The sequence below is a fragment of the Numenius arquata genome, chromosome 11 (assembly GCF_964106895.1).
Source record: "Numenius arquata chromosome 11, bNumArq3.hap1.1, whole genome shotgun sequence".
NCBI classification, from domain to species: Eukaryota; Metazoa; Chordata; class Aves; order Charadriiformes; family Scolopacidae; genus Numenius; species Numenius arquata.
Genome location: NC_133586.1, coordinates 12,268,312 through 12,412,490, shown reverse-complemented (window position 1 = coordinate 12,412,490; position 144,179 = coordinate 12,268,312). Strand labels below are relative to the sequence as shown.

General features: G+C 39.5%; 4 protein-coding genes across 7 annotated transcripts; 3 read left to right on the top strand and 1 right to left on the bottom strand.

Annotated features, from left to right (window-relative positions):
* The first annotated feature begins 45,228 nt into the window (after positions 1–45,228).
* On the top strand, positions 45,229–54,317 carry SLC24A5 (solute carrier family 24 member 5). 2 transcript variants are annotated; one of them, XM_074155844.1, is made up of 9 exons: positions 45,229–45,292; positions 45,612–45,806; positions 47,219–47,302; positions 47,391–47,494; positions 47,813–47,913; positions 48,729–49,012; positions 49,745–49,951; positions 52,852–52,953; positions 53,491–54,317. In XM_074155844.1, exons 1-9 carry the CDS (start codon positions 45,229–45,231, stop codon positions 53,811–53,813), a joined length of 1,464 nt encoding a protein of 487 aa, XP_074011945.1. In that variant the 3' UTR covers positions 53,814–54,317. The 2 variants fall into 2 exon arrangements, with proteins under 2 accessions (XP_074011945.1, XP_074011944.1); XM_074155843.1 differs by having other exon boundaries at positions 45,229–45,346; positions 45,627–45,806.
* Positions 53,670–73,968, bottom strand: MYEF2 (myelin expression factor 2). Of its 2 annotated transcripts, XM_074155841.1 has the most exons (17): positions 73,696–73,968; positions 68,957–69,186; positions 67,686–67,738; positions 66,410–66,417; positions 66,216–66,309; positions 65,141–65,332; positions 64,315–64,468; positions 63,846–63,895; positions 63,696–63,759; positions 63,424–63,525; positions 63,174–63,224; positions 63,031–63,099; positions 62,595–62,693; positions 59,464–59,535; positions 58,050–58,258; positions 57,888–57,939; positions 53,670–54,699 (listed from the first exon to the last, which is right to left on the bottom strand). In XM_074155841.1, exons 1-17 carry the CDS (start codon positions 73,896–73,898, stop codon positions 54,536–54,538), a joined length of 1,866 nt encoding a protein of 621 aa, XP_074011942.1. In that variant the 5' UTR covers positions 73,899–73,968; the 3' UTR covers positions 53,670–54,535. The 2 variants fall into 2 exon arrangements, with proteins under 2 accessions (XP_074011942.1, XP_074011943.1); XM_074155842.1 differs by lacking the exon at positions 59,464–59,535.
* A 13,820-nt stretch (positions 73,969–87,788) lies between these two features.
* CTXN2 (cortexin 2) lies at positions 87,789–88,037 on the top strand. Its single transcript, XM_074156454.1, has one exon. The coding sequence runs from the start codon at positions 87,789–87,791 to the stop codon at positions 88,035–88,037; it is 249 nt and encodes an 82-aa protein (XP_074012555.1).
* Positions 88,038–95,003: 6,966 nt separating this feature from the next.
* On the top strand, positions 95,004–143,043 carry SLC12A1 (solute carrier family 12 member 1). Of its 2 annotated transcripts, none has more exons than XM_074156557.1 (26): positions 95,004–95,414; positions 100,867–101,001; positions 101,216–101,291; positions 107,159–107,254; positions 107,929–108,068; positions 108,519–108,629; positions 109,579–109,690; positions 110,177–110,304; positions 113,267–113,351; positions 115,032–115,183; positions 116,837–116,944; positions 117,716–117,839; positions 118,762–118,863; positions 120,708–120,863; positions 122,083–122,182; positions 122,268–122,379; positions 126,301–126,441; positions 128,310–128,416; positions 129,299–129,381; positions 132,044–132,187; positions 134,137–134,268; positions 134,491–134,602; positions 137,006–137,092; positions 139,332–139,467; positions 141,789–141,856; positions 142,908–143,043. In XM_074156557.1, exons 1-26 carry the CDS (start codon positions 95,004–95,006, stop codon positions 143,041–143,043), a joined length of 3,294 nt encoding a protein of 1,097 aa, XP_074012658.1. The 2 variants fall into 2 exon arrangements, with proteins under 2 accessions (XP_074012658.1, XP_074012657.1); XM_074156556.1 differs by lacking the exon at positions 107,159–107,254 and adding an exon at positions 106,430–106,525.
* The last annotated feature ends 1,136 nt before the right edge of the window (positions 143,044–144,179 follow it).

The following is a 144,179-nucleotide window of genomic DNA, read 5'->3' as shown; positions in this document are numbered from 1 at the left end:
TTCCACAAGATGTTTCTATTTCAAATATATTCACCACTTTTGTAGTAGCAACGCTGAGACAAAAACACAGCAAAGGCAGGGTAGCTTCAGCTTCATCAAAGGGTCTGGCCCATTCTCACATCTCAATAGTCATAGGAAGAATAGCTTTTTTCCCCTTTAGGTTGCATTTATGGAAGACGGGCCTTATCAAAATTGGGCACTCCCGCACTAAAACCTGTGTTTTGTGTATTCTCTGTGCAGAGATATTGCTCTGCATAATTAGCAAATGAAGCCTAACTGAATTCTAGACATCAAAAGAGAAGCAGAAAAGTCAAAGGTGGCAAGATGAGCAAGAGAGAACTTGATAGCTTCATTGGCAGGATTACATGATACAGTGGCCTATGGCAGCAAAGGACTAGATTCCATCAAGGAGTCTGGTCTACTTGTTCCTACTTTACATCTCTGCAATAAAACACTGATGCTGAGAGTATAACAAATTACAAAAGGTGACTGAAAAGGGCTGGACGGGGAAGAATACAAGACACATGTATTATTCTCCCCAAACCTTTATTCTTTTCATCACCAAACAGCTGCGTCTTTTGCTTCCTACTCAGCATCTGTGACACAAAGGAACTAGACATGAACAGCAATGTTCAAATAATCACAACCAATAACTATATTCATCCTGTGAGACTTAGCTGCATGCACACATACTTCTGTCCCAGGAGGGTAGCTTTAAAGAACCAAGATAGAGAGGTTGAAGATAAGCCTTTCAAATTCTCCAATTCTAGTAGACAAATGAAGGATTTTCCCTGTTAAAGATAACTAGGAATTAATCCATACTACTGTTTGTTCCTGCTTTCTACCCTGATCATGACAAACTGTAGCTAACCTTATGAAGTCCCACTGCTGGGCATCTTCACACAGTTACACATGGAACAGATGCATCATTGCAATATTACCGTAAGACCAAGGAGGAAACCAGGCTCTCCAGCTCCATTTTTGTTAGGGAGCCATTAAGGTACTAGAGGGGCTAGCTTTTGACAACTGTACTAATATGACAGGAGAGAGTTTCATCTTGTCAAGCCCCTTTACACTCACCTCACCACCAAACAAGAAAATGAGTACCTCTCAGGTTTTTTTGTGTTGTGGAAGAGATAACAACAATCAGCCTATGTACAAGAAAAAAAAAATGCCTTCCAAACACAGAGTGAAGCAAACTCTCGAATGCTGCATATGGTATTGTGTTAACTTTGATGTCAATTCTTTATGGCAGGATACATCCTCGTGTGTAATGTACTTTCTAGGCACAACACTAAAACTGGCCAGGGGTATTATTTCAATTTCTAGAGAGGGTAGTTGATATAGATGAGAGTCGGTGCTGTTAGCAGAGGAGGCAGCACCACTGACCCACACATTTTAACAAGGATGTGTGTACATGCAGGATAATTCTGGTAATTCACATCAAAGCTACATGCACAAGAGGTGTGGAGCTGGGCAGATGATGATAATTGAACATGAAGACTACGGCAGAACATTTTCATAGTGTGTTTGAAGATATTAGAAAAAGAGGCTTTAAATACATGGATGGTGAGGGAGCTCCTATTTTAATCACCCTCCCAAGAATTCTATAGCCTGTATCTGAAGCCAAATTTCAAATCTCTTACAGCCTAGATTGAGTTGCATTAGACAAAAATGCCTTCTATCCACAAATAGTGTTTTGTTGTGTACCGTTCAGCTTCCTAGCAGACATGGCACTTGAATTTTGTGGGCTGAACCTGTGTCACTGTCACAAATGTACTACCATTTCTGGATAGCAGGAACAATGTATTTTGAATTTTGATCTTCCACGCTGTTATGAAGGAAGACGAGTTAGACATCCAAAACTGTGGCATTTCTTAGTTTCATTTAACAGAAAATAAGCTATAGAGGAGTATTATGGATCCTTAGCACAAGAAAAGGCTACTGTTCACATTCCTTTTGAGAAAAGATTTAATACATATGATACAATCCCTGATACAGGTATAGAGAACATACATGGGCCTCATTTTCCAATGCAACAGGCAAACGCAGTCTGATACCATTGCTGAGATAAGCAGCCAGGCAGATTAAGCTACAGTATTATCCAAAGCAATATTGGTGCTGCCCTTCTTGAACAATGACTTTACCTACAACCAGTAGAGAAACACAGCAGGTTGAATACCTCTCTAGCTGCTTCATGCACTGGAAGGCTGCTCTAATTGTGTAGCTGTGAATGCTCCATGAAAAGGGAATCCCTGGGCAAAGAAAACCAATACAAGAGACATTGGACACCTGCTTCTATCTCTTCCTCAGCTGATTGGGCTTATTGTGAGTGGTTGTGTGAGCGCCTTTTCATCCCCTCTGACTCTGGCCATTGCCTACACTCAGTCCTCTTGCAGACTCCAATTTAAACACCCAGTGACGAGGCGCAACAGCAGTTGCACTATGTCCTCAATGGAAGATGATCCTTATAAAAGTGTGCCCCGATGGTACAAGTATTATGAACTCTCCCTCAAGACAAGCTAGAGACCTGACTTGATGTTTTAATGAAAAAGCAGCCTAAGTTTAATAGTAGTTAATGTAGTTAGATTTAAAAAAAAAAAAATCCTCATTCCTCTCTCAGTATTTTCTAGAACTAATTCTCTTATTATTCTGATTTCTCCCACTGTTTTGCTATTGCTCTGTTGGCTTTTTATCTTGCTGGAATAAATTTAAGACTTTTTATTTAATTGCTCTTATTAATATTCACATATTAATGCAAGACATCTATTATTCAAGTTGATAACAATGTTTCTCTTCTAACAGCCTTAATTCAGAGAATGAAGATCCTATGGAAATCGGAATGACATTGTTAAAAGTCAAAACATTACTTGATTTGTTTCTAGCTATTTTGGACCTTGTCAGGATCCAACAACATTACATGCATTTGAACAGGAGTAGAAACAATGCATCGTTTCTCAATACCCATTAACTGTGGTTAAGGTGCTTTTCCTTACCAGGTTGCCAGTACAGCATTTCAGAGAGCTCTTCTCCAAGTCTCTGCTTCTATCTTCAAAAAGACCTTAGACTTTGGAAGTCTGAGAACAGAGTAGATTAAAATACAAGGAGAAAAACTGTCCCAGAACCAAGGGGAGAAGCCATTTTTAAAGCGAATGGAGAAATAACAAGACAGTCTGACAGAGGTGTCAAACAAGCCCTGCCTCACGTTTACATCGTAGAAAAGGAGAATGTTTACCTTAAAAAGGGGGTGGGAAGATTTTGCTTTTAATTATCAGTTTCCCAGTTACATTGGAAACCCGGGGACTGGCCGCCACATCCCATAGAACAGGAAGATGCTGCCACCTACAGGTGCGAGTGCCAGGAAGGCACGAAGTCACAACTGCTGTGTCCCCACTACCGTCAGAAAATAACACCGCAGTTGGAAAGGCCAGAAACCCATAGGTACATGGTACTTGCCACAATGACACTTCATCATATTTCTTAACCTTCTTTCATTGTTCCTGTTGTTCAGAGAGTAATACAGGCACATAAGCCAGTGCCTTCTACACAGAAAAAAAATAAGAGGTCTTGCTTTGTTGCCTTTAGAGTGGAAGGATGCAACACAGGAAATAGAAGACCTCTTTGAATCCTCACAGCATGATGCTTCCACTCCCATGATGCAAAGATTACAGTAAGCTATCCTTGTAAATAAGTCCACAAATCCTGATCTAAGACCATCATGTCAACATTCAGAGAGGTCAAAATACCTCACACGGCTGTGCTTTTGGCTTCAAAGTTATAGAAGATTTGCATTTTTAGCTTTATGATGCTTATTCTTAGCTCCATGGCAGGTTTATAAGTATAGTTCTTTATAACAAGAGTTCAAGAAAGGGTAAACTGAGAAAATATTTTAGAAGATTCTTGGAACAATACAAAAAGCTTGGAAAGTAGTCCATTTCCACGGTTCACACAGAATCAAGGGTTTGACACGTAGCTACCATACTCAGGGAACTCATTTGGAAGGACTCAATTTTACACAGCTCTCAGTGGAATATGGAGTCTCACCTCTTGGGTCCAGACAGCGTGCAAGTTTATATTCCCATGGCCATGTAATACTAGTAGCATACAAAACCAAACAAAACAGGAAGTCTTAGGGAAAAAAACAAAAACCACAAAAAACCCCAGACCAAACAAACAAACCAAAAAAACCCAACCAATTCTGTTTATCAGAGCCTTTTTCTCTGAATAGTGTATTTGACTTTTCTTTTTTTTTTTTTAAATCAGAGTGCAAATATTGTATTATGTTTATTCAATAATATTCCTATCAGCATGCCAAACAGCACAACTTTTTGACTAGGGACACAGCAAACCTACAATGTCTGCCAAATTTTACTCCCTTAAGGCGTTAGGGGGTCTCCTGAAAGTAGCTGTGCTTTGAACTTCCCTGGCTCCTGTGGGTTCTGTCTGATTAACTGATATTTTATATAACACTAGCGACCATCACCGCAGTGAAAGAAAATAAAACAAGTAATCTACAAATGCAGAGGGCACCTTCTTCCCACACTGTCGGTTTCAAACTAACACAGCCAAATTACTCCGTTCTGTTTAAATAGTGATTGAGCTAGGGCAGCCACTGGAGCTTGGGCTGCTACAACAGCCACTCCAACACTACAACTTGTGCTCCAAGTCTTCATTTTAAGAAGCAGACCAACCCAGCCATAGTTCTAATTTTTATGTGAGCAGAGAGATTCCTACGGTTGAATGAGACCTACCTGCAAAGGCAACCTGGACTTTACAAGCACTTCAGAGACTAACAGCATTATTAGCACTCCTGTGGGGAGACAAACAGACACGTGGAACAGCTTGTCTGCCTGCATGCTGAGCTGGGCAAGCAGCAGCCAGCTCTACTCCAAATCCTGCAGATGCGTAGAGCATCCTGTAGATACTCGCCATGGGTGCATCCCTGGGATGGTCTGCACAAATGCCAAGACATCAGTTGTGCATCAGTTTGCAACATGCTCACCTTGTGTTTACTGGTTTCAGTTCACAACTGCAAAAGCTGAAGTAACATTCAATAAGATATATTTCTTGTCCCACACTTCAGTGCACTCATCTGTGCACTGCTTATAAAAATATCTGACACCAACAGACAACTGCCACCCACGTGCAGCACACTAGGGATCTCCATAGCTAAAAGCATGTCATTCACCAACTTGAATAAAGCACTAAGGCTTGTTTCTAGTGGCTATAATAATTCACGCCTTCTGTATCAGACACAGAAGACTACCTAAGATACATTCATGCCAGTGAATGTACGCATGCAAATTACACCTTTGCTGGGCAAGAGATTAAGCCTACAGCAGTTGTGGGTTTTTTATACTCATACACAACTTTTATCTCACTGCATTTATCAAGATCCAGACAAATTCATCACCACTGTTAATACACTAGCAAGGTGAATATATGCATTGTAGTAGGGGAAAAACAGACACTTTGCTGATTCTCATCAAACTAATTACTGATGGGTGAGCTCAGGATTGAGCAAAGCTGCCAGTTATACTGGCATGAAGTCAAAGAAAATTCTGGCTTAATACCTAGAAATATAACACACTAAAATTTAGGATAACAGATTCTTCCTTTAAAAAAAAATCAGTGATAATTTTCTTAAACTCACCTATACTGTGTTGGAACAAAACAGCAACTTGTACATCAGCAAAGCTGAAAACAGCTTACAGATTTGGGTAAGAAAATTCCTACTTGGGTGCCATTCTCCTCATCTTGGCCAGCTGAGCAGAGCTGGAAAGTAGCTCTGCAAACGAAATGCAAGAAAGTGAATTGATTCATCTCAGCAAATATAAAAATACAACACTATTACACTGGTCAGATTTTCCCCCATATGCAACAAAAAATACTCTCTATTTTCAATCTAGAGGATTTATTTCCAATTACGGAAAACAAAATGAAAAAATACAGGTCCTGATATTGCAAGCAGCTCTATGCAGACAGACCACTGTGTCTGCATGAATCTCCTGCTAGAATTACAGTCAAAAAGTCTGACAAAAAGAGTAAAGCCAGCTTCGACTTATTCTCAGTCTGAGCTGGGATGCCTGGGAGAAGACCATCTCAAAAGCCATCCCTGTAAATTTGCCTAGGTTTAGACCTGCAGCAAAACAAAACAACCACCTGCAAAAACACAGCCCCTCTCAACTCCCGCAAAAAAAGAAGAGATTTTCTTTTGCTCCCATTTCTGCAGACACCGCGTAATGCGACAGACATAAGAATTCATCACTGGTCCAATTCATTGCTGTACATCACTGAGTGTTTTCATCCTTTATAACCAATTGTAGAAAGAAAACATCCTTGTTTGCCTCTTATGGCACCTAGTGTAGCCAAAATTCAATTCCTCTTGATCCCAGCAGCCAGTCAGTGTGCGATCTAAAGCTCCAAAGAGCTTAACCACTCTTGCCTTTTAAGTTCAGTGAGAGACACTAAAATATCAAAACTTCTTTATTCTATCATTTGGTACTGTTTAATAACATGAGACCATCTAAGTGTTGTTATTGTACTAAAAGCATCAGCATTTTTCCATGTAGTGATGTCCCATCACTAAGAGCTTACCACTCATCCCCCAATGAGCAACAAACTGGATGCTTGATCATGAATGTCCAGATTCAAACTCCTCCTTACAGTTTGGCATCTTCTGAAGTACAAGGGAGACTGACACTTAAAATCAGAAAAGCTCCATTCACCCAAACTTTAGCAGTGCAGTTAGGAAGCCTCAGCAGATAGTGAAGTTATTTTGAGAAGCAAAACCCAATCCAACCCTAACCTGTATGGAAGTAAGAGGCCACTGGAGTTGGGCAAGATCCACATGCAGAGACAGCCCTGGACTTCACAAGCACTGCAACAGCCCGCAGCATACACCAACACACGGCATTAACCTTGCATCTATGGTGAGATGCACAGATGTACACATGTCAAAATTGCCAGGCAGGAGCTAGCTCAGCTGTAAAAATTATCAAGATGCATTCAGGGAGGCTGCACCCAAGCTAAACAGCAGCAGCTTAGAGCTGCTTGTGCTTTCCTCGGACAGTCTGCACAGAAGCCAAGGAATCTGCTGTTGCTGCTGAAAAGTCAGGTCTTGAGTAACTAGAAAGCACAGGAAGCAACGCTATCTTGATTTAGATTCCTTCAATATTTAATCAGTACTGGTTGGCCTTAAAAGTCTCATAGAAAAAGGGCCAGAATCTGAAAGCTTTGGATTTTAACATCTGGATGTAGCTGGTGGTAAGGGAAGTATTCCTACATTCTTTTTTCTTCATACTATCAGCCACTAAATTTGAGTATTCCTTGCCACCCACACGCAATGCATTTCTACTCATCCCTCCCCACTGTACAACTGGATCAAAGATGACTTCCCTGAATTATCCCACAATTGTAACGTGGAATCTCTCTGTTCTGTATGTGCATTTTGCAGTGTGACTCCAAGTTTCAATAGGTTTGTCCATAATGCCCATGTCAGCTGATAAGTGACTGAGTACTTAGGGGAGAGAGAGTGACGTGAAGAGGAAGACTTACTGCTTTAATAGTGGGGTTGTGTCTTGAGGCTTATATTGTCAGAAAGATCTTTCATTTTGGCAATAAGAACAAAGTTAAAACACTACCTTGCCACATTTTTCAGTGGCCAAAACTAACAGAGAAGATGAAGTCACAGCAATACAAAGCACCTCTGCAGTGGTAAAAGTGAAACTGTATTATTCACTTCATAGTTCTATCAGTAAAATGGGGTAAACCAGCCCCTAATCTGGCCTTAGGTAAAAGGCGGGAAAGTAATACTGAGAAGTCTCCAGTTGGATCTAATAGGTCCCCAGGGGAAGTCATCTGAGTCTTACCTTTAACTCAGTTGAACCATAAAATCGGATGAAAGCAGACCTGAACAGAAGACAGATTATGTATCTAAGCTGCTTGTTACAAAAGTCTGTTACAGAACTTCAGTATCAATTTATGTGTCAATATTTTGCAAAACAAAAGGAGCTAGAAGGAGGCAAAAAAATGCAATTCAAATGAGATGAGAGAAAAACAGCTGCTAGAAATGAGATATTCTTCACTCGTTTCCACAGCCCAATCTTCATTAAAGATTTTGAAAAGTTTAAGATTTTAAAAATCAAGTTCAGGTCTATCATTATCAGTAACTTTACACTGATTAAAATCATACTAATGCTAGAAAAGAAATATAATTTTACACAACTTTCATAATCTGCTTGCATGAATCTGCTGAAGTTCTGGATTGCAGACTCTTGCTTATATGTGTACTCCTCAGGTACAATTTTCCTGTTGGGGATCCAGTGGCAGTTCGCATGGTCTAATAATGTCCCAGGTGCTCTCCCATGCTGGTTAGATCTTAGGTAGATCTTGCACGTTAGGTCAAGAATATGCTATGTCTCCCTCTATCTAAGAGGTAGAGTTGGGGTTTTTTGATGAAAACTCAATAGTCGCTTCCCTGCCCACTGCCCTTACGCCATCCACTAAGTGATCTTATTCTCAAATGTACTTAAGTGAAGCCAAATTTGCATAAAGAGCTTAAATTAAATGAAGCCATCTAGCCCAGAATTTTCAATAACATTAGAGCTCCAAAATAAGCACTTAAGTGTAGACATGTATTTAAAAACACTCCCAATGACATAGCATTTCAAAAGAACAAAATCTGAAAGCAGTACTTGAAACACTTACAGGAGTATACCCTTCCCCCAATTCTCCCTTTGAGGCAATAACTGATGATGCTCTAATGAGGACTACTAATTTGTTGAAAAATTATCTGTATATTGTACAAGCCATATGAAGGTTTTGACTTTTTCTTCATACTGTTGAAAAGAAAACCTCTTCTGATGCACACAAATGAGAAGCAGAAGAATAAGCTAGTACAAACTCTGTCAATAAATACACACTTTGAGAAATGGCCTCCTAGTTTATAGCAGATTTATAGTTCTTATCTCAAGTTTCCAAAGTTCATCTGAATCTCCAATACAGGGAATTTCAATGTATCAGTAAATCTTTTAAGCCATGAAGAAAACTCACTCAAAGAAGAAATGTCCCTTATCAGCGGAAGAAGTGATAAATCTGAAATAATATATAATTCATGATGACACATATCAAGACATTACAGCAAACACTGACACAAGACCTATTTATGGCATTGCTTTGCTAAGTGTATTCCCTACAGAACCATCTCCTCTCTTATTCTGAACCGAACACCTGCTTTGATAATGCACATCTCTTCAGAGCTGGGAAAAAAAGCAAATCTAATTCAGCAACCATTTCTCATGATAGAAAACTAGTGGCCCTCAGCCAGCAACATATAAAAAGTAAATGAAAATTTAAGTGCAGATCAAAAAGAAATGTGACACAGAATGGCTACTTTAAAAAAATTTATGACCTCGGACATCAAGCTATCAATTGTCTAATACATGCTAATATGAACGTTAATCTGTCCTTGGTTGGGGAACAAAGTTTTAGTTTGGTTCCTTCACAACAGCTTCCTCAGTCTTCAGGGTGTGATACATACTTGGATTCATGGTCTCTGAAGAAATGAAGAATCTTCTCAAATCCTTCTGATATGGTCCAGGGAGCTAAAGGGTCACAGACATCCTATTCAGGAGGTATTTACACTGCCACTCTCAAATTCAGAACCTGAAAATACTCTGCAATTATTAACTAGGACTAGCAACATCTTTTGGAGCAAGGCCACTACCAGACAAATTTGAGAAGTCTATTAAAATTTAGTGACGACAGGTGACATGATTAGTGTAACATATCACGAGTCGGTATCACAATCCTTGAATAGTAAAAATAGCGTTTGAATAGTTAAAATATCACTCAGCAGAACTACCAGAGATAATGTACAGCTTTAAAAAAAAAGCATAGGTATATATTTGGAAAAAAAAAGAGAAACTATTTCCCTGCCAAGGCCATTACTGCAGTTCACCTTTGAATTAAAAATAAACTCATAAAAAACAAAAGTAGCTTTGCTTGCACAAATGTCTCCTGAAGAAGCCTGCAGGATAGATGCCATCTTCTCAAGACACATAACAGGGAAGCATATATTCCCCTAATCTTCCCTACACCATCAAACCTTGCCTCAGGCATTAGCCAAACAACATACCTACAAGGGCTGGCAAATCAGAGTTAAACTAAGAAGAAACCAAAAATTGGCACAGATGTTGCACAGGAGTTTCACACTATTTCACCAATAATGGCTTTCCCTCGCATCTTTTTAGGCAAGTCATACAGAATAATAATATTTCAAACGTTAGTACCTTTGGTCTAAATATTACTCCAGGTCTGGCTGTGGTGCATTTGAAGCAGCACTGTGTTCTGAACCCACTGAACAGCAGCAGATGTGCTCCTTACAAAGCCTGTTCAGACCAACCTGTGAGCTACCAGGACATCAGAAGAGCACACAGGGCATTTACAAACTGGACAGGATTACATTTTAGTGAAATGGTTTCCAATATATATTTTTAAAGAATGAAGAAAGTGCCAGGATGGGTGTAGGCTGATGGAACAAAGAAAGAGACATGCAGACTAGAGAGATTTACACAGAAGTCACAAAAGAGGAAAATAAAATGGATAGTGTACATACTTGGGTAAACACTACAGTAGTTACATTGAAGCGGTGCAGCAGGAAGCGCCATTATGTCTACAAACAGGAGTAGAACAATAATTTTATGCACACGTACATTTTATAGATACCTATATGCACACACATAATATACTTGTCCAGTTTAGTTAGGTTAAGGGCTGACTGAATCTGACAATGCTTCTCATCCCTTCCACCCCACCTCCCCCCAAAAAAGCAAGCATAAAATGATGATTCCCCAAAGATGTGCTGCAAACACAAGCAGCAGTCCAGCAATTCAGCATGCCTCGTCCTATGTCAGACTGCCACTGTGAAGGTGAATTTTCACCCATCTCCCTCCTGAAGCCACATGTAAAGCAGTTTAATTCAGAAATCTTCACTCACTGAGCGTTTCTGTTCCCCAGTGCCCTGGGCTGCCTTGATTCCCTTTTGCAGTGAGGAATCAAAAGCTCTGTGACATCCACTGTAACCCAGTCCAGTTTCCCCTTAAGCTTAGTAAAAGCCTGGTCATTTCTAGCAGGCTATTGTGAAACATCTTCTCTGACTACCATGGGCCACACTGATTTATTTTTTCTTCTATAATAAAAAAAAAATAAATGAAATTGACAATTCTTTGTCATCCTAATAGATCAGCCTGCAGTTTTGAGGACATGCAGAGAAAAATCTCAGCACGAAGTTTCAGTCATGATATGAAAAACTAAAACATAATATATACATGTCACTACAGTAAGACCCACCCTGCACCTTATTAGGGCAATATAACCAGACAACTCCATTCTCCTTTTTGATATTACAACATGAAGCTAGACATGAAGGGTCCTTACCAGACAAGATGGATTCACAGACATATACTCAGGTTCAAGCTTCTGCACCATCAAGAGATGAGATGGCTGAGGCCGAGGCACTACTCAGACCATTCTCTGAAGGTTTCTCACTCAACCTTCCACCTGGCACCACTAGACCTTGGCTCCCCAGTTTGTTACTTTCCCGCAGACAGTCTAGGGCTGGCAGTTTCAATCACCAACTGCTTTCCTGTATTTAAATTCTGTATTAATTGGCATATCTAAACTAGACATAGCTATTAGGTGACCCAAACATAGCCCTTAACCAACCAAGTGATCCTGTTTTCCATCTTTATAATGGCCTCACAGACAAATGGTAAAAACAGTCCATTAGTAAGTGTGCATCATTTAGATTCTGTGATAATGGAGGTTGTATAATAAAGCTAAGATAAGAAGAGGCTAAGACATATGGCAGCAATGAAACTGTCTGCCTCATTCAGAAGCAGAAAAATCTCTCAGCTAAGTATATCAGATAACTCTCCCTAAAACAAAAACATGTTCCACTGCAAAGTTAACAGTAGATTGCAACTCATTCCCTTCCATTCCCAGGTGTTCGCTCTTTTAAACTGGCACAAAATTACCTGTATCAGTATCACCCATTCTACTTCTGTCAATGAACCATGAATAAAAGGGAACTTTAAACTGTAAAACCAAAAATCAGACCAGTAAAACTTGTGCAAACCAGACCATAACCAACCTTAGAGGGGTAGAAGAGGAACCTACCCACATCTCCAGCTAATCTTAACGTGTCCCTGGAGAAATTCACCTTATCATCTTCTGCCTTAGTCAGCTGAACAATAAAATAAAATAAAGTTGCTCCTGAATAAAATGTATTCAATATTCAAGCTGCTTTATATCATATTAGGAATTTTAAATATGAAACTATGCATCAGCATATTGGAGAATAAAAGGAGCTAGAAAAAGAGGAAGAAATATTCATCTGGCATCTGTAGGAACAGAGGATCAAGTGACAGATGGAAAGGGGAATCAGCTCCAAACACTGGATAACCTTGTCTGTCACTAGCCTCAGAAGCACAACCTGCAATTAAAGGGTTCCGAACAGAAAAAAAAATATTGCAGTAACAAATACAGTTTCATTGGCAGCAATAACTTAAAGACAGACAACATCTGATTTTAGTGATCCTGTTCCTCGGATGCATTATTCTATTTTTTCATCCTCTTTTCTTACAGAATAAGCAGAGTCCAGAGAATCACTCCATAAATTACTCTTGTTCTTGAGAGAAAAAAAAAATAGCAACTATTCTCTTGACTTCCAGCAATAGAGGACTAACTTCTTACATCCATGGATGTGTCTAGTTTATTCGGTATGCATTCATGGATTGAAATTTTGGAGATCTTTATTTTATAAACCAGTTAAATATCATAAAGAATGATTACTTAATGTCTTACTTTTAAACAACACTTTCCTTTTAAGGCTATGACAACAAATGACCTTTCCCAGGTCTCCAAGGAAAACTATGACGTGCTGGAAAGGACATTTCTCTGAAAGATCTCATCACTATGTTTATGACTGAAAGATCATCCTTTCATGCAAAGTGTCACGTAAGAGCAGCTTAACAAGGGGACACATGAAGGGTTGTCCACTAGTGTTTTTGAAAAGCCACCACTACCGTTTTTAAAAGAGAGGTTTCGTAAGACAGTAAATTACTGAGTTTTAAACTGGATGTTTTAAGGACTTTGTCAAGAGATAGAATTGTCCATCTCTTCTCTCTCAAAAACACTCAATGCATAAAACCCTCAGAATAGTTTGGTTAAAATGAAAGAACATCACCACTGAAATTGCTATGACAGATTTGAAATATAATGCTCTAAACCAGCTTAATTTTCAGCAAACATTGTGCAGATGCTACATAGATGACACATTTCTTACACCATCATAAAAATGATAAAAGACCCACAATAGAGGTATTCAAACAAACAATAACAAGAGATCACCTTCACTAAAGACTAGGAAAGACTTTTTTTTTTTTTTTTTGGACGGTTATTTACATGCAAGAGAATGAACTAAGAACTAATCTGATATGAAATAGTTTTAACATAAGTACCACACTAAACAGTGCAAAGACATTCAAGCCATTTTCCTACAGCATCATTAACGTGGGATGCTTCTCTTTCTTATTGACTTGCTTGTCCCTCTGATACAATAGAACCGCACTAATTCACGCTAACGACTGGGAGGTTGATTGCAAATTACCAGACCTTGCAAATTAGCAAGTAAGCAAACAAACACTATTAAAAAGTCCAGTCAAGGGTATCACAGCACATCATTCACTTTGTCCATAGAATTTTCAGAAGTGTAATTTAGTCTCCTAACACCCCACAGCATGCCAGTCAGAGAGGCGGGCAGAACAAGCACAAAAGCCCCACCATCAATGTCTGTTTATTGGTTTTTGAACATTTTCCGCTCAGCCTGTTTGAAGAGCTAAAGCGGTGTTCTAGGGACATTCAGAATAAAATCATGATAGTACCACTATTGTTCGCTGGAATGTACACATACATGGTGCAGCCACGCTGAACATCCACAGATGAGTAAGGTGCCCTGTTCAACCAACAGCAATCAGTGTTTGCCACAAGCAATTCATTATTTGTAAAGGAGAAGTCACCACAGAGAGTTTAAACAAAACCATGTCAGTGTAACTTATCTGTTGATTAATTCTGATGGTAACTGAGTCTATAAAAAGATTTAAAGGCCATTTACAGATAATCTGCAGCAGGATGAACAGGGTAGATTCACAGTATCAATGGCTAGCTGCGTCTTTCCTGTTCTGACGGCAGTATAACCATAAAGGTAACTATGAACACTCTTCTGCATGCAGTTTTTAGAACAGCAGACAATTGGGGCAATACAAACAAGGGGGTTTGTGAGACATATCAAGTTTGCTGTTTTACATGGCTGGAGACATTTTCACAGTATGCATTTTGCATCAAGGATTTAATCTTACATTTAATTCAGGTAGTTTTGTTCTTATTTCTCCTCCCAGCTCTCTGCTGGATGTTTTTAGTAGTAGGAAGCTATGACATGTGGTACAACTTGTAGATTGGTGTGTTTGTCAGCAAGACAGCTTGTACTGCTCAGCTCTGACTGCATGCACATATATACTGGCAGTGGGCTAAAAATTTTAGCTGCATTAAGACACTGCCATACCACCTCAGGACAAATGGGAAAACTTTCTCCAGCTCTCCTGTAGATAGGATGAAGGAAGAAAGAGTGTGTTTTCTTCTCTTTTGGTAAACCTAATGGCTACAATCACCCTTTTAGACATCTATTCTACACCTGGATGCAGGGTGGTATAGATCAGCCCAGCAAGCAGCAAAAAGGTTCTTTGCTTTAGGACCTCTGAATTGCAAGTTGGCTCTTCAGAGGCACTGCCCTCAACCTGTGTTAGAGCCTAGGGCTCAGCCTCTCCTCTGTCCTCTCTTTTGCAGCTAATTTGTTCTGCAGCAAATTACTATTCTGCATGTCTTCTTTGTGAAAGGGCCACAATTTCCTTTCTGCTTTTCTCCACTTTCAGCATGGAGCACCTCACCTGAGGAGTCCTACTAGCCACATTTGTCCTTTATACCTTTCTGTTCAGGGGCCCAGACCAAGACCTCACCTGGTTTACAGTTTCTTAGCTCCTCCCGGGCAGGTTGAAGAGCTTTCTCGGCTGTGTTTCAGCTTCAGGAAAGGGAGTAAAAATAATTGAAGTCAAACTTCACTCCATTCTTTGCTGTCTCCCTCCTTGTTTTGGGGGTGGTTTTTTGCCTCTGTGTATTCTCAACGTGTATTTTTTACCTCTTTGACCACCTTCGGACCATTCCTCTCTTTTGACCTTCCCAGTGGAAAAGAAGAGTTATTCTGTCATCTTGGAGCTTTCACAACACCCATGCAACTCAGCCTTGCCTGCCTTCTGTAGTCCCTATCTGAACAAGCAGCTCCTTTCAGTCAACTTCCTACTGTTTGTCAACTTTGTAAGCTCAAGGGAGCTGCCAGGAGGACTTGCGAGCCTCAGATCACCTGGTCCTTCTTGACTCACGCTGCAGTCCTCTACTACTCCACTGCATAGATGCTAAATGTGTTTTAACATTTATTTTTAGAAAACAAATTCCTATGATAAGAGTTTCCTTTGTGTCTCCCTTTTCCTTCTCTTTAGATACTGCACTGCCTTTGGAGCATGTAGCATAAAGATTCAAATTAAAGCATTTTAACACTGATTTTCACCACATCCAGCAAAAACCAGCACCTGTAACCTGCCACCCCATGTCCACAAAGCAAATAAATCTGGAATTTGTAGGACCTGGACTGAGGTCCACAAAACAGCATTAGGGATTGCTTCAAGTGAAGGGGGGGGAGGGGGGTAGAGGTTAATCACTCCATTAACCCAATCCAGTGAACTGCTCTAAAATTCCATCTTTTCCAAACCGATAGTAGGGCTAGGATACAACTGGTTGATATGGCACTAGAACTCCCAAGCAAAATTGCAACCCAGAAAGGTTTTCTTTATTTTCTCCTCTGGGTCTTAGTCTAAAGTAACTTTTCTGCTGGATCAGTGGGCTGTTTGTAGTTAGAAAAGATCTTCCCTAATTTCATTATCCATTAAGTTTGACCACTTCTCCCCTACTCTGAAGTAACTTACAACTTACAACAAAAATTGGACAAATGCCAAAAAGTATAACATATTAGCGTTATTTTGGATGAAAAACTCTCCCAGTTCTGTCAAACCCAGAACTTCAGCATCCTTCCCAAGAGATTCTGGAGCAGATCCTCACCGTTCTTGTGCTTATAGACCTGTCCTGTCCTGCAATTAACTGCATTTTTACATGACCAGCAACACCACAAGGTACCAAAGCCATACCCAGCTTTCAGGGTGAAAACATTCTCTTGCTTATTTCTCTTGGTTATATTTTGATCACCTTAAAAAGAAAAGCCAAGAGGCCTCCTCTTTTCCTGCACGTCTTCTACTACATCCAGTCACATTGCAGGGGCCTATGTGCGGAGCAAGCAGGAGGAGATCCTTAACCCACATGACACTTCATTCTCTGCAACTTCAGGTAGATGTGAAACCTGGTTTTGGTCTTCCTTGAACTTTTAAGGCTGCAAGCTTCTAGGCTTTCTTATTGTTCAGATGCCCACCACATCTCAACAGCTGAACAGTGTTTTCTTCTTAAAATGCACCCAGGGACTCTACCTGGCAGCAAGGACTTTAGTAAAGAAATAGTATTGAGCTATACTTCCTACCTCCCCACAGCCCTCTGAATGACCATTGTGGTTTTGTGCAGCTGGGAAATCAGAACCTCTGGGAACTATGATAATAAAAATTATTACCATCATCTATTTACTGTTCACAATATTTACTTTTTTTTTTTTTTAAATCCAAATAGGGATTCCACTTTATAAAGGGGAATTTAAATTACAAGCTGCAGTTATGAACTTTGTGATCAGTAGGTAAAATGGCAGAGGCATGCATTTCCAGAGAAAGTGTTAAAATTAGCATGGTTTATCATTGCAATTTAATTGGGCCAGATCATTGGTTGGCATAACCTAATACAACTGTACTGACTTTAATTAGTCTGTGGAAATGGGCATAGCTTCAGTTATTCCAATGCCAGAAGGGGTCCATTATGCGTGTCTAAGTCAGTTCTTTTTTTATGACACATGCCTGAGGAGAATACCTATTAATTCTTTCATCAAGCCCAATAAAACGTTCTTCTTATACTATCCTAGAGCCTGGCTCGCATGCAAGAGGTACTAAAATCTGGTAAAACAAAAAACTGATGCACTTTCCCAGTTTTTACAGTGCGCTGCTCACAGTGTCGAACACTCATATCACGCAGGCAAAAGAGGCAGCGAGGGCTCCCAGCTTAATCCTCCCTTTTCTCTCGTAACGCTCCCTGTGACAGTCACATGCCTTCTGCCAGCCAGTCCTGAAGAGAGAAAACATTGGTCCCCTGCAAAAGGAGCCCCGACTGAACCAACCGTGACTTCATTTCACCCTGCAAGCTGCCCAGCAGCGGTGTAGCTGTTATGCAATTGCCTAGATTGCTTCTTAGGGGATGCCTGTAATAGATACTCTTGTTTAGCCATTTCTGCAAAAATCCCAGGCTTTGTTACACAGTTGGACTTGCTTTGAGAGCTGGCTATTGACATCCCGTTGGAAGAAGCTGTGCTGCAAAGGGAAGCTCAGGATGCACAGCACCTTCTAAGCCCCTCAGCACTACAGGCAAGGAGGGACAATTGGGGTGCAGAGGGCACAATTTTGTTCAGCTCATACAGTAAATTGAGTCAGGTTTAAGGAGTAGGGTAGTTATTTTTGGAGCAGATGCTAGGATGATAGTGTAGGTCCTGCCTGTATGTTAAAGTCTGACCTATGGGTCTATCTTTGCAGGAGTGTATTCATCCGACATGATAACAATACTGAAGTCAACCAGGGAAAGTTTTTAAAATATATATTGGATTCCTGATATCCTTGAGGAAATTATTTTGACCTTATATTGCTGAAAGCTCTCCCACAGTCATACTGCCAGAGCTCCTTTGTGGCATATAAGTTTATTAAAAAAAAACGCCTGTTGCAGATTTTCTGATCAGAACCTAGTAATGCAAGTCAGAGGCTTCTGTTCAGCTGATTCAGTGATAGCTCTCTTCAGTAGGGAGAAATTACTTTTGTGTAAGAAGCAATACCCAGCTTGTTTCAAACCTCAGCCTCTGGCAAATCTGTCATAGCAGGAGACATTCCCTGTTTCTTTGACAGATTGGCCTGCGGCTGAAAGTTAATCTAACATGTCAGAAAAAGTATACAGGAGGTAAAGAAAAAAGCCAAAGCTAACCCTCAGCATTTTACATCAGGGCATATTTGAAAGAAACACTCATTTATAGACAGGAAAAATATTACTGTAAGTCTTCAAATTAAAAGCAAAAGATGGCATAAAGATATGCTAGCATTAAAAAAATAAGTTTAAAGAATGAATGGACCAGAATCTGTAACCTACACCAGGATAAAAAAAATACTAACACCAGCTAAGATCCAAGACTGCTCATTTTTGCTATTACAGATCAATTTTCTTTCTCCTTATCACTCAGAGTGCCAAATTAATAACTAGTTTCAACTATCATGATGCATAAAAGCATGAATTTTGGCTACTACAACAATCCAGTTAAAAAAAAAATAAAAATCACACTTGCCAATGCTATCAATATGTAATTTTGTTGTCATGGTTCTATATATCACTCCATTCAGTAGCATAAATTTACTTCAGTTTCTCTATTCTTTCTTGCTGATAAGGCCCCTGAAATTATATAAAGCATCATTCTTAGAAATGCACAAACACGTAAACACACCGAATCTTTCGCTTTATACTGTACCCCAGATCTTAGACGAAGTCAATAGTCATTGCTGCTGGCTAGCACTAGTCTTAGAAAGCCAAAGTGAGCCAGAACTATATTCTCTGTGGGAAACGTAGTTTTATCAAAAGTCTAAACATTTTGCAGGAATAGTTCAATGACTGAACTCCCTTAACGAGTACTGAGGCAAGAATTTTTCATGTTACTTTGTCCCAGTGATTTGATATTTTCAGTTGTACCAGAACTGTAAGACTATATTTATGATTTTACATTAGTAAAATGAAAACATTGGATGTCTCAAAAATTACTTTCCATTCAATGAAAAACCTTAGAACTGGGGGGAGAAGGCTAGAGAGAGGAACGGTCTGATATAGAATGAAAACACATTTAGCAGTGTGAGATTTTCCCAGGGGGTTGTATTTCCAGGCAGCAACATCTAGACCATTAAAACAGGATGAAATACTGCACATTTATTGCTATTCTAAACATGTAAGGAAAATTTCATAAAAACTTCTCATGTTGCCAACTTTCTTAGGCAAAGCAACACTCCTGATTCATCTGTAAAGTGTTTATATTAAATGGCTAAAACTGTGAGAAAGGAGTGTGATAATCTTTAATCTCTGTATCATTTTATAAACTGAAAAGAATACAAAAAATGAAGCAACTCACCAACCAGTCTAAAAGTTGTGTGAATGCCCTTTCTCATTGCCACTCGAAGCATCACTTTCCACTTTTCAGGTCTTTAACTTCCTATTCCAATACCCTGACAGGTTTTCTTCTAATCCATTAATGCCAAAATAAGGGCAATTGTTAAAGCAAAGAGCGTTTTGTACCAGACATCATTTGACGTAGTTTGGTTATTTTTCATTCCCTGTGCCCTGCAGTGGAAGGTGCAATGGAAGGTCAGCCCATCTCTACAGCTCTGCTCCCTGCTGGACACTCCTGCACTTGCACAGTGGAGAAAGCTCACATGCAATTTGTTCTCAGCACAAGTCATTATGCTGAAACAACAGAAGCAGCAGACCTGTAACTAAAAGGAGGCAGCAGCCAAGCCAGGAGATGAAGCAGCCGAGAAGGTGAAAGGCAGCAGGAAGTACAGGGATATCCAGAAGGGAATGCACCACCTCAAGCCCCTTTACTGCTTTTCCCACCCATGCACCTCCTGGCTTGGTAGCACTCCAAGTCACTCCTGACCTCTTGTGATACAGTGGCTGCCTGTCCCGCCACCTCTCCCTGCCTCTTAGTCCTAGGTGAAAGAAAAACTGGAAAAATGTAGAAAATTACTCTAAAGCAAGAGTGATAGCAGAGTACTTTTGGCTTAGGGCAAGGCTGGAAGGCCACTCCAGACCCCGCCCCGAGATGGGAATCACGCCAAGCTGGACAAGGAGCAACACTCAGGACAAGCGTGTAACATCCCTCTTCAGCAGGACACCGTTCTCTTCCAGCCAGTCCCATCAACCACAGCACGCTCTGCCCTGCTAACTTCTCCTAGTGATTCTGCAACAGTGGACTGACTGGGCACCTCTCACTGTGTTCATAGATTTCAAATAAGGATGACAGTAGGGGCAAGGAGAAAGGAAGAAAGTTAAAAATGTTTGAGAAACAGAGTCTTACTGGTTTCTATAATGACTAAATAAATTCATTGAATTAAATGCTTTCCAAATACTGCTTAAGCACATCTTTTGTATCTCTGAGGATGATTTCATGAATGGCTGAAAGCACCTTAAAAACATATACATTATAGAAAGAACAATGCTTAGTGGTTTGTTTTGAAAAATCGACCAGGCTCATATTAGTCTAATAAATGGCAGCTTTCCAGCCTGATGGCTTCATAATGGGTATCTTGGCCTTTCAAGAGTCTTTTTTTTTTTAATCCCTCAGAGAGTATATACGTGCAATTGCATGGGAACTATCAGCCTCAGGAAGGAGGAGGTTCCACATCATGTTTTGCTGCTAGCAAGCTGCTGCTCCTAACAAATGCACCAATCTTCATCCTTCCCATTATGATTTTTCAGGGGAGTATTTGTGGCAGCAGGCATGAAGAATCACATCTGCTTTTGTGTGTATTTTGTTCCCCCAAAGTTTTGGGAAACGCTACAACATATGAAGAAAAAAACCTGTGAAATTTCTTCTTCAGATAAAAAGAGAGAAATACAAGTACTAACAGTTATGCATCAATGTAGCTCCCATAATAGTCATGGAACAAGTTCTACTTGCATACCATGTGAAATAACTTTCACAAGCTAAGTCCAGGCTTCAAGAGACAAAATTTCACAGACTTTAATTGTACAGGAAGTCAACTTCAGTTCCTCTTTTAGACAAGTTCTCCTGTGGTAGACTTGTAGCACTGCACTAACAGATAATCTGAATGAGCCTCCATCATAGAGATTAGGGATTCTTCAAACTTCATTTCATATGATTGATCAAAATAATCACTAAATACTTCATTCATACTACAAGCATGACAGTCAATAATTTTGGCAGTCATCAGCAAGCAACAGGATCACGTTTATCAGCTAACCGTCACTGCCAAACTTCAGCATCACACAGGTGAAAATACAGGTGTTCATATGGAGAGGAACAGACACTACACTAGGTTGAAGCCTTTGCTGATCTGCACATGCATTCCTCACTGCCGTATACTGAAATAAGCTAGGTGGAAGCCACCGCAGGGCCAAGCATGAAAGCTATGTGAAGAACAGAGGTTTGGTTTCATTAACGGTTCTGAGCTTTCAAACCTTCGGCTTTCTGCCAAAACTGAATGAAAATTTATGGAACAGTTACCCGTAAAGTTATTACAACTCAATCTAAATGTCCATTTTTCACTTCAGTTATATGCCATACATACACAAAAAAGCTATAAATGAATAGCTGCTTCCAATTTAGGAGAAAGGGGGGGGGAGAGAGAGAGAGAGAGAAACCCCGAAGAAAATAACTTTCAGTTCACAAAAGGTGAAATGGGAATGACGTCACCAGATTTTTTTCTAATTTTCTTCCAAAACAATTTCCCTAATCAACCTAATTTGGCAAGACATTTTGGTTCATATGAAGTACTTACCCCAGGAAAACATGTTTCTGTCACAATTTTGGACTAGCTTTGGCAGGCCTACTACTCCTCAGAAAGAAGGGCTGATACAAAACTGTAATGAACACCGTGGCGGTTGGTTACTGGAGACATGAAATCATATGAACTACATAAACTCAAATGAGCAAAAAGAAATTAAAGCAAAACCCGTCATCTAGAAGTTCAGTTTGGGACGTGATCATCTACTGCGCAGCCCTCCTGCTCCACAGGGAACTTCCAACCACCAAATCAGAGGAAAAGAGAAGTTGTTGGCCAGGGAGCTATGCAGTATTCAAAAGTGCTGTAACACATGGGTGTCTCTCAAAGGAATAACCACTGAGTGCAACCTCAAAACCTAGTATCTTTAAGCCCTAATCTCCTTAGGAATGGACTACAGCCTCTGGCACTTGAACAAGCTGAACAAGCTGTTACCATTTTACACATCAGATACACAACAAGCACAATCTAGTTACTGTGTCCCACTTCCCCATGTGAGGCAAAGGGTCTAAACCAAGCTTCACAAAGGTCCTTGTCCTTTTACTCAGAAATACCAGCTTTATAGAAACTGCTGCCAGCTACAAAAGCAAGTCAGACTGGCATCAACAGAAGAAAAAATGTTTCCCCTTAGGACACTGTTCCCAAACACTCCCAGAAAAATCTTTTTCTTCTAAAGGCTTCCTCTTGGGGTGAACTAAGACCAGAGCTTTGTCTCCTGTGGGCTGGCATTTACAGGAAGAGCAGAGGAGCTCATATGGGGAGGCCTTTGATTCCAGGAGAACAGCTGCAGTGCTGTCAGCACAGCACATGTGACTTTGCATGAGTCTGAGTAAGAAGGGAGCAACAGATGTGGAGAGGAGATCACTGCAATAGGGAAAGGATCCTGTTTCTAGTGTGAATGCACAGAAGGTGTCACAGTGCAGTTTCCCCTCTGTCTCAACAGTCCTTGATTTTGGTTTCTAACATCACAGGCTAAATCAATTTCCTCCTTCTGGACCAGAGCTGGAAGAAAACCTTAAGTAAAATGTCTTTGTCATAAAGGATATTATTCCCCTGCAGTGCCAGATGGGTCCACAGACATGCAATTTATCCAATATCAGGAGGTGAATATGGGGTTAGCAAAACCATTTTCTCACTACTCTCTTAAGCCTTTTTTGCTTTTGCTATCCCAGACTAAGGTTCATGATTTCAGGCTTTTCCCATATTGCAAGAATTAAAACCCCGAGCAAGTACACAGGACAGGAAGGGAGGAACAACATGTGCTGAGGAATATTAACCTGAATTAGCTTTCAAAATTGAATCATTAAACAGAGCCCCTCTGCAAACACTCTCAATCAGAAGTAAGGTATTACCATACTTGCGAAGGGAACTTGATCAAATTATAACCACTTAAATTCTGTATAAGTAATTAACTAGATTTGCATGAGCTGAACAACCCATAACTAGCAGCAGGCAAGCTGGTGAGAGGGCATCTAGAGGAAGTGGGGGAGGGTTCGCTACACACAAGGAGGGAGACTTCATTTAGGACAGGGTATGGATCCACATGCAAGCGGTCTGCACCACTCAGAACCTGCCCAGAGGTACCTGGCAGCTTTAGGATCACAGCCACATGCCTCTAGAGAGATGATGCAGCCTGCAAACTGTCCCCTAAGACACTGGTAGCCAGTACCTTGCACTGAAACAAGGAGTAAGCATCATTTAATCCAGGCATGGGGGGATTTTCCCTCTCTTGATACAGTAGACACAATTCCTTTGCTTGAGTTTGTATTGTTTTGTTCAACTCAAGGGTTTATTGTTTGCAGAATTTGCAGAAGACCCATACATGGGGAAGCATGAACTCTCAGCAGTATCAAAGAATCATAGAATGGTTTGGGTTGGAAAGGACCTTAAAGATCATTGAATTCCAACCCCCCTGCCATGGGCAGGGACACCTCCCACTAGACCAGATGGCTCAAAGCCCCATCCAGCCTGGCCTTGAACACCTCCAGGGATGGGGCATCCACAACAAAGAACCTGCACTCTCATCTGCACACAGGAAGAAACTGCACTGAATACTTGATGATATCAAGAACTGGAGAGAAAAAGAGGGAAGAGACTTTCCTTGGACTCCCACTACTGCAACAGGAATACATCATCTATACTGCTCACATGTCAGCCAGCCTTTCTGGCTCCTGAGGGCCGGTAGCTTAACACCTTTCCCAAGCAGGAAGGTAACAGTCTTTGTTGTCTAGAGAGTCTAGAAAATTAAGGGGATAAAGTAAAGCTATTCTTTGATTTGAAAACTGCCACACCTAGGGAAACACCAGCACAGATATCATGGGAAGACACTGCTGGGTCAGGCTTAGATTCTGCCCACACCTTGGAAGGTGTTTCTGCATGTCTAAGGAGCCGTGTTGCCGTTAGAGAAAACATACATCCTATGTGGGTAAATAGCACTCATCTGAATAAATTTCCTGCTACTCGTTGACAGACAAAATGCATTTATCCCAGTTACATTTTCACTGTTTTCCTGCAGTTTTGGAAGAGCAATAAAGATTTGGTGCACATCCTGTTTAAGCCCCATTGCTTGCAAGTAGTCAAAAGAACATCAGAAGTATCCTGACTAACCCAGTCCATTTTTGCCCAGCCATTACATGACACTAATTAAATTCAGGGCCACATGCTTTAGCCTTCCCTCCCCCATCACAAACAAATATACTGCTCACACACAGTAACATGGTAAGAGAGAAGGACAGCAGAAAGGAGATAGCTAGGAGCAGGCTACCCCAGCTAAAGAACCACTTTTTCTTGCCAGCGGACCTCTTCCAAATTATCCTGGGAAGCTGGCCAGATTAATTACCCTGGTAGACCACACACAGCCCGTGGTGTAAGCAGCCTTTGCCTTGAAGAACTGACTTGAATTATGAAACTCTCTCTCTCTTGAAAGCATTGTCAAAGGTGCCAGGCTTGAAAAATAATGCTGCACAATCCTACCTTCATTCAGCTGCTATGTTTTGAGTTGTACTAGTTTAGGATGCAGCCTAACCATGTTAGCAGACTGCTGTTGAAGGGGGAGTGCAAAGCTGTTGGAGGAGAATTACAAAACTCACCAGATCCTAGCCTGCTGGCTGGATGACTTCCAGAATTCGGAGTCTGTTTTAATCACAGACACATGTATGCATTTCCCACCATACTTCAAATCTCCCTGCCAGGTCCACTTTTTATGAAAGAGTAAGGTATTGAAAATAGCCAGAATCCTGCTTTCACAAGGTCCAGAAACGGGGGGATTCTTGTGAATCTCAAATCCTACCAGGTAAGAGAAGCCAAGGGACCACACAATGCACGCTAAATGGGTGCTGAGATTACTGTTAACAAGCTCCTGGGGAGCCAGGATCTTGTCAGTCACACACTTCAGTGTTTGTTTCTGGAAGCATCCTTTGAATATCATGCAGAAAGGATTGTAATTTGACCACAATGCAAAGATGTGCTTTCTTTGGGTACCCGAAGTGCTAAATGACCTTGCAAGTATCCGAAGCAGCCCAGCTGTACTACCAGTGCCTCCCAGATGCCTTACTATGGTAGTGATCCCGTTTCTCTACAGCCACACAGGCACCATATAATTTGGTATGAATTGGAGCTGCTTTAGGGTGGACATCACTGTTCCAACCCTTTGTCCTTACACTGTAGTTCACAGACCACCACATAGACCCCTGCATGAAATACACGGACATGGATTAGTTTGGTCTAAAAGTGAATTGTTCTAAGGTGCTGGACTGTGAAACAGAGTGGCTGTGTTCCCTTACACCACCTCTGCTGCAGGAAGGTAACCTCTGGCAGGGGGACAGTAGCAAATCACTGCAGGGCAATGACATCTAAATTGCTGTGGCTGTTTGTTTGAGCACACAGAACCCACAGCAGTCAGCCTTATGTCAGCAAACAGCAACAGGTTTGATGACTCAGTAGTGGGCACTTCAGGCCACAGAGGGAGACTGAATCCAGCCATCCCAAGAAGGAGAAGTATTAAACAAAATCAGGGAAATTTAGGGTCCAAGAAGGAGCTTGGATGAGAGGATGAGATTTTGTCCAAGGCAGTAAGCTGCAAGTCTTCCATTAGTTAAACGACTTAAACATCTTCCAAGGTTGCCTTCTTACTCATGGAAGAAGATTGCTGCTGGGGACATATGGCCCACTTCCCATCTATTTTCCACACCTTTCAGGAATGTTTTCCCCTTGTCTATCTGAATTCATTTTCACAAAGTACTTGAAAGTCTAGCATAAGCTTGATATACTTAGTTTAGTTCTTGCTAATTACATAGCACCTCAGCAACTGATTGTACACTAGTCAAATAAATCCAGAAAGAAGTTATCTCAGAAAGAAATTGTTCACAGCAAACTAATTAGTGAAACTTTAAATCAATGTTTGTAAGACTTTTCTCACTGTTGGTAAAATTGCAGGCAACTTAATTAAGACTATCTTGTTAAAAGCTGAGAAAAATCCTCTGCCAGAAAAGAGGCTTGAAGGTAGGTGGAAGAAAGAACATAATATACGAGAAAGGTAGTACTGGTCTTTTGGCTGCCTACCACAAGAGAGTAGCAAGTGGTTCAGTGAAACAAATGCAAACTTCCTAGGAAAAGGAAGTTTTGTTTTCTAATGACACAACTTTTTCCCCGTGCCAAAAACATCTTCCAAGAAAGTCTTGCTTAAGAAAACTGCAAATGCAGTGAAAGCCCCTACTGTCTTCCTGACAGGCAACAAAAGTCTTAAGTCATAAAGGAGAGTCACCAGAAAACAGTCATCACAGTGACTCTCAGCTGTCAGGACTTGAGTTAAAATAGCCCCCTTCTATCTCAAAACTTGAGTCAAGGTTGACAAAAGCTCAGCAATAGGCTCAACAATAGGCTGCCTTTTTGCCTCCTCATCCTCTCAAATGTGGGCTTCAGAGGATGGAAATGAATCATTTAACAGGCTTCAGTGCTGTTTTCTCCACATCACATTAAAACAGTGGTGTATCAAGACATTAAAAAGAAATGTTGTGCAACAGAAAAAGGATGCTTATGCTCTATTGCTAGAAGACTTTCTGTCCAATTCAGAATTAATTTCCAGATATTAAAATATTTGATACAGCATTAGAGATTATTTGAGAAAAAGACAAAAGATGTTTATGAAACATTGCAGATTCAGCTGGTGTTTTGAAACAAAATACAGTAAGTGCTTCTAAGTACATTACCATGTGTTTATAGCACTCATTATGCAGCTTTTCAGAGGGACAATTCGAAACATGTAAGAGAAAAACAGACCAACATTTACATTGCTAGTTACTAAACTCAATACAAAGCATGTAGGGGTTTTCCACTTAAAAGAAACAAAAAAATAATTGATTCATTTAATGAAAAACTCCACCACAAAACTGAAACCATCACACACAACACAAAAGCTTTAGAGCTACTTTTCCCTGGTTGGATACTCAAGTCCCCCTGACAACAGAGCGGTTCAGGGTTTTTCCTCAAACATATACAACTACTATGTCGATAACTAAGTGGACTGGTACCACTTTGGCCTTTTGTTCAACTTTACAAAAGAAGGAAACTTGTCCATATGTCTGCTGTAAATATTTACACAAGACACACATTCTGCAGGCAACAGAAATCAAATAAGATAATTCTGCAATATGCAATTCACCAAGGCTGCACACACTTTAAAGCAAGATTCTGAGAATATGTTTTTGATAGATTTAGAGATATGAACAGCCATTCAACTATTACAATTTATATTACAAGGGAAAAGATATGCAAATAAAACAAAAGACTTACCTACCAATACTACTGACTACTTCTGCCTTAAAAATGAATTACCTTTAGGACCCAGAAAGGGTGTTAGGCAAGTTATGGAATGTATCCGCTGTGCTGGCCAACTGGGAATTACCAACACTTAGTCATCCACATCAAAAGCAGAATGGGTTTTTTTTCCAAAGGTAAAGCCCACCATTTAAACAAACTACAGTCGCATTTTCGGTAACAGACCTGCTGCTGCTATCTGTGCCATGAGTTTTTAAATCAGTTCTTAGCCACTTACCTCTATAAGGAATCCGTAAGTTGATAGCAAGCAATGCTGTCCTGGAACATGTAATTAACAAAGCCCTGGTCCATCTAAGTTAAAAATACAGATTCTGCAGAATAGAGAGTGAGAGTGTGTGTGTGAGAGAGAGAGGGAGGGAGAGAATGAATTATAAATGCATCTAATCTGGCTATAATACAAGCTGCACATGTGGACTGAGAAGAGTCCATGGCCCACAGTGTGTAAGCTGTCACCAAATTGCATTTTGCTAATAATTCATATCTGTAGCCAGCAAATTAAGCCAGCCATAGCTACCCAGGTAGATATGCTGACTGTGTTTAGATATCAGTTAAACAGCTACAGCTTGTTCTCGCTTAATATAGTTTCTCTTAAAATTTTGACAGCTGGCTGAATGCTCTAGTGGTTTTTAGCCAAATTATTGCAAGGTTTCAATTTTCATCTTAAGCCCTGCAGATAGGTATGTAATCATGCCATGCTAATAAATAACCAGTGATTTCAAGGTCATCAGAGGAAAGGGATCAAAAATTGTACAAATCAAAAATATAAAGAGTCTTAAGCAGACACAAGTTCTTATTTATTTCACATTGATGCTCAGCTTTGTTGGTCAAATAAGTGCTGCTTTGCTTTCATTTCTGCCATTCATTTTGATATCCTGAGGTATTGTCATCAGCAGTTCCATCAGCTGTGATGGAACATTTGCATTCTGAGAGCTCTTAAATTCCCCAAATGTCCTCACTGTGTATCTGGGTATGCAATGGTAGAGATGTACCTGGAGCAAACAAAACCTCAGAAAAACATGATCTCTTTTACATACACAACCTTACTGTCTATTCAAACAAGCTGGTTACCTGAGAACAAAATACTTAAGAGTATCTGGCTGTGATTCTTTCTCTTTCAAACAGTATTATAGTAGTAAGTATCATTTACACACATAGGTAAATTACTAGATCCACAATGACCTAGAAACTTAAGTATTTTATTAACAGAATCGATTATGTCCCTCCAGAACTTGATACGACATCAGAGCATGGTTCTTTCTGCTGCAAACACACAGGACATATCACTTCAGTTAAAGGTGGATGTTTTCATAATGTCAGTCGGATATACACATGTAGTATAAGATTCCACGCAACGGAGGGTAGCAGTATTCCCACACTGGTCAGCTTGTAAATCATATTATCGTCCAAACTCAAAAAAAAAAAAAAAAGAGGCTTTGCCATCTCTATTATTCCAATGTGGTTAAAAAGTCTGGGCTTCTTACTACTTAGGCAAAAAAATGGAGTAACTACAAATGTTCATAAGCACAGCTGCTGATTAATAACTGCTCTGCTTGCACCTGAGATTTGTCTGCAGTTGGAAACGACTCCCAAGCATCTGCATCTCTATTGGCAGCTCTTAGATTAGGAACAAAAGGTCGCCAGGATTTGGTTTGTAAAATTTTCTCTCACAAAATGATTTAATTATATAGCATATCAAATGCAGTGCAGAAGAAGAAAATTAAAATAAAATACTTGAGTGCCCAAATCTGATCATCTTTTTTATTCACTATGTATATTCTATCTCTATAGAAATGTACATCTGAAAGTCTCTGTATCTATATAGGTGTATTTATCATCAACATTGGTATGGAACTAAGAACTTAATTTTTTCCTTAAAACTGTTAACAATAATTAAATATAATTTGCAAACTGCACTTGTATGCACTCCAGTAGGGAACGCAGAATGAGACAGCATGTGACAGCAGCAAGCTCTAGGGAGACAGGGTTACTCCACTAATAAATCCACCTGGACTTCAACAGATGCCATCTCCTGTCAAAGCTATTAGAAAACACTTGATCATTTGCTCCTGGTTTGTTTGCCATGTACAGCATAATCAAGAAAATTACTTCTCAAGTAACACTTATCTTTAGACATTGCAATTTTTTAACACTACAGAACATTGACACTGGCCTTGTTTTAAAGGCCATGGATATGGGAGGGAATTGCTCAACTCATCCAGCCAGGGACTAGTAGAGTCAACTAACTATGCTCCTGGGTCCCATCCAGCAATGGGGTATTTGTTCATCACATTGCTCTCTGCTTTGCATGGCCGCTGTCTCCTGATAGCTGTTAAGTATCCGCTGGCACACGCATAGAGACTCACACAGCACATATCTGTGTAGCAGTTGTATAACACAACACACAAGGAAACAGTGGGGTGAACTGCTGAAAGGCAAGGAGAACACAGATCTGCTCAGGAACAAATAAGATAATACACATGTGCCTGGAGCAAACACCAAAGGGCTACTACGCAGCGCCACTTCAGCGACCCACTTCCCCCCATTCACTTGTCAAGTGAAGGCTGCTAATAGCACAAACCCTAGAAATTATAACAGATGTAGAAAAGTCACAAGAAATAGTATGATTATTCCTCCCGCTTCAAGTCATCGCAAATCTTCAATACTGAAAACTCTTTCCATCTTATAAAAGTCAAAATATACTAATTACAGTTACAGAAACATTCACCATACTGTTGCAAGTCTCTTGTCCCACCACTGGATTTTAAAGACATGCTTGGCACGACTGCTCAACAAGATCTGGCTGAAGATCTTAACACACTCATTCTGCATAAGTACCGGCTGAACAGAAATTGCAGCCGCAGCACTCCGCCAAGCACAAGTTGTGCCCATCACACTGACTGCTTACTGCGTTGAAAAAGAGAGGACTGAAATAACCTTGGGCCTTTAAGAGAACAAATACTAATCACCAGCGGACACCAGCAAGTCCTGCTTTCTAGAAAAGTGCTTTCATTTTTGTACATGTCATCGCAGGAATCACCACATTTTTAATTGCGTCATATACTGCAATGATGGTGCCAAGGACCCTTATCTTGAACTTGTAATTCACTGGTCTTGCTATGCAATAACATCACGAGGAGACAGTGCAAACCATGGCTAAACATTACTCATAGTAGTAAACAAATCTATTGAGAAAAAAAGGAAACTGTAGAGTTTTATTGCTTCCATAATCATTTTCCAGTATCTTATTCTTTCCTGTTTGACTGCATACACAACTGCCTATAAACATTAACGGGTCACATGAAAAGATCACCAAAAAAAAACCCCAAACGCAGAAAGTACTAGACTCAGCTTGATATAACACAAGACACCAGAGGAAAGTGGCATCAAAAATGTGTAGAAATGTAGTCAGAAATGGAAGAGGGTGGTTGACCTGCATTGCACAGATGCACCAGTTGTGCAAGATAAAAACATTCACAGGACACTGAAAAAGCATGCAGCTCACAGATGATACACTAAGGGCATCCACATCACTGGGAAAATTATTCCCCAGTAGGTACCACTTCAGATTAATAACACAGCCAGTTATAAATGTGTCTCAGAATTAGATCTATCTTTTACTTCTTAATTCCGATACAAATAAAAATTACAGTGTTTTCTATCCCTATGACTGATACAGGTTTCACACGGGTCCAATGCTATACTAGACGTGACAAAGTGGGAAATATCTGTATCACTTTACAAATATTTTGCATAGCTTTGCTTGACTGTTTGAGACAGATAGCTTGCTGCAGGTAAGATCAAAGAGGGGTGCAGGAGGAATCTGACAAGAAAGAAAAACTATAACCCAGATAAGGAGAATTCCAACAAACATTCAAACTAAAACAGACAGACTATTAGCTGTGAAGACACAACCTGCCTGCAGCCAGCAGTTACATGGCTGCTTTTCCAAAGCTAAAGGAAGAGATACAAGATAAATAAACAAACAAACATAATAAAATATTGGTCTCTTAAAGGAAGGGATGAACAGGGCCAACACACTGACACTTTCAGAGCATGCAGCAGTCAGCAACCAATCTAACCTGCAACAGCTGGAGTCAGCTGGCATGCAAACACCACAGAGAAAGGTCAAAGATGCAGTAAATGCAGAGGTCCCCTGCCTTTGGTTACTTTTTATTATTGGGTGAAGAATTAATGTTTTAGGCTTTGCATGGATAAATCACTTTGCTTACCCTACTGGGAACAACTGCTCTAGCAACAGACAGCAACACACCTAGGCAGATGACAAAGGTAGTCTTTGATAAAATACAGGAGCATATTAGCACCAGAGACAACGACCAAGCTTGAGACCCAGGGCAGTCCAGCCATGCAAGAGCTTAGCCACAGCCAGCTAATGTGAAATACTGCCCTCGCGCACCAAGGCCTGTGCAAGCCAGTCCAATCCATGGCATGTCCTATGAGCTGGTCAGGAACCGAACCATAGTTTTAGACACCCAGATGAGTCCTTGTAGCTCTCTCCATAAGAGCTGTCACAGAAAGGGGAGGGCAACATTAATCTCTGTTCTTACCCATTTCCAAGGGGATACAAGAAGCATAGAGGTATTAATTACTCTCTTCCCTACCTGCTTACCTTCTGCAATGAAAACCACTTTATGCAACGACCACTTCATGTGTCCCTTGGCACAGAAGTAATGTGATGACTGTTATCTGACCAATAGGATCAGTCAAACACATCCTAGAAACCTCTAGAGTACTTCTCAATGCAGTGCAGATTGATGCTGCCCAGGACAGTCAGCTTTATTTATATGCAAGCTTGCATAATACAAATTTTATAAAATTGAGTGTTCTTTTTCCCAAAATATATATATTTATATATGAAGCTCTATTGGAATGTCCTTCCTTGTCATGTACTTCCCTTACCATGCTCTTTGCTGCTGGGCTCAGGGCCAGAACAGTTCTGCTTTCCAGATTTCAATCTTGTTTTTCTCTGGATGGATATCGGAGTGAGCAGATTGACAAAGGACAACACAGTGAAACTCTCTTTAGGATGAAGGTCAAAGTGTTGCATGGCAGCAAGTTTTCTGCTCCACCAGCAGTAGTGGAAACACTATGACATGTTCCACATAGATAATGATTGCGGTTTATATTCACATACTCACCTTTGCCAACGCTGTCCTGGTAATATGATGAACAACACATGCAGTTCCTCTCAATGAACTATGCTTTGAAAGTTGTCTTCTCTGAACAGCCGGAGGAATGCTGGTCTCAGTCCTCAGGCAGGCCATAAAACATAAGACTTACTGACAGCCTTAAAAAAGCTCTGTTGTGGTACTACACCACAGAGCCAGCTTCTTACAAGCCGCTGCCAGCCCCATGTTGCAGGAAGATTTTTATGCTGTCAACTTAATAATGCAATAAAAGGCAGAGGAGAGCTTTACTTGTAAGTACCAAAATATAAAATTCTACCACATATAGTGTGGGGAAGATAAAGTCTCTTCTCACAGACTAGAAGTGACAGCTTTGCATTAGAAAGCGGCAGTAGATATTCAAAAGCTCCAGGAAAACCTGTAGTAAAGGCACCAAAAATCAAAGTGCAGCTGCTCTTTTTACTGTTTAAATCATTATATATTAGCAACAAATCTTGTTGTTGGCCAACACTCAGAAATGGCATATGGCCAATAAAAGGTTCAGTGGAGTTTTCCATCTGTCACTGAAATCAGCTATGGCTCCAGCTCATACATAGTAAGCTTAGTGTCACAATTATTTGTGTACTAGACGTCAACCATTCAGTCTAACATAATCATTTGACTACACAATTTGCTAAATATACTGCCCAAGCAAGGCACTACATAACCACATAACTGAAATGCATGAGCTGTTACAGTATATAACACTAGCACTATCAAGAGGTAAGCATGTGAATAGAGTGTGCTGTCTTGCCACAATACGCTATGCAAATAGAAACACACTAATGTATCTTCTTGATACGTAACACAGACAGTAAGAGGCAACCAAGCTCTTACTAAAAGTCAAATGCATGCAAGACAGCAAGTCAGTGAGCGATCACCACATTTTTTTTTTGTACCCCTGCTTGTTCATTACAAATACTAAGCATATGGATTTACTTTACTGTCTTCACTGTCCTGCCAGCACAAGAAGGCTGACAGATTAAGCTTTAAACTATTTTGTTTCACTATAGGTTCAGGAAATACCTTAGTAAGAGCATAGTCTGAGGTTTTTTAAAATTCTTTCAATAGCGTTTTCCATTAGTTTTTAGCAACTATGGAAACAACAACGATATTTTTCTCCCTCCCCCCACAGTACTCTGGTTATATGAATCCTACACTGATAGGTCTTTAGGGCTGTATTTAGATCTGGATTTTCCAGACACCAGGATTTATATTTCAATCAGCCAAGAGTCACAGTCTGCTTGGCCCCAGATTTGGGTGCAGGCACAAGCATATTTCTATTTTCTAGCTCAGTCAGAAAAACCTGTAACATTCCCAAATGCAGAACTCTAACCAAGGGAGGGGGGGAAAGTGTTCTGTGCTAGAAGTCAAAAGCAAGAACATTTTTGTTTGTGCAAGTTTGTAACAGTACTATTCCTCTTCCCTAAGCCTCACTGCTCCACATTCAGTCCAAGCGAACTGCCAAAGCAGTTTAGAGCTACTGGATCTGACCTATGGCTGGCTTTTAAGCTTTAGAACCTGGGAAGCTGGGACCACAGTAAAGAGGGATGCAAGAATTCACTGAAACTTTTTACAATATTTAATAATCCCTTTGTGGTTTGGACAGAGCTGGCACAAATTCACAGCAATAAGGTGATTTGCACAGAAATGGGCTCATGGCTCCAACAGATGACAGCAGTTCACAAGAATAATTTTTTGTTGCAAACAAGGTCCTATCTGTTGTGCTATTTTGCTCATCAGAGCAGAGAGGAGAGAAAAAACATATTATCTTTAAAAAAACAACCACCACCACCTCACCTCATATAATGACAATAACTTAAGTGCTCAACTCGGATTCCTAAACATCGGTTATCTTGATTAGCAGTGGATCCTTAGAGTACCCAAGACATTAACGGGAGGCGAGCAGACATTAGTAGGACCTATTTCAGGGCAGCAGATGGAACGCAGGTAGGAAACCCGTGAGTATCCAAAGGTCAAACACCAACAGTTATGGAGCTGGACTGTAGTCTACAACACATTCAAATTCTTGGACAGCAGATATCTCATTAAGCAGATGCAGTATTCAATATCTCAAGTACAATTAAATTGAGCATTTTTAAAGCCTGTTTAAATTTGCATAATTTTCTTTATTGTTTCTGTAAAACTGAAATAAATATTTAAACCAGAAAGCATATGAAAAAAGAATTTCCAAGGAGGGCTTTTAAAAGCCTTGAATCTTATATTGCCAATTGTTTGTCCTGTCTGGAAGGTTAGAGACTGTGCAAGGTATCTTACAAAGAGCATCAACTCATTAGACAGGCAGGAGATTAAACGAGAAAAAAAGTTCAAGGAAGTCCTTTAGGAGGAGACAGCTTTAAACAGATCCCAGAAAGGAACCAAAGAATACATAGGTCATCCTGTAAGTACAGTGTCCCTCACCTTGAATTAGAGGGGTCTTCAAAACTAGGAACTGTTAAACTGAGTAGAAGAATCAGAGTGGGCAGGCTCAATGGTCACTTCAAGAGAAAAGGAGAGGGGGGAAGACCAGATACTTTATTTACATGAAAGATACATAAATACACCACCACCACCCTCAAGACTCAAAATAAACAGGGTAAGGAATTAAAAAAAAAAAAAAAAAAAAGTTACCAGTTTCCACTACCTAGAAAATGACCAGTTCTGGGACAGCCGAATATTGCCAAATACTCTCCTACCTTCATTCATTAGCAGAATTCAGGTCAGTATCCCTAAATTCCAACGGAGTACAGATGTACACATTCAACTGTTCTCCAGGAGAAACTGCTTCCTCCTTCATGTTGACCAGGGGATTGCATTTTATCTCTCAAAGTTTTCACTGGAAAACACAAGAACTCACCTAAAACCACTCCTTGATTCCACGTGATTTTGCCTTGGCTTCAGTGGGTGTAAACACCAGAAAAGCACAATGAGAGTCTCCACACAGTCTTAGCCCAGCTCAGTCCAAGCTCTTCAAACACTAACATATAAAAATGTATTTCCACCTAATGAAAATTATATAGTTGGGGAACATGTGGGGATAGCTCACAAAGCTGAAGCTGTCACACTGCTTCTCCTCAAACAGATGGGAAAATATGGTGGAAAAACCCTGACAATTTAACTACTGATTTCTCCGTGTGGCAGATGAAATTCAGCAGCAACAGACTTGGGAAAGGAAAATACTAGCTTTACATTTATAATGACCTCTGAACCAACTATTCTCATTCAAGATGAGAGTGCAGAAAGTCAGGGGTGGATATAACAGATTAGAGCCAAAGCATCTGAAAGCAGATCCACTGGATTCACTTGTTGTCATCAACAGAGTGTCTATTCCATTTCTAGTTGACCTGCTTCCTTATTTCCCCACCATTTTTTAATCCCTGCTGGTGGCTTCCAGCCTGTTATGCTGAATCAGCTATTCAGTCAGTCAAGCTTTAGCTGAGAAATCTTTGGCAGCGAATGAGAATGTCTAAAAATGATCTAGGAAAAGGTAAGCTGGGAATTGTTTTTAAAAAATGTTTATCAGTAAACCAGGCAGTACTGAAAGAGCTTTCTTGGAAAGCAGGAACAGCACAGCAGCTGAAGACCTTCCTGTTATTTCCGTCCCCTGCTTACAAAGTGATTGGTCCATGGAAGAAGTCATGTAAATTGCATATACTATGCACATCACCTCCATGGCTGCTGATAATGTTTATTAGTGACAAATGACCACAATAAAATGATACTTCTAGTGGCCAGGGAACAGATGCATAAGCTAGAAGCTTTTAAAATGGGTGAGAAAACCCTAAATCATAGAGGGTTCATGATATGTGAGAATATGAGAAACCAATTTCAGTGACATAAGGATATAACAATTGTTCTGTCCTGAGAGAAAAAAGTTTCAACTCTATCACATCAGTTCCTCTGTCAGCACAACATGCTTCTTGTGAAAGATACAGTGCTATCTATATATTCTGTGCTAGCAATTAAGACATCAATATGTTCATTTTTAAGGTCTGATAAAAACTTAAAAGTTGCCTTAGAATATTAAAAACATTATGTTCCAGCATACACAGCAATGACAGAATTAGTATTAAATGTGTGAGGTTTTAAATATTCTCCATTTCACAGGGGAGCTTTTTAAAGTTAGCACTATGAAGGAATAATCAGTAGGAACTCACCAGCAGTTTATGCAAGCTTGGGAGAAGCTGAGTCCTCTGACAAAACACAAACTGTTTTTCTGGTGATGAGACATCTCATGAGGAAGCAGTGGGGGACTGCACCATAGCTCTCTAAAGAGACACATTCTCAGAGTTTGCAGGAATGTTATGCTTCAGTTGTCTGCACTGCTCAGTTTGAGCAGTAATAGTTCTGTCATCTCCTCAACAGAACCACAGAATTGATTTTGTTCCTTCATCTTCATGTAAAGCTTACAGTGTTCCCAGACAAAAGGCAGGAGTCTGCACACACGTATAACTTGTATATTAGTCTGGATATAATTTACATGAACTCTACCCAAAGTATAAACTGAGAGAACCAATTTGTCAAGAAGTTCCAACTGAATTTCAGCCAATTTTCATAAACTCCAGGTTCACAGAGCTATCTCTATAGACAACCTTTTTGGCATGCAGCCGTCCAGCTATGTTTTATCAAGAAGTTTCTGCTCTTCGCTTTGTTGCTCCCCCCGCCCAATTGCAGAAGACACAACAGGCTTATGCCTCACTGTCTAACCAGGCTGCTGCAAAGGCCCCTGCTCCATCTCCTGAGAAAACTGTTCTCCGCTCCCTGCTTTTCACCTCCTCAGCAAAAGCACAGCCAAAAAGCAACCAATCTGTTTTTCCCTGCTGGCCTCATCCCCAAGGCTGCACAGGGGTGAGGGGAGGAAGAGAGAATTTCCAGGAGCATATCACAACATGCACAAAGTAACAAAAGGTTAGTATCATAGATACTGCACCAAAACCTGAAGGTACTTTGAAAAGCCAGGAGTCTCCTCTAGACTGACGCATAGTAACATAACCCAACATACACAAGCAGTAATTTGCAACACACTGTCTTTTAGCAATCAGCTTCTGAAACAGAGAAATATCCTCAAATCAACACCACCTATGACATTGTAAATAATGTTAGTACATGCTGATGTTATCTGGTGAATCAACTTGGTAGCCTATAAGATAGAATTAAATGTGTCTCTCCTCTAGTATGTCAATAATAATTATTTTTCTAATGCTTGTTCAGTCATAGGAATACATGAGAAGAAGCAATTGCAATGGAGAAAATACAATTTGATGTTGTTTATATACAGACACTTATGTACTGAGAGTTTGTTTTATCTCCTGAGATATCACTGAGGTTACAGAACTTGCAGGCAATAACCGTAAGAATAATATTATAATCATAAGAATAATAATTTCCATTTTATTTATGTAGAATGTAAATTCCTAAGTACTTGCAAACTCAAGATCAGCTGAAAGTTGTCAGAGCAGCTAGACTGTTCATTAACAACACAAGGAAAAACAATAGCAAAAGTTTAACAAACCCAGCAGACTCACTGAAACTGCAGGGGCTGTGACACACAGCCTTCAATACACATCTTGATCTCCAAAACGGTTCAAGAGAAGTACACCGAAAGGATGGCAGGCAGCAGATGAAGCCAAGCCTCAAGACAGCCAGAGTGAGAGCTAAAGTAAAAAGTCATAGAAAACACAGACTTGAAAGAGTGAGAAAAACAAGCATATACTCCAGTGTAAGTACAAGCACAAGTGTTTGTTGAAGTATCTGTGTCAACAGGAAGAGGAAAGAAAACAAGTGGAAGCAAAAGTCACTGAGAGAGACCAGAACTCCTTGGTGCACAAAACTGGCAGGAAAAGACAAGCTTAGAAATTTTAGGCAAGGAAGCAGTTTTCTGCTCTTTGGTTCTCCTTTGTAAAACAATACAAGCTTTTATGAAAGAAACATGTGACTCACTCATCACCAGTATCTACTCTCCCGTATGTTTTGTGGCATATTTACCAGCCCCACTGATGTAACAGTGTATTAGAAATAGAAGAGGTGGATTTGTATTTGGTCTATACACAGACTGCTGGAGGGATGGAACAGAACAACCTCAAGTAATCATGGTGCAATGTTACTGTTATCCATAGGACTTCCCTCACAAACCTCAACATTTTGCTCCATTCTTCGGCCATCCTGCATGCAAACACCTGACTTACACGTTTGAAGCATCCATTTGCAGAACATTGACAATTTTCTATCCTTTTTAGACTGTGTGCAGCCATCTCAGTTTCACAGACTTATGACGTTCTAAAGGCACTGGGTATATTGAGATACCAAATAAGAACCATACAAAGAAGCTTCTCTATAGCATTATTACTGGCTAGCATCAGGCCTGCTCTTCGGATATATATAGGTGTATTTTTATAGAGGCAGTATATACAGGTGTATCTAGCCTTTGTGGCAAGATTTTCTGATGTGATCAGACTAGACAGTCAACCACCGTCAGATATTCAGTTTCGTGATACCACAAGCACTGACTTTTACAATACATTCCAATGGTCTTAACGAGGACTTTTAACCAAAGGAAAGCAGTTAACATGGAGGAGCATTCAAATACTACTGGAGAAGTTTTTTACTGACTTATATGTTAGAAACATTTAATCGGGGACATGGTTAACTTTCACTTTGAAAGATTCCTTCAATGTCCTGAACAGATGATAAAACCACCCAGTGAGCAAACTAAGGCCATGAGAGCTACTGTAGAGTTTCACCAAAGGGACAGCAGATGAAGCGAGAGAGGTCTTTGCGCCTCCCATCTTTGGGCTCAATTTTGTACACTTGAATTACTGGGAAAATAGAAATCCCCAGGCACCAAAATTAACAGATTCAATCTTCTCCAACTAATAATAGTAGAGTCTCCTTTCAGCAGACATTCACTTGAGAACGCGAAAGTAAAAAACCCTGCCAAGGAGTTTCTAGCGTTTTTGACAGCCCTAAGTCAAGCTATACCTTTGTCAGGCTACGATCCACACTATCACAGGGAGTGACTTTACTCCACAGCTTACATGAAAAATACTCCACATCTGCAATCTCCACAGAAGAGAGCAGCCTCAAACAACTCCCTGCCCTCACCTATCTGCCCTTGACTGCGTAACCTGAATACTTCCATGATCTGCCTGCCAAAAATAACCTCCTTGCTTGCTCTCAGTGACTGAAATACAGCTGGAGATGGCCAGACAGCAAATTTTGAAAGCTGGAAGCTTCTTGCATTAAGCTCACAGATGCATTAACACTGAAGTCTAATTACAGACCACCTAAAAACACACGCTGTTCACAACTTCTCAGCTTGGAGTAAATAAAAACCATTCACCACACGTGCAAGGTCAGGACATGAAGGCCAAGAGTCCCAGAACACATTTGACTCACACAGGCTTGTGTTGGCTACCACATCCCATTCCTTCATGGCTTAGCAGCTTTCCTGGTTGTCACCAGGGACTATAACTGAGTTGTATCTTCCAGTGATCTTCAGAGATACTCACAGCAAGGGCATTTGGCTCTCATGTACTTCAGGGAGCTAACGGTCTGAAATCAAATCCATCCTTTTGACATTGTTCTAAAGCCATGAATTAACCTATCACCTCTTCCTCAAGTCATGAGATTAGTTTGAAAATAGTATTGTCATGTGTTTATTTGCCCGCAGCATTAGATGTTCAGATTCACATTTTCAAGCTTTCTCTACAACCATTTATTTGAAAGAAAGAGAAAGCAAGCTAGGATTCTTGTGTGGCTAATGTACATCAAGCTGATGCCTTAAGAAAAACAGCAGCCATCATGAGAGTTGGCAACTCTCAAATCACTGGTTATGGAGGAAAGAATATTAAACAGCTATCATCAATCTATCTAGATCCAGGAAGTGAGCCATGAAATGCTGACAAAGGGGAATATCTGGTCTGACAATGACGGTATATTTATCTTTTAAATGAAGAATAATTGAGTTACACTAAAGAGACTCATTTTAACTTTGCAACAGTAAAGTATCTATATCATCACCTTAGGGTGGTATCTGAGCACCTCAGGGTAAGAGAATTTATTCTACCAGCTCATTTAGAGACCACCACTTTGCACAGATAGTTACTCTGGCCTCCAAAGAAGTCACACAAACAGCACAAACAGAAGAAAGGGAATGTGGAAACTGACCTTCTGAACAGCGCAAGCACAGCATCCCACCACAGCAGTAGGCCAGGTACTCAGTTCCCTTTTCATCTTCAGCTTCTTTTCTGCCAAATAGGGATAACACCAGATTATCACAAGAACATTGGGGGTTGTTTTTTGGGGGGAGTGGGGGGTATGATAATGAAAACATCTGCAGTTATTTTGTTTCCCAGCATGTTAGGCCTTGTGACTGGGAGCATAAATGGTGTATACACACACAGACCATCACATGAGAAAAGCATGGCTGTGCACAGGGTCCACATACTGGGACAGGAGCCATAACACTAGGGCACACCTAATACCAAGCTGCACTCCTATCAGCCCTGGGGCTGTCTGAGCGCACTCGCCCAAACAAAGACTGGGCTAATTTTCAACAGACCACTAGCAAAAAAGCCCCAAACCAACCAAAAAACCCTCAAAAACGAAAACCACAAGGAAAGGATGACACAGACACCAAACTGTGATTGAAACAGTAGGTCGCAGCTTGAGTTTGAAGAAAAATTGCAAGTGCATTGATAATTAAGGAACCCAGAGAAACTAGCATTCCTGTACAGGTATATATAATTACCTATACCTAAGCTAGATGCAGAACCCTTACTAGGATCTCTACCTCCTTTTTCATCCTCCAGCCCACGCAGAAATTTTTTTTTGGTTGTTTTAAGCTAGTCATGGATTCATCATGCCAACCCCATATCTGTTCCATCCGAGGACTAGATCCTACCAACAAGGACTCAGCTCCCCATAAGTTCTGAAAAACTCACCTGCTTTTTTCCTTACTATGTGTCCTGTCTGCTGACATTGTGAAGAAAGTGCGAGAGAAAAACCTCAAATAATACTAAGCAAATTCACTGTTTATAGGATAACTCCTTCTTGGACTTGTACAGAAGTACTGAAGTCCTACCCCACTCACAAGAAAATGAGTACCTGCTGTGTGGAGACACAGCTGATCCCAATGCACTTTGTCCCACCTGCCCCCTAAACAGCACACAGCTGGAGTCAGACCTCTAGACAGCCCAACCTCCTTTTACTTTAAGGGACAGCAGAACAATTCCCTGTCCTCAACTGAACAGGGCATTCAGATGTATAATAGCCAGTTCACAATGGAATATGGTCACTGGGAAAGGAGCTACAGTGCTGTAGTTTGATGCTACCTCACCCTCTAAGAAGTTTGTGCTTGGGCAGCCATAGAAGCCTTCCAGCACATCCCCGTGGGTGGCAGAGCACGGTGTTAGCAACCTGACTAGCAAACAGCTGCCCTTCTCTCTCCTTCAGAAGCTCTGAAAATTTTATTTGTCTATTATTTTTACTACTAAGGAGAGTAGGGCTTTATCATAACAGCAGCAAAAAAAAAAAAAAAAAAAAAGTAGCAGCATGCGTTAAATCTGCACTATTAGTTGACCCACCTCAGCTTTTCAGAATGCTCTCTTACTCTGAAATAGGCCAGAGCAGGCAGGCAGCCACGCTGAGGCCCAAACACACTCTAGCTGTCTGGATTTTTGCGCTAGGTCAAGCATGCAGATACGTAGCGCGTGGTTCCTCATGCTGGGAGACTGGGGTTTTTTCTGTTTATTGCTCTTCCTGGGGGCGTGCTTGGCAAGGAGGGCATGAGCGCAGCAACCTCACTCACAACTTCACAGCAAACTAAGTGGGCTTCAGTCTTCAGTAAAATCAAAGCTTTGGCTTTGCTTCAGCTATGCATGGAGAGAGGGTGCCTATGGAAAGGAATTAAGAGCTTGAACACAGAGTAAACCAGAGCATAGTGAAACCTCCAAATCCTGAAATCACATGACTGAGCTTTCCTAACTACACAGCAAGCACATTGCCAGAGAATTCATTCCCCTCAGAACAGCTGGCTCATAAGTAATTTAAAGCAATAGAAAAAGAGCACACCATCAAAAAATACCTAAATTGAAACGAAGCAGCCGATATTAAAAAATCTGTGCTGAGGTTTTAAGAGTAGGCAAATGATAAGCTGTAAGGAGGAGAGGAAGTGGCAAGGAAGCTGCTTACCTTGATAATGAAACCCTTTCTGTTGACCTGTGTAAGGAGAGAGCCACCAGTAATATAGACAGGAAAATTCGTACTGGTTTAGTCTGGTAAAGTGGGATTCAGAAGAAAATCTTTAAATCTTTCAAGACCAGAATGATTTATTTTCTCCTATAAAGCAGGAGAAGCAGCAGCTGCCATAACTCTGCTGCAGTCTGCTTTTCAGAGAGCACGGAGAACTCATTTCTGAAAGTTAGTTGTCACTCCTAGAAGTCTTCACCATTAAAATCATTCTTGCTCTGGTAAAAAGCATTCTGGGCCACAGTGGGGTCAGAAATAGGCAACAGCAATTGCTGCAGAATTTGTTGTTTCTCCGAGAACCAGTGTTCATATTCTAATGGCAGCTGTACAATTCTGTTTGATTCAATCCAGAAGCAAAATACCTACTTTTCCACCTTCTCTCATCTCCTGTATCCTAGAGAGAGGTTGATCACGTATTAGCCAAACACCATGGATGCAGGGAACAAAAAGAGTTTAGAGGGATTAGATGCAATGAAGCAAATCAGTATTTTCCAGTTTGCACTTCTTTCTCACAAATATAAGCATCAGCCCTGCACCTAACAAAGGATTAGTAATAACACAGGCACCTCAAAATATTATTTGGCATAATGGTGTTTAAAATGCTTATGGAGACATTTGTAATTCGATGGAAACACAACTCTCTTTCTTTCTGAGAAACCAGTGACTGGGGAGGAGCAGGGAGAACGACTTTACCAAGCTGTCTTGCTAAAAGACTGTATTTTACTATTTAATCCTCAATTATACACATGACTTCATTGCGAAAAGGTCACCAGACAAAGAAGTTCAGTGATCTGGGTCTGAGGGGAGGGATTCTGTGGTAGTTCTCAGCTTCTCTCTCGCTGAATCATTCACCTGAAGAGCATGAACATTTCCTGCCCCAGTGAAGCATGAGCCCTGTGCTTGCACAGCCCCACGCAGGAATTTTGGTAGCTCAGTGGGAATAAACAGAAACTGTCACAGCAGAAAACAGATAAGGGGGAATAAACTTAAATTCACCTTAGACAATCACCAGATGGTTAGAGTTGGAAGGGACCTTGAAGATCGTCAAGTTCCAACCCCCCTGCCATGGGCAGCGACACCTCCCACCAGCCCAGGTTGCTCAAAGCCCCATCCAACCTGGTCTTGAACATTTCCAGGGATAGGGCATCCACAACTTCTCCGGACAACCTCTTCCAGTGCCTCACCACCCTCACAGTAAATAACTTCCTCTTTATATCTAATCTAAATCTACCATCTACCAGTTTAAAGCCATTACCCCCCATCCTGTCGCTGCACTCCCCGATAGAGTCCCTCCCAATCTTTCCTGTAGGCCCCCTTTAAGTACTGCAAGGAGCTATAAAGGTCTCCCCGGAGCCTTCTCTTCTCCAGGCTGAACAACCCCAACTCTCTCAGCCTGTCCTCATAGCAGAGGTGCTCCAGCCCTCTGATTATCTTCATAGCCTTCCTCTAGACCTGTTCCAACAGGTCCATGTCCTTCTTATGTTGGAGGCTCCAGAGCTGGACGCAGCACTGCAGGGAGGGGGTCTTACCAGAGCAGAGGGGCAGAATCCCTTCCCTCACCCTGCTGGCCATGCTGCTGGTGATCCAACCCAGGATGCAGTCGGCTTTCTGGGCTGCCAGCACACATTGCCGGCTTCTACCTTCTACCTTTCCAAACACTTGCACGGCACCTGGGTAACGCGATCAGCGGCCTGTGCTGGAAGGACACTCGTGATGGCCAAAACCTTGCATTCTCCCCACAAACCCAATGTGGGAGATGGCGGGAGCACCCCGCCTGCCTCCTCGGCCATGGCCCAGCCCTGGACCTCCTGCCCGCAGCCCTGAGGTGAAACCTCCTCTCACACCGGCTGGACCCTGGGATGAGGGATACTGAACTGAACCTTGCGGATCCCCTGAGGCAGAGCTGATCCTCGCAGATCCATTTGAGGGAGAGCTGAACCCCGCGGATCCCCTCTGAGGGAGAGAGACCCCCGAGGGGGAGCTGAATCTCGTGCATCCCCTGAGCGGGAGCGGCCGCGGGAGGGCGGGGGAGGCACGGGGCGGCCCCACGTGACCCTGCCGGCCCTATCGCCGCCCGCCCGCTGCCCGCCCGCAGAGCCGGCGAGATGCGGGCGGGAGCGGGGCGGCGGGCGGCGGCGCGGCGGTTGCTGGTGCTGGCGCTGCTGGCGGCCTGGCAGCCGCCGCCGCGGGGAGCGCGGGCCCAGCGCCTCGCCCCAGATGCAGGTAGGGAGCGGGGCCGTCCCGCCGGGGCCGGGAGGCCCCTCGCAGGCTATACAGCCCATCCCGCCGTCGGGTGAGGTGTCGCCCCCCGCCCTCCCCGGGTGTGCGGCGTTTTGAGGGCATCGCTGCAGCTGTCCGTGTCCCCAGATGAAAAACAGATCTATTTGAAAGAGAGAAATCCACTGCAGCCATCCTCTGTTTCTAGTGCTAACCCACAGAATCCAGTCAGCCTGGAAAACGGAAAGGTATTAGGATATCTAACAACTTTGTGCTCGATTTTCAGAAAACAGGACAGGTTGTGTCCTTTCTTCTTCATCGGAGTTTCCTGAAGGATTTTTTACACCGCAGGAGAGAAAGGATGGAGGAATCGTTATCTATTTCATAATTATACTTTACATGTTTCTGGCCGTGTCCATTGTGTGCGATGATTACTTCCTACCTTCTCTAGAGATCATCAGTGAATGTAAGTGAACATCCTCATCTTTTTCCTGTAAAAACTAAACAGCTTGGTATAGAACATTCTCTTTAAAAGAGCTTCAAAGTTAGAGTGCTCTGGAGACAAAACCAATGAAAGTTCAGAGTCTCCATGCATAGTTAGACTTATCCATACAATATTTACTTTGACACAATGTATAAATATTATATTGAAAAATCATACTCTGATTACACTCTGCACAGGTATGCATTTAAAATTTGCTTTCCATGTGTCTGGAGGAAAATCTTAAAAATTCCTCAGTATTAACTAAACTGACGATATAACTTTGGTGTGAGCAGTACTATGTCCAGGTTACTAGTAAAAGCAAAAACAAATAAAAAGGGAGGGGAGAGGGAGACACAACACCAAACCAAGAAACCAAAACTCTCCCTGTATTCAAACATGACAATCGAGTACCTTGGAGAAGTTTCTGTACTTCTCTGAAAGTAATGAACAAGTATCAAGATGAGCTACTGTTTAGATACTAAAAGTATGCGAGAGGAGGGAAAGGAATACTACAGTTCCAACAGTTCTGTGAAATCTAATCAGTCTGTAGTAATTCCCCTGGCTTTAGCAGACCACTGAATTAAAGAAATGGTCTTGGCTGAGAGTTCAGCTTTTCATTGCCAAGTATTAAAAAGATTCCCCTAAGGAAACTCATCCCTGAACACTGGAAAACATTCTCCAGACCAGAACACTTACAGAAAATGTAAGCTTAAACATTGCTGTAGAGCTGATATTTTTTTATTGATGGTAAGTAAGCATTTGTCAGACTTTTTCCACAGTTAGCCATAGTCCCTGTTCTTAGTGTGAAGAACTTGATTCACAGAGTGAGTTACATTTCAGGAACAGTCAACTTACCAGAACAAAAATCTCATTTCATTCAAGACAGACACAGGCTCTTACACTGTCCATATGAAGTGAAAATTTGATTTTAAGATCGCAGCACTAGTTCAAATTTAACTAGTATTTCTGGTATGTGAAGACACAGTAGCACGGATTTCCCTGGAAAATAGATAGACTTGACATGGATCATGTAGCAATATCACACTAGAGTCCAAGGAATTTCCCCACAATTATTACCCATATGAAAGAGTTGAAGTCCACATATGTATGCCTATTTTACATTTTAAAATCATGCCCAAATCTCTTATCAGTACTTCTTTTCTGCTATTTAAACTAATTTATTTATTAAAGTTAGAAATAAATTAGCCCAATAAATGAGGCTATGTTTTCAATATATTATTTTACCAATTTTAAATAAATGCATTGACTGTATGAAAATAAGCAAAGTTCACTCTATTAAACTGTATTAGCTTCTAGCATTATATAGTAATGCAAGTAATGGGTATGGACTACTGAAGTATTTATTTAAGCCATTATTTTTGCTATATCCTCAGGCCTTGGCCTCTCTCAGGATGTTGCTGGAGCAACTTTTATGGCTGCTGGAAGCTCTGCTCCAGAGCTTGTCACTGCTTTTCTAGGTAAGAGGCCTATGTTTTGACTCCTCAGGATCTAGAATTTTCCTTGCATGCCAAACTGAAACATACCAGAGAGTCATTTTCCTTACAGGAGTCTTCGTGACAAAGGGAGATATCGGCATCAGCACCATCCTTGGATCAGCAATCTATAATCTTCTTGGTATTTCTGCAGCTTGTGGGCTGTTATCCAGCGTGGTATGTATCAACTTTGATAGTTCTGCTCCTAAGAGCCAAATGGTTATCCTTTCTGATTTGCCAACAAAAGCCAAGAGAGACTTACTATGACAACTGTCAAGTTTATTATTTAGTAGCAAAACCAGATGTAATCAGTTTTAAGATAACTTGCTATGAAAGTTTTTAAAAACACTAACTTGTTAAATATCATACTTAAGTCATTCCTAAGAATCTTAAATTTTTACATAATATAGAAACAACATATTGATGCAGCATTTACAGCACTTAGTGAAAGTATTAGACAAGTTTAAGAAAAGTAAATGAATCTGTGATCTGCAGGTTTCGAGGCTATCCTGTTGGCCGCTGTTTAGAGACTGTCTGGCATATACAATTAGTGTAGCGGCGGTCCTTGCGATGATATCTGACAACAGAGTTTACTGGTAAGAGCGCAAGTAGTGTTGAATTCATGTTGACTGGAGATTAGTAAGACAGTGTTTTGAAAAACGAACAAACATAAAACCCAAACCCCCAAACTTCAAGTAGCTTGAACTGCCATTTGCTAACAGAATAAACATCCTGTTTGCTTGAAAAACATAGAAAGTCACAATCCTTGTAAAGATTATTACCTAAACATTCAAACCCTGCATACTTAAAAAGTTTGATCTGCATTGGTTTGTCTGTACAGACTTGACAATTTCTATCATAACTGTTCTGGCATAGCAATTAGTCTTCATAGTGTACTCCTTTTGAGCCTTTTCTTTGATAGCATCACTGTTAAGAAAGACATCTGTCTGCCAAAAGCAGATCATGAGCCTCTGATGTTTTAACTCTCTTCCGTCAACACTGAAACTCCTGTTGCTTCAACAAGTCAGTCAGGTCCAGCACGAAGTGTCTGAAGTTTCTAACTCAAAATAGCACACACTATCACTCTCTTTAACCATCACACGAAGACTTAATTTCACAAACATCAGTAAGATGTTCAATTAGTAAGATCCCCTGGAAAACATGCAGCTATACAATACAGAAACAAGATTCTGCAGGGAAGGGGAATTAATCAAACTGCTGAAAAGACACAGAGACACTCATGAACTTCCATGACACTGCCCATACAACTGCAAATAGATGCTTTTGTGTGTTTTCCTTTCGCTACTCATGCAAATTTTCTCTCTCTCCATTTTAACACCATGCCATTTTTAAAAGTTAGAGTTGGGAGTGTTTATATTACATGTTATGTAAAATCTATTTTTCATTCTAGGTATGAAAGTGCATCCTTATTATTGATATACGGGTGTTATATTCTAGTACTATGTTTTGACATTAAAATCAACCAATACCTCATGAAAAAGTTCAGTCCCTGCTGTACATGTTTTACAAGAGCTATGGAAGAAAATGCTGAGCAGCAGCCACTGGTTGGATGGCAGGAAGAGAGCGGACCTCTAATTCGCAAACAGTCAAGAACAGATAGCGGAATTTTTCAAGACAAGCTGGACTACTCTCAACTTTCAACAAGCTTGCATGGGCTTGATGAAATCTCTGAAGGTATACATATTATTACAGTTGTCACTAGCACTCTGCCTCCCTGCATCAGTTCTAATAAAGAGTAGATTCCGAGATATTATTAAGATTTTGTTCACAAAAGAACTCCAGTAAATCATTATTCTTCCCTGGAATATAACATTAAGCAAAATCAGAGTTAATTGCTAGAGGAGTGCTAGGATAGATGCTCATTTGTATCATATTAGAACAGCAGACTTCCATCAGTCTTCGCTGTGCACATTTGAAACTTCCCAGCAACGCTGCTTGTAAAATGTAGTATCAGCTGAAAGACCCACTGGCACTGTACTAATATACTGTTTTCTAATGACAGTGGCAGGTTCATAGCCCAAAACATGCATTATATCAGAAGTAAAGGAATAGCTATGATGTGACCCCAGATAATCGGTTTCCTCTTCACTTAGGCAAAAAACTAGCAGTTTTGCTAGTGCAAAAAACTAGCACTTGGTACTTACTCTTGTTAAACATTCTGTCTAAAACTTTATAGAAAACCTCATTTTTCATCCACCTTAGTTGTCTCCTAGTGACACGGGAATAAAAAACATTCGATTTCAGAGTTTTGTGCAGTGTGATGTAGGTACTGCGTAAGACTACAGCTAGAACTTGAGGAAGTGTTTTTACCTTTTTTCAGTATTCTCAGAAGTAGAGGCGACAATGACTGTATGCTATGGATTCAAACTTAATGCTACAATTTAAAAGTTACTTTTTCTTCGACAGATCATCCAAGTGTCTTCACCATGCCTGAAGCAGATATGAAGAGAATTTTGTGGGTGTTATCCCTTCCTATTATTACACTACTCTATTTGACTATACCAGATTGCAGAAGACAGTTTTGGAGGAACTGGTTCATGGTGACATTTTTCATTTCAGCAGCATGGATTTCTGCAATAACTTACGTTCTTGTATGGATGATAACAATCGCAGGTAGGTACCTAAAGTGCTGCTGCTATACAGAATCAACCAATCAAGAATCACTGAAAAAAACAGTTTTCTCCCTGTGAAGTTTTTCTTTCCACAATTAACAGTCAGTTTAGTAAGATACTTTGCTGTAAAAAAGCCCAACAAACAAAACCAACAAAAACTTGTGTTTGACTGCTTAGTTTGCCACCTTCTCCCACCTAATGAGAACCACTTTAGAGTTTAGCTGCTTCAGACTCCTTACCATCCCATGAATGAGAATTCATTTACATACCTACAAAAACCAGCCTATATTTTAAAAGTCTCATTAAACTGGTTCATGAAGTGAAACAATTAAAAACACAGCAACAAACTTGTCAAGCTGAAGTCTGACAAACATGGAATCCACCAAGACTGGAATTAAAGGTTCCGGGTTCTGTAAAAGATCCATTATTTTTGTATCTAAATTTTTAATAAAAGATTTGCCATTACATTAACTGCCAAAAAAATCCTCCCAAATTTTGGTACTACTTTATTTCAACTATACTGTCATGTGTTTATTAATAATTCTTGGGGTGTGTGTGTATACCTCTTACAAATCTACATCATAAAGTGAAGCAGTAAAAAAATTGCATTTAAGTGAGAGAAGGGGTATGAACTTGTGTGTAAAAACATTATCTTAAAAATATCTTAAGGTATTAAAAGTTTCCTCATTTCACTGTTTCCCCAGTCAGCTTGAGAAAAATCCAGTTTTTAATTTTAAGAACAAGCAGAAAACAAATCTATAAACAAGAAAGAAATGTTACAAAGCTTGCCATTTCCCATTAAAGCTCACTAATCCTACTCAAGTATTCTGTATTCTGCTAGTTCAGCATCCTAAACTTGTTTTCAACTTAAGTTCAATGAATAACTCCTTGTTCCGTGCAGAAAGAGACCTACACGTTTGGTAAACCTTTGAGAAAATATTAGTAGATTGCTGGCTATAACACCCACCAGGTTCACTCCTTGGTCAAATAATTTTCCACTTGTATCTAAAGAGCAAGGGTTTCCCGTCTGAATGCTAAAAGCCTTTGAAACAGGATTCAAATAAAAGTTACTGCTGTTCTACTAGACTGAGCACTAATTCATATGAAAACAGGTACACTGGAGATTCAAACAGTGTATTAGTGTTAGTCCACTTTGAAGAGTCATCACAAGCAATGCTGGGGTCTTCGGCCCGCTACGTCTAGGTCAAATATGTTCTATTTACACATTGAAATGCTAAAAATTACACACACATTATAACCAAGTCCAGGTTCTTTCATGAAGGGTGACTCAAAGATTCTATCGTTGCATAAACAGCCTATCAGAATGTCACAAAGGTATCAGAGCTGGGGACTCAATTTTGATAGTCAAGAACGAACGGAACTTAGGACACCTTTTTCTTGCTAGCAAAGAAAATTTGACTACTTATAGCAAGATATTGCTACTGATACACAAAATTAACTAAAGGCTAGAAAAATAAAACCATTCCATCTTTATGGTCAATTGCCAGAAAAAAAACCTTGCACATTAAATAGAAGACAAATTTATCTAATAAAAAGAAAAATTAGATTCACCTGAGTTTTAGATTCTATCTTACAACCTTCAGAGGGCTAGAAACTACCATTAGGTACATAAGGCTGTTTCATTCACATTTCACCTTGGTTTGCTTGGCATGAACCATTATTTTCCAGCCTGGATGATTTATAAACACTGATCTTGTTGGTCCCTCATCCTACAAATCTCTTACATTAGGAGTGATGGAAGAATAAATACCGGTACAAATTCTGCAACAGGATCGTGTTCATCCCTCTAAACCAACAAATAGTTTCAAACATAAATTTACTGGGCTGATCTAGACTGGTATGTACTGGGCAAGCATTGCTGACTTAGCTTACAGAGTACTGCCTCTTATTTTAAGAAAACTGTTCTTATTAGTGTCCAAATATTGCAAGAATTCAGATTTAAAAAAAAAAAAAATATTAAGATACGTTTTAGCAAACAAAAGAGTTTAAGAGAAACTAATTAATTCATAGTTTGAATAGAGGTATCAAATACTTCAGCATATTGATGCTTGTGAATGCTACAACTGCTAGAACAGTTTTGAAGATCTGAAGCGAGAAATTAATAATCTTACTGGACATGTGGGCCTAAAAAAAAAGCAGGGAAATATAAACTGCTGTTCTAATAACAATTTAAAACTTCTCTTCATTTAAACTAGTATTTACCTAAAGAAACTCACACCTCTAAAGGATTGCTTGCACTTACAAGTCATATAGAAATTTTGCGTTTTGATTCTTTGGAATCCAACAAAAGAACTTTCTAACTGAGTGAAATGTTAAAGCCATGTAGTTGAGACAATACTGTAGTAATGATCTTAATGACCCTCCTCCCCAAGACAATTCATGTGCTTTTATCCTCCTCCTTTAAAGAGTAGATGATTATAAGAGTTATTGCTTCATGAGACTTTTGAGCACTAACTATGGGATGCCCAAAAACATAGATGACTTGTATTTCCCAGAAATTGGGGGGGGAAGAAGAAAAGTAAGTTGTTAGATATTTAAATTTCTACTGTATCTGAAAGAAAAAATTCATAATAGGTATTGTCTTGACCACTGCAGACATTCCACTCAGGTCTTTGAGAAACTTGTTAAGATGGTTACTACACTACAACTCCTTTTTTATTTGAAGAACAATCACAGGATGGTATATCTTTGTTGTTGTTAACTCATTCATGGGTCAGTCACTTCATATTTAGTCAAGTTAGCTGACAGATTCCTTTTGAAATTACTGTATGATTTGATTACTAATCTTTTCTCCATCCAAATAAGTCCAAAGCAATTTCTTTGGATGAAACTTAAACCAAAGATATACTTGCCTTTTCTACCATTATTTATCAACTGCAGGTGAAACACTGGGAATTCCAGAGTCAGTAATGGGTCTCACATTACTAGCAGCAGGAACAAGTGTACCAGATACAGTTGCAAGTGTGCTGGTGGCTCGAAAAGGTAAAGATTTTAGTATTCAGGCTCGTTCCAATGGATGTGTTTAAAAGGTACCATGAAAAAAGAATTCTAGTCAACATGTCCAGAAATTCAAGGAGTAACTTCAAAATTTTTGCTCGATTCTAGAGCTTAAGTTTACTAATAATAAATAAATAGCTTACCTGAAGAAACTGTGGCTCAGACATTTAAAAACCTCTCAGAGTATCTCAGAGAAGTATTCGAGATTGGTTTGAATTGTCATTGATCAAGTGTTACAGTTTTAGTGTAGGTCTTGGTATTTTAAACATGACTGGATTTTATAATAGCCTGTCTAGCTTATTTTAAGCTGGTCATTATGCTGGGGATTTAGGGAGACTTTTTTTTTATGCTTGTGGTACCCAAACCTATGTTCTGTAGAATCATAACTATAGTTCTTTCAATGAAAAGTCTGAAATGGGTGCTCTGTGAGAAATTGAGGGCTGATAGTCTGTTCCTCCAAAACAGTTTGGCAATTTCATACAATACAATTAAGCAGACTTATTTGTATTTCTTCTTTTACAGGAAATGGAGATATGGCTATGTCTAACATTTTAGGATCCAACGTATTTGATATGCTCTGTTTGGGAATACCCTGGTTTATAAAAACTGCCTTCATAAATACATCAGGACCCATAGAAGTGAACAGCAGTGGTTTGACATACACAGCCATTTCTCTTATCTGTTCTGTTGTTTTTATTTTTCTAGCAGTTCACCTGAATGGTTGGAAAATAGATAAAAAATTGGGAGCAACTTGTCTTGTACTGTACTTAGTATTTACTGTATTATCAATTTTATATGAACTCGGCATCATAGGGAACAATCCTACAAGGGTCTGTGGTAACTAGTTTTAATCAGTGATTAGACTGATGAAAAAAAAAAATAAAAGCAGGAGAGAAAGATCAGTTTCTTCATTTAGTCAAAATAAAAAAAAAATTCAAAACTCCCATTGGGCTCTAAATCTTATTTACAGAACTAAGTCATGTCATTAAACTAATATTAAGTAGAACAAAAACATCACAGCCTAATTGGAGCCCTTTCTTTTAAGAGTCAAGAATTACAGTATGACTACGGCGCACATATAAAAACAAAATTCTGAAAAAAAGACATCTAGTTTTTACATTACAATGTTGATACACACTAGGGGGGGAAAAATAAAAATCAGAAAACACTAAACAAATCCCACTATGCAATCTGGAGATTAACAGAGAAAATGGCTTATTTTATTAAAAACAGTATAACCATTCATTTAAACTGAATGACTAGAGACACTTGGCCTAATTTTCCAAAGGCGCTGAGCATCCAAAGCTTCCACGGTCTACAGGGACCTGCAGGTGCTCAGTGCCTCTAAAAAAACAACAAAAATCAGGCAAATTGTCTTTAAAAACCAAACATAGTAAGATTCAGTTAACAAGTATCACAGTATATTAAACACTATACTGTTAAAGGCTGGTGGGATTTAAAAGTTCCTTTTTACAGCTTTTGTAAGCATACAATGTTACTAAAAATGACTTACTAGGATAGAGAAGCTAAACAGACATAGGAATGTTCCTGAACACACAGTTTTAAATTATGCATTGCGATCCAAGCGTACATCAATTTCTCTGCCACTGATTTTTATGCCGTTCATTATCCTACAGGCCTTTTCAGCAGATTCTGGTGAGTCAAATCTGACTGTTCCACAGCCCTTTGATTTTCCATTCTCCATTTTTATTTCTGCAAACATTACATGACCTGAATAAATAAGTTAAACAGGAGTTATTTCAAGTCTTCAGTGCGCTAACTTAAAGAACTCATCAGAAGTGATAAAAAAGCATTTTTAAATATAGTCTATGGGGACATATGAAATTAGCACTTTCAGACTGATGGTATATTCACTCATTCAGGGAAAGGGACACAGGTCAAAATAGCAGTAAAGAATCCAAATTAAGATCCAATGTTTCAAATCTTTCCTTCACATGAGGAAAGATGAAAGTATGCCTGTATTTGACCTCAAGTTTGAAACAAAGTGCCCTATAAGGCTAAGGGAAAGTTCTGTCTTTCATTTACCAACCCTGCCAGAAGTGTGACTACTGACAGGTGTTAACAGAGTTAAAGTTCAATCCAGTCTACTCTGTTCCTCACAGCAACATATCAAGCAATGACAACAATCAAGCAATTTTGTAAAGCAGCTGCAGAGCAAAATTAAAGCTTTAAAAGAGTAAAGTTACCAGGTTACGAGTGGTGGAAAAGTAACATGCACTATTCAATTCCTGCAGTGTTTTCTTGAGGTTGGACGCTCAACTCATGAGGCAACATTTTTATGTAGATGTTGTGGCACCTGAGAGAATGTGCAATGCCTGGTGCTAGTAAGTTTTTGGTTATGGAAGGTTGTAGCACACGACTCCTGTGCCCCCAAATGCCACTAAGAACTTTTGCTTAAAATACACAGCTTTTTATTTTTAAATATCATGTAACAGAAGACTGACCTTTCACTGAAAGAAATTGAACATATGGAGACATGGTTTTTATATTTCCTTACGATACTGGCATGAATACAGTCTGTTGCTTATATTTGTGCTTATAATTCTTAAAACCAATTCAACATAGTTGCTACATCTGTTAGTTATTGAGGAGATAATAATAAAAAAAAAAATCTGAAATATCTGGAAGTCGCCCAGGCAGTTAAGATTTTAAAAAAGAGATAACCTGTTTTCCTATATCCTCCAGCTACAAAAAAAATAATGATGTGAACACCTGAAAATTTTTCATAGTTGAACTGCGAGTTCTAATTTTTATCAAATCTGCAAACAGCTGTATGAAGACTGTCTTACATATCAGTAGTATGTTTTAAATTATTTGTCTTTTCTGCCTCTCAAAAATAAGAAAAGCCATTCTGTAATTCAGTTGAGGCTTTCCATTCTGAATGCGAGTTTTCAAAACAAAACAGTCATTTATTTCTATACCCAAGCTTCATTCTTCATTCACTTCTGTGAAAAGAAAACTTTTCTGAATTAGATAAGAAGAACTATTGGATATTTGTAGCTATCCTTCATCTTACATAAAAATGGCCTTTATTTCTTAACATAAAGGGGAAGCACTACAGCCTGCATATATGCTAATCAGGATCACCTATTTGCATAAAAAACAATCTGCCACTTTGGCAAAATTACTAACTCTGATTTGATGCAGCACCATTTCTGGAAGTAATGCATAACCTGGACAGGCCCAGGCCCCTGCATGCATTTGTCTCAAAACAAATGCTACATTCTATACTGTGTTGGCCAGAGGATACACAACACCGGCTTCAAAAAAGAAAAAGCTCCAAGAGTATGCAGGGATGCAACATGGAAGGCTGGGCCCGCTTGGAATTAAACATGGCAAGGGATGTCAAGGACAACAAGAAGGGCTTCTTCAAGTATATCAGTAGTAAAAGGAAGACTAAGAAAAATGTGGGCCTGCTGCTGAGTGACGTAGGTGCCCTGGTGACGGAGGACGCAGAGAAGGCAGAGTTACTGAATGCCTTCTTTGCTTCAGTCTTTACTGCTAAGGCTGGCCCTCAGGAACCCCAGACCCTAGAGGTAAGAGAGATAGCCTGGAGTAAGGAAGAGTCTCCCTTGATTGAGGAGGATTGGATTAAAGATCATTTAGGCATTAATTTAGTGGCACAGACTCTAGTTGGAGGTCTGTAACAAGTGGTGTTCCCCGGGGGTCAGTACTGGGTCCAGCCCTCTTCAATATATTAATCAATGACTTGGATGAAGGGACAGAGTGTATCCTCAGCGAGTTTGCTGATGACGTGAAACCAGGAGGGGTGGCTGACACACCAGAAGGCTGCGCCACCATACAGCGAGACCTGGACAGGCCGGAGAGTTGGGCAGAGATAATCCTAATGAAATTCAACAAGGGCAAGTGTAGGGTTCTGCACCTGGGGAGGAATAACCCCATGCACCAGTACAGGCTGGGGGCTGACCTGCTGGAAACCAGCTCTGTGGAAAAAGACCTGGGAGTCCTGGTGGACAACAGGATGACCATAAGCCAGCAATGTGCCCTTGTGGCCAAGAAGGCCAATGGCATCCTGGGGTGCATCAAAAAGAACATGGCCAGCAGGTTGAGGGAAGTTATCCTGCCCCTTTACTCTGCCCTGGTGAGGCCCCATCTGGAGTACTGTGTCCAGTTCTGGGGCCCCCGGTTCAAGGACAGGGAACTGCTGGAGAGGGTACAGCAAAGGTCTACAAAGATGATTAGGGGACTAGAACATCTCTCTTATGAGGAAAGGCTGAGGGACGTGGGTCTTTTTAGTCTGGAGAAGACTGAGGGGGGATCTTATCAGTGCTTATAAATACATAAAGGGTGGGTGTCAAGAGGAAGGCACCAGTCTTATTCAGTGGTGCCCAGTGACAGGACAAGAGGTAATGGGCACAAACTTGAACATAAGAAGTTCCACCTAAACATGAGGCAGCAGTTCTTTACTTTGAGGGTGCCAGAGCAGTGGAACAGGCTGCCCAGAGAGGTGGTGGAGTCTCTGTCTCTGGAGGCATTCAAAACCCGCCTGGACATGCTCCTGTGCAACCTGCTCTAGGTGGACCTGCTCAGGCAGAGGGGTTAGACTAGATGATCTCCAGAGGTCCCTTCCAACCCCTACCATTCTGTGATTCTGTGAGTAATTTTATTAATGGAATGGGTTAAACTCTATAGCAGATCAGCACTCAGAGCTAGCTGTACGCATAGCCCATACTATACCTTGGTCTCAGGTGTTATGTCATGCCTAAAAATTATTTATACATATAACTTGGGAAAGGTGGTGGAAGTAAAAAAGATTAGGCTAGCCAGACTCTTCTTCAGGATAAGGCAACAACCTTATCTTCCTGTCCTTATCTAACAAACACCATATAAAACATGAACTCAATGGAGCTAAGCAGGGGTAAGATTCATGTACATACCACATTGACTGAATTTCTCCTTTAGCTTCTGCCAGGTCAAGTCAAAAGGAAGCTAGAATAAAAAAGCATTATTAATAATAAAATCTTACAAAGAGAAAAAGAGCATGTAATCAAACATGCCCACAAAATAAGATGATGGGTTTTATGTATTCAAACGCTTACATTTCTCACAAATATCTGGTTGCCTTTAGAGCCTAATCTCTCTCTCATGCCACCTCCCATTGGGCCAGGCACAAATCCTCGATCGATATCAATGTTCCTGTCCAGGCCTCCACCCATAGCTGGCCCCATTCGATCAAAACCAGAACTCATCCGATCCATCCCCATTCCCATTCCTCCAGCCATACTGTTCATACCACCCATTCCACCACCTACACAGAGAAAGAAAAGGAGGATAAAATAAAAATCTTTTTAGTAATAAAGGCACAAGTATTTTTTAAAAAAATTACAAAAATCTTTTGTGTTAAGAGAAAAATAACTTTAATAATAAACTGCTGTAATACAAAACATAACTTCATATATGCACAAGTGATTTATCCAGTAGCTTGGCTAGTATCTTAAGTCAAAGTGTCAGTTCTAAAATAAAAGTAAAAACCAAACTACATCAAGCTATTAGTCACACTATCTAATGTAGTAGTGTTGAACACAAGAATTAAGATTTAAAGGCTGTCCAGTATAATTAATAAAAATCTGATAGCCTATACCAAAAAAAAAAAAAAATCAAGTAAATAACTGTGACAATGTTAAGATACAGATAATTTGACCATATATACTATTGTTTATTTTGCTTCCTGCATTCATATTCAGCTTTACTTAATACAGCCACTCTTAATGACACAATCTTCTAGAGAAAGCACATTTTGCAGAGAAAAGGTTGCAGTTCCTGCAAGTACTGTGAAGAGCATGGACTTTCCTATGATACATGCAATGAAATATATTAATGTATATTAAAAAGAACCAAGATCAATGGCATTCAAATATCCTATTATAATCTCTCTGGATTCATAATTAAAAATTAATGTAAAGCAAAACTATCAAGATCAGTCATGAGGAACCTTCTCTTTAAGCCTTATACCTCTCAAGATTGCCACAAGCAAGATTTTAGTTTCTCATCTGCTCTAGCCTGAGGAACTCAGTTGCTGCAATACAAATTCAGTATTGGAGCTTTACACAAAATTAAACTGAGTGATAATCTGAAATTCATGGCTGATTTTTTATTTCAATTATGAGAGATTACTGAAGTTCAGCTTCATGAAGTTCACACAAATAACTCCGCCTATTTGTCTTCTTTCTGGAACACAAGTTTACTTGAATCACTTCTCCCTCCAAACCAGAAGTTAAAACCATTTCAAAACTAAGATTAAAAGACTGTATTAGCAAGTGTTCTTCTGAACTTTTACCTCAACAAAACAGCTTTAAAAACTATTAGACTTGCAGTCACATGCAACAGAATTCTACTTCTTCCAACACTGGCAAGATGCTACACTACAACAGAACCCTCTGATACAATTATATGTACACACCGTGTCTTTACATTGCCTATGCATTTACATTCTATTGAAACAAGTTAACCTACTCATTCCAGATCTTACTGGGCCCATGCTAGGCGCTCCCATTCCTCCTGCAAAAACACCAATCATTGCACCACCTAAACAGAAAAGAATAATAAAGTGACATACACTGAAACCACCAGTTAGTGACAACAACAAAGCACACGCTGATGAAGTGCACTGATCTCAATGTTACCTGGCAATTCTTTTCTACGGAACACTTTAACCTGTGCCTTTATTATTCAAACTGAAGAGGAACCATCTAGTAAGTAACATTAGTTCCTCCTCCTCCATTATGGGATTTAAGCTACTCTGATTTCTTTCTAGCTTTACTCCCATCTGACAGTCTGCCACCAACACAAACACCTTAAAAGTAAATGAGCCATTTCCCACACTGGGAAGAACAGCCTCAAAACTGCAGTGTTCACCTTATTTGAACGTTAGAGTACAGAAATGCTCTGCTTTCTCCCATTTTTAAGAAACTGATGCAAAAGCTAGGAGCAGCTCTTCCAGTGTCTGTCTTTACTGCATATGAAGAGTAAACTGATGGAATTGGAGGGAAAAAGGGAGAAAGGAAGGGAATCGACACTGAATAAAAGCTATTTGGCAGAACCATGGAATCTCCAGAATGGTATCAGTGACTGATTCTAGAGCAGGGTAAAAATAATTCTTTTAATCAAAGTGCTAATATTCAGGAAAGTAATCCCAAGGGAGCTTCTAGAATTGTAGAAGCTCAATTACATTCCTGTCACTGCAGAACAGAGCGGAACTGTCAGCTGCATTTTTCTTTCTTGATTTTCATACCTAAATGAAACACCTCAGTTTTCACTTATGGTAAGATAGATCAATAACTGTCGTCTCTAGCCTAGACACCATTGTCTAAATATCTAAAAAAGGTCACTGATGAGTCTTCAATTAGATTTGTTTTCTCCACACAGTTCAAAATAGCAAAAATTGTTCCCTGTCAGTTTCTTTTTGGAAATTTTTGTCTCCTCTCAGACAACATGCTGTCATAGCCATACAAAGACCTCAAAACATATGGACTAGCCTGTTTCAAAAACTACCGATTTTCAACATCAGCAGGATTACTCCCAGTAGTTCAGCCAACAGTCTGCATGAGGGAAATCTTAATGCTTATTCATTAGGCCAGAGAGAGTTTTGCAATGAAACACCAAGTCAAATTTTGAGATTGCTCTCAACATGACTGGTTTTGCCCTTAAAAAGAATTGTCAAGGAAAAAAAAGCACCCACTTTTCCAGAGCTATAAAACCTTGGTTGGTTGTAAGTGTATCCCAGTTACACCCACTCTTTTAAAAGGGGAAAAAAAAAAAAAGTCTCCCCAACAGCCTAAGATATACTTAAAAAAACGCAAAACAACCAACATCAAAACCAACCAAACAAAAAACCACCAAAAAAACAAACTGAAAGCTCAAATAATACTAATAAGCAATATTTCAGCTGTTTCTGACCTTAAGAGACATCCTTTACCTGTACTTTTTCAGCTACCTGCTTTCCATCAACAAAAATTATATGGTCAGAGATGATTTATGACACAACCTTTGATTTTTTTGGATACTTCAAAATTTTGGCAATTTAAATGGTTACTCCAATGATTCTGCTACAAATCAAACATCCTCATTTTTACTAATTGATGGCAAAGCCCAATCAAAGACTGTCTTAAGTTGCCCTCCTTGAAGCTGGCAGGGTACTAAAGCCAAATGCACTCACAGTATTTCCTTTTAAGATACCATTAACCTAAATATCGTAACAGGAGTAGACTAGGGTCTTCCCTGTCTAAATACTACATCTATTAGTTATTATATTTGTAAATCCCTACTATTTCCTTCCATTACTTAAGGATAAGTTGGGAAACTCTTATCTTAGTTCTCAGAACAGTATTTAAATAGTTAAGGTTGCCAAGAGGTGGTAAATTGAAGCTTGCTGGATCTACTGAATGAGTGACTCCTACATCAGTTTCTCACAGTGGCCATGTTCACGCATTTCAAAACCAATGTGTTACCAGAAGACTCAGAAGTCTATTGCTTGCATGCACATTTTATGCAAGTGGCTGAAGTGGCTTCGGATTTTTGCTGGGGAAACAGATGTTTGTCTGATGTTGCAAGTAGACAAAGTGAAAGCATACACTTGATTTCTAAGACATTACTTCCAAGACATTAAGACTAACTCACCTGACAAGCTTATTACATTCTTATCCCTTCTACACAATTACCAGTGCTCACACAGAAGCACACAAGGGTTACCCTTTCTTATGACTTGCCCAAATTGAAAAAATGAAAGAAAAAAAAAAATCAGCTTTTAGACCAGATGAACCTTATACTCTCAGCAGCTTTTCTCTTTCACAGTGGTGAATTTAAGGGAGGGGAAAAGGAATTAAAATGGGGAGGAAGGGAAAGAAAACCTGTCTCCTATAATGCATTCATCCAGGTAACAGTATAGTAACAAAGTGCAAGACAGCTCTACTGTTAAGCACTTGCAGGCCTCCAAAGATAGAAAAGTATCTCATTTGAGGGAACTCAAAAGTAACAAAATGAACTCCATCAACAAGACATCATCTACAAACAAAATAAAGCCGGCTCACAAGAGGTTGGTTACAGAAGAGGCCAATAAATACCATTCTGAGCTGCCTGAACTCAGAAGGCAACAGGGCACCAAAATTCACTGCTCCTATCCAATGCTACCTGATTTGCAATAAAAACAATTTTCCAGCACGCGTTTGCAAAAGCAGGATCCTGGCACTTACAAAGGTGGTACATGGGCAGCTCATTCAGGATTATGAGAAGCATATACTTTAATATCCAAAAGACTTAATACCTCGCAAAGTTAACAGTATGAAGATAAATGCTTTCCCCAAATTGCTATTTTTTTTATATTTTACAGATGGAAAAAAAAAAAAAACCACACCTACACTTTAACCTCCATCCTAAGCAACAGCTATAATATACACTCAGATTACTTCCTTACAGTAATGACTGAGGGACTGGGGACAGAGCAAGATGACCACACAAAAACAGGTCTCTTCTTGATTTTTCTCTTAGTAAAACTCTTCCAGTACTATGTTGCAATTTGTCACAGTTTTACTGTGACAATTTTTTGTCAATTCACAACTAAATTCACAGAAATTTAACAGTTACCATACCCATCCTTCCAAAAGAATCTCCAAAACCACGGTTCAATGCCATTTCACTACGACCAAAATCTCTGTCCATGTTCCCTCCCATTCCACCACGGAACATTTCTGTAGAGAACAAAGCAAAAAAAAAAAAAAAAAAAAACCAAAACAAAAAACAAAAAAAAAAAAAAACACAAAAAACCCAGAAATATTCCATTATATACATCTAAGCTGACGTTCATGCAAAACTTGTTTCACAGCTGCTTGTTTAAACAGAAGTGGGTTTAATGCACAAGTCAGAGGCACCTATTAAATATTTAACTCCCACACCAGTTCCTATGCTTCTACTCATGCCACTGACTATTTCCTTTGAACTCATCTACATTACCCATCCCTAAAGGAAGAACTTTTAATAAATAAATATTAGCAAACTAATAAGTGTATGTGAACAGTGTTCACCTACCTCCCATGCGGTTGACTCCAAATCCTCCCATATTGGGCATTCCTTCCATTCCACGAAATCCAGCAAGTCCTGTAAAATAAGGAAGAGTGTTTTCTATACAATATTAAAAAAATACTCAATGCAAAGAACTTCACTTCACATACCGCCTCCCATTCTATTCATGCCGCCAAATCCTGGACCGTCTATGCCCATACCTTTAAACCAAAAAGACAAACAGCATTCAGAAGACAGGTAAGATCCTAATGGATTTAAAAAACGCAGAGAAAGTTAACATCTCAAAAGCACACCACGCAAGCCTTGGTTTGTCAAGAGTATGTCATTCTTCCAAACACAGAAACTATAATTTTCAACATAAAGCTCTGTAAAACTCAAAAACAGAGAACATAGATTTACCTCCTGGACCCATGCTCCCCATTCCACCACTCATGCTCAATTGTGTTGCACTGATGGGCTGTCCACCTGGTCCAAGTCCCATACCAATGCCACCAAGACCACCTTGTAAACAAAGATAAGTATCAACAGAAGATAGACTTTCTATTGTATCATAAAGTGATCGCAGTAAGCAAAAGCACTACTGAGCTATTTCAAGACTCTATATCAAACATATCCAAGACTCTATATCAACATACATTAAGTGCAAGGAGCAGAAAACAGTATGCACTCACGAGGTAATTGTGAAGTTTTGCTGTCTGCACCACGGAAATCTTCATGGGGAACTGATTTGTCATCCTGATAAAAAATAAGGATGTTATGATATGATCCTTTCAATGTTTTGGAAGAGACACGGAAGGAAAAAAGAAATGTAACCAGCTTACCATTTTTACATGCATGGGTCTATCGAACAGGAATTGTCCATTGAACATAGCTGGAGAAATGCAAGTCAAGGAATCTATCTACAGAAGACAATTCAACTATTTCAGAGGAACCACTGTAAAAATTTGTTTTATTTCTGCACCATTTTTAGGAGTCTTATCTTTCCTTACCTAATCTTTAGAATGCCAAATCAAAGGCCAGAAGAGACTATACAAGCTGTTAGGTATATAAAAGTTAGTTTCACGTGTCACATTCCTACATATTTTAAGCTTGTTCAACATTATCAGGAACAGATTTTTAGACTCCAGCAGTAAACTCAGTCACTATTAAAAACGTAGTTCTCACAGCATGACACTCCAGTCCCTATATACTAGCTACAAGGCAAATAAGCACCATTCGCAAAACTACGCTATCAGAAGCCATTAAAGACTAATACATATTTGATCAATTATTTTTCAAAAACAAGGATACATATTGCTTGAACAGCTTCAATCGCTTGCTCAAAGGTAACTGTTCCCATTCCTCTACTCTTGCCATCTTTATCTTCTTTGATGTCTGCACGCTTTACAGTTCCAGCGATGCTGAATACCTCCTTCAGTTTCTTCCAGCCAACTTTAAAGTCAAGCTTACATAGAGAAATACATTAGTGATTTCAGTGCACATTTCTGTTCTGCCATTACATTTGGAAGAGATTTTCTGCATTGTTGTAACTCTTCAGCTTCCCAAAATGCTTGATATACATAGAGCCAGGATTTTGTAATACACACATGCTGCAACCAAGTCCAAAAATGTCAACTAAAAGCAACAATTTATACTACGTATATGTATTTCACTTTAATTAACATACTAACACCAAGAAATGGATGGGTTCTTGTCAAGAGCAGCTGTACTCCCACAAAAACCCTTGCAAACGTATCAGACTTTTGTACAACTAAAGAACTTAAGAAGTAAACACCTCCAACAAATATAACAGTTTAAGTTAGTCTAAAGTAATTAGCAAGAGAAACTGAAGTGTATATTTAATTAAAAAGAAAAGCAATTATAAATAGTCCAAAAAGATGTATAAAATATTTTTTAAAAATCAACAGATGATTGTGCAATAATTAAAAGTGCATGTCAGCCTCATCTATCTTTCATGTCCAAAGTCAAAACACATAACCAGCATTTTTAGTTGACTATACTAGTTGTGAACTAACATTTAAAATTTCCTCTTTATATTAAAATTGAATTATGCAGGAATGTAAGATGTTTTATGTAGATCAAATATTACGGTTGTAAAACAGAGTTTTAAACTTACATTAGCAACAAAAATAGTGGACCCAAGCCTGCCTGCCTGCAAGTTACTGATAACCTCAGGAGGAATGTTTGGATTATTGAGAATAGAAGGTGGTAAATTCATGATTCCAGGTGCCACATCAGGTCCATGTCCTCCTGGAAACTGTCCTCCTCCACGCTGTAATGCCCTACGAGCATGTTCACCTTCAGGATCCTGAAACATGGGCAAAAAGAAAGCCAACTTAATCACCAATAACAGGACTGGCAACAAACAAAAAGGTACTATTTGAAATTCTACATAAACCCATTAATTTTATCAACTAATATCCTTGTCCATGTCAGAGGGATCAAGAACTGAATTAGCATGGAGACCCAATTCCCTCACCTCTAGAGGTGGGTCCTTTCAGATGAGGGTTGAGGCATATGGGCAAAGCACTTGTTGAGGAAGCGTGCACTGCCACTTCACATGCTGTACCTAGCCTATGGACAAGTAGAAGAGATTTCAATCTAAAGGACCATCAGTCTAACACGTTCTTCCACCAACTGAATTAATTTAATTAGTTTTTTTTATTTATTGTTTATTAATACCACTATTAAAGTTGTAACAGGACAAAAAGAACTGCATCAGACACCATCATATACTACAACACTACAATAGAAATGTTGACACTATTTCACTTTTCAGTCAGTGCAAGTTTTCTACTTCCACCTCCATTTTTGGACATATGTAGGAGTCTGATACTTAGCTCGTTCTGGACCATATTCTGAAGGAGGGAAGCAATGTAAACATAGAATCATGTAGGTTGGAAAAGATCTGATGACACTAAGGTAAGAATATGAAGTTAAAGTTGTTTTAAAGAAAAGCAGTATCAGATTATTTTGACTTTAGGACACACTTTTCGTCAGTTCATTTGGCATAGTATCAAGACCTTCCGCAAGCCAACAGGCACTTTAGCCCATTAAGAAAATGTCATGAAAAATTAAATGGGAAATTACACAGCTAAGATGCACAAAACACAGCATTGTCATCTTTATGTAATTAGAGTAGTTATAGTATCTTCACTATTTCAAATTAAAAACAGCAGCAATAACCATACCTCTTTAATATTCAGGGGTCTTCCACTAAGATCATATTTGTTCATAGTTTCTAATGCTTTCTTAACAAATTCTTCGTCTTTGAATTCAACCACGCTTAGGGGGAACAAAACAAATAAAGTTTAAAATGTTAAAATTAACAGAATGTTTGGATAGTAGTATGTTTCTACACACATAGAAAAAAAAACAAACTTACCCACAACCCTACATCCATGATGAATTGTCATCATATGCAAAGAGAGAAAAAAAAAAAGTCAATCAGCACATATGATAGAGCAGTTAAGATTCCAGTTAAAGATCCCAGCTCACTGTTAAATAACTACTCAAGTTATCTTCAGCTTCAAAATCCATAATACATGCTCTTTACTGGTAGCCAAGCTGAATTACTCCTACTTTCTCAACATACATACCTTTCAAATGCAAGAGAATACATTATCTTTTATGCTCTTTGAGCCAAACCAGAATTGGAAAAATGCCACACAGATCCATGTAAGGACAACTGGGGAGAAGAGGTGGGAGGGAAAGGGTGGAAAGAAAAAAAACCCCAAAACATAACCAAAAACCAATCAAGACACTCATTGTGTCATTAAAAGCTGTCCACTGACTACAAAATTCAAATCTACCTCCATCAAGTATACCAGTACAATGAACAAGGAGTCTGCATACCTCTTCAGTACTACTAGCATAATTGAGAAATTACTTTGTAAGAAAATAACCTTATTGACTGCACCAGAAACCATCTAAAAAAGCAAAGAGTTGAGGATTGCTTTAAGTAAAGCAAAGCTTACAGGATGTTTTAGTTTTAACAAGCATTAAAGAAAGTCATTTACAACAATTGATACAACCTCAGTTAAGACTCAAACCTGCATTTCTCATGTTCTCACTGCAGGTTCAGAGCTACTATTGGCCAAACTTTTGACTATTTTTAAGACGACAAAGGAGCTTTAACAATCTTCATTCTTAGTGCCTCATTGCTGGCACTCTGTTGGCTACCAACCACCTCCATCCATTTAGTTTTAAGAAAGCAAATACATTAATCCAGCATTTAGAGTACCAACCCTGCAAAGCTGTCAAATCAGGCACTTCAAACAGTACATTCTTAGCTAACATTTTGTACTCATTGGCCCCAAGAAGAGAATACTACACTAACAAAATTTAAATAAAATCAGTGGTTTATTGAATGTCCTTTATATGAAAGAGATTTGTACCAAAACAAAGATGTTGGCTAAAAAGAAGAATTAAGTAAATGCCATCCGTTAACATTTACAGAAGTATTTTGTCCTTTACAGCCAGCTAGTCTGAGTTGCATGAAAGTGTCAGACTACTTCTAATACAAAATCCTCAAGGCTACCTTAATGAAAGTCAGTGTAAAAATGAAACTTACTTTCCAATAACTGGTACAGGTATTATACAAAAATAAAACTGCTGAGGAACTTTTAAACCTCTAGCAGATTGTTGCCCACGGCACTTACCCTTGATTTTCCTTCAGCATCCTTAAACAGCTCCACGTATGTAACCTCACCAACTACATAAGACATACAAAGGGAAAATACCAAGAGACAATGCATTTAAACACCAGCATCTTTCTTTACTGTGCCCCTGTGCACAACTCTACAGAGAAGCACCTATTATTCACCAACAATCAAAACCAGACCAACGTACCTCCTGTCAATGGCTATATAATTTAGCTAGTTTTCAGAAATATGCAGCAGCCACATTCTCAAAAGCTAAAAACAAACAACTATATTTAACCTAATTCATACTACAGATCATATTTTGGCCAGTATGATATAGTTGGTGAACAAATTCAGATATACACAGTCCCTTAACCTAACAAATGAAACATCAGAGTTCACTGGAAAGTGTTACATTTATCATCCTACTCACAACACCTGTTTTAAGGTGACTTTCTACCTGAATGTCTTCAATCATAAGTTTGCCTTCAATAATAACCAAATTTACACATCGAATATTTCACAGCAAGCCTCTCACTTTCTAAAGTAGGAAGTTTCAGTAAATAAACCAATCAAATAGTCACGTCACCTTACAACAGATAAACCAGCGGTTACAGAAGGGGAATTTTGCCATTTTTCACAGCCCAAAAGCCAAGGGTGCTTTGCATTACTTTTGAATAATCAATTTTTTCAAGGAAAACACAGAACTAACTTTTTACAGAATTCAAATATTAGCATTATTTTACCCCAAACTTAAAATAAAACGCTTGGGGTAGTAAGATTACTCTATCAGAACTGCAACAAAGGTAACAAGCTTTTAATACAAACCTCCAGACAAACAGTCATGGCAGTAGTGACAATGCAGACAAAGTTAATTCCACAGCCAGATTCCACCAAAGAAATACAAAACAACTTTTGAAAAGACGTCCTTTATTATTCACGTTAACACACTAGATGTGTTGCTTAAATACAATAACCCTTAAAAAAATAAAATCTACAAAGACTACAACTAGACGAAACACAATCTCTTTAAGAAGTCATGAGGTCATGCATGTACTCTCTACTGTCACACTAGAATGGCAGAAGATTGTAAGCTCTTCATTTACCCATCCTATCCTGCAATGCAATTGTCTCAGACGAAAGAGGGGGAAGGGAGATAGATGTACCAAGTAAAGGCCAAAAAAAAAAAAAAAAGTAGTGAAATCAAATCTGTGTGGCTCAAAGGACATACACATTGCATTTCATTTCCACCCCTTTCTATGTGAAGTGTATTATAAGGAATAAGTTACCTTTTTCTCTCATAAGATCTTTAATAGCTTGCCATTTCATGTCATATGGGATGTTGCTAATAAAAACTCTATTACGATTAATAGTCTTCTTTTCTCCAGTGCCTGCATTCTTGTCCTTTGAATAGGGGTGGAATCTATTCTTGTTTCCAAGAGAAGGGATTGCCTTTGGTTTTGCAACATACTTCTCTTTCACAGGTGCTTTCTCTTCTTTTGCTGTCTCATCATTATCTCTACATTAAAACAAAAAACAAACACCCAAACAAAAAAATATTAGTCTTGTGTTGGATCATTAGACTATTATATACCTCCTATGTATATAGCTGTATACCTCCTATGCTATTAGAACTGCCAGGATGTTAAATGCCGCTTTTCAAATTAGGAAAAATAATTTCATGTTACCAGTTTAATTCCAAAATACGTTGGTTTATCTAGAACAAAAACTAATGTTATAATAGATTTATTCACTACTGTAGCAAAGAAAGCACATCTTGCTACTTCAGTTACATTCGATTTCCATTATGTCTGTCAAGATTCAGCAAGATGGTACTATGAAACTGCTACAAATATCAAAATACGACGACTCAGCTGAAAAATAAGCTACAGCATCCATGCTGTGGTACTTCAACAATTTTCAGAGTCTTGGCTAAGTTACACGATATTCAGCATAGAAGAGAGTGCTGAAATGGTGTAATTTATGGAACAGCTTGATATACTTCATTCAATGTAATAATAATATAAAGAAAGCAACTCTAACAGGTTGTAAATCAAATTACATTTTATTTACCACAAATAATTTTTATTCATAATTTGTGCTAGACTGCTTTTAGACAGAAATTTAAATTCCATTAAGAACAAAAAATGCTCTTTCATTGCTTAACACTACTAGAATTTGAAAACTTGGCAAATGCCTAGGAAATAGGGGTACCAAGACATCCTCTGCATCTAAGACTAGTTAAGTAACCCGGTATTATCCACTAGAAACAACAACAAAATTGACTTCTGGCCCTTAGTCTTTCAAAAATTTAGCAACAGCAGCTGCTCTCTTATTAAAATGTTTTCATTTTTAGATGAAAATGCAGGAAAAATTGCTTCCTCTCTTTTAAAGCAGCCAAATCTCAACTTTGATAAAACTATACACTTTGAACAGAATTAGGTGAAATATCCAAAAATCTTTAGCACTCTTGACAGCATTACTATCAGGAGGTGATTTAGCAGGCTAACAGAGGATCAAGGTGCCTAAACCATTACTTTAAAAAAGGTGAACTGGTGAACTGAAAGAATCCAGTGATAAAGCCACACAAATGTGACTCACTAAACAGATGCTACTTAGAGATATACATCAATGTCTAGCTCAAATCTCACTGCAGTTAATGAGAAACTTTAAAAGTACTTTTACACAAATGTTTATTTTAAAAAGCCAGCATTAGCCACTTTTTAGTTAAAACAATTACACAGAAATGTCCTTCAGGACTGTCAAAAGTGACTGACTGTGAACCACCCTTCTTAAATTACATCACTACCTTTATTTTTGTTTCCCACATTTCAGAAGGCTCAGTTTTTATATCATTTTGACACTTTAGAAAGTTTCTGGTGTAAAATTAGCCAAAACAAGCATTTCAGTTTTACAACCACAACATGTGGTAAGATCACTGATTTTGATGAATTGAAATGAGTATTTTCAGCTCTCTGCATAGTTATTAGCAAAACAGTGAGTAAGTGGCAGTCTTGCACTCAAGAGCACATGCCAGTAGCCTTTCATGAAGCTAAACCAAGCTTGGGCACTTTTCAGGGAGGAATACATTCAATACATCCATATTTCTCCCATGACTTTTTCCCCAAATTTTGAAGTACTCATATGATATGAGCTTCACAGTCCTTGTGTTTACAAATGGATTAAATGAAGATTAACAACTGACAAATGTGTAGATACTCTTGTGGACTAAGTATTTGTCAAATTTAAAACATTCAAAGTCAACACCATGTTATCTGGTTCAAGCATCCTCCAGCTTCCTTCTGCATAATCCCTCCTCCACACCATCCTGTCTGTTGTGGGAATATAATTCTTGTATGGCTGTGTAATGAAGTGAAATGGGGGAAACAAAGCAGGGAACTGGAGGGAGCTGCAGGGCGAGGGGAGGGAAAGAGTAGAGAATCCAGTCAGGTTTTCCAGTCAGATCAATTCCTTCCAATCCAGTCCCATTTGTGAATGCAAAACTCCTGCCCAATGAGATCACCAGTAAAATCTGAGTTCTTCCTTAAATTTCAGGATTACAGCAATGGATTCTCCTTAGCCTTTTAAGCTCTTTCCTGCTTAAAGGATTATGAAACAGCCCCTGGGTGCTCAGGAATAGCCAAGTCTCCAAATATGGAAGCCACAGGCTCTACAGGACCTGGCTGTCCAAACGAGCGAAGAGCACAGAGGATATGAGTCTGGCATAAATTCTTAAATCTGGGAAACAAGACAACACTTCACTTAGTCTGGGGATCACAGCCAGTCTCCTGAAAATAGAGGATTAATTAAAAAGCAATCCTTCTTGCAAGACTCATCTGCCAAAACCAACTGGCCAGTGAACAATCTGGAGGCAGAGATCCTTCTACAGATATAACTCTTACTTCTGCTCCTTGAATATTAAAAATAATTGCTATCAAATAATACATTCAAAGCAATGACATGTTAGTCACTTACAGACCAAGAAAAAACAGTCTAAGAAACTATGAATTGACACTTTCTTGGGGGGAAAAAACAATAGTAATTTCTACTCTTTACCTTTGTATGAACTAATAATTTTATGCATTTAATTACTGTTTGCCTGTGAAATCACCAGCATTTGATCGTCAATTTCTAGGGTTGAAAAGGAGATGTCAACATTAATTTTTAAAAAAAAGCACGTCCTCATTGATTAAAAAGAGCGATTTTTACCTTTTGAAAAATAATGCCTTTGAACTTCCATAAAGTTTTGGAAACAAAAGACAAGTTTTCCATATACAAATACAAAACTAGAAGCCTAAAAAATAATAAGCACAAGATAAATCAATACAAAAGCCTTAAAAGCTGCTTGGTGTTTTTTTTCTAACAAACTTTTACTTCTCTGATCACAAGGGTCCATACAAATAATAAGACCAGCAGAGAAAGAAATTCAAGAAGTCCACAACATGTGATTCCAAAGCACATAGATCAGCTAAGTTTTGTTGCAACAAACAGTTCCATTCCTTAAAACAACAAACTTAAGGAAGTGCGCAAGTTGAGACCAGGATTCTTCTCCAATTTAACCTGAGTGCTAACCAAACCTGGTTACTGAAATACTTTTTTTTAGTACATTTCACCTGCACACTGACAGTTTAATCCTTGTACAAGTGTTTTGGGGAAGACTGGAAACTGTATGTGAAACAGTAAGATCTGAAACTCTGTTACCAAGAACTTTGCATTATTTTCAAACATAAAGTTGTGATTTCTACCGTACAGAATGACTGAGATTTTTCATTTGCTTGTGATTAGTCTTGGAGGGAAAAGAAGAAAATTGCTGACAGAAGGAGGGATACAGAGAAATTAAGTCATTATTTTAACAGCAGCAACTCCGAAAGGCAATAAAATGTTATATGCCTCAAGGGTGCAAAAGGGTCACAATCTTCCTATGAAAGTTTAATCATAATTTGCGTATTTTGGAAGCTGAGGGCCACGCTCAGAAAAAAAAAAAAAAATCATTGTTTTATGGTAATGTTAACTTTATAACTTGTAAACGATTTGAATTTCACAGGAAGTCAAGCAAAGGCATGAAGTATGCCTTTATTCCTCCAGCTTTATACTGAACTTGATCCCATGTGCATTTTTTAAACACAATAGTATCAGACTGGGCTGCTTAGAACACGTCAAAACTTCACAGATCTCAACAGCTTTGATGTACTGCAACAGTAGGCCTACTATAAATGTATTTTCCCTCCAAGACGTGAACGAGATTAGAAGGGATATTGAAATTCCAATGATACGAGGCCAAAATCTAGCTCACGTAAAGAATGACAAGCCTTGAAGCCTGACATCAAGAACAACCAAACCCATGAAAGGTTATTCATGGTATTGTTCTAGAGAAATGGTACTTCTGGCTCCCTTACACTGTGTTCCTTTTAGACCTACTAGATAAGGCACAGCTTACATATTCCATATAGGATACTGTTACTATTTACAAGAAAAGCTTGTGCGTGCACATGGGGTTTTTTGTTTGTTTTTAAAAAGTAAATCACTGTAGGGCTGCCTTACCATTCGCAGGTAAACAAAGACCAGTTCAAAGGCTTCACGAAACACATCAGTACGATAACAAGCGGAAACGTAAACAAACCCAGAAAGGATGCAGAACACTCCTAGAGCGGGACCCCGTGAGGAGCGGCCTGACCCGCGCCCGTTAGGGCAGCCCGCCGGTTCGCAGCGGGGCGGCGGTGCCGGTGGCCTTTCACACCGCCCCCACCTGCGGCTGCCCTCAGCGACCGCCGCCCCACCAACAAACTTCACCTTCCCCCGCTCCCAGCCCACGGCCTCCTCCGTGCACCCCGCAGGAGCTCACCGTGCCGGCAAACGCCTCCCTCGCTACGCGGCCACCCCTCACCGCGCCCGGGGGGGCGGAGGCGGACGGCCGCCCTCCCCCACGCCGAGGCCTAGGCGGGCCCGCCGCACCCCCGCGCTTCCCCGGCCGCGCAGCCCCTCTCCTCTGCCCTCCCGGCCCCAGCCCCGGCCCCCGCCCCGCACACACATTTTGACGCCATTAGCGCTGCCCCCGCCGCTCTCGGTTGCTGCCGCTCTCGCTGCCGCCTCCTCATCCTGCGGCGGCTGTTGCTGCGGCGGCGGCTGCTGTTGTTGTTGCTGTTGTGGCGGCGGCTGGCTGGCGGCGGCGGGGTCCTCGGCTCCGCGCTGCGGCGCCGCGGCCGCAGCCTCCGGCTTGTCGTTCTCCGCCATTTCGTGCCGGGCCGCGGCCCCGCTACCGCTGGGTTTGAAAAGGGCCCGGAGCGCCTCGGCCGCGCCGCGCCGGGCCGGCCAAGTCTCGCGAGAACGGGGCTTGCGGCGGGGAGGGGACGCGCCAGGCGGCTTTACGCGTTGCCGTGGCGACGCCGGTGGGCTGCCGGGGCCGCGGCCGCCATGGCCGCCCCGCAGCACGGCGCGTCCCGCGGGACCCGCCGTTCGGGTGTGTGAACCAGCAGCCCCCACCCCGGGTGGTGACAAAGCCTCAAGCGCCGCTGCCACCGCTGGGCAGCTCTGCAGGGAGCGCGGGCCTGCTCCCGAGGGTTTAGTAATTCTTACCCCGCACAGACCGTCTTCCTGCAGAGCACTACCCGCCAGGGGCAAATTTCCCTGATTTTACACCAACCACCTCTTGCGGTGGCCAGTGACCCCCGCCCAGAATGGCTGCAGGGTAACCGAGCCCCAAGACAAGTGGTGGGCAGCAGCAATGGGGCCTCACAAAAGCTAGTGGGCCTAGCACTGAGCGAAGGTGTAACGCCATTTTCCAGTGGGCCTAGCACTGAGCGAAGGTGTAACGCCATTTTCACAATCTTACGAATACCTGCAAGCTGTAGGGTGCTAACAGTAAATAGCTATTGCGCATTTTCAGCTCTTCACCTTTACATTTCTAACACCCCACCCCAGCAAATGGCTGCTTGACCCTTAATTTAATTGAGGAGCATCACGACCCTTGTTTGAGAACCATCCGCATTCCAAAGTAAGTCACCGCCATCACAGCTTTATCCCTACTTCAGAAAACAGACTGTAACTTACTATTCAAATTTTATGCTAGGAATACTCAATGAATTGAAGTCATGATCTCTTAAAGAATTGCCTTGCATTTTTCCTACACGTATACTTTCCTTGTTCTTTCAAAAATCAGTGTAGTCACAAGTAAAGTCCTCCTCCTGCCTATAAGATGTTGTATCATCTTTTTCCAAAGATTTCAGTACCTCCAGCATTAAGAAGATCCCCACATTCATGAGGAAATGAAGGAGCCTGAATTCTGTGGACCCAAATCACCCCTTAACCTGTGTTGAGACAGCTCGCAGACCAAATATAGGGACAACCCTTATACTTAGCCTCTTAGGGATGCTGGGACACTTCTATTACTGGCTAAAAAGCTAACAGCTTGCACCTAAATTCTCCAGCTGCAGATCTCTGATTACTTATATAAAGGGGGCGGGCTAAGATGCAAGTTCAAACATAGTCAGAGCATTGGAAGTTTCTAGATGGACACTTGTTTTATTCTGAACTATAAATAACAATTAAATATAAATAGTTGTAATTCTGCTATAAAGCTTCAAAATTACGCAGGCCCGTGCCATGCACACAATACTACACATTTTGCATTCTCTATCACTCATCCTGGAAGATGTTAATTTACTTACGAGGTAGAATCTGTGACATACTCCTCTCAGCTTCCCTTGGCTTCTTCAATACCATTTTTCTCTATCACTTGGGGGAAAAAATAGGTTTTAAGCAATATTCTTAAGAGAAAAAAAAAAGAGTACTTATCATTTGGACAAAGTTTAATCATTTCACTAAGCACAAGCACCAACTATTTCTAAAGGCGTCACCAAATGCAGTGAATTTAGACCAGTGGCTTCTGGTTGCTGACCCACAGGAATCCATGCACTTCTTTTAAAAAAACCATAAGTGAAGGTTAAGAAAAGCTGAGCAGCACAGAGGCTCCACATCTCTATCGGAGGGTTAACAGACAGTTAAGAATCACTGACGTGGGGTTTGGAAGTAAACTCCTTACGAGCTGCTGCGACTGACTCTCTTTTGTCTGCCTGTCCTCATGACTGTCACACCAGGTGTTGGTAACACCTGAGATTTTGGAGAAAGCTCAAAGATACTACGAAACACCCTAATAACCTACATCCCAGATGAAGGTAGAAAGGCATGTATAGAGGTCTGATAAGAGGTGCAATTCTGTTCACACATTAACCACAATTTGATAAATAACTTGGTATTTGCGATAATAATCATCACTGAAATAGTTAATGTTTACTTGAAATTGCTGTCATTACATTTTACAGCTCTCGCTTCTACAGGATGAAAGGAAGCAATTTGCACGTCCAGGTGACTAAACCCTGTCACCAGACTGCGGCTGGACTGTGCTTTGCACAGAGCATCTCAGGTGTTGGAATCCTATGCTCCCTAACCCAGAATTATGGCACCAAGCAGCTGATGCTGAATTCCTGTGCCCATGGGCCCATGGATGCTAGTAACAGGAAAAATTATTGACTTTCTTACACACAGTTTGCCTACTTGTTCCAAATAATCTACTGGCTATTTCAACTGCTGCCTTCTCAAGTTTGTATGCCTTTTTGGCCCAGCATACACATGGTTTTGTACCAGTGAAATTAGTTGTCATTCAATGTGTTTTGTAACAAATACTGATAACTGCACAATCCATACGGTGATACACATCTCTAATGTAGAGGTGTTTTGCACTAGAGTTGCACAGGGGCACAGCTGAGCTTAAAGCCCGGAGGAGTACTACGAGTTTTGCCCCATCCCCCTCACACCAGAACTCCTATTTATAACATTCTGCTTAACCTCAGTTGCCTCTTTCAGGATTTTTATAGGAGTTTTGGATCCTTTTCTAGAAGTCTCACACATAATCACTCAGTATTTCCCCACCTCGAGTACTGTGTCCAGTTTTGGGCCCCCTACCACAAGAAGGACATTGAGGTGCTGGAGCAGGTCCAGAGAAGGGCAACGAAGCTGGTGAGGGGTCTGGAGAATAAGTCTTACGAGGAGAGGCTGAGGGAGCTGGGGTTGTTCAGTCTGGGGAAGAGGAGACTGAGGGGAGACCTTATTGCTCTCTACAACTACCTGAAAGGAGGCTGTAGAGAGGCGGGGGTCGGTCTCTTCTCCCAAGTTACAGATGATAGGACAAGGGGCAATGGCTTCAAGTTACGCCAGGGGAGGTTCAGGTTAGATATTAGGAAATATTTCTTTACTGAAAGGGTTGTCAGGCATTGGAATGGGCTGCCCAGGGAGGTGGTTGAGGCACCATCCCTGGAGGTATTCAGGAGAGGAGTTGACATGGTGCTCAGGGATATGGATTAGTGTTGGGTGGTGTTTTGTGTGTGTTTTTTTGTTTGGTTTTTTTTTGTTGGGTTTGGTGGTTAGTGGTTTTTGTTTGTTTGTTTTTTGTTTTTTGTTTGTTTAATCGGTTGGACTAGATGATCTTAAAAGGTCCCTTCCAACCTAGGTGATTCTGTGATTCTGTATTTCTGCCTTCAAAGAACAATAATAAAAATGGGAGAACAGTGCCACAAGGAGCTGTTAGGGAGCTGAGGGAGGGGAATTGGGATTAGAAAGTGAGATTTCTTTGGTCTACAAAACTGTGTTGAAAAAAGTTTAAATTCTTCCCTAGGAATATTTCTGCGTATAAACCGATAGAAATAACAAAACCAACTTGGCACAATAAGTGAAAAAAGGAAAAAAAAGTATCTTTCTATGGTTGGATTTGTGCTGAGAAAGCCTCCTTTGTCACACAGCACCAATCCCTTCTGAGAGTATTTTAAAATTATCTTTTGATACATACGCTTGTAATATCACTTCTGCCTCTGTTCGTGTCCTTACAGGAGACAGACGTGGTCTCTGACGAATGTTCCTGTTACAAAGGGACCCTTCATTGAGTACAAAACTGTGAAAAGTGTTCTTGATCTGCTGTTTTAACAAATTCCTCTCGTCATCCCCTAATGTAAATAGTATTTCTCAGTTATGGGAAGGTGGTATGGCATTATGGCTGTATATTCTTGGCAAGCAGAGAGTTGACAGCACTAATTTACACAGGGAGTTGAGGATAATGGAATATTATTACTGTTCTTGCATATGTATGTAAATATAAGCAACTGTAAAGGAACTACTCTTGGAAGTCTCTTGTACAAGTAGTAGTTATGGAGTTAAAATAATTACATGTGTTCATCAGCATGCTTTTCAATGCAGTAACTCTCTGGTAGATTAAAGTCTCAAGTCCCCACTGACAAACAAGTCATTGCTCATTGCTCTCAACTTGCTAATGACCAAATATGTATCACCATCCTTTTAGAAAGGATGATTTTAATCGGTCTTCGGTTTATCTCAATATTGTTTTCAATTTTGTTTCCAGTTAAATCATGTTCAAAAGCAGTACATCCACACTTCCATCAGGTGGCATTTGTGAAAAAAAAAATTATCTTCCCCAAAGTCTGTTTGTAAAGAACTCGAGAGAATGGGAATTCTGAGCCTCATACATTTTAAGTCCATTGACTTTTTTTTGCAAGTAACTGTTTTCGGTCAGACATTTTTTGCACCTATATGATGCCTGCATGGTGAATGTGGTGCACGTATTTTTTCTCGTTTTGTTTGCTACGGCACCTAAACGTGCTTGGCATTTTCTAGACCCTGTCCCTTCTCCAGAAAGCTGGAGAAGGGCTGCTTTAACAACAGATTTGCTTTGTAAATCATTTGACTTTTGCAGCTCATTTAAAGATTCCTTTTTGTACAGCCACAGGTATTTCCAAACCAGTCTGCCTTGCCTAAGGCTGCACCCAACCTACACTGCTTTACTTTGTGCTAAAAAACATTAACCTTACTCTGCAGCTGACACTCCCTTTTGCATACCTATAATGGGCTTAAAGTAAAGCAAATACTGTCTTCCCTAAACGCTCTCTTTGCAATTAAACATTATCTGCCCAGTCTGAGAAAAGTGGTGTTGTGGTTTTTAACTTTGGAAAATAAACCATTTTACACTTCAAAGGGCAAACTCTCAAACGCACCGGGCTGGCTGCCGGCAGGCCCCTCCCGGGCTGGCTGCAGCACCGCAGCCGTTCCGCAGCCAGGGCCCACCTACCGCACAGCCCCCCGCACCTACCGCTGCGCTGCTGATTGCGGCCACCATCGCTCCCACACCTTCCCAGGTTCCCCTCTCTCTCTGTCTTCTTCTCTCTCCCCCATCCCGAGTAATTCGTCAACAGCACTAGATGGCTCAGACACAGACACCCCCCCGATAAAAGGCTGTACAGCTGCCTGCTACGGCAATGAAATTGTGTTGAGGGTTTTGTCCTGCACGTTGTGTATTTGTAACTGGAAAAACTGTGCAGCATCCTATGCCCACAACGTGGGATCAGTCACACAGGAGATCTGCTCTACTTGATCTGCAGGGATCTAAACTCTTTTCCTCCCACTGAAGGCTTAAACCTCCCTAATTCTCATAAAAATCTTTTTTTTTTTAATTTTTCTTCCCCTCAGTGTTATACAACCCTCGACCACAGCTTAAGAGCCTAAAAATTAATCACATATTTTTTACCCCTACAAGGCTGCATAACATCAGACTTTTGGTAGCACTTTTACTGGTCCTATATTGAGATAAATCACATTACCCTCTCTTCCCCCAAATCATTCCCCTGGCTGCTGACATTACAAAAGAAAAAAGCTGAGTAACCTGCTTGGATTTTGGTCCTTCCTTCCACAACACACATGGTTCCTAATGACAGTTTGTGTGCCACTAACATACCCACCACCGCCTCTTTCACACTGAGGCAGTAAACACCAACCTCCTGCAGGTCTAAAAAGAACCCATCCCACCTAAGGCCTTAGAAGCCCTTTGCCCTCTCCCTGTTGGCCAGGGGCTTGCCCCAACCCCAAGGTGGAGGAGCTGGGGATGCACTCCTCCTGGACCAACCCTCCTTTCTCACTCACACCAGGTGGCACTGTTGGTTTTCACTGTGTGCATGCACTCTTCCACCTTCCCCAACTCTACACTGATGTGTGCTGGACTTAAAAGCCAAGATTTTTGACCTTCTTCTGTTCTGAATCCCTAAGCTTTTCCAATTCAAAGAGCGGGTCTATTCAGATATTTAACATGGGGAGATTGCTTTGTAGAACTTGTTTTTCTGCCTCATTCCTGGCAGTCACCAGAGGAGTACCCTGTGGATCCCCAGGAGCGTAGACCACATGTTTAAACCGCCGTTGAAGTCAGAACCTAGTAAAAGCATGAATTTTGAACAAGCACAAAGATAGATTCAAATCTTTTAAGAATACAGAAAAACCCATGGTAGAACAAAGGTGTTTATCCTTTTTTAAATGTTAAATACCCTGAATTAATGATCAATATATCAATTAATATGTGCCCCTCTATTACTGCTTTTATCTCCCTATTGCCTTATGATGATGCATGTTCTCATAAACTTGCTTAGACTTGCTTAAATTTGCTTAAAAGGAGAGTTTCAATTTGATCTGTTTTGTCTGTGCACAATATTCTTCACTGACTTCATCAGTCCATTCTAAATTTCTAGCAACTGAAGGGAGTTTTTTTGCTTGTGAAGTAACACAGAGCTGTTTAAAGCTAAACTGAAAAGCAAGTAACAAAGGAGTTAGTTATTCCTCAAAATAGTTACATTTTCTTGATACTTACACCACTTAAGTAATCCTTAAACATCAAAAAGTATTAACCAGCTAATAGCTCTAAGAGTTCCTTATTGCCTTTTGCTTATTGGCACCCATTTGGCTTTAAGTGTCTTGCCCAACCTTAAATAAGGCCAGTTGAAATTGCAAGGTCAATGTATCAAATTACTAGATGATTATAAAATCTCTATTTCTGTTCAAGGGCTCTTCTTTGAGGACACATAACACTCCCTAAAATAAGGATCAACTCAATGGCAAATATGACTGAAGTCAGATGGAAGGAATAGTTATTGTTCTGTTGAATACAAAAAAGATGGAGCCTGATAAAGAAATGGGAAGTGAAGAGTAGTGAACGCTCCATTTGTCCATGTATCCAGCATGGTTGCACGTACGCTGCTATTTCATTTGCCTTAGAAAAAAGTCACTGTTCTTGTGCAAGAGCAAAACTAGTGACTTTCAAGTGAAAAAGCAATGAGATACAGGAAAAGATTAAGTCATTCCATCGCTTTTCCATTTTAAGATACAACATCTTGAACAGAAACGGTGTTACTTGTCTGCTGACACCTGGTATCTAAAGAAGGAGACTCATTCCCTGTTGCTGGCTACCAGTTTCTTCTCCGGTTTCATTTCCATGAAAAGTGGATCTCCAACACATAAAACCAAAAGTAAAGTCTTTAAAATTGAACATGTGTCAGATTCCTAGAAATAACCACATGATTTCAGTAACCACTGTCACAACATGGTACAAGAGGGCCCATTATTTCATGGATAAAAAAAAAAATATCTCTTAACATTAACTCCCACAGGAATAACAAGAGGGAAAGGATAGTATCATATCTATAGGGAGAAAGATCTCACAAGTAAATCTTTTCCAGGAAAAATGGTAGTGAAAGACCCGGTGTCTGTGTCCAAAATCTGACAGAACTGGCAAGATACACTCACTGGGGTTATATATTTCTACTGTCAATATTGCCCCTCATTCCCAGCCAGAGCAGACATGGTGGTCCTGGCTACTCCTAAGATCTACTTACAGTAAGGTTCTCCAAGAATACCAATGCTGAACAATTATTGGAAAAGCATGGATTTATGCCACTCGCCCAAAACAGTTGTGCTAAACTGGGGGGGGAGGAGGGGGGGGCAGAGGGGAGGGGAGGGTGCACCATGAAATTCTGAGCCCTTGTGTACTTGCTAATCCCAAAATCCCAAGCCATAGCTGTTTCTCTCTAGCAAGAGACCTTCACAAGGCCCCAAGTAAATCAGGGACAGGGCTAAAAAAGAAAACTAGAGCTACTTGGGAATAGAAGAGGCTCCTTATATACATATTCTGAAAGCACAATCTTACACTATTTAAAACAATCTATTTATAAAGTTGTCATGGATCTTTAAATATGAGAGGCACTTTAAAAATGAGCTTGACTTATAATTTCAGCAATAGACATTTTTCACCACATAGATTGATGCTGCAACATTAGAAGATCAAACTAATAACCGTTAGCATGGACATAGTTAACTATCAGCTTAACCATTAGTTCTACTAGCAGGAGAAAGCATTTTTTAGAGACTACCCAGTGCTCAGAAGCCCATTGCAGACACAGCAGAAGGTTCAGCCATTAAAATGGCAGGCAATGCAAACCCCTTTTCCCAGCCTATACTAGGAAGAAAAAGTTTTAACCTATCCTAGTGTTATTGCACGTAGCAAGAAACATGTGGAGTTTTTAAATTATTTTCTACAGTAGCCTTCAAAAATCTCATGATGCATGGCACTGTGATACAGCTCTGTTCTACTGACCCACACACATCCCTGCAGGGGTGTATTCACCAGGGTGGCATACAAATATGGAATCACTATCATTTAAAACAGATTTGCTGTTTATTAGTGCAATATACAGATCCAGCTTTGGGAAAAGAAATCCTCTTTCCTTATCCACCTTAAACACCTGCTGTTGTGGTAAATGGAAGCCTCTTTAATATACAACTAGCATCAGCTAAACGTAGTTAATCAGAGGATATAAAGCTAGGTCTAGGCTTCTGCACCAACAGTGGCTCCCAGCCATATGTTGCTACACGTTCTGTGCTTTAACCGTTATTACTGTTAAAGCTACTGGGAGGACCCGAGGCCACACTGCAGGTGCAGCCTAAGAGGTTTTTAGCTCCCCACGCAAAGCAACTCAGCATCGGTGCGTAAAACCCTGCTCGCTGATGGCACGGTGGCTGTTTCAGGGCCAGCAGAACGGCTCCGCCGCACCTAGCGCGGCTCTACAGGTCCCGCTCCGCACCGGCGGCGGGGCTGCCCTGCTCCCTACCGAGGCTCCCGGGTCCGGCGGGGACCGCAGCCCGGTCCTCCATCACTGCAGGGACCAACCGGCCTTTGAGGCCCCGTTACCCGGCCTGGGCGACGGGGGAGCGGACGGGAGGAGGGCCGCTCCCGCCCCGCTCGGCGGCCGGCCCTTACCGATGCGCCGCACGTAGTGTTTTGCAGGAAGTTTCCACGCTCCCCAGTTTAATCCGCGCAAAGGGGGGTTGGAGAGGAGCGCGGCTGAATAGCGATGGAAGGGGGCGGGCGGGGAGGAGGAGAAGGCGGTAGCAGCAGCGGCCGTGTTTAATTTTTTAATTAGGGCGGTTTGAGCATCTCCCGGCGGGGCCGCATCGCCGGGCGGCGAGGGGAGCCCGTCCCCGCCGCCCGGGATCCCGTTCCCCGGGGTCGTGAGCCGCCGGGGCTCCAGCCTGGGCTTTCCACAGCTGGCGAACCGGGCCCGATAGCCGCGGAAAGTCCGCACTCCGCCACCATGGGCAGCGCGGGCGCGGAGGAGAAGGGTTGGTAGCGCGGGCGGCGCGGCGGGCGCGGCGGGGCTGGGCTGACCTTGCGGAACCGCCCGGGCCGGGCGGGGGGCACCCCGGGGAGCGGGGGGGCGAGGGGCAGAGGGAGGGTAGAGGCGTGAATCTGCCCTCCCAGCGAAGGGGGGGGGGTGGGGGGCGATGAAAGCGAAGGCTGTGCGTGCAGTCCTACAGCAACAATTGCTTTGCAGGCGCTCGGTGTCTCGCAGTCTCCATCCCCGGGGAAGCAGGCAACACTTTTCCACGTCTGCAAGTTAAGGATGATGCTAGCGAACGTCTTATTTTCCTGCCTCTCTCTATTATCCAAATCTAGACCAAATACATGAATTCACAGAACAGGGGCTCTCACTCAGCAGGGACTCCAGGCTTGTGTATTTACTAGGGATAAAATCTCATTTCTGCAATTCATTGCTTCTCTGAAGGCTGGAAATGTCACTGCCCGGCTGCTGCTTCTTTGCAGGGGAATGCCATTTATGTGAAAAAGTGCTGCCTGCACCCCGAGTTACCATGCGGCAAAAGCACTGCCTGGTTTTGTGGGGCTTCGCTATCCTTGCAGAAGTTAGCCATGCCTTCATTTGCTGGGAATCCAAGCCCTGGCTTTCCTACCTTACACCTCCCTGTATGATGTCTTAGAAAACTCACCCTGAAAGACAGTCTTCTCCCCAGCAATTTAGAGAACACAGGCGTGCACCTGAGCACGACAGGCTGGCCCTATGGTCACAGAGCTGTTTTTGCAGCATTTCTGGCCATGTGTTGTTAACTCAGATAGCTCAGACCCTTTGGAAATTTCCAAATTCATGCTGATTTCTATTTCCTTAGATCTTCTCCGTTGCTAATCCTTTCACCCTACCACCTCCTGTGCCTAATTCCTGTAATAGCATTCCTGGAATACAGTTCAGTTTCCTTGACCAGATAGTGTAGTGCAAATGAGGTGCTTTTGAAACTCCCAGAGGATGCCTGTTTATGTCCCTAACCACACAAACACCTTTTCAAGTCAGGTTTGCTGTTGCTCAAACACAAGTACAGGACTGAAGCTATTTGAAGTACCTTCAGAATGACCAGATCCATGAACCAGCAGTTGGGCTGCAGACATCCAAGGGGAGAGCAGATGGCAACTGATTTAGTCCATTTTGTTACACACTATTGTTTATGAAGTGAGTTTTCAGGCACCTGAGGCTTAATCATGCCAAGAGGATGAATGCTTCCAGCTTAAGCAGACGTCAAAGGTACTAATTTCCAGTACAGGGCCATTAAAAAGAAAAAACTGTAGGGGGTTCTGTGAAGGAAGGACTGAAACCCAAAATACACGGAAGATTATTGAGAAAGCCTTGATTTAACACTGGCAACTTTCTAAATCTTCTCAGTATCTCTGAAAACATAAGGATGAAGGCTTGGTCTGAAAAAAGTGACACCCAATCCACCAAAGAGCCGGTGCTGGGATCTCCCATCCAAAACAAACATTAGCAGAGTTGGGCTGGTGATTCCCCTTCATCCCCCTCCACAGGTGCAGCCAGCACCCTCTGCTCATACCTCCGTTCTCCTTACCTCAGTCATCTATGTGCTAAGCTATTTTCCTCGTTCCTATTTTCTCTAGGACTCCCGCTGTTTCTTCAGGCCTCACAAGAGCATCCAATGGCCTTTTATTTTGCAGCAGGATGTTAAGGAGCCTTTCTTTATGCCAGTGTGTTTATACAGCCAATGAATCAAAGGACGAGTAGAGTCTTGACCTATAACTCAAAAGAAATCAGTCTGAGGCCAGCCCCTACAAAATGACTCTGTGGATTCTAACTGATATAATGCCTCTCCCCATCATACTGCCCTAAAGGTTATCTTCAAGGATTTTTGGATCCAGGCCATGTTAGTTAGTATTCACAGCCTTCTGACTTGTGACTTGACACATACGCTGCAGCAAATGAAAGGATATCTGACTAACCTGTGTGCAGCACTAAAATGTGAAAACAATAAAAAGGCACTCAAGGTCAATCTTGGTACCACAGTTTTGGGGATACATAATTAGAGCAAAATGTTCTGTGAACTTTAAGGCTTCAATTACAATTTCTGAAATTCAGGACAAGTAAGAGAAGAACACAAAGCTGCATATTAGGGTTTCCCAGAACCAACTCCCCCCTCCAAGCAAAATGCCCGCTGTTTTCCCATACTGCTGTTTCACCCAAACTTTTGCCAAGTAAGTTACCATTATACCATAATACCCATTTCTTACCACTCCATGTTTCAGCATCTGTCAAGCTTTGCACAGAGATCTGTCCCATAACATCTCCTGACAAGCATATAATGTACAAACAAATTCCACTAATTCCAGTGTGTAATCTGCAAAATTATTAAGACTGGAAGTCATATTCTTGGAATATGACTCTATGGTGAAGAAATGTCACCTCAAACACATACATGTTTCTCTGCATTCAGCTCAAATGCAGCGTTCTCCACGGCCAGCCTATCCCTAAGATTTCTCTTCACGCTTTCAAGGTAGCAATCGTGTTTTTTGGGTCTGGCTTTCCCACGTAGTGTCTACATATAAGCCTTTAATTTAATCTTTATAACCCAATGTCCTAGGACTTTTGGAAAGTAGTTTTTTTACTTGACTGGCTCTGATTTGTGACATAAATTTGTGATATTGAACTTTCTGTGATTTTTTTTTTCCCTACATAAGGTCAAACTTAATAGAAAAATTGGAAGTATGCCCAATGAAAATCTGTATAGCAGGTGGGCTTCAGCTATGATATATTTTCAGAAAATAAATATTGATTGTTGTTGACATTACTTCTAATTCCCACAGGCTATATCTGGATCTTTTCTCCAATTCAACAGGAATTGAAACAGCATGATCCAAAGAGCAGAATATCATTCAAAACAAAGAAGGATCTCATACATACCTCTATCGAATAAACAAAACATTGGTTGTTATGTGCTGGCAAATGTGTAAAGACTGTAATAAGAAACAATATTATTTAATACCTACTATATTGAGAGTTACTGCAAAAAGAAAAAGACTTGTGCCTTGCCTTTTTATCCTTGTTTTAAAATGTTCATTCTTTAGGATAATATTCAAAAATCCCACAAATTCTGAAGTGAGAAAGGAGACACCAAACAAGATAAAAGTTCTGTCCATTTTTGTATTCTCAGGAATACCAAATCTTATTTTTACTTTTTTTCTGTTTTTACTAATTGTAGGCTGACTCAGGACATGGCTACTTTCAGGCATGACTGCAGTACAGAGTAGACATAATGGAGCTCCCTTTAAACTGGCTGGTAGCAGGTACCTGAAGCAGTGTAGCCATGGCAGCACAGACCTCTGAGTGGCCTAATTACTCTGCCAAGAAATAAATGGATACTGGCAATTCCCTGGGGGGAAAGACGGTTGAATTGTTAACAAAAAGAGTTTTCCCCCGAGGCGTATTAGTTAAATAGGTGTTACCAAGACCCAAAAAACCTTAAGCTCCGACCTTAGAATAAAAATGCTTTTGTCCTTCGCACTTCTGATGTCCCAGTCCTTCCAATTCTCCCCCTGTCTATAGAGACAAAAGAAACATGGGATTTCAATCTCTGATGGAAAACCTAACATAACACAAAACCATTCCCACCCCCAACTAAAATGGATACATAAGATCCGAAAAAGACAAAAATAAAAGTCTCTTCTGGCTGGAAACAGACAAGAGCTCTCCCGGTAGCAATGGTGGGGTGGAGATGCTCAAGCACCCTGCCTCCATAGAGCACACATCAAGGTCAGTCCCCTGAGATCTGTGAGGAGCATGTTCAGATCTGGTGTTTACTATGCCTGTAAAAATGGCAGGATATGTATGTATTTAATGAGGAAGACCAAGGGAAGAAACAAATGAGAGCAGTATTTAGGGGAAGGGAATTTACTTCTGTTAGCTCTTCTCCCACCAATCTTTCCTCATACACCACAGTGGACATGTATAGAGGAGAGTGAAGGGGCAATTTTACCAATATGCTCACTTTCTTACAACCTCAAAATGCACATGGCATTTTTCTGAAAAAGGAGCCCAAGACTTCACTAAAATTGCACACACAGTGGTTTAGTTTACAAGTTGGATCTATTTATTTAGATTTATAAGCTAAATTACGTAAGTAAAATCCATGTAATTTGGCTGAAGTTCCCTTTCAGGTCAATGCAAGTTTAACTAGTTAAAGGACTGAGCTGTAAAGCCATTTCAGAAAACATACTGGTTTCTCTAGGTGGAGACCTTGGTGAGTGTTGCCTCATCAGAATACGTAGGCCTGTGCCCAAACTGACAAAATGGCGTTTGCAACAGCCATGTGCTGAAATTGCTCTGTTTTGAGGAGACAGAAAGCCAGAAAATTGTGAGTTTGCTGTCTCATAACAGACGCCAGTAAGTGGATGGTGTGTAGAGGTTAAAAGTTGCAATTTTATCACATTAATTTAAATGTGAAAAAACAACAGGACACTACTAAAATCCAAGCTGGTTTTCATTTCCAAATGTTCATATGCTACAGCTCAGATATACACACCCCATTTAGACCTAACCAAACTGATTCTACTTTTCTATGCAGGCAAAGAAACAAGAGAGGTGAAAATCCCACAGAGCCACCAGGATGTGATGCCCAATGATGAGCAGTAACTACTGCAGCAACACTTCAGCCAGCATGAGTGTCAACGAAATGTCTGCCTTCCCTCTGACTTTAGAGCAGAAAACCGGCTTTGCCTTTGTGGGGATTTTGTGTGTTTTCTTGGGACTTCTAATCATCAGATGCTTCAAAATCTTGCTGGACCCCTACAGTAGTATGCCCTCTTCTACATGGGAAGATGAAGTTGAGGGGTTGGATAAAGGAACATTTGAATATGCTCTTGCATGAAAACTCACAGAATATCCTGCCTTAAATTTGATGTTGATTTCATTTTGGAAACCAACTGTTGTTACATTTGTTATACATACCTGCATTTTGGAGATATGTTGGTGGCATCCATTTTGTTAAATAAATACTTGTTGCAAACTCAAAAGGCACTTCATTTTGCTTTCATTTGAGGAACAGTGGAATGGTAGATAAGACATTGTTAACAGTGAAGAAATGCTACAATAAACAATTCACTAGAAAGTTATCATGGCCAAAAAGTATTTTAAGAATCAGATGATCTCTGCCTCTCTAGAGGAGGATCTCATTTCTACTGTGTCTCATGATAGGCTGTAGAGAAAGGTGAAGGACAAAAGACAGGCTCATGAATGGTGAATGCTTAACTGGTAACTCCCTCCCCTCCTCACCTGACACAATTTTCTGAAGCTCAGAGACTGTGCTTGTGTACTGAGAATACAAAAGTGGAAGACAGCAAATGCTTGTGGCTCAGAGGATGTGCCTGCAAGAGGTGTGCGTCCATGTTGCTGAGATGAGAGGAACAAGGGTTGGTCCACACACTACCAATAGTAAAGAACTAATGGGAAAGCTAAAGATCACAGCAATTGCTAAGTCACCTCTCACCTTCCAAGAAGAGCAGGTGCTGCACTAATGACTGCTTATAAGGAAAGCGTATGTTGCTTCTCCTATGTGGAACTTGATGTAGTCCTCTGCAAACAGTGCATAGTTCTATTCCTTCCTGCTCACATAAGCATGTTCTTTTAATAGGTCTCCCTTCTACCCCACAGCGACAGAAAGTCAAACAGAATTAGTGGAAGGGAAACAAATGTCAGCAAGGAAATTCTTGATTCTACAAACATTATACAAGGTACAAAATACATTACCTGCTCAGAACTCCAGTCTGAACCACACCACCACCACAGTCCCACTCTACCAGTGTCTCCCATATAATGAAAAAATTTTAGGTAAAAGAGAAAAATTAAATATTAAGTAACCAATCTTACAGTCTAGCTGAATTGGTCAAGGCATGCCAATTTTTTACTCCACTTGGTTATGGAAGATGATTCAGTTTAAACTGAAATGTAAACTGTCTGGTTAACAGCTCCCAGCAGTAATTACACCAGCTTGGCAAGGCCAAAGCAGAGACAGCCATGCTGCATACTCATTTGTAACCAGCTCCCGAAACAGACGGGGGTCCACAGCTGGCTGGAGATCTCTGTACTCTCCAGCCCCTCTCCACAGCTGGTTCTTCTGTTTGTGCTCCTACAATTGCGCACAGTGTATGATCTGGACCGTCAAACTGAAGAATTGGTCATGGGAGATCCTATCAAGGCAGAAGAACTAACAGTGAAAGCAGAGACTCAAATCTGGGTATTCAAGGTCACCCTCATATACACAGCTGTTTAGCAAGTGTGACAGTACTTGACAGAAATTCAATTCCGTTTTTAAGAATGCTGGCATCAGAATTTTAAGCACTGTCACTTTTGCTAAAAAGCTCTGTTTGCAATGAGGAGCAAAGACAAGGAGATCAGTTACAGCATTTGGTTTTTTCTGCATGTATTCTGAAAAATACATATTGTCCCTTTTGCCCTATATACTAGGCAGAGGCAGACAGTGGAACAGCAGACCTCAAGTGCCATTTGGAACATGAAATACTTGGTTTTACAGGGAAGGACATGACTCTCCTGTCTGAAGAATATAAGAGGAACAGCCACCACTAATCTACACTGGTCCATTCAAATTACAAAAAATAAACAATTTTGTGAATGTAAGAGCTTTTAAACTGCTTCAGATGCTGCATGAGAGAAAATGCCAGACCTTCAGAGATTCAGTAGAATCACAGAATCATAGAATCGTCCAGGTTGGAAGAGACCCTTGGGATCATCGAGTCCAACCATCTACCCTACTCTACAAAGTTCTCCCCTATACCATATCCCCCAACACCACATCTAAACGTCTCTTAAACACATCCAGGGATGGTGACTCAACCACCTCCCTGGGCAGCCTATTCCAATGCCCGACCACTCTTTCTGTGAAAAATTCTTTCCTAATGTTCAGTCTAAACCTACCCTGTTGGAGCTTGAAGCCATTCCCTCTCGTTCTGTCATTAGTTACCTGTGCAAAGAGACCAGCACCAACCTCTCTACAGTGTCCTCTCAAGTAGTTGTAGAGAGAATTTTGCATTTATTTTTATTAAAATGCATTTATTTTATATTGCATTTATTTTATTAAAGTATTTTGCATTTATCCTAGTTAATTTAACCACAAAATCAAAGGGAGATATCAGTACACTGATTCATGTGATCTGTTATTGCTGGATAGGATAATCTGCTGCAGAGACCTGACATTGCCATTCTTTTTACACACACCTAATCAGCACAGCTGAGCTCTCTGCTGTCAGGTTAGAGTGCTGAAGGTACTTAAGTTATCTGGGTTAAATATAGTTCAAGTTATCTCTAAACTACACAGCAAACATACCCAAAGAACCCCAATACTGTCTTACTACTTTTGTTCTTGACCCTATCTATTGCTTGAAGCAATTATCAAATTCCCTTCTGATTACAAAGCTTCATCATTTCCTGCCCACCCTTCTATGCAGCCCCAAAAGACAAGGGAGTCGACCTTCCCAGAAAGAATACACATAACATAATTTTTCAAAGGTTTTCCTTAAATATACAGAGTAAAACTGTGAACAGGACTAGGAGCAAATGGTTCAAAAACACATGTAGGACAAGGGGACCCACCAATGACTGATCCTGCTGGCTTCAGTGGAATCTCTTCTGCAAAAAATGCGCTGAGCAGAAGCCTGAACTCTTGTTATCTCCGTTACTATATATGCAGAACTGAAAAATAGAGAGATCAGGATCTGTGCACTGAATCAGGCATAGCTGGGAGGGAAATGGAGATAACAAAAGTATTTTCAGGCCCCCTTAGAAATTTTGCAATACCATAAACCCAGTAATTGTAATGGATAGGTACATTTGCTGGTTAATAGTTAACAAGCTAGAATGCTTCTCTAAATCACCATCTAGAAATGTTTTGAAAGAGAGGGATTGGATGGTCTATTCAGTATATTAAGCAGGGAGAAAAATCTGGCCAATAAGGCAGAGTCTGTAATGCCTCAAAGAGAGGGACACACTATATGCATGAATAAAAGAGGCAGATTGTCCTTCCCTAAAAACACAGGACTGAATGGTAAGTGAAATTATCCTGAATAAGGTAAACTTGATTATTTGTGCCTAATGCTAGAATACTAAACACAAAATTAATGGCAAATAACAGTTGAGAGACCTCTGGAAATACACTGTGAAAATCAAAGTATTATTGTCAAGAACAGCAGAAAGGTAAGAGACTTTTCTTTTCCTAGAAAAATAGTAACATTATCGAAATAAGACAGTGAAATTAGAGAATCATTTTACTTGGTAGCAAAAGTCTCATTGTCATCAAAGAATCAGGATTTCATTCAGTCATGGAGATGGAAACAAACCTACTTTCACTGACTTTAATGACAGATTTGCTTTTGCTCCTTCATGCCTGAAGATGAAACACTTCCTTACAACTTTCAAAGACTGAAGGAAGCAGAATACTATCTATGATCAGAAATGTGTAGTAGTAGTAATAATAACAGTAATATTGATCATCAAAACCCAGTAGAAGTAAAATAAACTAAATAAATGTAATGTTTCTGTGAGGCTTACAAAACATTATGCAGGAAAGCCAACATAAATATGAGGAGGTTATAAAGTGGTATCATAGCAGAGAGGTGACAGGCGAATATTACCTATAGCTGATGGAAGAAGCGAGAAAATATGCTTTAGCTATATCTCATACTGAAGATGAAGGACATTTGATTATCAGCTCTTCAAATTATAATTTTGATATGTGATTTTAGAAAAAAAATATATTTCCAAGGTATAAATATTGATGCAGCATTTTATCTTTCAGTGCCAAAGGGCCAAAATCATTGAGAAATTTAAATTGGAGAAAATCTCTGGAGGTTATTTAGTACAACCTCTTGTGAAAGCACAAAAATTTAAAAAATGCATCTAAAGGGCTTATTTACCCAGATTTTCAGTTCATGTATTCCTTTATATAGATATATTTTGTTTCTAAAACTTTCCGCTTTTACATACACTTGCAGAGTTTCAATGTGTAAGCAAGGTCTGGTTTAGTCAGTTTGAACAGACCTGGACTCCTACTGAGTTATACAGGTCTATACAATCACACTCTCTTATCTCCTTAGAAGTATGTTTCAAGACATATGAATCACCATTGTTTCAATAGCTCATTTCAGGCCATCTGTAAGCCTGTAAGTTGCTGCAAAGATACTTAGGCCACTAAAGGCTTTAAATATAAGTACCCCTTTTGCTCTTGGGGTTTTTGCTTCCTTGTTTGTTTTTTTTTGAGGGGTTCTGTGCGGGAAAGTGGAAGTGGGAAGCAGACTGCAGAGTTATCATACGTTCACCTCTCTATGGGCTGACACTCAGAGGGACCTTGACAAGCTAGAGGAATGGGTCAACGGGAATGTCATGACATTCAACAAGGACAAATGCAAATTCTGCAACTCAGAGAGATTAAACCCCTGTACCATACAGGCTGGAACCTCACTGGTCCTTGCTAGGTCCTGGCAGGGACCTGGTGAGCAGCAGGCTACAGAGAAGTCAACATCATGCTGTGGGAGCAATGAATGTGAACAGTGTCCTGGGCTGTATTAACAGGATCATAGCCAGTAGATGAAGCAAAGGGGTCATTCCTCTCTATTCAGCGCTCATCAGACTGCACCCGGAACCCAGTTTCTAAGTTTGTCTACCTGTCCCTCCCACCTGCCCATGTAAGAAAGATATTGATAAACTTGTGTGTGTCTAATGGAGTGCCACCAAGATGGTCAGGGGTAGGAGCATTTTCCCTATAAGGAAATAGGGCTTGTTTAACCAGAAGAAGAAAAGGCATTAGGGGAACCTAAGAAGCCCCCCCAATACTTACGAAGAGGCTACTGACAAGGCAGAGCCCTGCTATTTACTGAGGTGCACAGCAGGGGAGTGAGAGATGATGGTCACAGAGTGACACATGGAAGGTTCCAACTGGATATATAGGAAAAAAAACCCCGCTGTCAAGACAATTAAGTATTAGAATAGGCAGACAAGGCAGGTTGTGAAATCTGTCCTTGGAGGATGTCAAGACCTGACTGGTGAAAGCCCTAAGGAACCTGATTTACATTCAATGTTCCCTCTGCTTTGAGCAGGAGTTTGGACTAGATAAGCTACCAAGGTCCCTGCAAAACAGCAAGATTCTATGACTTGCTAGAATTTCTTTCAAATCATCTCAAGGGGTATTTTGAGTGTACAGATGTAAAATTGAGTATAAAATTCTATGAACCTTCCAATGCCTAGGACTATTTTTAATATTTCTTCATAATTACTACTTTACCATAGTCATTTATTTCCTCCATTAAAATTTAGGAAACCCAATACTATTTTTGGATCTGTTTCAGTTGTCTATTTATTTCTTCACATTACATTGATTTTCTTTACATAAAAAATGGACAATTTGTTATATCTTAATTGCCTGTTTATAAATTGTTGTCACTGTGGAACTACAGAAACCTTAAGGCCTAGCTTTGGTAGTAAATTTTTAAAAATGTATTTGATTCAAGCTATTAACGCAAATTTAATTCTGGACCATGAAAGAAATACACATGGTATGATAATACTTAAGTGGAACATAAATAGTCAACGGACTTCATGGAATCTTGTGTTGCATCCCTTGTACTGCCTACACTTTCACTGGCTTCAATTAAACATTGCATTATTAAAAGCAATGCTATATTTGAAAATCAATTTTAGGTACTTAGAGCCCATTTTATATAGATGGTGTCATGAATCCTGATTTAGGATTCTGCCGACTACACCAATTTGTCATGAATGGGTGAGTTAAATCGTTTAAAGAATCACCGTCAAACGTATTAGCAAAAGTGTTTTGAATACCATGTTGTAGAAGTGGGACTTAACAAAGTTCAGTGGTGAGATTCACTCTATTACTGTATGGCACAATCATTTGAAAAATGATTCAAAACTACCAAGGCACAAATCAAAGTTACCAAGACAAAATCAGTTACCATACTACAAAGTTATGCACGGTATCAGTTGCTCACCGAAGATCTGCTGTTGGCAAAAGGCATCTCTACCTCAAGGAGCAACCTTGAGATGTGTCCCAACTTAAGGGGAGATCACTGTCACACAGCCAGGCTGCTCAGCCAAGAGTCTAAGACAGTCAAAGACGACTCACTAAGGCCATCATATTTATGGAATAAAGTGGTTGTAGTCAAATTACATGCAATGGAAAAGGTATGCATGAGACTCCTTGTACCCACAACTTACTTTGTTCTTTGAAAAATGAGTTTCGGAAAATCCACCCACTATTCATGTGTTAATCGCATGATCAGTGTTCCAAGCTCATATGCATCAATGCTGACTGTTACTCTGCTCCTTTGTGGGCTTTCAGAAAACAGATTGAAACTAGAGGAGTTCTTGGCCCATTTAGAGCTTAGGCTTTTACCTCCTTTACAGCCTGTACCAAACTACCGCTAGTTTGGTTAAGGGGTCAAGTGCATCCATCACAGATGGAAACATCCCCACAGACTCAGTCTTTTACTCAACTATTTTTTTAGTCAACAAGTCATAGGATGACAGTTTCATGGATATTTGGTGAGGCGGGGCACAGGTTATGGTGGAAAATGTATCTAATTGTGCAAGCTGATAGAAATCTTTTCTTTGTATTTTTTATGGCAGAAACACAGCGGACATTAGGAAGACTGCTTAGAGATTTTAAGAAAAATTTCTCAGAACTTCATTACTCTAAAAGCAAAGATTTCATATGCAGGAGCACTAAACACTTTGCTGCAGCTGCAACTAACTAGCTGCAGCCACAGAAGAGTAAACGGATCAGTGACCTAAGTCTACAGCATCCCTGAAGATGTCAATGAATAATGCGCCAAATGTATTCTTGGATCCAAATGCAAATCGGTTTCAAGTTAACATAATTAATGAAAGCCATGACAACAATGAAACATCCCAAGAGGATGTGGGCTCTGACCCACCACATTATGAAGAAACATCTTTTACTGATGAAGCACATAACAGACTGAGAATCAGTTACAGACCAGGAAAAAGAGAATTATACGACAATTTCCTTCAAAATGGGGAGAAAACAGAAGCTAGTTTACATCCCTATGATAGCCACACTAAAATGTATTATCTACAAACTTTTGGCCATAACACAGTGGACCCAGTTCCAAAAATTGATTATTATAGAAACACTGGCAGTGTCAGTGGGAGTAAGCTCAGCAGACCAAGCTTATTAGAAATTCATGAACAACTGGCAAAGGTAAGTGGAAAGGAAAGATACAATTTTTCTCTGTTCCATCTCCAGGCTGTTAATTCTGTTTATTAATATGAGAAAGTCCTTAAATTCATGGACCTTGCCCAAAAGATAAAGTACAAGTGATCACTTACCATATTTCCTTTGGTAGCTGCAGTATGTTTTTTGTCCTGAACCCTGCTCAAAGCAAAGATTTTTATTAAAAGGTGATAGTAATATACTTGATTAGCAGAAAAACATAGCTTAATCTTGTCTAAAAGTATAAAACTACTGAGTCTCGTTTCACTTAAGAGTTACGACAGCAAATGTTGAATATCAATTCATAATTTAACCAAGCTACACAATTCACACTTACTCTAAATTTGAATTTAACATCAATGCATAACTAAGTTTCACAGATTACTCTGCTGTATTCATTAATATATGTAAGTATTATAAAAAACATTATGTGCAATAAATGCAATTTCAACTAATCAGAAATCCAAAGCACTACCTGTTTATTGCTGTAAGAAACCACTCAAACAGCAAGAAAGAGTCCAGAACAAGGGTGTTGAGGGTTGAAAGTATTTGCTCAGAAGAGGAATAGCAGACAACAGTTTTCAGGTACTGATTCAGTGAATGAATTTAGGCCTTCATGCTCATTATACCAAAGATTTGGAAAGAATCTGAAAAGCCTCTTAAGTGACTACATAGAAAGCATTTAAGGAGGAATAATTTGGCTAAATTCCTCCTACTCTATCACACAGAAGAGCTGTTTAGACTTTGCTCATGTAAGAGATGGGACTATATCCATGTAAAATACTCTTACAGAGAGAACTACCAAACAGGATACAACTGGCTGACCTGTCTCTGAAAGATTTTCTAGGGCTGTTTTTCCTCTTCCCCTCTGAGTGGACCTACTTTTGGTTAACACAATGTAGCAGTTTATTATTGATATATATGACCAATGGATTTTATGGAAAAAAATTCCCCTTAGCAGACTCTTCCTGTTTGCTCTATTTTTTTTTCCACATAGGCACTACATGATGATCCTCACTTTTGTCACTCTCTTATGGCTCCTTGTCAGAAGAATATACATTGGTCAGGTATAATATATTGGGGTTTGCACATTCAAAACTTCCACAGGAAAGAATCTGAGAAGTTGGTAGTCTTAAATACCAGTTTTTTACTAACTTCTGTGGCTGACAGGTGGCCAGGTGAATTTTGCTGTCCATTCACCTATATAGATCTTCTAAGGCTTGATTTCCCTATGTGGAAGATCACCTCCATGCAAAATAAATAGCGTGGAAAGTTGTAATGAGAACCTTCGGGGACAAGAACAAATAGATTAAGCACTTTGAAACAGCTAAACTATTAAAAACCCTACTGCAAAACATTAGTGGAATAATATGATTATAATATATAAATAATATATAAAATATGATAATATAATATTAGTGGAATAATATGATATAATATGACTTTGGTAAAATTAGACTCTTCCCCCTCAAGCCATACTACCCAAGTTCTCTGTAAAAAGCAGAGGAAAGACACAAGATACACCTACTTACAGAATTAAAATCAAACCTTTTTTGAGGTTCTTAATTGCGGACTTACCAGGACAAGTCTGGAAAGAGAGAGATCACCTCTATAGTCAAACTCAGACTAAAAGTGTCAATATGCAGCAAAATCCCCTATTCATTTTCTGTGTTGGGCAATACTGAAATGAGAAATCTCCAGAGAAAACGTGCTCTCATCACCATTCCATTCAGTTTTACATACTTCTGAGGTCTGAATAATTTGGACAAGCATCTGATTTTGGGATGCTGGGCTAGATTTTGTTCAAACTCCAGTTTACCTGTCCTAAGGAGGATTAATATAAAGTAATGAAATCAAACAAAAAAATAGCCATTAGGAAATTAGGAGTTGATTCTTTAGGATCTTATTAGGTCAACTTCCTAGTTTTGGCTTGACTTATTTAAATTAAGATCTCTACAGACCCACATAGAATGGCTTAACATAGAAAGGAGAAACAGGTTACCTGGGTAATCATTTATTTCCAAAAATGAATGCAAAGTGGATGTGAAAGGGGTAGAATATTAATTTGGTAACCCTTCTCATTTGCAGATGTGTAAGCTGCTACTCAAGGGACTAAACACATTTCCATGCCCAGAAAAAACTTCCTCTTATAGAAATAATTTACTTTGGTAGTGGCCAGAGAAGAGAAAAATAGCGTATTTTGGCTTTGAACATAACGCTGAATGAACTTTAGCATATTAAGGGATTTTCAGTTTTGACCATTACCAGAAAATTCAGGTTTTTTGCTGTTGCATCTCCCAATGGTTAGTGTATTTAAAAAAAAATACATAAATTTGTTTAGGGTTTATTAAAGCTTTCACTTAGAGAAGATTAAAATGAAGGCAGATTACATCCCAGAATAAAATGAAGGGAAAATTGCTTCACAGATTGGGACTGTTAAGGAAGAGAAAAAAGCACCATCTAGCTTGATCATTCCCAGACTTTTTCCAGTATCCAGCTTACAGAAGGATAATCTTATGTCCCTCAAAATAGGAAGGTGAATGTCAGAGGTAATGGGATTTTTGTTACACTGGCAACCTGCTGTGCCCTTATGCGAGTTGCAGCCCTGGTCTGGGAGCCACTAACCACAGCACTGGAACAAACGACTCACCATTAGCATGGCTGGAGCCTATTCCTGGCTGTCCCATGGACTCACTTTGTGACCTTGGACAAATCACTTAGGTTTTACAGAGCTTATTCTGAAGAATAAACAAACAGGAGGTCACCAAAGAGTAGATTAGCAGGGAAGGGAATTAAGATGGTATGAAAACACTGAGCGACCATCAGGAGGCAAGAGCAGTATGTGCAGCTGGACAGGGTGACTATCCACCAGCCCCAGCGTGCAGCAGGCTCTCCAGCCACCACGCAGGAGGGGATGAAATGCCACAGAGTGTGTAAGGGGGTTAGACTAATGGCTTAAGGCGCAGTTCTGGAGAAGATGCCTTATTCCTTTTTCCTTTAACACTAAAATCTGGGCTTACCATACCATACCCCAAGGCAGTCCCACCCCTCTCACCCCCAGGTTTTGTGAAACTCAAACTGTTGAAGACAACTGTCCTGTCAAAGCCCATTGCCAGATTCTGATAAGAAGTGACATATGTTTTGACTTCAGATTTCTAAACATCACATAAGCATTCCCATTGTGCTTTGATGCTGGGCTTAACATCAGAAGATAAATATTAATATTTAATACACTTTTTTAATATGTAATTTTTCAAATGTCAGAATGTAAGGCAGGCTGAAAGGAACTTCAAATATCTAGTTCCCACACTGCTGGAGTCAAATGTGTGTCATCTTTTAGCAAGATGTGTCAGTTTTTGCACACATTAAGCCACAAAATGCCAATTAAATCCCTAAAAAATAGTTTAAGTGCTATTTCACAGCTGATGGCTGGTGATAATTACTCAGGCTCAATATTTACCCTACATAAGAAATCATCTAACCTTTCTTCATTTTGGCTATTTTCCACACTTGTTATGGAGATGTGATGAGCTCATCATCTTTATCCTCAGGAGAGATGGAGGCTAAACTGTTCTGAAACAAAGAAAGGAAAAAGTTGGGTTTTTTCTAAAGGCAGTTAACTTTTTATTTTGGTAGCTTTTAAAAATGTTCTGTCACTTTTATTCCACATCCTTAATGCATGAGTAGCACAGGTACAGCTGCTTGGTAAATAACCAATCATTCACTAAAGCACACCAATTTAAAATGCATTTATGGAAGGTTTAAGGCCATAATTTATGATAATGGCATAGAGAGCACAAATTAATTCAAAGTACATAGGAAACAACTTGTTTCAAGTACAAAGACCGAACCCTTTTTTTTTTTTTTTTTTTGGTCTTTGAAATTCTAACCACTGTAGCAAAAAACCTTATATTATTCTTCTAATCTTCCTTAACTCACTTTAGTCATTTACTGTATTTTAAACAAATACATCCATTATTATTTTAAGGTAAGAATTGTCAAAATTATCTAAGTAGCTCAGGAGCTCAAAGTCACAGGCTTTCAATACCTCTTGTATTCCAATTTCACTTAGGGCCAAAAGGGCCACAGGCATCAAGTTCAATCCATGTCGAAATGTATTATCCAGCCACTTATTTCTCATTTGTGAGCACAAACTTGGATTTGTTGTGTCAAAGGTATCCTATAACCTTGCATTATAGTGGCTAGAGCCCCTACCTATGAGGGGGAGGCCAAACATTAGCATAAACATCAAATACAGTTGGTCTTTATGTCTGTTTTGGTTTTGTTTGTTGGGGTTTTTTTGAGTCCATGGATAAAACACAGAAGCTGCCTTGAAGCTTAAACAAGATGAAAAAACTTCATGTGTTTCACAGAATCACGGATGTTTCCCCTCGTTGACCTGTTTACTTAATCTGGAAATACCTTCACCCCTCTCCAAATCCTGAGAGCATTTTGATTCCTCTTCAGAAGCGACAAACACTCCTGACCCTCTGCCAGGCTATGGCAAGGTACATGGTCCTTCCTGAAGGTCTTTGCAGAGGACCCAGACAACACCTAGCAATAGTTAACCTAATGTCAACTCCTTGCAAAACCAGTCAGAACTTTGTATTAAAAAAAAAAAAAAAAGAAAAGAAAACAAAGCAGCAGTGATGAGTACAAACCTCAGTACCATGACTAATTCCTATTCAAGCCAAAAGAAACATATCATGATGCTAAATTGCTTCAAACATTCTGGGACAGAGGAGCTGAAGAGATAAAATACAGATTTATGTCTAACTGGATGTGAACAAACTAAAATTCTGGGCTATTTATTCTGTTTACATCACAAATATGGCAATTCCTAATCCTATCTACTATGGTTTTACCAGAGGTGGCTAAAGCACAGAAAGGATTAGTCATTTACTGCATTATTTACTACATTTCACTGGTATTTCTCTGACTGTTCTCAAAATACGTTACCCATTTTCTGCTGCAATTATATTTGTACTTTATTCCACAGAAAACACCAGAGTTCATCAGGTAACTTTGCCATACAGCACTCAGCCAGGATCGTTTCACTAGCAGGCAATTATCCCTGTTTCTACACTTAACATTATTCATAAATTGTTGAAACAGCACGTAGAGGCCAACCACAAGACCCTCATTATGTCAGATGCTGTACTAACATATCAACACAACATGTATGTTGAATACAGTTTACAATAAAAAAAATTTAGTATCAGATAATAATGTTTTTACTCTGCTTAAGCAATTCTTTCATCTTTTCTCACTGTTAGCAAGCCCACCTGCTGATGCCTGGTGCGAGCAGAATATTGCACTCCACTCCAGAGACAGTAAAAACTGATCTTCTTTGGAATTCCTTTATTCCATGTCTCTCTCATGCAGCCAGGTGTCTTCCACTTGGCACAAAAATGTATTTGTTTTCTGTGTGATCCTTCAGAACATAGCTGTGAGCACTGGCTCAGTTGAGAGAGTGGCTAATGGAGAAAGCACCGCTGGAGATGAGACAGCAGCCAGTAAGGAAGAAGAAAACAAAACAGGACTTGTCAAGTTCGGATGGGTGAAGGGTGTGCTGGTGAGAAATTTATCTGCATTTCTACAATTTAAAAGAAAATAACCTTTAAGATAAGCTCTGCAACATTAAGGTCTTTTAAAAGTAAGAGCGGGGGGCAGACTTAAGGGATGTTTAGGGTGCTTTTCAAAAGCCTGCAAAATACACTGTAACCCTTCTGGTTGTTAACACTACTTTCAACATCGTACTAATGCAGTATTTTTTGTTTAAAACCTAGGTAAGATGTATGCTTAATATATGGGGTGTGATGCTTTTTATTCGACTTTCCTGGATTGTAGGTCAAGCAGGAATTGGTATGTATCTTATTTAATATCATTTTCAACAGTGAAAGGGATAAAGAGGATAAACTATACATGACCATGATTAATATATAATCTGAGATGTGCATTTGCATGTTGAACTAAATAATGTTTTCAAATGCTTGCCAGGGTAAAAGATGTTAATCCTCCAAACTATTGGAATTTTCCAGACGCGCAGCCAAATTACTGCTTAGAGGCATAGATCTGTTAACTATGCATATGATCGTCACATTTGAATATTTCTAAGCTTTGGTGAAATTTGTATTTAGATCCTGTAACAGATGTAAACTGCTTGATTCGGGCCAATTTCTAATATGTGCATAGAGTTAACCTTTAAGAGTTCACACTTTGCTTATCTGTGAATCCCAAACCTTGTCATGTACATATTAAAAACAACGCTTCTTCACACTTCTCTGCAAAGATGAAAACAGAACTGGAAGGTCTCATCTCATCAGGATTTTGTTATTTTTAACCATAGAACAGCACTAGATACTAGTGTACTATGAAACGCTAAGTTTTAAAAACTCTGCTACAGCTTTCATATAAATTAACTAAGTATACTTCATTGTGTAATCAATCCAAATCCCAGACCCTGGGAGACTGGCCCCGAGGCCTCCATCCAGCATGCTGTTGAGTGTTCAATGAAACCAGTGAGAGAGGAAAGGGCCCACAACATTGCAAGAATCTCCAGCAACTAGAAGCCGCTCAGTAAGCTGCAACAAATCAGTAGCTGTTGTGTGGTACAACTTCCTTTTTAGAGCTGCTGCTGCTCTGGGGAAGCACAGAAACGTGCACTGTGATGGCAATGTCATTTTGTGTTACACCATCATGCAGTCTAGAGTAACAGGGCCCTAATCTTTGACTGGCACCCAGATGTGATAAAAAACAGCAATTCAAAGGGTGGATGGCAAGTATTCCAGTTTGGATTCACGCAGAATGGAAATATTAAGTAGACATGAGCTGGAGTTCAAACTCTGGCCTCAGGACATCAACTCTCCTGATCTTGGATAAAACTCAGTGCTCAGTTTCAGAGTGAATATAAATATCATTCACTTCCTTCTTAATGGAAGTGAAATGAAACATCAAATGAAAACATCTCCAAAATTTTGTGTGAAGTCTTATCTCCAACAAAATACAGTAACTTCACAGAAGTTTCACTTGAGCAAGGCTGAGCTTTTAAAAAAAAAAGAGAAACAAATGAAAAGCTTATTAAGAAAGAAGTCGAGCCACAAACTTACAGAGACACAGGTAGAAAAAACCCCAAACAATAAAAGTTCCAGAACTAAGCGGAAGAACTTTACCTACTTTTGCAGTGCTCCATGTGTGGCTCTAGCACTGTGCCTGACAAAGGGGTGCTTGTGGATTTTATGATGCATACCAAATGAGAGCGTACAGCCCAGGGCACTCATAAGTATATGCCTTGCCATGAAAATTCTGCATCTTAATATCACCAAGACTTTGCTCTGGGGTTTCATGCAAAATTAGTTTTTAAGGGCAGTTTAGTAACTTATTGAGATCATCAAGAAGTATTACTTTGTTTTGAGGTGTGAGAATAGCCATAGGCAAGAGTAATTCATTTTAGAACTTACTTAGCAGCCATATGCCTGGTTTTCAATCTAAACTTTAATCAGATTTTAACGTTAATTTTCACCAACAACAGTTACAGCCTTTCTGCTTTCACATTTAATTTTACCATTTTAATTCATTGATAAGCAGACCCTCCTTTCTTATGGTTTATGTCTCTGCTGTTGCTTTTTAAAATTGCGTGCCTGATGTAAGGGGGTTAGTTTTACTTCTGAAAATGAGACATCAAATTCCGTTTGAATAATTTCTCAATGCATTTTCTGAATGTCTTATAAGCAATGAGCTTTAAGTCCCTAGCCAAGCTGCTTAAGGAGAACAGTGATGGAAGCTCATCATCACCGAGGCTCAGGGATTTTACTGGGTATGGCTACTAACATGAAAATTAAATGAGTCAGTTAAACCACCATCTGGGCATCATTTATATCCCCATCATTAGAGGGCAAGAGAGAAAATCCAATTACTTCCATACCCTGATAGGCTGTCTTGGGCAAAAGCTCTTACAGGGGAAAAAAATAATGTTCCAACCAGGTTCTCTGTTTATCATCAGCTGTGAAAAAAGGGACAGTATCGTCCTGACAAGGTTCCAGGTCCAAAACTAGTCTGATATTTCCAGCTAACATTTAGGGACTCTCCAAAGTCTGTATTTGTACCTATACATGGAATAGCTAGCCAAAGGCATGGAAATACACCAAGCTTATGTTAACTGAAAATCTGGCCCTGAATATTACAATGTTACATTATGTTGTATTACAATGTTTCAGTTGAGTCAGTTTTTTATTCATTTTTCTTCTTAAATGTTAATTTTTTTTTCAATTAACAAGCAGATATTAATTATCAAATTATCTAAATATCCGACCCTATTTATCATATACCTTTTAACAACACGAATTGTGAAATGCAATAGAAAATCCTGGAAAAATACTCCTTAGGATGAACATGCACTTACCAAATAATTTTAAAACTACTTTAAGAATGTTAAGAAAGTTAAGAATGTTTAAGAATATGTCTAACATTCAATTTAAGAGTTAACAGATTATTAAAAGTCATATTCAGCCACTTCTTAGGCACAAGATTTGCATGGTTTAACAATACCCTTCAATGTAACGGTAGCTGACCAAAAGGAATGACCATTTGGCTTTTTTTTAGATGACTTGCATACAAAATAGATGCATGACTAGTTATAGTAAGAGTTCAGAAATCAATAGGATTTAGAGGCTCAAATCACTTTAAATATTCTACACTACATTATATATCATTTATACCTCACAAATTACATTGCTATATCTTAAAGGATTGTGATAACATGGCTATAACTTAAGCAACAAAGAACATTTCATTCAGGGATTGGATGTCTATAACCACCCAGTATGAACTGAAGTCAGGAATCTGATCTGGAAGCCAGGAGGTACAAGTACAGCAAATCTGTAGCACTTCTAGCTGGATGTCAGTTGTAGGATCCAAGTTTCAACTTGGACAAGCCCTCATCAATAAATATTGCTACAAGCAGTGTATAATCTTTAGTTCCGCCTATTATCACAGTATCATAGAATGGTTAGAGTTGGAAGGGACCTTAAAGATCATCCAGTTCCAACCCCCCCGCCATGGGCAGGGACATCTCCCACCAGACCAGGCTGCTCAAAGCCCCATCCAGCCTGGCCTTGAACACCTCCAGCAATGGGGCATCCACAGCTTCTCTGGCCAACCTGTTCCAGTGTCTCACCACCCTCACAGTAAAGAATTTCCTCCTGATATCTAATCTAAATCTCCCCTCTTCCAATTTAAAACCATTACCCCTCGTCCTATTGCTATACTCCCTGATAAAGAGTGCCTCCCCATCTCTCCTGTAGCCCCCTTCAAGTACTGGAAGGCTGTTACAAGGTCTCCCCAGAGCCTTCTCTTCTCCAGGCTGAAAAACCCCAACTCTCTCAGCCTGTCTTCATATAAGAGGTGCTCCAGCCATCTGATCATTTTCGTGGCCCTCCATGGGACCCATTCGAACAGGTCCATGTCCTTCCTGTGTTGAGGACTCCAGAGCTGGACACAGTACTCCACAGTACTCGTGGGGTCTCTCAAGAGCAGAGTAGAGGGGTAGAATCACCTCCCGCAACCTGCTGGCCACGCTTCTTTTGATGCGGCCATCCAGCCAGTGCATATCCCTCCCCCAGTGCATAAGCATTAGCAAGTTCAGCTAAAACTAAAATCTGATTTAATGTTTGTCACCAAACTATAATTGTTTCTTCTTTTTTTTTTTTCCCCCAGTTGTTTTTCCCTGCTCTCATAGATAGAAATGGGAATAGAAGCAATAAAGATGAGATAAAAATGTGATTTTATTTCTTCACCTGACTTGAAACAAGGAAGTATTCTGGAACCACAGAGCCAAACTCTTACTGGTAGTGCCAGAAAATAGACCAGAAGCAATGTCCGCAATTGTAGCTTGGGAGGTCCAGTTTGTACACAAAGAAAAACTTTTTCACTGGGGAGGTAGCCTAGCCCTGGAACATGTAATCTTTGTCCATGGAGGTTTTCAAGACCCAGCTAGCCAAAACCATCACTGCTTTAATCCTGTGTTGGCAACAGTTCTGCTATGACTGGGAGACTGAGCTACAGACCTTCAGAAGTCACTTACAACCAACGTTTCTATGATTCTAATCATACTAGGCACCTCCTACTCATATAGTTTCTAGTTTCTAGCAGTTTCACAAAGTTAACAGAAACCTGACCATACAGCCAAAGATTGGAAACACACTCAGATTTCAGAGTCTTACTCAAACTGAAACCTAGTTCACCTATAACTAATCACCTATCACTGATCTTCATATTTGATTATTTCTACTTAATTATACAATTTTGTGATATCAGTTGGAAAAAAAAAAAAAGATTCCAAGTTCTCTAGATTATACATTACAGGTCACCTGTAAAAGTAAATGGCATCTAAAAGCAATATTTTCGTTTTCAAATGTTTTTCTTGTGTGAGAGTAAAACTATTTTTTGCAGGGAAAGAGGGAGATGAGGAGAGAGTGGGGAAGCACAGCACTTGATAGTTTGGCCAGTAAGGATATAGAAGGCTTGCACTCAGAAATTGTCTCTCTACCTGACAGACTCTTTGTCCTGGCGCACTATGAAATTATACAGTCAGTCTTCCTCTGATTCAATATTTAATTAACTAATGAAAGACAGCAGCATTCTTACAAGAGCTCTGGTTAATGTGTCAATCTCTTCACTTAAACAGCCAGGATGTATACTAAAGGCAGATATAAGCATCCATGCCAAGGGACACTTGTTTGCTCATTTCCTCCAGCCTTTGAAAATCATGAGAGCTTCTGGCTAGGGTACTCCTATCAGAAAGAATCACTGCTTGAAGACTGATGGGAATAATTTACTACCGTGACATGCACTCCTCGGAAACGTTCTGCAAACTGCAAGTGGTCAACAAACCATCTTTTCAGTTTATTGCTCTGATTCTGGCCTGAAAATTCAATTTAAAGAGAGAATGATTTGTAGGAATCATGGAACATGAGTAAAATATTTTATCTTCTTATTACTGACAGGTCTTGGAGTAATCATAATTCTTCTCGCCACGATGGTAACCTCAATTACTGGGTTGTCAACTTCTGCAATAGCAACTAATGGGTTTGTCCGTGGAGGTAAAAATCTTAGGGTTACTAATGCTTTCGAGCCCAAAAAGGTCTTTATGTATTATTTTCACATGAGGCAAACCAGAGGGACGATAAACCAATGGTACATCTAAAGGAACTGGAAGGTAACAATTCTAGCCACCTCTAATCACAATTTATGGCATGTTTGAATTGTTATTTTTAATAAATCCCAGATTTCAGTTCAGTCTGTGAAGTACATTTCAGACGTTCCTGATTGCTGAGCAAGGGATGGCTTCTGCTTTTCACGGAGTTCTTCTGTTACGTTTCAGCATGTCTTTCTTATTCAGAGCATTCCAGGTTGGACATCCTTGGACAAACTGAGCATGAGGCATCTCTTCCTCTCATTTTACAGACTGATGCAGATCAGTGGATATCTTCAACTTAATACCTTCTTTATAAAACTTCCGTTTCAGCCACTCCTTTGAAGATGAGTAAATAATTTTGCTGGAAAAGTGCATGTCAGGTATTTTATGAAACAAAATTTTAGTGCATTTCAGAGCCTTAAAGTTATAACTGGTCTGGTGTAACCTCTGTGGAAAAATGGCAAGTTCTTACTACGTCATTTAAGCAGAACAGGTATTTGAATACACTTGAATATACTTTCTTTTTCGGATCTTTCAGGTCTTGGAATCATAGTTATTGGTCTGAGTGTAGTAGTAACAACATTAACAGGTATCTCCATGTCTGCCATTTGCACTAATGGAGTAGTAAGAGGAGGTAAGTAAATATGATCTCATGAAAAATACAAAAATCTGCAGATTTGCATTAGAAAAAAAAATGGAATTGAGATAACTGTGTTATAAGCAAAGCAATAATAAATAAATATATTTAAAGTGATCTCTCTCAATTGATCAACAGTAAATTAAAATGTGTATAATCTTAAACACTTCCTGACAATAAATACTAAGTGCCAGTGAGATTAAATAATTAACTGACAAAACAATATGCTCCATTTATGGTGATATGCAAAAAAGGTTAAAAGATTCACTGCACCGCTATGCAGGAGCTTTAACAATGTACCACAGAATATGATCTTTCACACTAACATTGAAATAGATCCAAGTAAGTTAGAACCTGTCTGGAAGGGAGGTTCTCTCTGCTCTGTGTTACTCCATTATGTATCATTAAAAATTATTTGAAGGTCCAGTTTTGCATGCTAATATGCCCTAAAAAGATTTCTGCAACAGAAAGGCATACAGAGAAGTCCAAAGGCAGAACCATTACAAAGCACATTCCTTTTTTTTAATCAGTTTTCTCTCTTAATATAGGGCAAATATGAATTACGTTCATTAGGCTAAAAGCAGAGATTCCTGCGGTATTATTTATGTGAGAAAAACAAGCAAAACCTGAGCATTTAGTTGTGCTGAAATAACAATCATTTCTATCTGTAGGTGGAGCATACTATCTTATCTCGAGAAGCCTAGGCCCAGAGTTTGGTGGATCTATAGGACTTATCTTTGCTTTTGCAAACGCAGTGGCAGTTGCCATGTACGTAGTTGGATTTGCTGAAACAGTTGTAGAACTTCTTAAGGTAAATGTAGATGTTTCATGTATATGATTAAATTCTTTTGGTTTTGTTTTGGGGGGAGGGTTGTTTTGTTTTGGGGGTTTTTTTTTGTTTGATTTTTTTAGTATAATACATTTGTTTAAGTGGTGACACTTTTTAGCTGAGGCCTAAGGGACATCTTTAGCAGGGAAGAAGTTGGTCTGTCTAAACATACCATAGAGAGCTTCTCCATTATTTCTACCTTATGAATACATTTCTCAACAAGAATCTTAAAATCAGAAAAGGAACAGACATCTAATTAGACAGCCAAATAACCCCAACTACAAAGAGCCAGCTGGAACATGAATGCAAATGCTTGGTCTCGCAAATCTCTGGAACTTTGACAGCTCACTGCTTTCTATTTCACCTTGTTACCTGATCCCACCAGTTGGGCAGAGGAAGACTGGTTCTAATAACATTTCTTACTGCTTTCAGGAGAGTGATACACTGATGGTAGATGAGTCCAATGACATCAGAATAATAGGTACCATAACTGTTGTATGTCTTCTCGGCATCTCTGTCGCTGGCATGGAATGGGAAGCCAAGGTAAACCTTTAAAAGAACATAAAAGCAAGCAGTATATTAGACTAGCATACAGTATTTGTCTGTGAGGAATGCTATAAAACAGGTGGAATTTTCAAAAGCACTCAGTTTCAGCTTATACTTAATGTTTCTAAAAGAAATAGCAGTTTAATCGTTACATTCAATGAAAGCACAATTACTCCATGCTCTTCCTCCAACATACATTTAAGAGAGAAGAGGAAGTTTGTGTTCTGCAGACAGCTTGATTATATTGATTTTTATAATTCATGGCATCATTTAGAGCCTAGGGTAAGTGCCCCTTTCGCCCTTATTTTTGATGCAGCTCGACAGAATAAATAGTAGTAAAAACAATATATGGTTTTATCACTGTACTCTCTCAAGCCCTACTCAGCACAAGAGCTCTATTTGCCATCCATTTCTTAATCTCTAACAATTTCTGCTATTTCTTCACCTGTAAAAAGAAGTTCAAAATGGAAATTCAAATGAAAATACTTTAGAGGGTGGAATACAGCTATCAAAATCAGGTCCGGAATAGCAACCTTATTTTTACATTCTGCTGTGATAGAGACTAGAACTACCTGTAAAAGATATCAGAAAAACAATTAGATATTATAACCCTTGAAGTGACAACCCACTGCAACTAAACAAATTTTATAACAATATAAAAATGTCTTATACTTGATATTAATGCATTAGCTGTTTTGGTTTGCCTTTTCTTGTAAAGAAACTAACATACAATTAAATTATAACTATATATTTAATAATCCCCTTAGTAAAAACTACCTACTGTTGTCATTAGCTGGTTCAGTTGTCTTGATTCCTGTCATTTTCAAAAACTACACAAATTAGTAATCTGTCATAGGGAACACATACAGATAACTTACTCTATAGCCATCTCCACAGTCAATGCAAATTAAACTCATCAGGCAAATCTTTTTGTTTGTATTAATAGGCTCAAGTTATTCTTCTAATTGTTCTCCTTGTTGCTATTGCAAACTTCTTTATTGGGACAGTCATTCCTACCAACAACGAAAAGAAGGCAAGAGGCTTTTTTAATTATGAAGGCAAGTAACCTTGCTATCATAAAATAGTAAGTTTGCGTTCTTTTTGGTTTCATACTGAGTTAAGGATTCCACTGGAAAAGGTCACAAGATCAGGATCTTCTGCTCGAGTTTAAGTAAGCTTGCAAACCAAGGGAATTTATTTAATCTTTAATTTTGAGTCTGTCTCTCTGCTGCTGAAGCTGACAGCACAGTTATCTGCAGCTTGAGTCATTTATATATCAGCAGAGCACAAACTTCTACACAGAGCTAAGCGCAAGTGCTGTAGTGACACTCCTGTCACTTCAATATGGATCTGTAGCTCTGAGATGCAGACAAGCACATCCTACTGGGGACCAGACTAAGGAAATCAAATTCACTTTGCTTATGATATGAGACAGAGTCAAACCCAGTTGTCCAGACGTGAAAGACTAGCTTATTCACCTCCTTCATTAAGTAACTTTGGAATCAAATCCTGGTGGTATGTTTCATTTTCACCTATATTTGCAGCATCAATATTTGCAGAAAACTTTGGACCAGATTTCAGAAGTGGAGAAGGATTTTTCTCGGTGTTTGCCATTTTTTTCCCAGCTGCCACTGGCATTCTTGCAGGAGCCAATATCTCAGGAGATCTGAAAGTAGGTATTTCATTAACTTCATAATCCTAGCTGTAGGCTGAAAAAAGAACAAGAAAAACTATGAATCAACACTGCATTGTTTTAAATCATGTCCTATTTTGAGAAGCAAAGCTCTCCCTTTTAAGTATCTGCTTTATTATTTAAAAACATCAGTTCACATTTTCTCTCATAATGCATTATGGCTATTTACACAAATTACTGCATTCAGATTTGGGTTGCTATATCATTTAAAAGCATGTTTCAATAACCTGTAATAATATATCATTAACGGTCCATTAGCAGCACGCAACATAAGAAAAATTACATGTGTATCTCTTGGCACTCGTCTTTTGCAAAATCTCCTAACCTCATCCTAAAAACCATACCTGTAAAACTTATGTTTGCACTCATGAGAATCAGTGGAGACCAGCTTTTTCTATTCAGGGTCATAGCAAGGGCAGAGCAAACAGAGAATTTAATGAAAGCAAATATGTCCCAATCCCATGTCACTACTGCTGCTCAAAGGAAAAGCTGCAGGTTTGGAGCTGTGACAGAAGCAAGAAGTCTGAAGAGAAAGGAAAAGGAGGTCCAAGGGTGCCCAGCTGTCTTGCTGTGGCCATTCTGTCCAGTCCCCACTCTCCTCTTGCAGTTGTACGAGACGGTATTTCCAGTATCTAAACATACTGGTAAATTAGAGACAGGGATTCAGTTTTAACTTTGAGTGCCCTCTAGTTTTCATGACTTTGCACAGTGTACTTAATGCAAAGAGTTTTTAAAGCTAAACATAAAGAAGAAGTAACTCCAAACTGAGCAAAGCATTTGATAAAACATCTCTAGTAAATGTGGAGCAATGCAATACTTTATAATATTACAAGAAATTCAGAAATGCATCAGGGGTATCCATAACTCAAATCTTGCAATCTAATAATGAAAAAAACAACAAAAAACCAAACAGTCACCCACCCACACCCCCCCCCAAAACAAAAAAGAAAAAAAAAAGTCATCAAAAAGATGTGGCTCACACCTTGATAACCCCAGCATGTCAAATGAAGTTATTTGCCATTATTATACAGACCCATTGTCTTGTATACCTTAAGAATTCAACCAAAGATCTGTTATTTCTGTACTGGCACCAGTAGTCACAAGTTCACCAGATCCTACCAGCCCTGACAGCCAGTTCTGTTTCCCTTCCTCACACTGAATTGCATGCCTCATCTCCTTTGTTTTCAGAGGGCTGCTTTTGAAGCCAAGCACAAAGAGAAATATGTAGAAACTGAGCCACTAATAGCATCTATGAGATTCCATTTTTAATTAAAAAACCAAAAATTGTTGTGCTTCTGCCCACTGAGACTGAATCAGCCTCACACAATCTCCATCCTTTTATCAAACAAAAATAATGTTTTTGCCATATATGGTGCTCTCTATACATTGCAGGCTCCCAAAGCAGCAGCACTTCTTTCATAAGCTATTTGAAACAGTCTGAGCAGACCAAGGGAAGCAGTTCTCCCGTTGGCTCTCTGCAGTTATTTCAGTCTGGCAGTAAGTGGATTTCTATAACCAAGTCCTCCAGGCAGATTCCCCACTGAGCATGTTTAGATGCATTAGACAGGTCTAATTAAATTAACAGGCCTCTCCAGAAATCTAAAAGACAAAGTAAGAAGTATTTAAAAAGTGTAAAGTTGACCAATCAAACTTTTAGAATTTGCTGCAAACACATACGTGCTTCTGTAGCCATTACGCACTCAAGTAGTGGCCCAGTACAAAGGCTACTTACAGAAACAGCTACTTGTCCTGGTGACTTCAACGGGTCTTGGAGTAGGCCCTAAAGTACTAGCATCATATTAAATATGCATTTAATTATTGATAAAATTTAACAGTGGTAAAGCTGTAAGAAGCTCTAATCCTAAGATTTAAGGTTACAGTGTTTAAGACTGCAGCATGAGACTCCACAAAAACAGTGACCTAAGACATGCATATCAGGACTGTATAAATTAGTTACCATGATCTGAGGGCAAAGGGTCTTATGCAGCTAAAGTGACTTGGCAATTATTTTTCAGCTCAATAAATCCTTACCTAATTTAAAAATTACATTAATTATTAACAAAGTTAAGTCATTCATCCATGTTTCACACCCCACTCCAAATCTGTATTTTGGGGTTTTTCCCAAGCAACAAGCATAGTTATAAAAGTACAAAAGTCTGTGACTTAAAATGCATTCCATGCATCTTTGACTTAAAAGAACATTGCTATACCAACTTAAGAAGACAGTTCATAGAGTGCTTCCTAGCATAAACAAACACACACTAAATTGCAAGGTTGACTAGTGTTAAAACCCCCTTTAAAATTACAATGTATAATGCAGATCTTTGGACTCCTACTTGTAGTTGCATGATCAAAGTTGATATTGTTGTGAACTGATCTGTAAGCATTATAACCCAGCCTTATTAAATTATCTAGATTACAAGTAAAAACAGTGAAAGGAAGTAGCCAGTTGTGAAGACACAACTAACAATTACTAGTTGCTAATCACAAAAGTACTGCATTCTGTACAGGGTGACTATCTGCATCTATCTTACCAATTAACTAAAAATGGTCCAGTCTCATCATCCACAGGAGTTTGACGGTTAGTTCAATAACTGTTTACCCGCTATTTCATCAAATGTTAAAATAAAGCCCAATGCAATGTAAAGAGAGTTTGGAGCTCCCAGAAATGCAGAGCTCAGGACTCTCCTGCTGCTATAAAGGTGACCTCTGCTCCCACAGAATATCCTTCTCTATGTCCAGGATAGGAGCACTGCACCACAGGACTGCTTCACTACCTGCGTGCTGGGACAGGACATGTTAGTGCAGGTCTAAGTGATAAAAATGTACCCTCTAAAGGTATCTTCATATCACAATGTGGCAGGACTCTCTAGCATGCAAATACAAGCAGAGTGCAGCACATGAGCTCACAGTGTTTTTTGGGTCACTGCTTTGTTTCAAGGATCCACAAAGTGCGATACCCAAAGGAACAATGCTGGCCATTCTGATTACAACAGTTGCTTACATTGGTGTTGCAATATGTGTAGGTAAGTACAGAAACTCTGCTCCATGTCTTCATTTATACAGTTTAAAAAGTTTGAAAGCCTGGTATGCAAATGAATGATTAACATCACTGCTTTTTCATCCTGTGGATTTATTACATAGAGAGATAGTTGGTTTGATTTTACTGTATGTAAAAACAGTGGGGGAAAAAAAGCAGCAATCAGCAGAAACAAAAGTCCCTGTTTGGCAGCTGGATTTTTGTATAACTTGCATGGTTACTTTTGCATTTGATTATTTAGTGACAAAGACCGCTAGCTTATACTATACATGAGCATAGTAAAGATTAAAGGAACCTCTTATTAATCTGCTGATCTTTTGTTCCTCACTCGCATTGAAATTTCACATGGCTTCTACTTGTTGTCACTAGCCTTACTGAGCGCTCATGAGTAACAGGGTAACACACATTTTTGTATGTTATATGTCAGAGACAGAAAGCCTGTCTTAAAGAAGATGCCCTATGTAACCAGCTGCTCTAGAATATTGGAATGTGAGGTAACAAAACAGACACGATAGTAAAAATGAGACCTGTACTGAAGCTATGGACTCTGTTGGAGGAATATGTACAATAAATCTCTGTTCAAGAAAAAGATTTTTCTTTTTCTATTTTAATAGTACTGTAAGAAAGAGTGTTGTAAATGACACTTTTCCTTGTGAGCAAGTACCTCAGTACTGCATGAAAGCCCTGTGGGGTACTCCCTTTTCTGGGAGATGAATCTCAAGTCTTCTTGACTTTTGTGGTCCTTGTAGTTTATGCAAAAGGTAGAATAATTGATTCAAGCTGCAGCTCAGGTTATTGCATTATTTGGATCTAAACTTGCCCTGTAATTAAAGTTGAAGTAGTCATTCTTCACTTTCTGTTATAAATCTGTATTAAAGCATTGTTCTCACAAGCAATAGCTATATTTCAACTTCAGAGCTGTCCACTTTTCAGTGTAATACTTTTTTTTTTTCCTGTTTGCATATTGGTTTGCTAAATAGATAATGGTTACTTTGAGACTCTCAATAACAATGTTTTTGACATATTTGAAGATACCATATAAACTTACATTTTGGCCACTAAAGATGTTGAGATCAGCACTCTAAGTTAACTCCTCATTTCTTCCCATTTCTGGTGGCAAACAAGAAAAGACAGCATAAATATTAATAAAAATAAAAAGAATACAGGTAATTTCTCCTGTTTAAAGCTTTTCTCACCATATTAGTATCAGTAGAGCTATGACAATTTGAACAGCTGAGGATCTGGGTCTCTAAAGCAATTGTGTGTCCTTGTTAAAGAAAAGCATATGCCTAGACCTAAGACTCTGACTGACCTGCTTTCTTTGAATACTGGCACTTGTAAAAGTGGTCACAGGCAGCCAATATACTTCAGAGCTTGTTAATTTATTGTTGATCTCTGTCTGTTTCTCTACTCTCTCTCAGTCCTCATTAGTCAACTGGCTGATTATTTTAAAAATAACAGAAGTAAGTATTTGCTTACAGACAACATGAGAAACTAAGCCACAATACAGGGAAGTAATCTCTGCCCAACATGAAATGTTGCTCTTTGAGATGAGACTAAGGCAGCATCTGTACAAAATGTGTGCAAATTAAGAGTCAAAGTGTGGCAAGAACATTCTTCCGGTGTCACAAGGAAGGAAAATAATAATGTATCAATGTTTCCACAGCCTCCTGTGTTGTACGAGATGCTACTGGGAGCATCAATGATACAGTTGTACCTGGGATGAGCTGCAATGGATCGTCTGCCTGCAGTCTAGGCTATGATTTTTCCAGATGTGCAAGTCAGCCATGTGATTACGGGCTGATGAATAATTTTCAGGTTTTAATGAGATAATACGTATAATCATAAGCAATATATGAATACATAAGTACAAACATGTAAAACCATTATTTGCTGTCAACTAACTGCAACAGGACATCCATGTTTATCTAAAAAAGTAAAAAGCTACAGGATTAATAAAAGGGAAAAATCCCCTGCATTCCACATTACCTTCATAGTGCCTTCCCAGCACTCCGGTAAGGTCTTTACCTCCTCTTTGAACAAGTACCATGGAGCAGTATGTGCTGTAACATCTCCAAACTCAAAATCTAGACTTTGTAACAGAGACCTCAGGAACTCCTGTCAGATGAGCGACTCATCTCATTGCTCTTTCCACACGGATGTGATTTTACCTCAGGGGTGCTGTGGTCACCGTTAAAGGTTTGTGCCACGGTATAAAAAATGGAGTTCTCACTTCTTAAAAAAAAAAAAAAAAAAAGAGTATCCAAAAACAGTCGAGTGAAAAATCAAGTGAGAAGTAATGGGGTCTTTCTCCTAGGCCAGAGAGAGACCGCCTGCCATTTTTATTCTTCAAAATAAAGCTTACGCAAAGCATCAAAGTAAAGCAGTTCTGCAGCCTGACAACCACAGCTCCCAGATGTCTGTTCAGCCCCAGTGCTTCACGGCCTGTGAGAGGAGCTCACCACCCACCTGCACTTGCTTTTTCAACTAGCCATTTGTAGCTTTTAAAGTCACTTGCTTTTTTCCCAGCTAGCTCTGCTAAATGACAGGGCTGGATAACCACCTTAAAAGAGATATGCTGTCCCTGACTACTTTTCCTTCCTTTCTCAATCATTTCCCATCTTCGTTCCCACCTCAGTTCAGCTGCCCACACCCAGGGCAACCCTTAAAATCAGTGACCTCACTGCAGCCATAAATACTTCATTTCTCGCATTTATATTTGCCAGACTAAAGTCAGAATTTGACAAATCTCCAGAATTAACTTGTTTCTTCCTGGAGTACTTCCTACACACCAAAAAGCACCTGGCAATCACATCTGTCCACTTCATCTTTTAGCTTCCTTGTCTGGTGGCAGAGGCCAGCACAGCGCCTCTGGGGGGGCTGAGGGAGGCCTGGCAGTAACCATCATTACTGTCTGCAGCACTGCTGCTGTGCCAGCACAGTCGGGCATTTTCTCTCTTTTTTAAGCTGTATTAGATAATTAGGAAAAAAACCAACAAACAAATCATCCCAAACCAAAGAAAGCACCTCCAACCACTTTTTGTACTTTGGTACTTTTTCCTGCTGTTTCCATTTTATTTTCTTGCTGCAAGCTATTTACCCATCAAATAGAGGCTGTTACTTTTAGCAACTAGTTAGTAAAGGAGGTGAGAAAATTTCACTGAGTACTCATCTGCCTCAGCAGACAGGTGCATACTTGTATAAAAATTTGGCTACACCTCCATTGCTTTTTACTAAAACAGGAATAATAGTATCTCCCTGCTTCACAGTTCATTTGTAGTATATTGAATTTAGAACTGTGAAAAGCAGAGACACATAGAAACAGAGTACTTAAATGGGTCTGTGATCAAAAAGTGCATCCAAATGCAAGCCTGACTATTCTTTTTTCCTCCGTTTTTGTTTTGTTTTGTTTTTGTTTTTGTTTTTTGTTTGGTTTTTTTTTTGTTTGTTTTTTTTTTTTTTTTCCCAAAGGTGATGAGCATGGTGTCTGGCTTCGGTCCTCTCATCACAGCTGGCATCTTTTCTGCTACTCTGTCATCAGCTCTAGCATCTCTTGTCAGCGCACCTAAAGTTTTCCAGGTAAAATGAAACCACCCACTTCCTTATACTCTGTTTTACTTTAAAGACATGGAATTTAGTTGAACTCTATGTGCCAAATGTGATACATATTTAAACAACACTGACACACGTGGGAGGAAGAGGCAGGGAAAACAGTATGTAGAATGTTTTCCAACAGAAATAGGCAGGTCTTAACACCCTCATACAAGGGTGATAATGTTCCTTTGGTCAGAGCTCAGCTTTGCTGCAGGAGCAGGGGATACGCATGTGCCTGTTATAGATTGCTACAAGGCTAATCTTGGGACCACTCCCACCTCCTTACAGAAAGGCACCCTGTAAGCACAGGACTGCCAGGAATATGCAGGAGCTCTCAGGACTGTAAGATTCAGGTGCTGGCAGGTGTGCTCAAACAGGCTGTCCAGAAGCTGTCTGGGCAGCAGCAATGTGGATAGAATGGGAACAGAAAGATAACCTGTACAACTTACACCAAGCCACTGATCTGTGCTTCAGTTTCCTCCAATTTAGACTCTATTTAGCTGTTCAGTTAATCTTTCTTAAAGCGCTGAACAAGTATTATATGCCTGTGATTCTGTTCTCCTGCTATATAACAGTAGGATATTGGCTTATCACCTTATTTGAATATTTACATGCCTAGCAGTAGATCTACTTGAATTACTACCTTAGATTTATTTTTTGTTTAGCAAAAGCCCAGCAAGCTGTCACTCACAGACAGTGAACTTCTGATGCAAGAAAGCACTGCTTAACCAAATTAAGTTCTGATTTGTCTACCAGGCTCTTTGCAAGGACAACGTCTACAAAGGGCTCCACTTCTTTGCCAAAGGATACGGAAAAAACAACGAGCCCATCAGGGGATATGTTCTCACTTTTGTGATTGCTATGGCATTCATTTTGATTGGTTTGTATATCGTTACTCAACTGCTATAATCTCACATTTTGAAATTATATAAACCAATATTTTAATACTCTGATTACGGTGAGAAAAATTTCCAGTCAGGTAAGGTCCAACTCAAGCCCCAGCACACTCAAAGCCCTGGTAGAAATTCCACTATTCTTAAAGAAGGCAAAAATAAACCGTCAGGGACTCTAGTAACATCTCAACGCCACCACAGCCTCATTTTCTAAGATGTGGAGTGGGTGCAATTCCTGTTCACTCCGCTGGAAGAGGGCAGTGCTTAGAACTATATCAAGTAAGGCAAAGCCACCAACTTTGAAAATAGTTTTCCAGTTTATATTGCACCTAGCTCTGAGGTAATTAGGAAGCCTACTCTGCTAAGCCTTCCCCACAGTCAGCTCCAAAGCAAATCCCAGTTTGCCAGCGTTGGTGATAGAAACTCCCAGCTACCATATTTAAGGGTGTGGGGATTTTTCAATTAGTTTTTCCAAGATCTGAAATTCAAACTGTGTGACACTGAGTAAATGGGAAGTTTAGTAGAGAGAATTCAGATTGCCATTTAAAAAGCAAAATAGTAAGTTTTAACCATAAATCTTTTGTGAAATGCATTTGTCCTCTCAATTAGGTTTTTAAAATTCTGAAATTTACACCAGACCTACATGATTAAGAGCCAGTCTGCAGAATCACAGCAGCAAGTATAACCTTGTATAGCACATAATGTTATTAAAATTGGCATCAGCAAACACTAGTTAATATGAATGAAGGTATACAAGGTGGCCTTAAACTAATACACAGGAAAATACCCAAGCTCTCTCTGGATGACAAATTCAGACAGCATCCAGACTTAATGCATTGTCAGGAAAAAGCTATCCAGCAATCTAGGGAACTGGTGCCTATGTCTGACTTGTGCATGTGTGTCTTGCAGCTGAACTGAACACCATTGCTCCCATCATCTCCAATTTCTTCCTGGCTTCATACGCTTTGATTAATTTCTCCTGCTTTCATGCCTCATATGCAAAATCTCCAGGTGAGTCTGCATTCACGAGTGATTTAAATGTGGGCTTCATAGTCTGATCTCTGCAAGTTTTTGACTGTATGTCAGAGAAAGTTGCAGTACCTGTAAAATATCTAAGCTATGTGATCTGAGGTTTTACCACTCTCATTGAATATGACGACATTTTATTTATCTCTAAAAGATAAAAATAACGGCTCTAGTCCTTACATTCCCTACAGTTGTACAGGATGAAAAAGACTTTGGTGGAGCCCACTGGAGCAGAAAAGCTCCTCCTCAGGGTGGCTTTTTTTTTCCCTCACTATCATACAACACGGGTGGATAAAAACCTATGCCAACTCCAGCCACATAAAGTAAGCAAGGTATAGTGGGGAGCTGTTATACCCTTCTCCTCCAAATCTACAGTGTCATTTACAGGAAAGTTCATAAGAACAGTAACTTGTCTAGAAATGATAGTGCCTGGAAGGGAACATGTAGAACAACAACAGGTCCACCAAACAGCATCAGCAGTGGCTAATAGCAGAATTGCAGGGTGAAGTGCAATGAGGTCCCGTTCAAGGGTAACTTGAGCCCCTCTCTACATTTGTGCAGCAAAGGAACACGCTGGCTTTCAGGCTTGTGCATCACCACAGCAGAATAATTCTCATCATCTTCACGAATGAAGGGGTGACACCTTAATGACTAAAGTTAATCAGCTGAGCAACACTGTTTTTGGCACACAGGAAAGAAAATTTGCTGCCGCTGTGAATCAATTATTCAATTGAAGGAGCGAGGAACACATTTGTGATTTCCAGTGTGAAGAAACTGCAATAGTGACATAAATGCCTACATCAACTTCCTTCCTATAGATCTGCATGGTGCCATTTATTCAGAGGGCAGAAAAGATAAGCACTTCTGCTAATCACCTGCACAGCTGAACAAAGGCAGATCTGCTCTACGTGGCATTGGAGCTGAGTAAAAATTACCTCCATAGACTTCACGTGTGTGCATCTGACTCTACTCTGCCACTACTTAACATTTCAGAGAAAACGGCAGCCATTTTTCTTTTCTCATTTCCTCCAGTTAATTTCTGCCAAACCGCAGTGACAGATTATAATAAGTGCAAGGCTGCAGGACAGCATATTTCTTCACAGCATGACCTTCCCATTCTCTCATTACACAGGTGATCCAAGATAGGGCTGCTCAGCCTCTCCTTGTATCTTCCGTGTTTTTCCCCTCTCCAAAGAGTCTGCTCTGTGGAACACCTGGCAGAGACCTACAAACCATGGAGGCTCACTGCTTGCCTCATCATTTTAATTGCTAGCAGGGGATGGATTTAGTACTGCAGCTGAAAAGCAGCAGGAATAATATCTTTTTAAAGTCATTTGCAAATCATTTTCTTTTTCTGCAATGAGGCCAGGCAACTTCCAAGTTTAAGACAGCTGCACTTACAGTATTGGGATAAACTCTCCTCTCAGCAAGTGTTTAGCTCCCATTAACAAGTTCTATGTATATACATCAAAAGGACACAGCCAATTACCTGGAGTTACAGGTAAATCTTTCTTGTTCTGAACCAGTGAGCTTTAGCTTGGCAAAAATACATATAAACAGAATGGTTACTCAAAGCCAGGCTGGACAAAGCAGTAGTAAAGGGTTTGTAGTAAAAGGCTTGTAAGACCTAGTACTCTATACATAAGAAATCTGCATCAGCCAACACCTGAAAGTATCTCATGATGCCTAAGAATTTTCACATATCACTTCCACCCCTTCCAACAGAACCTGAAACAAATTGCAATGTGTTCGATTGCACAAAATCCATGGACCATCATTTGATCAATGTATTTTATGCACTTCCAATTTCCTCAATTCTCTTTAAACAGGTTGGAGACCTGCATTCAGATATTATAACATGTGGGTGTCACTTTTTGGAGCCCTGTTGTGCTGTGGTGTCATGTTTGTCATCAACTGGTGGGCAGCTCTCATCACTTATGCCATTGAGCTCTTTCTATATATTTATGTAACATATAAGAAACCAGGTAAGACCACAAAACACTATTATTTTGTGTGTATGTTATGCAGCCAGACTGGATTTTACAGGAATTAATTCTGCTTTTACAGAATTAGATACTACTTTTTCTCTAATACTTTTCTTTAGAAGGAAGATTGGAGCATCCCATTAAATCCCACTTTACCTAATACAGATTAAGATGATAGTCTTGTGATTTTTTGCCTGTTTAACAAGCACTTCAAGTACGGTTGCGGGCTTTGTGTAAACATTTTGGCATACCAGTTTATTCCCACCACGTCTTTACTATATTTGGGGCTTTACTTGAATATCACTCATATTTTTTTTCCATCCACTAACAAAACCTTACCTGCATTTTGCTGTGCTCTTAGCTGACTCATCTGGGATCCTCACTCAAAATGTAAACCTGTTGCCCATTATACAACAAAATGCAAGCTGAGTTACTCTTGCACTGATCACTCTTCAGCACCTCCCTACAATTCCTCAGTAAATCAAGAAAGATGTGCACTTCTTTATCAGGGAGTGTAGCAATAGAATCATAGGATGAGAGGTAATGGTTTTAAACTGAAAGAGGGGAGATTTAGATTAGATATCAAGAAGAAATTCTTTACTGTGAGGGTGGTGAGACACAGGAACAGGTTGGCCAGAGAAGCTGTGGATGCCCCATCCCTGGAGGTGTTCTAGGTCGGGTTGGATGGGGTTTTGAGTAACCTGGTCTAGTGGTGAGTGTCCCTGTCCATGGCAGGAGGGGTGGAACTATATGAGGTCTTTTGGGTCCAACCCAAACCATTTTATGATTTCTATCCATTCCTACCCATTGCCAGTGTCCTTGCTGCAAAGTAGCAGCTTAAAGCTTGGTTAAATGCACTGAAGACACTGTACTAAAGCTATCTATCTCCTGCTCTCTAAAAGAATGACTTTTGTTCAGCACGTATTTACCAGCAACAGAAGGGCTCAGAAAAGACTAATATTCCTTAGAAAAGAAGAACTCTACACAAATCTCCACTTACTTGCACTAGGTAGTAGCTTTGTATCGTGGCATAATGGGACTTGATCGGTGTTCATGTAGATCTCAGTGTGGAAAGCTGTTTCCTATCTGTCTGTATCTTTGAAGCATGAGGGAATATACCCTGCTTTGGCTCACAGATAACATGATTGCTGACCTTTGCAATAGAAAACAGGGAAAAGCTTATGGTTTAATATGCATTATTTGTCTTTATTATATGCAGAAGTAAATTGGGGCTCTTCTACACAGGCTCTTTACTATATTAATGCCTTAGACAGCGCTCTGGCACTAACTACAGTGGAAGACCATGTGAAAAACTTCAGGTAAGATTTCCAGTGAACAGTAGAATAGCTTATTCTGAATAAGTATGTTACCTAATTAAATACAACCTCTTTTTTCTTTTAACAGACCCCAGTGCATAGCATTAACAGGAGCTCCTATGATCAGGCCTGCTCTGCTAGACATCACACATACTTTCACAAAGAACAATGGGCTGTGCATCTGTTGTGAAGTGTACACGGTAAGGTCAACTCATATAAACCTGAAAATTCAGCAGCAGTGGGTGCTGCAGATCTCCATTACACATTCCACTCTCACTCGGCACACAGTGTTCCCATTGGTGCTGATGGGCATCTGTGCAGACCATGAGAGAGATTCGCACCGAGAATGAATTTTGTCATAACTCTTGACAAGAAAGCTATCGGCTGATACAGAGCCTGCCGGTAAATGCCTCATTGAGATGCATTTCAGAGTTCATAGTAGACAGACCAAAAAATGGTTGGAAAAAAATAATGCATTACAAGGAAAGATTTTACTATTTTTTTTAAACAGACACAGCAATGCTTTTAAAAAAAACAAAACAAAACAAAACAAAACCAACACCAACAACCAAACTTGAAGGATTATAGTGCAAGAATCAAATTACCTGGGCTCTATGTTCAGCTTTGTCACCGATTCGCAGCGTGGGGGTTTAGCAAGTAATTCAGCTCTCTTTGCAGTGGTTTCTCCAAAACTATAACAATGCTAATTTGAAGGATAAACATGCTCTTCTGAGATCTAAATAGAGCAAAGTATATTTCTAGTTATAAATACACAGGAAATTATGTATCATCAAGGATGACGATATAGTCTCTCATTAGGACAGAACAAAAATAGATGGACTTGTAGTGTAGAGGAGAAAATGTATTTTAAATATTAGAATGACATTTTAATTTTGAGAGGGGAAAAAAAACCAGCTCATGGCACCAAATGAGGCTGCAGAATCTAACTAATGGAGTCAGTCCAGGCAAGTTAATGTATTCTTCTACAAGAGTATAGGAATAATTCATTTGATGCTGCCACATTGCAGAAATGGAGTACAGAAGATCTACGTGTGATTCTTCCCACATCAAATGAATCTATAAAGAGTGAATGGTCCTAATTCTTCTCTACTGTAATTATTGTTAGCTTTCCCACTGCATCCAGTAAGCATAGAATCAATCCCAACAAGATCCAGGGACTACACAGTTTTCTAAAGTTGAGTTTCAGCAAGTTTTCTCAATTTTTAGGCACGTTTCTCTAACATTAGTACTTTTTATGGAGGACTGAGATATCATTCCTGTCTATACAGAAAACTAAGTCTATTTTGCTAGTGAAAGCATTTTCATTGGGTTTTTTTTTGTAAATTATTATTTCTTTAGCAATTTAAGCTAAATTTAATTTGGTTGATAATATAAGTGTGAAAAGTGTGACACAATGAACCTTTGTGATTTGCAAAATTGTGGTAAAAAGTAGATGATAAAATTCCTAGGGACCATATTGAAGAGCAGCCTACAATACATATCATACCAAATACAGCGAGATTACTTCACCATAAACGTAACGCCCAGTTAATTTTGCCTCAAAAGCTGACGTGTTGCTAGGTATGCATATTTGTGAGACACCATGCCAGACAGAACATCTTCCATTCCTTTTTCCCAAAGGGCAGCAAGAAACTTTCCAGGAACATGGTGACAGATATTTCGGAGATATACATAAATATGGCAACTAAACAGAAAGGTGATTTAAAAGTTATTTGTTTCTGAGGTTGTGTCTGCGTGTTGGCTTGGACAGTTTGTTTCTAGTAAAAAGGCTATTCTGCTTTTACTCCCTGCCTTCACGTAAAATATTTCAGCAAGGTTAGTCTTCATTCAGTCTGCAAATTCACTGGACTCCTTGTACAATTGCACAAACGTTAACACTGATACAAAGGAGGAGTAGGGAAGGACACAGGCTGTCATCTGACAGAGGGTGGGACTGTCCCCTTGGCCAGCAGAAACATATTGTGCAAGCCAGGTGTGAAACTATCCTCAGGTACACTCCTTAGAGAAACTGGGAAGAAGGGTAAGACTTTTTTTCCCTCCTCTCCTTACCCATAAGGGAACGTCAACCTTATTCTTCAACTACTGTTCCCAGCTCTTCACACTACTCTTCCAATTGCCAGGATCAAGCTCTTCTTAAGTTACACCTATTAAAACCAAACAAACTCCAGTAAATTTACTATCATCAAAGAGTGTTGCATGATATCATTAAAGGAAGATCACATGGACCCTCCCATCCTTTCCCTTGTACTTCCCAAATAGCCATAAGAAGTTCAGAAATGTACATGAGGGATTGAGCGAGCATCAACCCAGCCTACTTTTGATGAGGTGAAAACTCAATTTTTATATATGTAATTCTAACGAAAAAGGCACAGATAAAAACATGACGTGAAATATGCCACATCATTTCATAGCTTCATTCTCAATGCTGTTTTCTGGTTTTTAGATGGAACTACCTAGAAAGCTTATTTTGAAAGCCTCTTTTTCTAGCAGCCAATGCCAATTCACTGAAAGTAAATGTATTGCAGTTATTTCTACATCTATATAAATGTGTAGTCTATCCTATTTTCTTCCAGGAAGGCAAAAAAAAGTTTCAGTAAGGACATTTTTGGTTTACATTCAAAATCACCTTTTAGAAATTGATTTTGAAGTAAGTGGTCCTTCCCATACATTTCATTTTGGAAAGAATTTCTTGCAGTTCAGGCTTTGCACTGTTCTTGAATGGGAAATAAATTTTGAGCTTACAGTATTTGCTGTGGACAAAAAATTTAAAATCTAAATCTCCCTCAGCTCTATTTTAACCAGCTTCCCAGCTTAGCAAAAGAAGCTACCATATACTAACTTACTTTAAATACAAAAGATTTAAATATGAATTTTGAAATACAGTCCCCTGAGCATGAGTTTACCAAGCCTTCCAAGTTTTATATTATCGGAAACTTCTACTGATTTTTCTAGTTATCTGTTCCATTGGAATCAAAATTGCAACTTGCAACATCCTCAAAAACATTAGAAATCTTAAAAAGCGCAAAGGAATGAGTTCCGCATGAAATGAAATGAAACTCTGCAGCAAACTAAAGTTCAAAACTATCTGTTTATAACAAACCAAACTGGTACCACTACCTGAGTTAAGCAAACAGAAACACCCACTGGATTCCAAGTGCTCCATCCTTCTGACATACCTAATAACTGCTTCTGTCTCTGATGTTGCTGGACACTCTCCCACAGTTTACAATTCTGCTCTACTATTCTGCCTTGGAAAGCAAAGACTACCTATCCAGCCCGATAACGCTAAAACCGGTATCTGAGACTCTTGAGTGTCTGTCTCAGAGTTTCATTGTCACTGCAGAAGATCTGGACTACTGATTCAGTTTCCTAAAGACAACATGAAAGGGAATAAACAAAGCCTAGCAAAACTTAAACTCAAACTTAAGAGCACAGATTTTTAAAAACACAATTAAATTCCAGATACACGTGTTCCAAAACTTATCTCAATCTTTCTAAAGGCCATGCTTGGAAACTTGATGTCTTCCCTGGCCCTAATCTTTTGGGGACCCACTGCCAGCCCATTCTCTGTTGCCAAGTCAGTGTATCATGTCTTATGACTTGGATATGCACACAGATTTTGTCTCATTATATTACCAGATGACCACTGGAAGAACCTGATGACAAAAGCATTTGCATCTTTCATTGCATGGCAACAACCCTTTTCTCTTACTATTAGTAGATAGGAGCTTAACCATGTATATTTAGATCTGCTGAGACTTGTTTATGTAGTCAAGTCAGAGAGGAACTTTATTCACTCTGAGATGCTTCATCATACCTTAGATATTTTTCTAAGATGCTACAACCCGCATTAGTCTTTCTTTCTGTCAGAATCACTATATTTAAGTAGCAATAACAGCCTCAGCCCTCTTGAACAGAATGTGAATTATGTTAGCAGCACAGTTCTTTTCAAAGGGTTGAATCTCTGTGGACCCTTTTTGGAAATGTATTTTTCTGACTCTCTCCATTCACTCCCACAGCAGACTAGGTTAACTCCTTCAAAATCACTGTGTGATGTACAATACAAAGCCTTCTTAATAATATTTTATTGTATCACGCAGGGACCACGCAAGCTGTGTGTTAAGGAGATGAACAGTGGCATGGCAAAAAAGCAGGCCTGGCTCACAAAGAACAAAAGAAAAGCCTTTTACGCAGCAGTGGCAGCTGACAGCTTCAGAGACGGAGTCAAAAGTCTGCTTCAGGTAAGCTTTTTGTTTACAGAACACACAGAATACTGTTACATCAAAGCATCCCTTTATGTAAAGCATTACTGTTTACTTGTTAAGAAGTCATATATATATATGTATATATATGGGTAATGTTATATGCAGAAAGGGCATTCTGGGGGTACATGTGTTTTTATTACAGGTTATTTCATAAAGAGATCTAGTTCTGGGCTATGGAATTATGAGACAAGGCAGAATGATCCTCTCATAAATGAACAAGATGCTATTATAAAAAAAGAGAGGCATCTACAGGGCAACATATGAATGTCTATGCATCCAACACTTCATGCACTTCAATTCTATTGCTTGGTATTATGCAGCATATTAAATATCTGAGAATATTTTTGCATTAATTGAAAACTGAAAATGTGTAATATACATTTTCTGCAACAGAGAAGGCCATCTAAATAAAAATCTGCAATATTTTTCTATTACTCTAAGAATATAGCAGATCATTTCCAACAGTCCATTTAAAATTGCCTTAATGAAGGTACAGAGGCACAGTTTTCATATTTCCCATCTCCCTCTCTCTCTCACATATATGAATATTTAAACATACAGGTACTGAGGCAAAATGTAGAGAAAATTCCCATCCTTTGCACAAAATACACTGCTGAAAAGCCATCAGTGCAAACTGAGACAGTAGGGAATTGACTAAAATACTCTGGGTAAGTCACCCACTGGTAGGCTACCAGTGCTCTTTGTACACTCGCTGAATAGACAGTACAATTGAGCAAGATGAAATATTACTAATAAAGATCCCTTTGTTCTGTCAAAGCCTCACAAGGACACTTCATCTTGGGTTTATACGTTGTCACAGTAGGAGATCCGTTTGATGTTTTTGAGAACTGTTACAGTCTGATGATCCTTTCCATTACTGCTTAAACACTACTGCCAAAGTCAACTACTGGACCACAAATAATTCCCTTCCAGCAAACAAAAGGATAACCATATCATCGTTACTGTAACCTAAGGATGTCTACATTGCTTTGCCAACCGATTATTCACTTCAATATAAATAATACAAATGTATCAGTGCTACTCTAAAAAATGAAGGTTTCAACAGTTTTTATCTATTTTCTTTTTGCTAGTAGTAAAAATTGGCAAGTGTAACAGCTTGACAAGCTGGTGCATTTTGTGGGTCTTCTCCTGAAGGTTCCAAAGACATTGAGTACTTAGATTTCTATAAAAATTAGGTTAGCTGAATCTAGATCTGACAACCCTTACTTGTTTGGGTTTTAGCATCCAGGCTCAGTTATGCAGGCCATCTAATATCTTGACAAACCATTTGTTCTTCCTGTTTATAAACTGTAATTTTATCTATAAAGCATGCTCAGATAATTTTGGATCTTTTGGAAAGAATACAGCAAACAGAACAGCAACAGTTTCTAAGTTCAAGGCAAAAAATTTATTCTTAAGAGGATATGCCTTCTCTGCATATCTGAGGTGTTTTAAGAGACTTCAGACCCAGTTAATCTATTGAGTATTCCAAATCTGATAAAAGCTTTATGCTATTATGTTAGAATGAGCATATAAACAGTGCTTGAACTCTCTCTTGATTCCAAGTTATTGAACCATTTTAATGAGAGCATGTCAGAAGAAATGCAAATGAATGCTAATTTAGCAAAACTACATTTCTGTCATCTAAAATCATTTATAGTTAGAATGATTTAGAGCTAATCTTTCTGCTTTCTGCACGGGTATGAGCATGAAGGACATTCATGAAACGCAATCTAGTTGTAAATGTCTTCAGAACATTACTTCAGTTATCTTTTGCCATTACTTTTCATTTACAGTAAAAGCATGTGTGTGTACCTTCTCAAGCAGTGTTTTAATATTGTTAGGCCTCAGGCTTGGGTAGAATGAAACCAAATACCTTGGTGATTGGATTTAAGAAGGACTGGAGAAATGCCACTGCCACGCAAGTTGAAAACTATGTGGGCGTTATACAGTAAGTCACAGTTTAGCACCTCCTTTTTTTACTCCTCTTAGACTAGATTAATATAGCATTTCCATACTGAATTTGATGCATAGAAACAATGTAAGAAAACACCTACAAATTTGAGTTCACACACACTAACTCTGAAACAGAAGTTTCTGCCCATTAAAAAAGGCTCCTTGGCTTCACACACCTAGCAAGACCTGCTTAACAAACATCTGGCACTGCCAGAGCTGATGTGGCTTGACAATGCTACATAAAGAAGCTGCACTGCTGTCAGCAGTGCTTTTTCAGGACTGTATTTTCCCATTTTTAGTGGGCAGGAGCTCACTAAAAAACAACCCTAATGTACATACTTAGGGAATAAGAGTACATCATGGAATTCTTCTTTTAAGCCTAGGAGACAGAGGAAGGGCCTTGCTTCAGATCTCATGTGTGCCTAAGGCTCAGCAGCTCTGTGGATTGGGATTTAGCTAGGAAACAGTCATTTAGAAACTGGCTTCTCAGATTCTTGCTGAAAATTCACTTGTAAAACTGAAGCGAGTTAAAGAACAACAAAACCCACCCCAGCTTTGTTTTTTCCTCAGAGAAGGGAGCAAAAAAATAACATGGGCAACCTAGTTCTTAAAAAGTGTTGTCAGAAAGACCCATTTCAGGAACAGCCTATCTGTTCCCATGCCCAATGATAGACTTTTTTGTAAATGAAGGAAGAAAGTTTATAGTACTTTACTTAAGCTTGGGCAATTCCTTCCGCAATTTTACCTAAAGCAGCCTAGTACACGGCCGTAACACATCCCTCTGAGCACTAACACTTACTGATCTGCTCAAAGTAGTTTTTCTCATTGACATGCATGATGTAAAAGGGTATTTTTTATTCTTTTTCTTTCTTTTCAGTGATGCCTTTGATTTTGAGCTCGGCATGATTATCGTCAGAATTAGCCAAGGATTTGATATATCTCAGGTCCTCCAGGTTCAAGGTATGTGGTAACCCAACAGCTGACTATCTATGCTGGTTACATACTCAGCACAAGAAGGAATCTGACCGATAGTATTAGGGTCACCGTGTGTTTTCTAGAATAGTTCCCACGCCCATAACTTCTACAGTTCCTCCTGGCTTCTGCAGTTTCAATCCTGTACAAAATCCTTGCTGAAGCACTGGCAGTGACAGAAGGAGGCCAAGCCTCACACATTAAGGGGCTCTGCACACCAGAGAACTCTGCTCCCAAAGCACTCCCAACACAGGCACAGGCTAAAGCAGTAAAATCATGCTGTGCCACAGCAACCAGTCACTCTGTGTCATGTTTCCTTTCTGCTGCTGGCACATCTTCCTCCCTCTGCCTACCTGAGATCTCTGTGCCTTGCGGGAATCAGGAAGCTGCACTTTTGTTACCACCTCTGTGGAACACTGGGGCCCTGGAAGTTCCCACCCCACGCAAAAAATCTGGAACCCATAAGAAACATCAATTCTCTTCTTCACCTTTTTGTGCATTCTTCCTTAGGATAGTGGTGCATATCTCAGGGAGAAAGAAAAAACTTTCCACCACACCTTCAGGGAGACACACCACCTGGGTGGAGAAGGCAGAGGGGGACAGAGCAGCAGGCAGCTGCACCTAAATGAAGGGCTTCCAAGGGCCACATACAATGGTGGCCTTCATTCCTCCTTTTCATTTTTAGGACACAGTCTTCCTGGTTCCTCAGGTACCCTGAGGAAGGAATGACTCCATATAAAAACCCCATCAGAACAATTCTCTAGGTTTTCAGTGCAATAATTTTCCCACTTCTCGTAAGTTTGTCCACTTGAGCAGAGAGCTACAGCCTAAACCTGAACATCACTCCTAGAGTCCCTTGTCCCCCCCACCAGAGAAATCTTTTGTGTTATAAATGAATTAGATAAAATTTATAGACAAGGAAACAGGCAGGCATAAAAAGAATGGCGACTCTTTGCTGCCGCCTGCTGTCAGTTTGCCTCCAGCTTCTCCCTAGTTTCCCAGGGACACGTAGACCACGCTCAGGACTGCTGGGGAGAACACCCAGGAAGGACATAAGTACCTTAGCTAATTAAAACCAAAATTAACTCCCCATTAAAGACGACGAATTCTAGGATGAGGCAGCCCTCAAAAGCAAATCACCTCTCAGAATTAAAAGGCACCAGAGACTCCTTTAAGAAACGAGGGTAGATGAATATTCACCCAGCAGACTCTGGCAGCTTGATGTGCATGGAGAGCTACAGGGCAAAATTACGGGGAGTTAAGAAAAAAATTCCAAACTAATCATGCTTTTTTTCCTCCCTCTTGCTGGTAAGTGAAAGAATCTGCCTTTCTCTTTGCTTGCGCTAAGTCAGAAACTGACTCTCAGAGGATATAGTCATTAGAACACTAGTGAAATTACAACAAATACCACCTTTGCATTCTTACAAACTAGCAAATATTCTCTAAGTGTTAAGATTCGAGGAATCAGAAATAATTAGGAACACAGGGGAAAAAAAAACAAAGGAAAACCCTCAAATGTGCAGAAATGTTTTGAAGCAGATATAAACTCTCTGTAGTGGGGAAAAAAAAAAAGATCGTTGTATTGTATTATTCTTGCTACAGCATTCTGCTTAATAGAAGAACTGAAATTTTAGTTTTGAGTAACCATTAAGTTAGTGACTTTCATCATGTCTAATAATCAGAAGCACATGGCTGTCATGGATTCTAAAGTAAAAGAAATTCTATTTTTTTCTGCTGGAAATTGAGAGTGCCAACAGAGCACTGACTAGTGAAGGTTTGGGATTGTTTGGGTTTGGGTTTTTTTGTTTGTTTTGGTTTTTTTAAAACACAATGTCTTAAATGAATTTACCTCACTCTTACTCCATGTATTACTCAAATAGAAGTTTTTCTTATGAAAAAAGCTTTCTGCAGGCAAATGCTTGTATTTATTAGTGCCTGACCATAATATATATTCCTCAATAACACGTGGTACCTTTTTCTAAGCAAAAGTCTAATATTGCTGAGATGAAATTGTTTTTTTCTATTACTGAATTTACAGAATGTTAGCTAAATCTTATGTTTTCTCAGCAAATGCTGAAAAAAAGAAAACAAACATTAAAAATATTGCAGCATAGAAACTGATCACATATTTAGGATTTTTTACATATTTCTGAGAATCTCAAAGTCCAAAGCCATTTGACATATGACCTTGTTCTTAGAATAGGGACCCAAGGGCTAGAACTCAATACATCAGCTTTCTCACTTAAGGAAAACAGCTTTCCTAACGTGTTTTCAAATTCTCAGGGAAAAAAAACCAACCAAACAAATCCACAAGCATAACTCAATAAATAGTATCTTGTGTAACTATAAAATACAGTAATTCTGATTTGATCTGGAAGAGGAAGTCTGAGAGCAGTGCAATAAAGAGCACTTTAGTACACGCGACTGCTGTAGGCGTGGGCACCCTAACTTAGGGCTTCCAGAGATGAATTCAGCTTCCTCCTCCCTACTGCCTTGCAAGGAAAAAGCATTTTAAAAAAGTTTTTCCTCCCAGCAGCTTTACATTATGTAAAAATTACCACAACAGCAATTACATCACCGTCATTATTTCAGTAAGTGATTTAGTTTAAAATGTTGCGTTACCAGTTTCCTTACTTTTCCCAATATACAGAGGAATTAGAGAAGCTGGAGCAGGAGAGATTGGCGCTGGAAGCTACCATTAAAGAAAATGATTTTGAAGAAGGAAAAAGTGGCATCTGTGGATTCTTCAGAAAAGCCAACATGCTCAATATCGCAAAACATGAAACAAAAAAGGGTAAGTTCCAGAATGGCAACTTCTCCCTGACCCTTCAATACATCACATTTTCACCAATACGCAAACTGGACTTTGACTCCAAGGCCAAAACTCCTGAGCCACACAGAAGCCCCTGGAACAGGACCTACCCGGAGCAAACCTGTCTTGGTGGCCACAACCATGTAATGCAGAATAGAGTGACTGTCCTCTACTGGTAGGACATGCTACCTCATACAACACAACTATTTTTTCTCCCCCTCATTTGCTAGATGAGCTTCTCAGCTCAGCTTACGTTGAATTCTACTTGTCAAAAATAGTATATAGTTATTAAAATTTGAGGAATACAGAACAACTTGATTTTTGTTTTGTTGTTTTTTTAATAAGGTGTTTTCAGTTTTTAAACAAAGGCCTTTTTTCCCCCTCTTTAATGAAAACAGGAACAGATGCACAATATTCAGGGAACAAACAATCTCACTTTACTCAAAATATGCACACGCATCCCCAGTACCCAGCTGAAAAATAGGTAAAAATAGCACTACTCCTCTATATTCTAAGCATAAATTCATTAAAATGTACAAATGAAGGTGGTAAAAGTACTGAAAGTACATATACAGCAAGCTGTCAAATAACTAATTAACACATAAATGTATAGGTGATGAAATCAAAATTACATTTCAGATACAGCAAAATGATACAGAAATAGGGAGAGAATTAAAGGTCTCATTTCACAATTGCCAGGCTCTAATGATAATGACCCACCTGAAGCCATGCTTGTATGCAGACAAGTATTTTCAGAATTTTCACCTGCAGAGACTATTACATCTGGCTGTGCGTGCAACTCCCACAGGTATCAAGAAGATCTACAGACTGAAAACATAAAATGTCATTATTCTTTACTTGGCAGACTTCAGTTCATTTTGCAGGCTTCAGTAGAATATATTTTTATAACAAATACCACAAGAATGTGAACTCCTGTTTCAACTACCCTTTTCGATTTAGTTCAGAAAGGCATAAAGGAAATATATATTACACACTTTGGCTCTATATATGAGATAGATGATGTTAATAAATATCCCTGCATCTCCATTTTGCTTATACATTCATCCTCCCCACAGTTGTTGCATCGTCCAGCATAGATGCTAGAGCTGTAAAGGAAAGCAAATAACTGCTTTAGAACTATCCTATCCACACTCTAGAAATACAGGAAAACCAAACAAAGCATTTTCAGAACCTAGCAGATCAGAGAAAAACCTCTAAAGAAGCCTGTCTGCTCCATTTAAAATACTGCTCTGACACCGTCTCTTTGAAATCATTGAAAGAGAAGCAGTAATAAAGCCACAGGCTTCAAAAGATGGAATGAGAGAAGATATTGTTAGTACATAGGCAAGACAGTACTTTTTAAAGCCAGCCAAGCAAACAGCAAGAATCAAAGTCTATTTTCAATTAACAAGGACCCTCTCAAGCATAGGAAAGTTGCCACATATGCTTATGTTTTCTGCCTTCCAGTCTTAGTTTCACCCGTGCTCTCACCGAACCCCATTAGCTGTCTTTGTCCACCATTATACTATGCATTTCAGGCAGCTTTGTATTTTACAACAGACAGCTCAGCTTGCAAATGATGCAAAATCATGCCATTTACTACTAAAATCTATCAGATATTCCCCAATTGCTTTTTAAGGCCCTAGTGAGTTTTAAATTAACTAAAAAGATCCAGAGAACAAATAATCAGATAACCCTTTTCAAGAGGTTATAATCTAGTGACAAAGTATTACACAAGCTTTGGTTTCTGTGTGTATTGGCATATTAGAAGTCCATAGCATCCATGCCACAAGTTTTTTCGGATTTCAAGTATAGAAATTATGTCAGAAACAGTTCATTTTCCTGAAGCTTTCTCTCCACTTGGTTCTCTAAAGCTATGCATTGCCTCACTCACCAGAAATCCTTCCACGTTTTTTCCTTTCTCATTACAGAGAGCACCATTAACACAATCCAGTCAATGCACGTGGGTGAATTCAATCAGAAGCTGCTAGAAGCCAGCACTCAATTTAAAAAGAAGCAAGGAAAAGGTACAATTGACATTTGGTGGCTGTTCGATGATGGAGGTAAGGAATTCGAGTAAGAGAGAGATTTCTATGTTACCAGAAGTAAAACCAGACTTGGGAACCTGCATAAAACTGTTTTCTTTTAAGATTACGTAGTCAATTTTCTGTCTGGCTTAAACGTTTTAAGACTAACTTCCATCCAACACTGCCAAAGTGAAGGATGGAATTTTTACCACACAATGCACTAATTTGATCTTCCTGCAATTTCATATGTTCTTCCAGGTCTAACAATCCTAATTCCTTACATTCTAACTATCAGGAAGAAGTGGAAAAATTGCAAATTAAGGATCTTCACTGGAGGAAAAGTCAATAGGATTGAAGAAGAAAAACTAGGGTAAATATTTGTGTCTCTGTTTAAAGACTTTGAATTGATGTTAAATATAATACATATACAGCAGGAAGCTGGGAATTTCTCAGCACAACTGGTGTGTTGTACTGTGGGCAGCATGAATAAAAATTATGTACTTGATAGAATAAGTGTTGAGCTGATGGCATAGCCCTGAAGGCTCAATGTAAATGGTGATTACCAAAGGAAACTCACATCCAGCAATTTTTGCCATTAATAGCTCATATTCCCTTCTCTAAGAAGAGCAGTCTGCACTCTGTAATGAGAATATAATTAGTTTTATGGGATTTACATGAGATCATCCAGTTAACAGTAAGTGAAATTGCACATGAAGCTTCTCATATGCAAATACCATAGATAGATAGCTCACATAAATGTGATTAACCATGGTAAAATGTAAAGACGTTAAAGAGCAAGTTAATCAACTTTAAGACCAAGTTGATTTGACTTAACTTTTTAAAAAAACTCTAGATTTCATAATCATCATTCACCTTCAAGCAAATGAAAGGTACTAATATAAACTTACTTTCATCATCACTGTACATAGGACTTTTCTGTCCAGCACTTTACACACCAGAGGCAGAGCCATTTCACATCTGGTGGAAGCAGTCCAACTTGCGATTGAAGTCAGTAACACAGGGTATCTTATCAAAGAGCAGCAGCCCTGTGTAGAGAGTTAAAATCAACATGTCCAACCAAAATTCCATTGGAAAACAAGCGAGATGGATGCAAAGACAGGAGTTAGAATTTCTCGGAAATAGAATAGAATAGAATAGAATAGAATAGAATAGAATAGAATAGAATAGAATAGAATAGAATAGAATAGAATAGAATAGAATGTTTCGGAAAGACAGCTGCCACAGGAATGCTCCCTTATGCTTTTGCTTTCACGTAAAGCAATCTTTATTCTGCTGTGGTTTTGTCAGTTGTAAGGATTACCCTGAAGTTAACATACTTCTGTAGAAGAGATTCACAAGTGTTTGTACAAACTGTTGTTATCATTGGGTAAAAAAAGCTTTACAGCTGCTCAAGGACCCACAGGGAAGCATTCCCTGCTCCCTGTCCAGGGTCTGCCCAAGCTTGGCTGGTCAGGACTGCCACTGGCTCCTGGATCTAGGCACTCAGGTCACCAAATTTTGTTGAGAGGAAGTAAGAGGCTTTGACATCAAATGGGATTTTTCAAAACATGTCAGATCTTCATAGAGGCAGTTCTGGCACCTGTATATACTGCTTGTCCTACAAAAGCCAGAGTGACCAGCATGGTCAGTACAGCTGACAATGACCTAGTTTGCCTCCAATAAAAAAGTGTATACATTTCTACCTAAACACTAGCTTTCCTCAACAGCATATTCTACCCATCACACAGAGGGGCCTTCAGAGAGACAAATATGGAGGCTGGGTGGCTATTTACCATTTCATCCATTGTATTTCCAATTCAGAAATTAAATTTATCTGGACTTTTGCTAATATGTAATTCCCAAATACTAAAACCTTTCCACAGAAGTTGAGACTTTGCCCTTTTTGGTGTTCAAAACAAAGATTGCCCCAGGGCACATCAAGATTTATATAAGCAATATGTTCTTCTTATATAAAAAAAGAACAAGTAAATTCTCAGGTCATAAGCAAATATGTATTTCTATCATGGTTTGCTCCTAGGAACTTTCTGACCTTTTCAAATTACAAAGAGGGTGGGGGGAAAAAAAAGGGAGAGGAGGCGGGGACAAGATACACATTCCCAACCATGCTTCTACCAAAGGCAAAACTGACCTAACTAAACCCCTCTAACCTCAGTACAAACACACAAAGCTATAAACTATTCCTCCTGCCAATTGGGGCAGAAAAGCTAAGTATTTTCTTTTATGAAAATATGTAAAGACAACATGCAAGTAGATTAATATAAATTCATTAATGAAAAAGTTTTTCTAGATATTGCACATCAACCTTCTGGACCAAATTTTCACCAACATATACATTACTAGCGTTACACATATTCCATACATAGAATTCTGATAACAATAGAATAATAGAAGCCTTCTCTAAGTATTGGAAAATTCTGTCCTACTATATTTTGAATATTTTTCCTTTATAATTCAAGCCTTTGCAAATACTTAAAGTATGATTTTTTCCCAAAATGTAAACACCCTCCCGTCTGCTATTCATTTCCATTTTTTGTGATTTTCATCGATCATCAGTTAAATGAATTATACTACAGCAATCACATCAATCCAGTTCTGTAATTGGAAACTGAAACACTAAAGCATTTAAAGTAATTTGTCATACAGTTAAAGATAACGAGACAACTGCGTTTTATATCTTAACTCATTTATGAGTGCTCTTTGATGCAAGGCACTCAGAAATACAGTGATAAAATATTCTCTCCTTTGTTTTCAGGATGGCTTCACTCCTAAGCAAATTCAGAATAAAATTTGCTGATATTAATATCATTTGTGATATCAATATAAAGCCCAGCAAAGAGAGGTAAGAAACATTACCAAAATCCATTCTTCAGCAGTCGGTCGTTATCAGGAGCTTGTTTCTTTTAGGTTGAGCATTAAAAAAAACCAAAACACACCACAAAGAATAACACTGCCACTCTATTGCAATAATTTTCTAAGTACCTAGAGCAGGAAAAAGAAAAGAACCTTTTAACAATCACAACTCAAAGGGTAAAAACTATAGGCAGCCTTTTTCTTTATGTTGTAATGATAAGACTTAATTTTAATAAAGCCTAATTAGACACCACACTTATGAGCCAGTATATTTAACAGGCATTTTATGATAGCTTTTAATATCTACTTAGGTTGCAACAGACTTTCCTTCATCATATTATTCAGTCAGTCACAGCTCTCTTGTAAAATCACCATCTCTGCCTTCTGGGTTTTACCATGAATTCATAAACTTAACATTTTTCTGGCCAAACATAAGCATACTTCTCCTTTCCCATGAGGACAATATTATAATACTCCCCTATCACTCAAATATAATGAAGGTTCAATGTTTTTAAAAATTAACTTATCTAAAGAATTTATGTTCTCAGGCAGAGGTTAGGAAGTTGGTAAAACAGTGCTCAGCAAGCTCCATCTCCAACTGTATTAGCTAAAAAGAAAAATAAATCTTCATGTCCTTACTTTCTAAAAAATATCTCTACAGAAATCACCTTTTTCTTCTGCTTTATGCAGACAAAAGTGTATTACAGGTTGCTCAGGGAATAACTGATTCGTAACTCAATTCACAACATTGCTCTTGGTCTTAAAGATACTCTGAAAATGTTCTTGCCTTGCTATGGTATCTTCCATCCCATCTCTTACTTCCCTCTTGATAGGTCCATAGCTATTTCACAGTCAAAGAGCTCCTCTTCTCCACCCAAAGCTCTTCCTCTGAGTTCAAGTGCAATGTCAGGTTAGTCTTTTAATCCTTCTGTGTCCCATTTCTACACATACCTATAACTTTGCAGAAACAGTATTAGATTCACCAGTGCTTCTACAGTGCATTGGAGATTTTGACTTAAGAAATGCAATTAAAAAATATAAAGATTTTATTACTAGATACCTCAAGTCACTTATTAGTGCTGTCTTGATTGCTCAGTTAGTATTTTTTAATTATATACAGAACTGTGCAAAATACTCCTCTTTTTTCCTGTACTATGCAGTGATTTTACATTTTTTTTAAAAAGCTATTAAAAAGAATACATATCTGCTGTTAACATAAAAACCAAACATAGTGGCTACATCAGCGCTATCTGAACAGAACACTTGCCAGACATTTGCTAGTCCACTGTATCTCTCTCCCAGCTAGCATCCCATTTACTTCACTAATAATAAGAGGATTGTCATTATTTTACATACTGAAACAGACACTAAGGATTTTGACAAACTCTCTGGCAACTTCGCAACGGCAACATTAAATGTCACATGCCTTTAACCCATTTCTTGACTTCCTGGCCCTATAGCGAAGTCCAACCTGTGCCCAGCCTCCCGTTTCACTTCACAGAGAGGCCTGTCAGCCTAAACTGCTCATAGAAATACACTTACATTAATATAAAACAAACGCCCTGAGGTCTCTGTGGGATGATAGAAACTTTCAACAAAGGGGCAAGCAGGGATGTACAGAAAGAAGATAAACTTCTCCAGATTATAACAGTCAAAAACTTCAAGAAATTGAAATTTAGAGAGAAAAATCTGTGGAAAACTTGGGAAATGAACACAAATCTGAGACCCTAGTAGCATTTCCTTCAGCCCCTCGCCACAGGAGATTTATATCACCCGTTTCTCCATTCCATTAAAACTGTAACAGTAAGACTGTACCAGTCAGGTAACTGCTCCAGCTAATGCTAAAACAATAATAAAAGCTCAGTATTTATGAGGAGGCCCATATTCATTGTTAACATTAGTAACCAATATACTGCAGCTTGAAGTTACTGTAGAACTCATTTCAGTATTCTTGCTACAACCAGGAAAAATACAGAAAATTCTCTGCAACTATAATAGGCCAAATGCAGTGTTTAGTTATCCTCAAATAACCTTCTAATTATCCTCAAATAACCCCACCATATTGAAGTGGCACAGCTATAACTTGGAGACCAACATAGCAAAGAATAGTTAGAGATTTTGCTGCTTTTCAGCTACCGTTATAGTCAGTGGTGCCGGCCATACACAGTGTCTGTATGTTAGTGAGTTCATACCCTGCAGCAAGGCCTCCTTTGTAATTCCCGTTTCAGCTGGAAATTCTTTGAAGAGATGATTGAACCATATCGCCTCCATGAAAGCTGCAAAGATATAACAACTGCTGAGAAATTAAAGCGAGAGACTCCATGGAAAATTACAGATGCAGAGCTGGAAGCATTTAAGGAGAAGGTAAAGCCCTCCCTACCTTTTTACATCCTTACCTTTTCTTACACTACAGAAGTTTGAAGCGATTAGTAAGAAAATGTGAAATACCAGATACGGAATTAGAAACATGGCATGTACAAACCTGTATTTGATATTTACAAATTGGATTTATATTGTAAACACAGCAGAGGTGTGTTATGAGTGCATTATTCAGCACTCTGTAAGACCTTGGCATGTTTACACAGCATTTTCCAGGCTGATGAGAAGCTCTGCCCACATCAGAGCCAGCCAGATGAAAACCACCTCTGAACCAGAAGCCACACAGTGCTGCGCTGAGCCCGAGCTAATAAGACCTGTTGAGAGGTTTATTAAATGGCTCCACTGTTTTAGAGCTTGAACCTCTTAGAGAGTGTAGTTCCAAACATTCACCACTTTGGGAAATTTGGAACTAAATCCAGACCCTCCAACCGGCTTTAGGAATTTTTCCAAAGGCAAGATTTAACACAGACTCTTACCTCAATGGCAGAGCAAAGACTAAACCTGCCTACCACACAGGAGCTCTCCCACAGTTCAGAGGCACTCTAAGGCTGATGTTGGCTGATCCACTGGGTGAATTAGAGCCCAGACTGCTCTTTAATTTTGTTGGAACTTACCTTTTTAGCAATGAACCGCCAGGCTTCATCAGGCCAGTGCCGAAAGCATACTGCAAACTCTTCTACCCTTTAGAGACAAGTTCTCCTCTAACTGACAGAGAATTAATCTAGCAATTTTATTTATGGTTCCTGTTGGATTAACCTGAGTGCACTGAGAGTTTAGTTATCTCCACTTTATGGTGCTGGTAACTTCCTCAGTGGAGCAAGGATTGTGAGTCTGAGCTCAGAGCCACTAGAGGTCACAGCCTGACATTAACATAAGCTGAAATCAATGGTGATTTAAGATAACACACTACACTACTGACTGCAGCAGCTTGGAAACAGACTGACTGCTCACTGTATTACCCTTTTCAGAGATTTGATAACCAGCATAAAGTTATGGTAGTCAGCTGTGGGTAGAAAACTTTGGAAGTATACTCTCAGCATAAATCATTAAAACTTGGGAGTCAGAGCCCTTAGAACATGTCAGTATAAAAAACAATGGGAACATAATCTCAGATATACACGCTTGTGTGCAGAACCAGTGAGGATACAACAGGAAAGAGATACATGATTAAGCTTGGTCTTGTCTAGGTCGCTAACTAAGGAACCAGGAAAAAACCCATAGGCTGAAAGCTACCAGCAATATGAATGCATCAAATCCCTCTATCAAATAAGAACAGCAACAAAAAGTATAGCTTACACACCTGGAAAGACATGCCCCTTATCTTCAGAAGTAAGGCAGTTCCGGGAATTTTATGGAGGATATTAGAACACATTTAAAATTCAAGAGAGAAAAACTCGGCAGCACAGATAAAGGGTGATGTTATAGGATGACTCTCATGAGATAACAACTGGCTAAATTATGAGGATTCTTACCTATATAACATGTGTAAAAGAACAGTGAAATTTCTGTAGAGAAGGAAAATTTAAGGTCTGAATGGAGAAAAAACAGCTTTTTACCTTCCCCAGGGAAAGAAGAGAATAAAATTTATAAGACCAGTTAAGATACATCTCCCATGCTGCAATCTCCCTCCTACACAAACCTGCCCTGGTCTCTTGTTCCCTATGACTTGCTTTAAGTTATAAAAACTTTGGGGGCCTGAGCCTGACCATGAAGTAATCTTGGCTGAATTTCAAAGTAACAGCCACTTAAGCAATTTGTAAAAGTCCATAGAAATAAACAATACATAAAGTAGCTAAGTCTTACTCCAGACTCATGGTCTTTTGTTTAAGAGGTGAGTTTCTGGCAAGGTTCTCACTTACACACTGACATTTATCCCTACCAGTGTGGCAGCTGGACACTTACAAAACAGATGAATTAATACGTTAACCACCATCAAACTATAGCACAAAAGAGTCTCTGCACAGTCCCTATACTCCATAGCCAAAGAAATACTTAAAAACTATGTCCGAGCCATCTCTGGTAATGTGTCAGTACAAAACTAATCCCCATCCCCAGGAAATCTTATACAGTGGTGAACAACTCTGGCACCCACATAACTGTACTAATTGAGAAGCATGGCTTAGCCTTGTGTTTTGCCATCTCTATCACTCCAGACCACAGAGCAGAGCTGGCTTTCAGTGCTGCCAGAGCAACAGCAGAAAATCTTGCAGGCAATGGGTAGTGTAGAAGTCCATGAGGCACCAGAACTGAGGATCACTGACCTAACTGATTTTTTTTTTTCTTTTCCCCTGTTTTGTTTTAATCAGAGTTACCGCCAAGTCCGTCTGAATGAACTGTTACAAGAGCATTCGAGGGCCGCTAACCTCATTGTCCTGTGAGTTGCAAGATTTTGGTTCTAACTCAGAGAATAATCTAATAAGTAAATGGATTCTGGACTAGAGCAACAGAAACACTTGTGTTAATTCATTGAAGGCAAAAATAATTTTTTAAGTACCTTTTGAAGGACTTGCATCTGGACTGATGGTTCTCTGGGAGTACACTGAATATGAGTCTTTCCTAGTAATTCTTTGTAGCTTAAAACAAAGCTCTACTTGTGAAAATCTGTCAAAAATGTAATCTTCACATCCAAATCTACATATTGAGTGTCACACTTGCTTACTTATCTGCAGAAAATACACATTGTTCTTTCTTTTCCCCCAACTATTAACAATTGAAAGTTAGAGAAAGGATTCTTTTGATTTGCACAAAAATGGAATTATTCGCCAAGATCTACCTGGAACTATGTGATACTGAAAAAGGATGATGCAATTGCATAAAAAAAGGAGGCCAAAAATAAAATTACAAAAAAACCCCCAACAACCAACAACCAAGCAGCAGCCATTTTCAGAATCAACTTTTAGTTAGAGCAGATAAACCTCTTTAGCTCTATTAATTCAGTCTCCAAAAAGGGGTGATCAGGTAGAGTTTACCATAAATTAACCCATACTTTAAAACTCTCATCTTACAGTAATTACAGATCAGAACATAAGCTGATGGACGGCAAAACTGTGCATGTGCTGTACTTTTATCCTTTTAAAAAATCATACTATGTGTGGGGTTTATGGCAACAAAATGCTTCTTTACCAGTGTAAGGTTACAATCATGAGCAGTCCAAGCCCAGTACAACTAGCCACGTTAACGGCACCTACCAGGTGAACAAGAGTTTGCAAGATTAAGGCCTAATATTAGCCTTAATCTTTATAATCTTACAAAGATTATAAAGCTTTGTGCATTATAAGATTAAAACAATCATGTAGTCTAATTACAGAGTTGTATATGAACAGTTGACATTTTCTACTTAATATTTAGTGAGATGCATATTATCAGGCATGATACTACCCCTGTCTTCATAACGTTAATTTTATTTTTCCTCTCTGTCTAAACAGGAGCCTCCCAGTGGCAAGAAAAGGAGTAGTGTCTGATTACCTGTATATGGCGTGGCTAGAAATTCTCTCCAAGAACCTTCCTCCAGTCTTAATGGTCAGGGGCAACCACAAAAACGTACTGACTTTCTATTCTTAGAAATACATTAGTGCCTAGAATATCCCTTGCTTTCTTTCAACACCTATGTTTTTAATCGCAGTGATTTATTAAAGATGCGCTTACCTAATACAGATCAAAAACTTAGTAATTGACAGAAAATTTTTCAAAAATCCAAAGCAACACAGTGAAGAATTACACAAAAAAATGTAAATGGTCCCTGCTGATGTTACACTCCAGTACAGGCAAAAGAAGGAAAATCTACCTATATATATATATATATATATCTCACATAAGAGACCAAATATTTTGAACACACAAATAAGAAATTCCACTAATTTTATAAGGTATCAAATATGCTTCTGGTATTTATCCTAGAAAGGCAAAATTAACTGCTACAATACAAAAAGCATTAAATCTATAAGTAAATGCTTCTTTCAAATTGCATTGTCATAGCTGCTAACAGACACACAGGAGGATTACAATCAAATGCACCAACTTGGGAGAGAGAAAAAAACCTGTGTGGTATCCATCATGTCAAAGTCATAAACTGATATAATGCAAGTAGGATACCTGTGATGCTGTTTAATTATAATATTGCCAAATTAGGACCTCAACCCTCAGCAGATGCTTTTACCTAAATTGTTCTGCTAATTTATATTCATTAAAATGCTTCTAATTAACTGACAGTCAGTTACATATATAACGTTACATATATAAAAATATGGACTCTATATGACAAGACTTGATAATGAATTTTCAAGCTCTGACATGGAATGGAATTTATGATTACAATAATTAAATGTAAGTAAATTTCACAAAGAAATTAGTGAAATAATTCTGACAATTTTTGCTATGAATGTTACGGGTTAATACAATCTGACATTATACTTTGGGGTAATATGTACAGTGATTTATATGATTAGAAAACAAAATAAACTCCATTAGCTGAGCTGAATGCCTTATTTTTTGATTTATATAAAATATTCCTCTTATTTTTAGTTTTTCTAAATAATATTCATTATACACTAACTTGAAATAAAGGAACTCCATTAAGTTGTGTAATTTTCCTATTTTCTATTCTGCAGCACTATAGTACTTTATCAATTCAGCTGTCAATAAAAGCAGCTTCTCTTTTTAATGGGGAAAGCTATATCCTATGTGTAAGCATTATTTAA

Coding starts and splice junctions, on each gene's coding strand:
- SLC24A5 (XM_074155843.1), top strand. CDS start 45,229: ATGCGGGCGGGAGCGGGGCGGCGGGCGGCGGCGCGGCGGTTGCTGGTG. Junction 45,347..45,626: donor GCGCCTCGCCCCAGATGCAG/GTAGGGAGCGGG, acceptor CTCGATTTTCAG/AAAACAGGACAGGTTGTGTC. Junction 52,954..53,490: donor TGTGCTGGTGGCTCGAAAAG/GTAAAGATTTTA, acceptor CTTCTTTTACAG/GAAATGGAGATATGGCTATG.
- MYEF2 (XM_074155841.1), bottom strand. CDS start 73,898: ATGGCGGAGAACGACAAGCCGGAGGCTGCGGCCGCGGCGCCGCAGCGC. Junction 65,333..66,215: donor GACCCCTGAATATTAAAGAG/GTATGGTTATTG, acceptor CCCATGTTTCAG/GATCCTGAAGGTGAACATGC. Junction 58,259..59,463: donor CCCAGTAAGATCTGGAATGA/GTAGGTTAACTT, acceptor TTCTCTGTGTAG/GTGGTGGAATGGGTGGTATG.
- CTXN2 (XM_074156454.1), top strand. CDS start 87,789: ATGATGAGCAGTAACTACTGCAGCAACACTTCAGCCAGCATGAGTGTC.
- SLC12A1 (XM_074156557.1), top strand. CDS start 95,004: ATGTCAATGAATAATGCGCCAAATGTATTCTTGGATCCAAATGCAAAT. Junction 126,442..128,309: donor GAGTCAAAAGTCTGCTTCAG/GTAAGCTTTTTG, acceptor TAATATTGTTAG/GCCTCAGGCTTGGGTAGAAT. Junction 134,269..134,490: donor GTGGCTGTTCGATGATGGAG/GTAAGGAATTCG, acceptor ATGTTCTTCCAG/GTCTAACAATCCTAATTCCT.